The 144,179-nt window shown below is 38.0% G+C and overlaps 1 protein-coding gene across 14 annotated transcripts; it reads left to right on the top strand.

Annotated features, from left to right (window-relative positions):
• Window positions 1-42,180: 42,180 nt before the first annotated feature.
• On the top strand, window positions 42,181-140,187 carry PRRC2C (proline rich coiled-coil 2C). Of its 14 annotated transcripts, XM_030875490.3 has the most exons (36): window positions 42,181-42,376; window positions 69,422-69,587; window positions 71,091-71,268; window positions 72,652-72,761; window positions 73,869-73,994; window positions 75,950-76,170; window positions 80,330-80,412; window positions 81,010-81,143; window positions 81,224-81,311; window positions 82,344-82,488; window positions 84,012-84,065; window positions 88,415-89,048; window positions 95,332-95,501; window positions 95,957-96,206; window positions 97,229-97,439; window positions 98,652-100,904; window positions 103,139-103,347; window positions 107,452-107,606; window positions 108,661-109,474; window positions 109,894-109,979; window positions 115,050-115,238; window positions 115,378-115,629; window positions 116,829-116,921; window positions 120,008-120,109; window positions 123,513-123,714; window positions 125,924-126,127; window positions 128,209-128,321; window positions 128,572-128,708; window positions 132,305-132,536; window positions 132,757-132,879; window positions 133,981-134,199; window positions 134,537-134,640; window positions 135,031-135,157; window positions 136,007-136,243; window positions 137,769-137,821; window positions 138,271-138,494. In XM_030875490.3, exons 2-36 carry the CDS (start codon window positions 69,476-69,478, stop codon window positions 138,341-138,343), a joined length of 8,493 nt encoding a protein of 2,830 aa, XP_030731350.1. In that variant the 5' UTR covers window positions 42,181-42,376; window positions 69,422-69,475; the 3' UTR covers window positions 138,344-138,494. The 14 variants fall into 14 exon arrangements, with proteins under 14 accessions (XP_030731350.1, XP_030731347.1, XP_030731344.1 ...); XM_030875487.3 differs by lacking the exon at window positions 137,769-137,821 and having other exon boundaries at window positions 71,097-71,268; window positions 132,757-132,864; window positions 138,271-140,187; XM_030875484.3 differs by lacking the exon at window positions 137,769-137,821 and having other exon boundaries at window positions 71,097-71,268; window positions 138,271-140,187.
• The last annotated feature ends 3,992 nt before the right edge of the window (window positions 140,188-144,179 follow it).

The raw sequence follows: 144,179 nt of genomic DNA, 5'->3' as shown, positions 1-144,179 counted from the left end.
TGGATGCTATTAACATTCATCTACAAGTCTTGGTGTGGACATTGTTTTATTTCTCTGGGGTAGAGAAGTGGAATTGCAAGGTCCTATGGTAAGTTCCTGTTTAACTGCAAAGTTCCTGTTAAAGAAACTGCAAAGTGGCTGTGTGATTTTACATTCCCACTAGAAATACATGAGACTTCCAGTTTCTATATATCCTCATCAATACTTGTTATTGTCTGATGAAATAAAATCCATATTTTATAGCAAGATGAGAAAATTTTAAACATAAAATTTTTCTTTGCCATTTCAGCCTCCTGTCTCCCCTTTAGTAGGTATTATGCCTCTGCATTAACCAGGACTCTTTAGGAGATAACATTCCTTCTTAATCTCAGCAAGGGTCACAACTCCTTAGGCGATAACATTCCCTGATCTTAAGAGGCCACCCACTACTTTGTACCTGTAGATCTGAATTGTGCAAACTGTCAATAATATGTCATTTAATGTACAGCCCTCTGTCTCAAAAACTTATATAACTGTGCTTTGACCTTTAATAGGCAGAACAGTCCTCAGATTTCTGAAAGACTTCTTCCCAGGTTACTATCCTCAAGTTGGCTCAAATAAAATTTTCCATTTCTTTCTTAGATCGACTGATTAATGTTTTCATGGACAGTCTGACTTTTTTATCTTATTTTAGTGGGTGTGTAATAGTATCTCTTTGTGGTTTTAATTTGCATTTCCCTAATGAATAATAATGTTGAGCATCTTTTCATTTTTATTTATTTAATTTAGCTGTAGTTGAGTTAAAATACTGTGTTAGTTTCAGGTATACAGCTTCAGATTCTTTTCCATTATTGGTTATTACAAGATATTACATATAGTTTCCTGTGTTTTACTGTAAACCATTGTTGTTTGTCTATTTTATATATAGCACTGTGTATCTATTAGTCCCATACTCCTAATTTATCTTTCTCCCTCCCCTTTCCCCTTTGGTAACCATAAGTTTCTTTTCTATGTCTGTAAATCTGCTTCTGTTTGTAAATTTGTATTATTTTTTTAGATTCCACATATAAGTGGTATCTTATAATATTTGTCTTTGTCTAACTTATTTCACTTAGTATAATAATCTCTAGGTCCATCCATGTTGCTGCAAATGGCAATATTTCATTCGTTTTATGGTGAGTGATATTCCATACCACATCTGTATCCATTCATCTGTCGATGGACATTTAGGTTGCTTCCATATTTTGGCTACTGTGAATAGTGCTGCTATCAACATTGGGTGCATGTATCTTGTTGAATTATAGATTTGTCTGGATATATTCCCAGGAGTGGGATCGCTGGCAACTCCATTTGTAGTTTTTTGAGGAACCTCCATACTGTTCTCCATAGTGGCTGCACCAATTTACATTAACAACAGTGTAGGAGGGTTCCCTTTTCTCCACACCCTCTCCAGCATTTGTTACTTGCGACTTTTTTTTTTTTTTTTTTTGGCCATGCTGTGCAGCTTGCAGTATCTTAGGTCCCTGACCAGGGATCAAATCCATGCTCCCTGCAGTGGAAGCAAACACACAGAGTCCTAACCACTGGACTGCCAGGGAATTCCCATTTGTAGACTTTTTAATGATGGCCATTCTGACCAGTGCAAGGTGGTACCTAATTGTAGTTTTGATTTGCATTTCTCTAATAATTAGCGAGATGGAGTATCTTTTCATGTGCCTGTTGGCAATCAGATATATTTTTTGTAATAGGGAAGAACAAGTCTGACTCCATATTGGATCTGTTTCTTTAACTTTTGTATTCTATCGCCCTGCAGCAAGTTAATCACTAAAGGAAGGTTGCCTATAGCTTAAAACATACATTAGGATTCATCTCCAGGAACCCTGCCCCCATGCCTGAATATTAAGCTAAAACACTTTTGTTTAGCTCACAGAAAATATCCTGACCACACCCACCTGTAAATGGCTGCAGGAAAGAATATTAACACATCTCCTCTGGAGTCTGGTCAGAACCAGGAAATAAGTGCAGTAGTTTATTGCCTTTTTTACTTTACCTCCTCACCTCCCCATCTCTGTACCATAAAAGAAACTAGCACTGAAACCCAGACAAGATGTTTCTTTAGGACATTAGTCTGCTATACAGATCTTGGTCTGCTGGGTTTCTGAATAAAGTCACTATTCCTCACCCCAAAACCTCATCTCTCCATTGATTGGCCTGTCATGTGATGGGCCATACAAGCTTGAACTCTGTAACATTGAAGGAGCAGGTGTTTTTGTTTTGTTTTTTCATATTAATTAATTTATTTATTTGGCTGTGCCAGGTCTTAGTTGTGGCATGCGGGTGGGATCTATTTCCTGACCAGAGATCAAACCTGGGTGCTCTGTATTGGAAGCATGGAGTCTTAACCACTGGACCACCAGGGAAGTCCTGGAGTAGGTGTTTTAATTCTGATTTTCTGGCATGAAAATAGATTCAATAGAGACACCGTTTTCTGATACAAAGTAGATACGATAAAAATCAGATTTGAGAATGGGAAATTAGGGGTTCAGTTTAAGTACTTTTGAGATGTTTGTGAATAAAAATACCTAGAGACAAACGACAATGAAAAAATGACAATCCAAAACCTATGGGATGCAGTAAAAGCAGTTCTAAAAGCTATACAAGCCTACCTCAAGAAACAAGAAAAATCTCAAATAAACAATCTAATCTTACACCTAAACTAACTAGAGAAAGAAAAACAAATAAAACCCAAAGTTAGTAGAAGGAAAGAAATCTTAAAGATCAGAGCAGAAATAAATGAAATAGAAACAAAGAAAACAATAGCAAAGATCAATAAAACTAAAAGCTGGTTCTTTGAGAAGACAAACAAAAGTGATAAACCATTAGCCAGGCTCATCAAGAAAAAGAGGGAGAGGATTCAAATCAATAAAATTAGAAATGAAAAAGGAGAAGTTACAACGGACACTGCAGAAATACAAAACATCGTAAGAGACTACTACAAGCAACACTGTGCCAATAAAATGGACAACCTGGAAGAAATGGACAAATTCTTAGAAAGGTATAACCTTCCAAGACTGAACCAGGAAGAAATAGAAAACATGAACAGACCAATCACAAGTAATGAAATTGAAACTGTGATTAAAAAATCTTCCAATAAACAAAAGTCCAGGCCCAGATGGATTCACAGGTGAATTCTATCAAACATTTAGAGAAGAGCTAACACCCATCCTTCTCAAACTCTTTGAAAAAGTTGCAGAGGAAGGAACACTTCCAAACTCATTCTACAAGGCCACCATCACCCTGATACCAAAGCCAGACAAAGATAATACAAAAAAAGAAAATTACAGACCAATATCACTTGTGAATATAGATGGAAAAATCCTCAACAAAATATTAGCATACAGAATCCAACAACACATTAAAAGATCATATACCATGATCAAGTGGGATTTGTCCCAGGGATGCAAGGATTCTTCACTATATGCAAATCAATCAATGTGATACACCATATTAACAAATTGAAGGAGAAAAACAATATGATCATCTCCATAGATGCAGAAAAAGCTTTTGACAAAATTCAACACCCATTTATGATAAAAACTCTCCAGAAAGTGGGCATAGAGGGAACCTACCTCAACATAATAAAGGTCATATATGACAAACACACAGCAAACATCATTCTCAATGATGAAAAACTGAAAGCATTTCCTCTAAGATCAGGAACAAGACAAGGATGTCCACTCTCACTACTACTATTCAACACAGTTTTGGAAGTCCTAGCTTTTGGAAGGCAATCAGAGAAGAAAAAGAAATAAAAGGAATACAAATTGGAAAAGAAGAAGTCAAACTGTCACTGTTTGCAGATGACATGATACTATACATAGAGAATCCTAAAGATGCCACCAGAAAACTACTAGAGCTAATCAATGAATTTGGTAAAGTTGCAGGATACAAAATTAATACACAGAAATGTCTTGCATTCCTATACACTAATGATGAAAAATCTGCAAGAGAAATTAAGGAAACACTCCCATTTACCATTGCAACAAAAAGAATAAAATACCTAGGAATAAACCTATGTAGGGAGACAAAAGACCTGTATGCAGAAAACTGCATGAAAGAAAGAAAGACACTGATGAAAGAAATTAAAGATGATACAAACAGATACAAACAGATGGAGAGATATACCATGTTCTTGGATTGGAAGAATCAATATTGTGAAAATGACTATACTACCCAAAGCAATCTACAGATTCAATGCAATCCCTATCAAGTTACCAATGGCATTTTTCACAGAACTAGAACAAAAAACCTTAAAATTTTTATGGAGACACAAAAGACCCCAAATAGCCAAAGCAGTCTTGAGGAAAAAAAACGGAGCTGGAGGAATCAGAGTCCTTGACTTCAGACTATACTACAAAGCTACAGTAATCAAGACAATATGGTACTGGCACAAAAACAGAAATATAGATCAATGGAACAGGATAGAAAGCCCAGAGATAAAGCCACACACCTATGGTCAACTTATCTATGACAAAGGAGGCAAGGATATACAATGGACAAAAGACAGTCTCTTCAATAAATGGTGCTGGGAAAACTGGACAGCTACATGTAAAAGAATGAAATTAGAACACTCCCTAACACCATAAACAAAAATAAACTCAAAATTGATTAGACACCTAAATGTAAGACCAGACACTATAAAACTTTTAGAGGAAAACATAGGAAGAACACTCTGTGACATAAATCACAGCAAGATCTTTTCTGATCCACCTCCTAGAGTAATGGAAATAAAAACAAAAATAAACAAATGGGACCTAATGAAACTTCAAAGCTTTTGCAAAACAAAGGAAACTAAAAGCAAGATGAAAAGACAGCCCTCAGATTGGGAGAAAATATTTGCAAACGAATCAATGGACAAAGGATTAATCTCCATAATATATAAACTGCTCATGCAGCTCAATATTAAAAAACAAACAACCCAGTGCAAAAATGGGCAGAAGACCTGAATAGACATGTCTCCAAAGAAGACATACAGATGGTCAAGAAGCACATGAAAAGCTGCTCTACATCGCTAATTATTAGAGAAATGCAACTCAGAACTACAATGAGGTATCACCTCACACCAGTTAGAATGGGCATCATCAGAAAATCTACAAACAACAAACGCTGGAGAGGGTGCGGAAAAAAGGGAACCCTCTTGCTCTGTTGGTGGGAATGCAAATTGATACAGCCACTATGGAGAACAGTATGGAGGTTCCTTAAAAAACTAAAAATAGATTTACCATATCACCCAGCAATCCCACTACTGGGCATATACCCAGAGAAAACCATAATTCAAAAATACCCATGCAAAAAAAAAAAAAAATACACATGCACCCCAATGTTCATTGCAGCACTATTTACAATAGCCAGGACATGGAAGTAACCTAAATGCCCATTGACAGACGAATGGATAAAGAAGATGTGGTACATATATACAATGGAATATTACTCAGCCATAAAAAGGAACGAAATTGGGTCATTTGTAGAGACGTGGATGAATCTAGAGACTGTCATACAGAGTGAAGTAAGTCAGAAAGAGAAAAACAAATATATTAACGCATATATGTGGAACCTAGAACAATGGTACAGATGAACCAGTTTGCAGGGCAGAAATAGAGACACAGATGTAGAGAACAAACCTATGGACACCAATGGGGGAAAGAGGCTAGGGGGGTGGTTGTGGTGGTGTGATGAATTGGGAGATTGGGATTGACATGTATACACTTATATGTATAAAATGGATAACTAATAAGAACCTGCTGTATAATAAAATATATAAAATAAAATTCAAAAATTCACACACACACAAAAATACCCTTCAATGCCATCCCATTTCACATAATGCCCTTGACCAGTATTTTGGAATGTGTACATGGGGGAGGGAATCTTACATTATGAAGGTAGAGGGTCCCTAAAGATAAATGAGTTTATGGGAACACTGTGGGGAGGACAAATCACACCCTCACAAGTTACAACCTGGGATTTTCTCATTTCCTCTCAAAACCCTCACATTTCCTCCTCCCTTCCCATTTTCCATGCCCAAGGGAACTTGAACTTCTCAGGGCAAAGCTAGCCAGAACTGTTGAGTCAGTCCCAGTTCTTCTTCTTTCTCACCTCAATGAAAACCTGTGTCCCAGGCCAGAGTGCCTTCTATGAAAGCTCACCTGAGGCAGGATGTGTACAGAAGGATCCCTTTACTATACAAGCACTAAGGAAGCAATAGAGCCCAGTGGTTAGGAGCACAGTCTTCAGAGACCCATAGGTCAGCACTGGAGTCTTGACTTAACCACTTCCAAGCTGTTAATATATTTCTGAACCTCAGTTTCTCATCTGTAAAAGGATACAGGAGTACCTACTTGAGTTGCTATGATTTTTTTTTTTTTCCACACTGCAGGTCATGTGGGATCTTAGTTCCCTGACCAGGGATCGAACCTGTGCCCACTGTAGTGGAAGCGTGGAGTCCTAACCACTGGACCACCAGGGAATTCCCAGAGTTGCTGTGATAATTAAATGTGGCGTCTGACAATAGTGATGGCTCAATATTAGTATTAAAACCTTAATTCTAGAAGCTAGAAGTAAACCTCCTTCCTCCCCTCTCCCATACAAGGGAGTGAGCACAAACCTCATATTATTCTATTAGCCATGAAAAAATTCTAGATACAAATTAGATATAAATATAACAATAACCATAATTCCCTACTGTTCTAGTTTGTGACTTTGTAACAGTGTACTTTCTGCTGGGCCACAACAACCTGTGGAAACAGTGGGGAGGACAGGGTTTCTGCTGTCTCTACCACTCCTACCCCCACTCTTTTCTTTTTTTTTCTTCTGTGCTCCGCCTTTTGTTTAACAAGGCCACTCTTTATTGGAGTATAACTGCTTTACAATGGTGTGTTAGTTTCTGCTGTATAACAAAGTGAATCAGCTATACATATACATATATCCCCATATCCCCTCCCTCTTGTGTCTCCCTCCCACCCTCCCTATCCCACCCCTCTAGGTGGTCACAAAGCACCGAGCTGATCTCCCTGTGCTATGCAGCTGCTTCCTACTAGCTATCTATTTTATATTTGGTAGTGTATATAGGTCCATGCCACTCTCTCACTTCGTCCCAGCTTACCCTTCCCCCTCCCCATGTCCTCAAGTCCATTCTTCATGTCTGTGTCTTTATTCCTGTCCTGCCCCTAGGTTCTTCAGAACTTTTTTGTTTTTTTAGATTCCATATATATGTGTTAGCATACAGTATCTGTTTTTCTCTTTCTACTTACTTCACTCTGTGTGACAGACTCTAGGTCCATCCACCTCACTACAAATAACTCAATTTCATTCCTTTTTATGGCTGTATATATGCGCAACATCTTCTTTATCCATTCATCCGATGATGGACACTAAGGTTGCTTCCATGTCCTGGCTATTGTAAATAGAGCTGCAATGAACACTGTGGTACACGACTCTTTTTGAATTATGGTTTTCTCAGGGTATATGCCCAGTAGTTACCCCCCACTCTTCATTCAGTCCCTGAACTCTTCCTTCCACACTGGGAATGTCCAGCCTAGTCCAAGCCCCTTGCTCTCTCTTGGAATCTTTAGGGGATGGTGGTAGCTCCCACCTTGTGTCTTCCCAAGACGGTCGTGCAGTTTCCCAGTCACTACAAATGGCCTCAACCTCCTGACTCCTGTGCATACACTTGGCTCCCTCCCCCGTGGATCACCCGCTCCCCCCAGCCACTGCTTCACAGGAACCTGACACCCCTACCCAAGTAGATTTTCTGCTTCCTTCCCTTCTGTCCCCCTCATGTCACTAGTCATTTTCATCACTGCTGGTGTCTGGCAGGGTGCTGGCCTTGCCTCCATTTTTCAGGCAGAGTCTAAGCCATTCCTCAGAGTTCTTCTCAGGAGTCTCAGCCTGGACCAGCTGCAGAGAATCCACTTCCTTCCCTCTTCCTGAGGTCCCGGGAGACCCACAAGTCACTTTGGCCCTTCAAACAAAATGAATGACCTCATCACATTCTAAGTGCCTGATGCACAAAAGCATAGACACCACCCATCTGGGCTTTCCAAAGCAGTGTTAAGCAATAGTGTATAACCAAATGTAACTTATTCTTCACAGACTTTTTATATACGTAAGTTCAAAATTAAAGAAAAATATTTTTGGTCAAAGTATCTATTTTGATTTTGGGTTCCATATCTAGAAGAAACTATGTTGATTTCTGAGTGTGGGGCATGAATCGGGAACTGGAGAAGAGGGAAACAAGGATAAATATGAAAGATTGTTGTCTATAACAGAGTATATTGGCATTCACACACTTACTGAGAAACTATTAGGTTCAAGAACATGCTAAGAGATGGTTGTGGATATTGTACTTTTGAATATGAGGCTCCCTGGCATCTGAGAACTCATAAAATAATAAAGAAGACAGGTTACACAAATATCTGTAGTATACAGCTGGCCATGAGAAGTGCTACAATTATGCCAATTTTTGTGAGTGATTAGAGAGGAAAGGGTTCCAATTCATTCTCCACACCGCCATTAAAATGAACTTTTTAAAATGGAAATTTCATCATGTCATTTTCTGGCTTTAAAAATCTCCAGTGACTCACCAAAACCCTCACAAAAAAGAACAGATTTGGCTTGCAGTGTGTCTGTCTCATCTCCAAACTCTTTTAGCCGTCAGCCATATCAAACCCATCGTTCTCAACTACTTACAAACATGCCAATGCTTTGAAGCCTCTAGGCCTTTGCACTTTCATTTTGCTCACGGTCTCCATTTCCTCTTCTTCCTCAACTACCAGCATCTCCACTCTACCCAGCTTGGCCTAAATACAAATCATCTCTTGAGTCCAAATGAAGACCTGGTCAGGAAGTGTTCCTTGATCTTCTCAAACAGGGTTAAGTGCCCTTCCCGTGCACTCCCGCACGCACGCTCCACTAGATGTTCACTTATCATACTCTTACACTAAACTTTTTACGTACACAAAGACCATGATCCTGTCTTACTCATCTCTATGTCCTAAGTATCTTACCTTGCCTAGAACATAGTTATTCAATAATCACCTGTCAGAAAGCTGAGTATGGAAATTCTTCATGATGAAATTCACTTAGCAGGCTTCAGCCCGCATCAGCCTAAAATTTCTAAGAAGTGAGGCGCACAACTAACCATCTCAGGCCTTTAAATGCACAGGCTCAGCATCCAGACTTCACCTCTGAACCTGAGACTCAGGGACTATGTCACTCAGAGTTGCATGGAGCAACTCTACAGTTGTTCAATCATACTAGGCATCAAACAGTTGGCTAAATTGGCTGGTTACCAAAATAGAGTCCCCCCAATACCCTCATTCCCATATTGCTCCACTGCTTTTTCACTACCATACCTGTAGCCTCTCTGTACCCTAACTCATAGAATGCTTCCTCAATCCCTTAGTCATAATTAAGACCTGACTCTGGTCCAAGACCACCAATTTCCTGCTGCCTAGCTGAGGTGGTTGACCATTTTCCCACCCTATGTACCTAAAGGTGGGTAAGTGAGGTTAATGTCTTCCCTACTCCCAATCGCACTTTCAGGCCTTCATTGTCCTTGAAGTATCACTGGTCCTGTGACAGTTGTTCTGTCTCTGACATCTACTTACTTTACACGCTCACATTCTTGAAATGCCTGGTACATTGGCACCATCTTGGAAGGCCTACATGTCCATTTGGATAATCCTTCTAATATTCTAGTTTTGTAGCATCTTGATACCTCAATAATGACTGTTTTTACTTCATTCAGGTTTCCATCCTTGTGATCATACCTGGACCTTGTTACCACCTGGAATTGTTCCATTGATTAGATTTTTAGCTATAATAATTCACTCTCTGACTGTGGACTCCCATCTTTTAAGCACCATTATTTCTGACTCTCACTAGACAGCCCTACCTTTTGACCTTTCATTTCTCTCAATCAGCCTTTTCCCCTTCTGAACCCAGGATACTCATGTAATTGATCATATGCACAATTCTTTCATGAAATCATCAATTCCAAGGCACACCTATCTTTACATTCTGGATTATCTTCTATGCCTATGATTATCTTCTTTGCTACAACATTGGGACAATAGGCAAAACTGGATAGAATGATACACATTATACAGATGGAACCACTGTAAAAATTAATGATTTTCAGCCTCAACTGGGCCTTTTGTGATTTCTCTTATTTCCCCTTAAATATTATTCTAAACCTTAGCAAACTTTATCAATTCTCCTTTCCCCTCACTTCCAGCAAGTGATGTTTATCAGATTCCAACCAATTGACACATCTACAGTTTTACCTAGATTCATTCTAATCCTCACTAACTTCCTTCCAATTTCAGAAGATGAGATATCCTTTCTTAACTGCATTCCCTCTTGCCTCAGGCAGAATGCTACCTCTTTCCTATATTACCAACCTCTTTATCACAGCTGACTCCTGGCCAGGGCAGAGGACAACAAACTTTTTCTGTAAAGGACTAGATAGTAAATATTCTAGGTTTTGCAGGCCATATGGTCTCTGTCACAACTACTCAACTCTGCTCTTGTAGCATGAAAGCAACCATGGACAATACAAAATGAAAAAGCAGGGCTGTGTTCCAATAAAACTTTATTTATGGACAATGAAATTTGAATTTCACATGAAATATTATTCTTCTTTGGATTTTTTTCAACCATTTAAAAATGTAAAAACCACTGTTAGCTCATGCAAGATACAAAAAACAGGAGGTAGGCCATATTTTGCCAACCTCTGCCTTAGCCTATATATAACAGTGGTTCTTAGAGTGTGGGCAGGACAGCATGAGCATCTCATGGGAATTTGTTAAAAATGCAAATTTTCCTGCTCCACCCCAGACCTACTGAATCAGAAACTGTGAGTACAACCTGCAATCTGTGGTTTAACAAGCCCTCCAGGTGATTCTGATATACACTCAAGTTTGAGAACTACTAACCTCTAAACAAACTCTCTGCTTATATAAACAAGTCTCTCCTTCCAAAAAAAAAGTTCCCTGACTGCACCTCAAGCTCTTTTTCTCCTCTTTTCATCCAAAATTCCAAAGTGATCTATCAATCCTTGTCGTCTCCATTTTCTCATACATTTATAAAAGGATGGTAAGAATACCACCGAGTAGTTGTAAGAACTACTGAAGATGATTGTTAGAGGTCATTCCACATTTCCATGGTGGGGGAAGGTGGGGAGGATTTCAACTTCACATCCCAGGAGAGAGAAGTATGGAAGGAACATCGCCTATGTCCCCAAACCCCCTCACTCACTCCTCCACGTGGAAGAAGAGAGTAAACTTATAGGTGAATCTGGGAGAGGGAATGGAGCCTGCTCTGCTCACATGGCCAGGTGGAACCTATATATCTCCTTTCTGCAAAGTCCAAAAAGGCATCTCCACAGGCGAGCACAGCCCTGGGGAACAAAGCTTGGTGACTGGAAGATACCCTGTGGGAACTAGAATAAGACACACCTTCTCCAGGTGGACAGAGCCCAGGACAGGGTCCCGAGGGCCACCCCCAAGCTCTGTTTGTTCAGCTCCTGATGGATTCATTCTTTTCAGTCTCAAATTTATCAAGATCTGTTGATTCTTTAAGCCTCTATAAATATCCCCTCAGGGCTTCCCTGGTGGCTCAGTGGTTGAGGGTTCGCCTGCCGAGGCAGGGGACACGGGTTTGTGCCCCCGTCCAGGAGGATCCCGCATGCCGCGGAGTGGCTGAGCCCGTGAGCCATGGCCGCTGAGCCTACGCGTCCGGAGCCTGTGCTCCACAGCGGGAGAGGCCACAGCGGTGAGAGGCCCATGTACCGCAAAAAAAAAAAAAAAAAAAATATATATATATATATATATATCCCCTCAGACTCAATGAAATCAGACAATCTTGATAGAAATTTTTAAATGGCCATAGGTGGCCAGTGGGGCCCTGTACTTGCCCAGGACTGCCAGGACAACTTTCCCTATTCTTTCTATCTGCTGACCAACATCACAAGGGAAAAAGTGTTATGGGGTGTGTTGTTCTAAAACATAGGTGTTTAAATTTCCATCTTTCCTGGCTCCTAAGACCAGAAATGCAATATTTAACGCAGACAACAATCTTGCCTCCATCTTTGCTTTTGGAAAGAATTTTGCTTTTAAAAAAACAAGAACACACAAAGAATGTGCCAAGTCTGAGCTTTATTTAAAGTGCTGGTGAAGTGTCAGAGGAAGTAAGAGGATCATGGAAGTCCTCCCACATCAGTGAGAAATAAGTAGCATTTTTATAGGTGGATAAGGAGGGAAAGAAATCCTAAGTGAGGGAACAGTATGAGAAAAGTGAAAAAAGTGTGGAGTGCCTGGAGCATAGAAGAATTGAGAGTTAGCACAAAAGGTAGGCCTGAAATTCTGGCAAATTCTTGATATTTATATGCCATGCTAAGCCCCTTCAGGGCTAAAGCTATTTAACTCATCCCTTTTCTTTAATGGTTCTAATAGAGTGCTTTGCGCATAGCAGCAGATTATTAAATATTTGTTACATGAAAAAGTAAATGTGTGAAATTACATTTACTCACGCTTAGCTGAGTCAGGTGGCCTAACAAAGTATGAGGAGTCCCAGAAGATGGAGCAAGCTGAGAGTCAAGCTAGGAAATTTGCATATGAGTTATCCGATGAACTCATCAAATGAGTCAGAAACCATTTTCCCAATGTTCCTGTACAGTCAGATGGCAAAGGCAAACCTTATTTGCTTCCAATAGCTTTAAAAACAAACAAACAAACAAACAGTTATTGCAAAAATAAAGCATGTTCATTTTCAAAAATTTGGGACATACCCAAAAATATATAATAAAGACAATTTAAATCCCTGTAATCTCACCAACTAATGATGTAATATTTTAGCAAGAACATTTTCTCATGTCATTAAAGATTCTTTGAAAGTATGGCTTTCATTAATATAATTTTCTATTAATGCACACATCAAAATATTTTCAATTTATTTAACCATTCCTCTATTATGGAACATGTAGTCTTCAAATATTTATTGCACTTGTGTAACTATATCTTTAAATACATCTCTAATGATTTCCATACCCAAGAGTCCTAAAAATAGTCTTACAAACCTTATTAAAGCATAAAAGAAGGCCAGAAAAGAATATCACATTCATGCTGAATAGTTTACCAGTAAAAATGTATAGTTTCTTCTAAAAGTAACATATACATTTAACATATTTTCAGTCAAAATTTCCAGCACAATTTTGAAAGGAATGTGACAAATTGATTCTAAAGAAGTATAAAGGAAAAAAAAGTACAAAGAATAGCTAAGGCACAGGTAGTTAAGGCAATTTTGAAAAAGAACAAAGATGGAGAACTTTTCTTACCAGATATTAAGACATACCACAAAGCTACAGCAACAAAAATAAGTTAATACTGGCATAAGAATAGACAAATGGATCAATGGAATAAAATAGGAATCCAGAAACAGACCCACATGTATATGGAAACTTTCTGTATGATAGAAGTGATATCTCTAATCAACAAAGATAGATTATTTAGGAAATGATACTAGGAGAGCTGACTCACTACATGGAGAAAAATACAGTTGGATTCCTACCTCATACTACATAGAAATGCTAACTGTAGTAGATTTTAGATACTTTAATCCGAAATGGAATCCAATAAAGATCAGAAAGTATAGAAAAATATTTTTCTGACCTTGAAATTAAGAAGGAATTAGTAAGGAAAGCCTAAAAACCACAAATCATCAGGGATGGGGGAGAATTTGTGGATTTCAGTATATTAAAAAAGGGATTTCTTTTCAAAGAAGGACATCATAGACAAAGTTAACAAATGACAGCCTAGAAGAATATATTTGCCACCTCTAAAACCCAAGGAATTAGTATGTAGAATATACAGAGAACTTCTGTATATCGACAAGTAAGAAGCGGGAAATTCAATAGAAAATTGGACAAGGAATTAGAATAGGCAAATCACAGAGGGAGGAATCTGAGTGTCTAAAAAATCTATGAAAAGATGCTCAAACTCTCTATTAATCCAATAATGCAAGTTAAAATAACGAAATAGCACTTTATAAAAATTTTAAAGTTTCATATCAAGAATTGATAAGGGGCTTCCCTGGTGGCGCAGTGGTTGAGAGTCCGCCTGCCGATGCAGGGGACACGGGTTCCTGCCCCGGTCTGGGAAGATCCCACATGCCGCGGAGCAGCTAGGCCCATGAGCCATGGCCGCTGAGCCTGCGCGTCCGGAACCTGTGCTCCGCAACGGGAGAGGCCACAACGGTGAGAGGCCCGCGTACCGCAAAAAAAAAAAAAAAAAAAAAGAATTGATAAGAATGGGACTTCCTGGTGGTGCAGTGGTTAAGAATCCGCCTGTCAATGTAGGAGACACGGGTTCAAGCCCTGGTCCGGGAAGATCCCGCATGCCGTGGAGCAACTAAGCCCATGCACCACAACTACTGAGCCTGTGCTCTAGAGTCCATGAGACACAACTACTGAGCCCGCGTGCCACAGCTGCTAAAGCCCACGTGCCCAGAGCCTGTGCTGTGCAACAAGACAAGCCACTGCAATGAGAAACCAGCGCACTGAAACGAAGAGTTTCAGGCGAGCCCCCGCTCGCCTCAACTAGAGAAAGCCCGCACAACAAAGACCCAACGCAGCCAAAAATAAATAAATTTATTAAAAAAAAAAAAAAAAAAGAATGTGGGGGAAGGTTACTCTCACATGCTATTGGTCTGCAACTATTAACTGAGGCAGCCACACTGGAGAGTGAATTACCAGTAGTTATACAGTTAAGTATGTCCCAGCATTCACACTCCTAGGTAGATACCCCACAGGAACATGCATGCAGGTCTTTATGTGGGAATCTGTAAGAGGATGTGCATCTCAGCATTGTTTGCAACATCAGGGAGTTAGAAGCCGCCTGGGGGCTAGTAGACAGGGATATAACTATCAGCTGTGCTGTATGGCAGCAGTCAGAATTAATGAACAAGATATACATTTAGATCTACGGTTAGCACTTAAGACATAGTATCAACTGGGAAAAATGTAAGAAACAAAATAAAATGGATAGAACTGTAACAACGTAAATTTAAAACACTCTAAATAATATTTAAGTCTCAAGCATACTGGTGGATGCCTATGAGAGATAACAGAAGTAATGAGAATGGGGAGCAGAAATGAGGAGAAGAGAAGGCCTGGTGTAGACCTAAGATAACAGAGTGTGATTGATGCTATTCTTTCAGTTGTTCAGGGAAAAAAACAAACAAACTTGGAACTGTTAAAATAATCAAACAAAAAGGCCATTAGACTGAGGTGGCTCCAGTGTCCCCATAGCCTAGGTAAGCAAACCTAAACCAGAGTCAATCCTGTGAATGCCTCAAGGTTAAGAAGAACAACAAATCACAAACAGCCAGCTAGGCTTTCCCAAATAACGCATCCCTTGAGTTAAAGCCATTCAAATAATTTCCTTGCTTCGCTTCCTTGTTTCCTCTATAAAAGCTTTGCCCCTAGTTCCTGCCAGTGGAGTGCTCTTAACCACTTCCAGTTTGGCACTGCCTGATTAAAATCAATGTCTGCTCAGATAAACATAAATATTTTAATATGCCACAGTTTATCTTTTAACAGAACTAGCCCTGATTTCTTTCTTTCTCTCACACCCCCACATTCCTTTCTCTCACACCCCCACATTCTCCCACATAAATCCTTTATCTTCCAAATATATGCAGAATTCAATCATTTGTCATTCTTTCCATCAATATCACCCTGGGCTTAGTCACCATCACCTCTGGCCTACTTTTGGCAACAGTCTCTTAACCAGTTTCTTTGCTTTTGCGTCTGCCAGCCTTTGGTCTATTTTCACTACAGCAACCAAATGATCCAATTAAACAAGTCAGATCACATCAATTTCTGCTCTAGGTCTTCCGGTTTTCTGTCTCACTCAGAGTAAAAAAAAAAGCAAAGTCCTAATGACCCACAAGGTCACATGAGCTGGACTCGGCCCCACTCACACACACCTGCCTCTCTGGCCTTATCTCTTAATCTCTCCCCTTGGCCACTCCCTCATGCCACACTAGCCTCCTGCTATTCTAGAACATACCAAGCACACCCATTATTTAGGGCCTTTGCAGGTAGGTGTTTATACTGCTTCCTGGAATGCTCTTTCCTTACAGTTACAAACAGCTCATACCCTCATCTCTTTCAGATCTTTGTTTAGATGTCTTAGTGAGACCTTCTCCAACAACACTATTTAAAATTGCAACCCTCAAGTGGACAAAAGATCTGAACAAAGTGGGCAAAAGATCTGAACAGATACCTTTCCAAAGAAGATATGCCAATGGCAAGTAAGTACATGAAAAGATGCTCAACATCATGTCATTAAGGAAATGCAAATTAAAACAATGAGATACCATGACACACCTAGAATGGCTAAAATCCTAAAAAATGTTTATTGTATAAACATTTATACAATACTATTCTCTAATTCACAGTACATATTCGAGTAACATCGATTGTTCCAGCAGTGCCTTCTATAGATTTTTTTTTCCTAATCCAGGGCGCAATCCAGGATTATGCACTGCATTTAGTAGTCATGTATCTTTAGTCTCCTTTAATCTGGAACAGCTCCTCAGTCCTTTTTTTTTCTCTTTTTGGTCTTTCTTCACTTTGACATCTCTTAAGACCAGTTATTTTGCAGCTGTCCCTCAATTTGGGTTCGTCTAGTTCCTCATGATCAGATTCAGATGATGCGTTTTTGGCAGGAACACCGCAGAAGTGATGTGTCCTCAGAGACACGAGATGTTGGCCTGTGCCAAGGTTAGTGATGTTATCTCTTGCTTAAGGTGGCATCCATCAAGTTTTTCCAAAAAGGGAATTTTGTAAGTTTCATTCACTGCTATATTTCCAAAACCTAAAATGGTGCCCGGCACATAGGCACTCAAAAAGAATATGTTGAATGAATGACTAAATGACTTCAACTCTGTGGAGTTGAAAAGACAAAGACGAGGACGTGGAAGAGAAAGGAAGAGGAGGAAGAGAAGGAGGAACAGGGGAAAGCAGTACACTTACGGAACAGATCATCAGTATGCACATCTGAGGTTCATAATTATTCAAAGGATTTCCAGGGCATTTGTATTAATAATAATACCATCAATATTATGAAGTTTCCAGACCTATTATACTCTTGCTAGTATACCAAACACATTTTCTTTTTCTTAAAGAGTAATTATTGCTATTTATTTATTTATTTTAGATTTTTTTGGATGTGGACCATTTTTAAAGCCTTTATTGAATTTGTTACAATATTGCTTCTGTTTTATGTTTTTTGGGCCCCAAGGCATGTGGGATCTTAGTTCCCGACCAAAAAATCGAACTTGCACCCCCTGCATTGCAAGGCGAAGTCTTAACCACTGGACCGCCAGGGAAGTCCCCAAACATATTTTCTAATGTACTTCTTAATGATATAGATTTGTCCCCAGTAATTACTCATTTTAAGAATATCCTAATTCTAAAAGTATTCTCAACTCTTTCAGGAGGAAAATCTCCTAAATAATATAGTAGAGAAGCCTATTTCATAGATTATCAAATTTTATTATAGTAAGCAATCTATCTCTTATGTAAATATAATTTACTCTCAAGTCATCTCTAATTTGGTTCGTCTTGCAATTATAAAACAAGCACTGTAAAAAAAAAAGGTCACATGTTCAAGCAATATGCTAAGAAGTATTGAAGGACATGAGAACACTATTCTCAAAAAGTTAATTTTGTCAATTTTTATTGACTAAACAAGCAAAAGTCAATTTTGATCAGCTCAATGTCCATAAACACTTACAAATAAGTGAAACAAAATTGTGTGAACCATTTTGTTTTAAATCGTATTTTAAAAGCAATCTTGAAAGTGAAAATTTTAAGCTTGATTTTTAACTATCAACATAATAGATTTTAGCCTGCATAAAGAAGGATTTTTTTTCTCTTCTGATTTTTAAAAAAGTTACTGAAAAACTTAAATCATCTCTGCTGTTAACAAGTTTTCCCCAGCTCCCCACAACGGGGGTGGGGCGGGGGGGAAGCCCTTATAAACAAGTGTGTGAAGTGGAGACTCTTTGAAAGTCAATCCTTCTAAAAAACAGTTTCCAGGCTAATTGCTTCAGTCCCTCAGGGTTAGAAAACTTGCGTGCAGTTATTTCCCATATACCTTTGGGACTTTATTATATAAACAGATAATGACACACTCACCAGACAATACTTAACTGAATGATGGGTATGTTTTCTCTTATTTGTAAGTTCTTTCATAAGAAAAATGCAATTCTCTTTGTTTGACATAAATTTGAACACCATAAAAATGAAGTCTATTTGATAATTGGATTAAAATTTTGGATCTAGCTTCCTATTTTCTAAATGTTTCTTCATAACTCTTCAAATAAATTAATATTTAACAGGCAAAGTTATTTGTACCTAATATGATTAGAAAGGGAGTAAACTTGGAAGTGAAACATCTACTAAAAAAAAATTAAAATTCAAAATATTTATGTGTGGGCATGATTAAAAGAGGAATTCCATTCGTGTTCAAACATCATCTAGAGAAAAAAAATTATCTGTACATGAAATAGTTTATACTCAATGGTGACATCTCACCTAAATGAATGATTTTACTCCCACCAAATACTCTTTGATATACACCAATTTAATCTCTTATGCTTCTAATCTGTGGTGTTGAGTCCGATTCTAACCTTTCAGGCAGTGTTCCTTTTTCTGTAATTAATCATTTTTTCGACCTAAATATTTCAGGAAAGTAATTTGTGCAGAATTATCAAAAGGAAGTGAAACAAATTCAGAGCCAGAATGACAAGTGTTTCACTCCTGAAGGGGTTTTTCAAATCCCAGAGCAGAATCATGGTCTTCCACTAAAGGGCATGGACATTCGAGGCACTCTAATATCCAGGGATCTTCCTTTCTACATTTTCCTGAACAAAAAAAAAAAAGAAAGAAAAGAAGAGGAAAAAAAAAAAATTCAACCACTGCCATCCCAGTTAGACACAACAAGCACTAGTCTAACAATTCCAGCATGCCATTTTTATATACATGCAGCCCACAGGCAGCAGCACATAATAACATCCTCCTCCTCTCACCTCCCACTCCCTTCTGAGGGATGAAACACTGAAGAAAGTGAACAAGTGGATAAGCCAATTTAAGAAATTGTGGGTGAAGTTAGAAACCTGCTTGAGGATGCAAAAGCTTCCAAACTGTGAGACTCCAAAACCATGGAAAACCTTGGTTCTTATCTGAAATGTCATGGCACTTAGAATCTGTACTAGCCAGTTTGCACTTAACCATATTATTAACTGATATTGTTAGTTCTCTTTACATATAAATCTTCACATTTTCTCAGTCATTAAGAAAGAGGAAGATCTCACTTTGCAAAGTAATTTTTTTTCAGGAACATTTGTTTGTAAATTATATTTTCATAGATAAAACATAACTGAAATACACCATTGGACCTAACAATTTAAGGATTCTTGCAATACCTTTAATCATTCACTATTAAGTATTTAATTAGGTCCACTTGGTGCTTCGTACTCTGGTGTCTGAAAACCTCTTTATATTTGTTCACTTGTTTATTATCTGTTTCTCACACCAAAATAAAAGCTCAGTAACTTAAGGAACATTTTTTAATCTTTTCCTCTGCTTGATCTACTGCACCTAGAACATAATAGGAGCTCAATAAATATTTATGGAGTGAACATGTGCCAGCACCTAGTGAAATGTTTTTTCTCCCTCTAGAAAGCCACCTGAGTGTCTCTCTGTCGGCCATAAAATCCCAAACTGCTGTTACCCGAGTCACTGTCACACTGCTTTATGGAATTTGAACAGCAGTTCACTAACAAACTGCCTCAAAGATACTCCCGAGACTACAATTTGCTTATGTCATCAAGGTTCTCCCTTGGGGTACTCATATTATTCCCTTTGTGCAAATCTGAGATACGCAAGAATGAGTTTAGACTAGATGCTAACTCTTGGAAACTTTTACAAATTTTTAAATTTTGATGTTAAAACCAAGAACCCACAGTTACTCTGACATAGATTGGGTTACCTCCAGTCCAAAAAGTGAGCATCAGCAGATGCACGGGGGAAGTGCTGAGCTAAGCTTGGCATTCCTCAAGCAGAGCCAAATAGGAATTTTCCATAGGTACAGACAACCTGGAAATGGAATTAGGCAAATTTTAACCCATCTATCTCACCCTCTGCTTGCATAGAGACTCACAGAAGCAGGAGCTGCTCTGGCAGCCAGTGATTAATGGAAAAATTGGTTCTTCTGTATGTAACCTGTTCATAAGCACCAATCCTCTCTCTTGCCATCAATGCTTCTCCTGCTACCAACCTTACCCAGATTTCTGGGTGCTCCTTCTCTTCTCAGAGACTATCCCTGATATTATTTTGACTTGATTTCATTCAGATGGAAATGGCAAAAAGTGTTTTCCAAACTTGCCTGATCATAAGAATATCTGGAATATTTATTTTTAAATGTAGCTTCCAAGGGACTTCCAGAATAATTATAGCTGTATAAATCAACATCATAAACCTCCTGGAAAGTATACAAAACAACGAGGAAAGCAATAATAAAACATAAAAACAAATATATAATTTGTGTACGCAAATGTTCATAGCAGCATTATCCACAGAGCCCAAAAGTGGAAACGATCCAAATGTCCATTAAAGAATGAATGGATAGGGCTTCCCTGGTGGCGCAGTGGTTGAGAGTCCGCCTGCCGATGCAGTCCGGGAAGATCCCACATGCCGCAGAGCGGCTGGGCCTGTGAGCCATGGCCACTGAGCCTGCGCGTCCGGAGCCTGTGCTCTGCAACGGGAGAGGCCACGACAGTGAGAGGCCCGCGTACCGTAAAATAAATAAATAATAAGTAAACAAAATGGTTAAAAGGTTAAATTTTATGTGATATATATTTACCACAATTAAAAAACCCAACAAATACATAAAAACACTCCATTTTTAGTGAGACCAGGTAACAGATATAATCTGCAGATTCCAAAACATGTCAGGGCAGCTAAAAGCAGTTGGGAATGGACAAAATCCATGTGAGAGTAAGTGAAGAAGAGAAATTTGAAGGGTGGTGAAAAACCCTTACATTAGAGCTCAGAAAATAGCAGGAAAAATAATTCACTTTCTTAGGTGAAGAGCTCACTTTCAGCTAAAAGGCAATATCATTTCTTTGCAAAAACTCTTGTGGAAATTTGGGTGAGCAAGGCTCTAACCAGAAGCCTTCCTGGACACGGTATGGTCCACAAGAGAAGTATGGGTGGAGGGACTACCCAAAGAGTCACACAGCTAATTCAAATCTTTAGGAGTAGTATGCTTCTGTAGCAACAGAGAAGAGAGAACCTTTGGGCTATAAAACATCAAAAGCCACCTTCACCCACCTCTCTTGCTGTGCATAATCTGCAAGAAGGTGGTTTATGAAAATCTAACTCATTCATTATTAGGCAATAAAAAAAGGTTCTGGCACTCCTGGGTTTCAGCACCAAAAATAAAAAAAGGTAAAAGTCCTGGCACAGAACGATACATATATACTTTTTTTTTTAATGTGGAAACATTACAAACTTATCAGTGGGCAAGTCATACTGACCAGGAGAAAAATAGCTATCAAGAAACAGGAAATTTTAACCAAAATTTTCATCATGAATTCAAGAAATCTTAATGAAGTAATTATATCTCTGGAAGACACCCACAAAGTGGAAAGACGAGAATTCTGGAAAGAGATGATGAGACTATAATAGGAGATAAAATGTGAACAGAAAGAAGTACAGGAAAAAGCAAACCCAACAGAGATGAGGACGACACAGAGGGAACACAGGGAGAACAGACACAGAAGGAAAACACAGTAAGGATCACAGAGTATAAAAATAAGAAAAGTGATATAAAGATTTTAAAGGAGAGAGCATTATACAGGAAACAAGTAAAGAAGCACCAACACAAGCATAATTTAAATCCTTGAAGAAGAAACCCAAAATAATGTCATAACAAATAGTTAAAGATATCCAGGAAAACTTTCCTGAAATAAATGAGGACATGAATGTACACTTTGGAAGAACATACTAAGTACCAGAGAAAATTCATCCGAAAAAGCTGTCAATGAAAAATTAATCAGTCGATCTAAAAAAGAAATGGAAAATTTTATTCGAGCCAAATTTGAGGAGTATAACCCAGGAAGAGCATTTCAGAAAGCTCTGTGAACTGTTTTGCCCAACAGAAGTCAAGGCACAGTTATATAAGTTTTTTGAGACGGGGGCTATACATCAAACGACGTATTATTGACAGTTTACATAATCCAGATCTAAGTGCCGTGGAAGGAATGTCATCTTTAAGGAATTGTCTTACTGATGCTAGGAGAATATTGCTCTTTATGGTTGAGCAGGTATTTTTGCCGATGGGGAAGTTTGGTTGATGCATAATGCAGATACATAATGCACAGTGGGGGAAGAGAGGAGGCCAAAGAGCAGGGAAATTTTTTATTTAAATTTTTCTTGTCTTGCCATAAAATATGAATTTTATTCCACAAGCATTTCCTAGGAAAGTTATTGGACTGAAAATATAAATAAAGAATACTTTGGACAGCCAGGAAAAAGACTAAATCATTTATAAAGGAGAAAAAAATCAGGATGGCCCCAGATTTCCCCACAGCAATGTTCAATTCCAAAAGACGTTGGAGGTTTGATTGGAGCCAGATTTCTCTCTTTTTTAAAAATCTATAGGTAACATGGTACTGAATTTTTTTTAATATTTATTTTATTTATTTATTTGGTTGCACCAGGTCTTAGTTGTGGCCGGTGGGTTCCTTAGTTGTGGCATGTGAACTTTTAGTTGCGGCATGCATGTGGGATCTAGTTCCCTGACCAGGGATCAAACCCAGGCCCCCTGCATTGGGAGCAGGGAGTCTTAACCACTGTGTCACCAGGAAAGTCCCCCAGATTTCACTTCTTAAGGTTGTGGCTGGATTTGATAATTCACTGATTACTTAACTCAACAAACATTTAGAAACCATTCAATAAATGTTTGTATATTTGGACAATAGACGTATCATCTGACAACCTATAATTTTCCTGAGGATTAAAATCACATTCTAGGGACGTCCCTGGCAGTCCAGTGGTTGGGACTCTGGGCTTCCACTGCAGTGGGTGCGGGTTCAATCACTGGTAGGGGAAGTAAGATCCTGCATGCTGCACTGTGCTGCCAAAAAAACACAAAAGACATTCTATTAGTTTATATGCCCTTGGGAATTTTAGAAGCTCACAGACTAATAGGAAAGACAAACAGGTAAATTATCACAATACAATTTGATAAGGGTCAAAAATCATGACAGGAACAATAGGAAAGTTGTGTTCAGATGGCAAGAATTTCAGGGAGAGGTGGAGGATGGCCTACTTTAGGGCCAGTTCATTATGAAATTTGACGTTAAATTATAGGTGACAGAAAGTCAATGAAGGGTTTTAACTTTGGGAGTAATAAGGAGAAAGTGTGTGTCTCTCTGTGCTGTGTGTTCACATGTGTAGGGATAGGATTCTTATTGGACCTCAGATGCACAGGGATGAGTTAATCACTTGATAGGTCATGGCATAGTACCATTTTTTTTGGTCCTTTTATTCTCTTTTTATCCTCATATTCATTTTCATTTCCCTTAACTCCTACCATATGTAATCATATTATGTTTAATGATATTTTTTGTTTTATGTGTTCTTACAAAATGTACATGTACTTTTAATTTCTGTAAATGATAGTTTGTCACACAGTTCATCTCTTTAGCGTTTTTTTTTTCTTTTTTTTGTTGGTCTTTTTTTTAGTTTTTTTTTAAAGGGCCTTTTTAAAAATTTTATTTATTTATTTTTGGCTGCATTGGGTTTCATTACTGTGCACCAGCTTTCTCTAGTTGCAGTAAGCAGGGTCTATTCTTTGTTGCAGTGCACGGGCTTCTCATTGCGGTGGCTTCTCTTGTTGCGGAGCACAGGCTATAGGCGTGCGGGCTTCAGTAGCTGTGGCACGTGGGCTCAGCAGTTGTGGTATGCAGGCTGTAAAGCACAGGCTCATTAGTTGTGGTGCACGGGCTTAGCTGCTCCTCGGCATGTGGGATCATCCCGGACCAGGGCTCGAACCCATGTCCCCTGTATTGGCAGGCAGATTCTTAACAACTGCTCTGCCAGGGAAGTCCTTTAGCATTTTTTTATGTTTATTTATTTTTGGCTGTGTCGGGTCTTAGTTGCGGCACGTGGGATTTTTCGTTGTGGCGCCCAGGCTCTCCATTGAGGCACGCAGGCTTTTCTCTAGTTATGACGTGCAGGCTTAGTTGCCCCTCGGCATGTAGGATCCTAGTTTCCTGACCAGGGATGGAACCACGTCCCCTGCACTGGAAGGTGGATTCTTAACTGCTGGACCACCAAAGAAGTCCCTTTAGCATTTTTTTTTTTTTTTTTTTTTTTTGCGGTACGCGGGCCTCTCACTGTTGTGGCCTCTCCCGTTGCGGAGCACAGGCTCCGGACGCGCAGGCTCAGCGGCCATGGCTCACGGGCACAGCCGCTCCGCGGCATGTGGGATCTTCCCAGACCGGGGCACGAACCCGTGTCCCCTGCATCGGCAGGCGGACCCTCAACCACTGCGCCACCAGGGAAGCCCTAGCATTTTTTTTTAACTAAACATTATGATTTTAAAGTATATCTGTATGGCTCTGTGTATATCTAATCTGTTTATTGTAATTGCTATATAAGGGTGTGCATTCATCACATTTTACTATCCACTCTCCAAATGTTGAATGCTCAACTCCTCACTACCATACCAAAAAAAAAAAAAAAGCTACAATGAACATCCTTTTATGTGTCCTGTTATACATCTGTATGATAATTCTTAATTTGACTAAATCATTCCAGGCTGCTCTCCAAAGCAGCTACACCGGTCTACATTTTCACCAGTAATGCATGAGGGTAAATTCCCTCACCTTGCTTAAACTTTCTAATATTTGCCAGTTTACTTGGTATAAACTATTTCATTGCTGTTTTCATTTGCATTTCTCTGATTACCAATGACCAGCTTCTAGTCATAAACTCATTAGCTTTTCAAGTTTCCTCTTCTGTAAACATCGTTGGCCCTTTTTTTTTCTTTCTTTTTATCCTTAGCCCATTTTTTCATTGGGGTTGCTGTCTTTTGTAAGAATATTTTAAAATATTCTATATATTAATCCTCAGGTAGGTTTAGACATTACAAATTCTTTTTCCTATTCTTTCCTTTGTTAACATCATTTACAGAAATACTCAGTTTTGATATAATTGCCTTTGCCAATTTTTTTTCCTTACAGTTGAGGCTTCTGTTCTATTTTAAGAAGTCCCATCTGACCCGAAATCACAAATATATTCTCCTTCGTGTTCTTCTATTAACTTTGTCATTTAGCCTTTCACTTTTAGATCTTTAATCCATCCATAGCCCACTCTTCTATATGGTGTTAGGTATTGGCCATGCTGCAGGGGCATGCGGAATCTTAGTTCCCCAACCAGGGATCGAACCTGTGCCCCCTGCAGTGGAAGGACAGAGTCTTAACCACTGGACTGCCAGGGAAGTCCCATGACTATCTTGATGACTGGAATGTCAGAACCTCTTCTCTATCACAACCCCATCTTCACTTCTTTAAAATCCCTAAAAGTTGACACATAGAAAGAATTTCATAAACATTTGTGGAAAGAAGGGAGAGAGGAAGAATAGGTGAAGGATCTGGAAAAAAAAACAAAACAGGCCTTTTCTTTCACTTGTAAAACAAGAAAAATCGAAGTTACCAACTTACCTACGTTTGTTCCTGCCAGCCCAGCCCCACCTCCCTGCAAATAAAAATGTTAACTAAGGCATACAGTTGCATTCTGTACTCCCAGTTCCCAGGAAAAGATTGCAAAAAGACACACAATTGGTCATGTTGGCTGCAAAATATATCTCTAAGCCTCCGTGAGTAAAATACTATTTGGACAGTATTTAAAAATTATTTCTTATATGTAATTAATAATACCAACAGAACCCAAAGAATACAAAGACATAAGAATTAAGATTTAGTGAAGAAAGCTTCAAAGAAAAGATTGTGGGAGTTGTTTTATCTTTTTCTGTTGTGACAAATATATATATTATATATATATTTATATTATATATATATATAGTTCTGAATTCTCCACAGCAACATTCAACTCTGTAAACACATTTTGCTCATGCTTCTGCTAAACAACCACAGTTACTTTGAATTCGTTTCTTCAGGATACCCTGGTATTTGTTCTTTTTATAGTATGTAAAATTGCACTGTTAGTGTGGTCCTGATCTTACTCTTTGTAGCTAAGGAAAATAACCATGTTAAGTTTGAGAATGTGTTAACTCCCGTGGGGTGGGGGGGACGAAAAAAAACTAGGCTCAATTAAATTATAAAGTTTTAATATGATATTTTTTTTCTTTATTTTGGCTGCGCTGGGTCTTAGTTGCAGCATGTGGGATCTTTGTTGAGGCATGCGAGATCATTTAATTGCAGCGTGCAGACTTCTTAGGTGCTGCATGTGGACTCTTAGTTGTGGCATGCAGGCGGGATCTAGTTCCCCAACTAGGGATCAAACCCAGGCCCCCTGCATTAGGAGCATGGAGCCTTACCCACTGGACCACCAGGGAAGCCCCTAATATATTTTAGAATGTCATGAATTTTCGAAGCTAGAGCATAAATTATCTGACAACTAGGTCATCTTCCACTATAAATAAACATTATTCCAAAGATTCACCTAACATAAAAACTGTAGGGTAGGTTCTTGAATGCAATGACTTGGCTGGAAAACCCAGATTATCCTTGGAAAGAAATGAGCACCAGCAGAGAAAATAAAGGGTGATTAGCTAGGAAAGGAGTGCTATGAAGGGTATCCTATTATCAGATGAAGGAACAGGCATTTGGTGCCAAATCACCTGTTATTATATGCAGATGTATATACAGTCCAATTGTTTTACACTGTCTCAACCAAAAGATCATTATGGTCATTATTCCCAAGAAGCTAGATTCAAAGACACTTAGAACTGGAAGGGGATTATTGAGATCATCCAGTTCAGTTTGCTCATTTTCCAATAAGGAAACTGAAGATCAGAAATGTGACTTGCTCTCAGTAACCAGATCATGTGCTCCTTTTGAACCCCCTTGCTTCAGCAGCAACTGCACCAAGCATAAGTTATTCAGTAAGTGGTGCTAAATTTGTATTCATGAGCAAAGCATGGGAAGGGTCATTTTCATGGTGCTTATATTCTAGCTGTGCTTTTGGAAGAAGGTTTGTCAACAGAAAGATTTCTAAAACAGGGAGAAGTAAGAATATGATGTAGAATGTGTCACTGGGAAAAACCTTTAAAAAATTTTTATTGTGGAAATTTTAAAAAATTAATGAAAAGAGAATACAATGTATCCCTAACCACCTTAAACAATTATTGACATTCTGCCATTCTTATTACATATGCATTTCTTCCATTTGTTTTTTCTTTTTGCTTTGTTTTGTTTGCCTAGAATATTTTTAAAGCAAAACTGAGACACTGTATCATTTTACCTATAAATATTTCTATATGTATCTCTAGGAGATGAGGATTTTTAAACAACATAACCACAGTAACATTATTATACCCTTAAACAGGCTAACATCTAGTCCAGGAGAAATTTAGTTCTATGAGAGTATTCAAGAATTGATCAAGATCTCAAGTCTTTCAATAAGGCTAAGAATTCAAAAGAGGAGAACTTCAAAACTAAAGATTGCAATCTCATTTTTTCTTGTATTGCTCTGCAAATACAAATCTGGATACTCAGATTCCAGAAGAAGATAAAAATAGTCTATGAATCAAAACCACTAATCATACCCTGTTATTTTTAGTTATGTTTCTTCCTGATATTTTAATTCAAAATCAGTTTAATATATTTAATCACACTTTTTTTTCAGGGAAAAAGTATTTTAGGTTGAGGTAGAAAATTTTGACCAAAAGATAAATTTAAAGCTAAATTAGGGTGGTTGTCAGAGCCTATATCCATGACCTTGGATGAGGTGCTCACTTACTCACTTGGAAAGTCTCGTGTTAATAGTCTATTCTACGACTCAACTATCTGCCTCATAGAGATAGTACAAAAACACCCTCAAAAAACTCACACCCGGAAAGGTAAAAAAATCACAAAAAATATATAAATGGTAATTGGGTGATAGGTCACATTACCCTCCATACTAAAAGCAGACACTAATAACAGGAATGTTGAGATAGCTTGTAAAAACATCTGGCTCTGAGTAAACGTAGAGTCAAATTAAAGTACCAGAGTTTTACTTCTGTTGGAATATTTAGAAAGACCCCTCCATACACAGTAGATGCTCAATAATATTCACTGACTGGATTTAATGCTGGAACCAAACTTTGCAACATAGCAACTATTAAATTTCTGATTATGTAAAATGCAATGGATATGTATTAGTCTACATCCTGGAACTGAATAGGAGAAAACGTTTTTCTTACACATGCTTTTGCTCTGCACTCAGCACTTTTTCTGCTGTCCCAAACCTATACGTTCATATTCAGGGTTCATGCTGAATTTGTGTTTGTGTGGATGGAGACACCCAGCGTCTCTACTTCACCCCCATCCCCAAATTTCAGGGAAGCCAGAGGACTGTCCACAGAGTGAGTGATAATGGGGGCATTTTCTGGGCATTGATAGAAAGGTACTTACCAACACTTTATTTTTACACTAATTCTTCAGGATAGACAGCCTACTTGGTAAGGATATCAGACCTCTCCAGACAATTCTATTTCATCTTTTCCTGACCTAGAATTCACTAAACCTAAGTAGACTTTATATTATCATGTATGCTTCTAATTACATACCAGCTTATATATAAACACATTCTATCAGTCCACATACTTGTCTACCAGCACACTTTTACTCCCAACAGTAACATGAAAAAAACAATAGCACTTGGCCGTCTGTGAAGCCTTAGGCTGTATTTTGCAGGAGGGATGATATGGACAAATAAATTTATATTACCTAGAGCCAAAATCAAACCAACAAACAACAACAACAAAAACTGATGTGGCTTGACTAAATTTTCCTTATTAGCTATGCTCCTCTCCCAGTCATCTTTGTGAATAGGAACAGTGCCTTCAGTATATTTGCTTTCTTAGAAGAGTTCATCAGAATCACATAAAGAATTTTTTTAAACATGAGTCCCCAGGACCTTGCAGCCCTTTACCACAAATCCCGGAGTGTGAGACCCAAGAATTTATGATCTTAACAATTCCTCAGGTGCTTTTTCTGTGGCCAGCACCAGGAGTGTGTGAGAATCACTGCCCAGAATACCTAAAACAGCACTCTACACATAGTTATTTTATATAAATGTTTGATAACTGAATGAATGAGTAAGTCAAGATTGTGGAAATTAGCAAATCCATGTGTTCTAACCACACCCAAGATCTACTGGTTTACGTACCTTCTAAGTGTCTTGCATCTTGCATAGTCTGGCTTAGATAGATACTGACTCAACTCTGATCTGTGTAATCTCACCCCCATTCTACCCTGAGCAGCCAGCAACAATCCCACTTAGCCAAGAAACAGTGATAAGAAAACTGCTTTATTTTTACCCCTTGACTGGTAAGGTAAACAGACTGAAATCATAAACCCTAGCCTCAAAGAAATACCTCCTGGCATTCAATGTAGCTACTTATTGGTTATCTACTATAGACTTTATATATGTCATGCACAGTATAAGATACAAAATGATTACAAGGCTTGATACATGTCCTTGAATATTTTACATTCAAAGTTGATAAGACAAAAGGATGTGTCACATCCTGTGCTGGGAGCTTTTTGATATCATCTTATTCATTCCTCAGAGCAATTTTATGGAGGGAAAAGTATTATCTCTATGTTATAGGTGAAGAAATTGAGGCTTAAAGAGGTTAAATACCATCTCAAGGTTGTATATTGGCAGAGTCTGTATCTGAATTTCTCTTCTTTCTGACTCCAGAATTCAAGCTATTGCCCCAAAACTACTATGCACCGTGCAATGGAGATTACTATCCATTCAACATCCACTCCAGAAGTATGTAATAAGCATTTACTATACACTAGGTCCTGGCATAGATGCAGATCACACAGGGTCTCTGTCTTCATACAGTTTCCAGTTTAATTGGAAAGGCAGACATTTAACAGGAAACACAACAAGGATCATAAGGGAGAACTAGAACTATAAGGATGTTATACAGGAACCTGTAACCAGGAACTTATTTTGGTCTAAGGATTCAGGAAGTAGCTGAATCCATGTAAACCCAGGAACTCCACTTCCTAGCTGCACAGTTTGGGGAAAATGACAGTTCCTTATTTGCAAAATAATGACAACACCAGTTACAGGTTTTGTGAGGGTTAAGAGATACAATGTATACGGGCTTCCCTGGTGGTGCAGTGGTTAAGAATCTGACTGCTAATGCAGGGGACACGGGTTCGAGCCCTGGTCCGGGAAGATCCCACGTGCTGCGGAGCAACTAAGCCCGTGCGCCACAACTACTGAACCTGTGCTCTAGAGCCTGAGAGCCACAACTACTGAAGCCCACGTGCCTAGAGCCCATGTTCCACAAGAAGAGAAGCCACCGCAATGAGAAGCCCGTGCACCGCAATGAGGAGTAGCCCCCGCTCACCACAGCTAGAGAAAGCCCACGCGCAGCAACGAAGACCCAATGCAGCCAAAAATAAATATATAAATAAATAAATATATTTAAAAAACCAGAAAGAGATACAATGTATGTAAAGCACAGAACCTGACAAAAAAATACTCAATAATCATTAATTAGCAGTTATTTAAAATATTCATTCATATTTAAGAATATACAAAAGCAGGGGTAAAACAGAGAGAAAAGAGCAGTAGAGGGAGAAGGAAAATGCAGGGCAAAGGCCCTAAGGCAAGAGGGGCAAAGCATCACATAACTTGGTTTAAGATCCAGTCCTGCTGGCTAGAAAGTAGAGAGCTCTGCCAGAGAAAGCTGGAAAGGCAGGTGGGGGACCACAGCAAGCCTTCAGGTAAAGATTTTTATCTTTATACAGAGGCAACTGAAGCAATTAAAGGAACTTAAGACAAGGAAGAAACTTGTTGAGATTCAAATTTTAAAAGATTACCCCAAGGGAGGGTGGAGCAAATTTGTTTCCATTTTCTTATTGTACATATATACATATATATAATTTCCAACTAGCTTGCACATGCAGCTTTTGTAATTTAAAAAATAATAAGATCAGTGATGAAAATGTTACCTTGATTGTGGTAATAGTTTCATTTGACTACAGATGACTAAGGAATAATATACATTACACTGTATTCCATGTGCGATGCCAAGAAAATTCACCAATTTTACCTAGACTACATAATATCCCAGTGTACATTCATCCAAAGGCTCCTCTTGCCCCTGGGGTAGATCCAGACTCAGTTTAGAAGGCTCTTTGCAGTCTGGTCTCTGATCACCTCTGCAGTTTTGCTTTTTACTTCTACTTCTTTTCGCTTTAAGCAACAGAGCTACCAAGATACTTTCTTTTTTTTTTAAGATTTTTTTGATGTGGACCATATTTAAAGTCTTTATTGAATCTGTTACAATATTACTTCTGTTTTATGTTTTGGTTTTTAGGCCACGAGGCATGTGGGAGCTTAGCTCCCCCACCAAGGATCAAACCCACACCCCCTGTACTGGAAGGTGAAGTCTTAACAACTGGACCACCAGGGAGGTCGTCCAAGATACTTTAAAATCCTCAAACATGCCATGTTCCCTTGGGTTTAGGGGTGTCTTTCCACATGATGCTTCCTCTGCCTGCACCATTCTTCACCCTTCTCTATATGCAAGCCAGCTGCCTCTCTTTCCCCAAACACTGTCCCACCAAATACTGCAATTACCTCCCCCATCACAGACACACACTCACTCTTAACATACACCCATATACGTAGCTAATTCCTATAAAATGTTAGGATCCATCTTCCCTGACCAGCCCTCTCTGCATATTTGGTTTAGGTGTCCATTCTTCTGGCTCACATGGTACCTTTTAATTCCCTCATCAGAGCATTTATCACCATTAGTTATAATTGCTTGTAATTTTTTTAACCTCCCCCTTTCTCATCCCACTTGATTATACACTCCCTGAGAGCAGGAGTTTAGACTGTCTTATTTGTTGAAGGAAAAAAGAAAAGTTAAGTATAACATATATAAAGTTAAATGTCCCATACTAAAATTAAAGCAAATAATACAGATTTATGATATACATCATGACATTTACAAATAGCAAATACAGTTTGAGTAATGTATTAAGAATTCCCACCCCCCAAAATAAAAAATGCTTATAGGGCTTCCCTGGTGGCGCAGTGGTTGAAAGTCCGCCTGCCGATGCAGGGGACACGGGTTCGTGCCCCGGTCCGGGAAGATCCCACATGCCGCGGAGCAGCTAGGCCCGTGAGCCATGGCCGCTGAGCCTGCGCGTCCGGAGCCTGTGCTCCGCAACGGGAGAGGCCACAACAGTTAGAGGTCCGCGTACCGAAAAAAAAAAAAAAAAAAAGAATTCCCATTCCATTTATTTTCTGTGATCCACTTCAAAAAAGGTAAATTCTTCCCCTGACATTAGGTCATCTCTGTGACCTAATAAAGTTCTATACTTATTAGCAAGTTCAATACTTATTAGCAAGACTGATGCCAATTCTTTAAAGCAAAATTCCCTCTAGGCTGATTTTTTTTTTTTTTTTTTGGTGGGGGGGCTACACCTCACGGCATGCAGAACTTCCCTGACCAAGGATCGAACTGGCGCCCCCTGCAGTGGAAGTGTGGAGTCTTAACCACTGGACCACCAGGGAAGTCCCCTCTAGGCTGATTTAAGGAAACTTTCTTCTAATACAAGGCAACAATAGTTATGATTTGTTAACAATGCACTTCATCCTAATAAGCCCTTAAACCCTTAACTAGTACCATGGGCTGGTTGACCAGCCCAGAAGTCACACTGCTAGAGAACAGGCAACAGGCTGTTGCTCATTGTTTTTTTCTTCCACTGTTCCTGGAAAAAACTTACCTTTTGCAAATTTGGGTGCTGAACAAAAAATAATAATAAAAATCTTGAGCCCAAATTTTCTTTCATTCTTCGACTTTAGATAAAGGTCAAAATGTTAAGCAAATAACTAGAACTTATATTTGCATGGTACCACGTAAGCGTAAATACTTTCTCACTACCTCCTCATTTCATAACATTGATAAAGTTGGATAATTAATGCATTGCTGAATTGTTGATTCAATTTGAATTTTAAGGAGAGTGACTGGGGATTTCACTCTAAATCAGTAATCTAGTTACTTTAGTGTTTTTAATTGTATCAGACCAAATTACTGATGATTTATTACTTAATGCTTTTAAGCAACTGTATTTCTTGCTTTTGGTGTTAATCTTTTAACAATGGATAGTATTTGTTCATGCTTATTCTTTCTGTGCTTTTTAAAGAATCACTTTAAATCACCTTCTGTCATTGAGTTGAGGGAGATTTCACCAGCAATGGTCATGCAGCATAACGCTCTACCAGCAAGAAAAGAGCCTGATCTAGTTAACAGCATCAGTCACTGTACCTGAAGGTCACAGAGCAAGTGATGAAGAGATACAGTCCTTGAGTGAAGGGTCAGAGAAAGTATGCCAAGAACCTTCCAGACTGCATCAGCTTTGAAGTTAGACCTAAGTTCAAAACACCAACTCTAGCACCGATTAGCATTGTGAGCTTAAAGCAAGCCCCTTATCCTTTTTGAGCCCAGTTTTATGATCTGTATTGCAATTTGCCACGTAAAATGATGTGTGTAAAGGACCCAGAACAGTGCTGGCCAGCAAGCATGTGATAATTTGCAGCTATAACAGTGTAGAAGAAGTTAATGCAGCACTAACAGTCCAGTGAGAACCACAGAACTGATGTGTTCAGTTGCTGCCAGGGGCTCCTAAGGCCTAACTTTTTGGTTTGCTGCAGCCTGGCTAACCCCTCAAGATTAAAAGAACCTTCTCTGGCATCAGAAAAGGCTCCCTTCCTGTTAGTGGTCTCCAGAAAGGGCATCTTCTCAGGCAGATTGTAGAGATCAAAAGGAGACTATAATGTGGAAGAACTTTAGAACTAAGATCTATGGCTCCACTTCATTGCAGCCAGCATAGGGTGACCAACAATCCACTTTGCCCTGGACTGAGAAGTTTTTTGGATCATGGGAACTTCGGTACTAACACTACGAAAGTCTCATGCAAACTGAGATGATTCATTATCCTAGCATTTTCCAAGGTTGGGCAGGTGGCCTGGCAACATGTAGCCTAATAGGTGGTACTATTTTATTAATCATGATTAACACTTTCCAATTAAAAATCTCATACAGGTAATAATGAATATTGAAGAGTTTCATTTCACTGCAATTTACCCAGTCTGTTAAATACTTTGAGAAGCTTTTTCTCAATTCTCTTTCAATCACTATTCCTCTTTTCTTTTCTTCCTATCAAGACAGTGCCCTATAAAGTTAACAATGGTCCAATCCCTCGAGTATTGTGCTTACTATTAATTCCCATTTGAAGCAATTATCTCACTGATACTCTCAGCAACTCAAAGAAATATTTCTGAAATAACTGTTTAATTAACCCCAGCAGGAATAAAAATGGAGAATACAAAGAAATAAAATCTGAACTGCGTGTGAACTACCGATACGCTGTAACACATGAAATTCTATTTTCCAATAGAAGCCTGAAAGTTATTCAAAATACCTAATCCCAGTGCTAACAAAGAAATGTACTATCATGAAATAATGCCATTTACAGCAACATGGATGGACCTAGAGATTATTATACTAAGTGAAATAAGTCAGACGGAGAAAGACAAGTATCATATGATTTCACTTATATGTGGAATCAAAAAAATCTTCAAAAAATGATAAAAATGAACTTATTTACAAAACAGAAACAGACTCACAGACACAGAAAACAAACATGGTTACCAAAGGCGAAGTGATGGGGGAGGGATAAATTAGGAGCTTGGGATTAACAGATACACACTACTTTATATAAAATAGATAAACAACAAGGTCCTACGTATTGCACGGGGAACTATATTCACTATCTTATAATGACCTATAATGGAAAAGAATCTGAGAAAGCATATATATATACACATATATATATAATTTTTTTAACATCTTTATTAGAGTATAATTGCTTTATAATGGTGTGTGAGTTTTTGCTTTATAACAAACTGAATCAGTTATACCTATACATATGTCCCCATATCTCTTCCCTATTACACCTCCCTCCCTCCCACCCTCCCTATCCCACCCCTCTAGGTGGTCACAAAGCCCTGAGCTGATCTCCCTGTGCTATGCGGCTGCTTCCCACTAGCTATCTATTTTATGTTTGGTAGTATATATATGTCCATGCCACTCTCTCACTTTGTCCCAGCTTACCCTTCCCCCTCCCCGTATCCTCAAGTCCATTCTCTAGTAGGTCTGCATCTTTATTTCCATCTTGCCCCTAGGTTCTTCTGACCATTTTCTTCTTTTTTTAGATTCCATATATATGTGTTAGCATATGGTATTTGTTTTTCTCTTTCTGACTTACCTCACTCTGTACGACAGTCTCTAGGTCCATCCACCTCACTACAAATAACTCAGTTTCGTTCCTTTTTATGGCTAAGTAATATTCCATTGTATATATGTGCCACATCTTCTTTATCCATTCATCTGTTGATGGGCACTATATATAGATTTTTTAAAAAAAGGGAAATGTACTACAACCTTACTTCTCTTAATTACTATGTAGCAATAAATGATTTGAATTGGTGGCTTCACTTTTACATTTTACATACAATTGGTTGGGCAGCAAAAAAATTAAAAGTGACTTATACTTTGAGAAATGCTACAGGCAGCAGCCAAAGTTACAACTTTAGAGGTAATAATTGAGTACTGTATTTACATCCATCAGCAATATATCAATTTTCTATTATCTGCCCTAAAACATTAAGAAATCACCTTTTCTGTATCTTCAATTACCACCTGCCTAGTTTCCTTTGTAATCTTTTCTATTTTGCATTCCCTAGACCCACTCCCTTTCCTATTGGTCTCTGGATCCGTGCCCTCTATCATTTACTCACTACCTGACTTGTAACTTCCAGCCTAAGGCAAAACTGTGAACCAGTAAGTCTCTTTCCTCTAGTTCCTTCCTCTTCCCCTCCTTTCTTCTCCATGATATTCTCTGTTCATTAATGACATTATACCCTCTTGATTTAAATCCACTGCTCCAAGAACTTAGTTTCTCCTCTTAGCTAAGAAAATTGTGGGGAAATTTTGGGTGGACAGTAGACTCCACTTAATTCAAATTTCTTTGACATATGACTTGTGATAAATGAACACTTTTAGCCAAAAATGTACCTTTTATTCCATTATAAAAAGGGGTTGCTGAGCAAATTAAGAATAGTCTGATAAATAATGAAAATCTTTATCCTTTACATATATTTTTATATAACATATATAGTAATATATTTAGTATATAACATCTTACAAGTTGGCAAAAGGTAATTTTTCAAAGCACTGGCAATATGTTTTCTTTATTAGCAAAATTACAATATCTGTTGAGGTTTATATAATGAGATTACATTTTCATACAGTATTTGGGTATTATGGTTTTCATTATATCAGGCTCATACTATTTCACAATTTTACTAATTAAGATTTGCTGGGCCATTGGTGAAAGGAAACCAAAATTGTCATGTGCACATAAATATTTAAGAAACACTATTACTAATGAAGAATGATACCTTCATTGGTTCTTTTGTTTTTCACCTCATACCCCATAAATGTTCAGTACCTAGGGGTTTATAGAATCAATCCCAATGAGAAGGGTAGAAACAATAAAACTGCTAGCAGATAAGCCTGGGCAATCACAAAGTAGGTCATACTGTTTGGAGAATCAATTTGTTTTCAGTAAGAAACTAGGTTGCCCTATTTCATATATCAATTGGCAATTTGATGTTAACCTAAAATTAATGTTTAAAAAGCAGAACTGGAAATTAAATGCAAGTTTTCATTCAAACTGTCATGAAAACATTTTTGTTATGACAAATTTATCTACACTAAAAGGGTGTTAGGAGAGACGCAAATAATCCAAAACAAAATAAAATTTTTAAAGAGTATTATTTGGCTTTGAACACTGTACCAATATCTAGAGATTGCAGTGAGATTTTCCCCAAGATATTGGAAATAAGGATAATACGACTGCTTCCTGAAAGCTAAACTTTAAGATTATATACAATGCATATGAGCAGAAGTAGGCAAAGTCACCTTTAAAACACAAACTGGGGCTTACCCGGTGGCGCAGTGGTTGAGAGTCCGCCTGCCGATGCAGGGGACGCGGTTCGTGCCCCGGTCCAGAGGGATCCCACATGCCGCGGAGCGGCTGGGCCCATGAGCCATGGCCGCTGAGCCTGCGTGTCCAGAGCCTGTGCTCCACAACTGGGGAGGCCACAACAGTGAGAGGCCAGCGTACCGGAAAAAAAAAAAACAAAAAAACAAAACTGGCCTGACTTGATTGTAACTTGACTTTTAATGAAGAATATTGTTAAGAGGTTTGGGTAGCCATGGAAACAGAGAAAAGAGCATACAGGGTCACTTTAGGGTCAATGCCCATCCAAATGCTGTCAGGAGAGAAGGAGCCCAAATCAACAGTGCAGCAGGATGCCCCGACTATATTGGAGATCAATGTACAAAGTTGCAACCATTGGAAACTGAGTATTTCTATCTCTGGGACAAAACAGTCCGGTCATGGAGTTAGATGAATCAAGAAGTGTCTGTATACACAACTCCACTTGTTCTGAACCTGTGCTCAACAAGCAACCTTCTGTTAATGCCTTTGGTTTCCTGAGTAGGTTTGTCTACATAGAAAATGCGCTGGCTTTGCAATCTTGAGTATTCAGGTATATAAATTACAGCTCTTGGAAATTAACAACTATTCTGGCTGTATACACCAGTCTTGTGACCTCAGTTAAGGTAAGTTCATCTGATGGCCGGAGCTGTTCTACATTGCTAATGAAAGATATTTCTGTTCTAAAATACTCTAGACAACATCCTAGAGTATTTTGGAAAATTCACCAAAGTTATGCTTCCCTGTCTGCCTGGGGACAGTCAGCAGGCCTTTTGCTGGCAATGACCCTATATCAGCCAAGCTTTTCCATTTCAAAAAACTATTGATTATCAGTGGGGTGGGGGTTGAGTGCCTGTGATTTACCTCTCTTTATTATTTTATTTATTCCAACATTGCTACGGTGACAATTTCATGACCACAGTGGTATAGAAGACAGCTCAGACCAGGAGAGGTGGTAGGTAACCTTTGGATATAAAATATACCATAAACAATTTATAAAGTGGACACAAGTTACCATCTACTACACATCCACCATATGTTTAAACACAGTATTATCATTACAGTCTCTCACTTACAGATATCCTTGCCTCCCTATGTTATACATGCCTGGTAAAACTCAGCATGGGTGAATCTTTCTACCTTTTCTGTAGCTGTACCAAAAGAGCTAACATTGCTGGAGAAATCATATGAATAAACTGAATGGCATATTTTAGATCCATAATCACAACTTCAAAAAATGCTCTCAGCAGATCATGCGAATCCTACTCTTCCTCACACTAGGTTTACTTTTTCACTCTCTGAGATAACTTTTGAATCTCCTTCTCCTCAAACTCCTACATACCAAGCCCTCTCAACAGATTACTTTGCTCCCTACTTCGCTGAGAAAATAGAAGCCATCAATGGGACTTCCCTTATGCTCCCCCATCATCAAATCATCAATTGTCCCTAGAGCTGCAACTATCTTCTCCTCCATCAGTGCTCTGGACTCACCTCTTCACACCTTCTCATGGATTTCTCTCTTTTAGTTTCCCTCTCTCTATTACATAATTGCCACCTCTTCCCTCTTCTGGATTATTCCTATTATCATACAAACATGATCTATTGTCTCCAATGTTTTAAAATGTCTCTCTTTACTCCACATCTCTCCAGCCACTACTTTCTTTCCCTGTCATGACAGAGTTCAAGTTCTGGAAAGAATGGTTTATCTATAGTCTCCACTTTCTCAACATCTATCTAATTTTTAGCTCACTACCATATGGCTTTCTGACCTCACTGCTCCACCAAAAATTCTTGTAAAAGATACCAGTAACCTCCATGTTGCCAAATACAACGGACACTTCTGGCTCCTTCTTCATAAGACTTGACCTCTCAGCAGCATTTAACATAGTCGATTGCTCACACTTTCTTACAACACTCTCCTCTCTTGGCTTCTGTGACATCACCCTCTTGGGTTCTCCAGTTCTCTGGCATCTGCTCAGTGTTCTTTGCTTAATCCTCCACCTCCACCTAACCTCCAAATGTTGTTGTTCTTTAGGTCTAGCCCTTTATTCTTTTGTTTCTCTAATCTCTCTCTCTGAGTTATCTTATCTCTTCCCACTGCTTGAAACACGTGAAGTACATATGAAACATGTCTATGAAGAGCAAATCTCTATCTCCAACCCCAACCTTCCCTCTGAGCCCAAGACATCCATGTCAACTGCATACTTTATCTACAGTTGGACACTATGTGAACACCTCAAATTTAACATGCCTAAAATCTAATTGTTCTCAATTTTTTCTTTTTAATATTTAATTTTTATTGCTCCACCAACCAAACTGCTTTCCTTCCCTCTCCCAACCCCATGGTCTCTATAAATGTCACTGTCATCCACCCAATTGTTCAAGCCATAAACCTATGTCATCGTTGTTTTTTTTTAATTTTTGGCCGCATTGTGCAGCATGCAGGATCTTAGGTCCCTGACCAGAGATGGAACCTGTGCCCCCTGCAGTGGAAGTGCAGAGTCTTAACCACTGGACTGCCAGGGAAGTCCCTAAATCTACGTCATCATTGATTCTTCTCTCTTCTTCACACCTTCCCCTCACTTAGAAGTGATCATCTCCCACAAGCAAATATATTCTAGCTCTAAAAATATATACCAAACCTGTCTACTTCTCTCCATCCCACAGCCTCTTATCCTACTCCAAGCTACTATCATTCTTCACTACTGTAATTACTTCATTACTGCCTAGTGGGGCTCCTTGCTTCTATTCTCACCTCCCTTTAATCCATTCTTCACACTCTTCACTCAGCAGTAACAGTGAGCTCCTTAAAATGGAAAATCAGACCATGTGACTCCCCTTCTTAAAATCTTCCAATGACTTTTCACTGTACCTGGAAGACATTCTGAACTCCTTACCCTGGCCTCCAAGGCCCCTCTAAGCCTAGCCCTTGTCTCTCCTTTTAGTTTCATCTTGTGCCACTCTCTCTTAACTAAGCTCCAGACAGACTCCTCCTAGTTCCTAGAACATTCCAAGCTCTTTCCCAAATCAGGGCACTTGTAATTGCAGTTCATTTGGTCCAGAGCACTTTTCCACCTACTCTATGCATTGCTGAGTAGGTCCCTACTCTTATCATTTAGGTCCCAGTTTAAATGGCACCTTCTCAGAAAGGTACTCACTGACCACATAAAGTAAATCTGGAGTGCCTGTCTTCCTGGTTATTCTTTTCTTCCTTCCTGTTTCCCTTCCTTCCTTCCCTCTGTCTTTCCTTCCTTCCTGACCTTCTTTTCTCTCCCTTTTTTTCCCAGTTATTCTTTACCTTAATATCCTGTTTGTTTCCTTCACTGCACATATCCGAATCTACTATGTGATCTGCATCACTACACTGTTTCATTAGGACCAAGATCTTAACTTTTCTTTACCTTTGTATCCCAGTACCTAGCACATATAGTAGGTGCTCAATAAATATTTGGTGAGTCAATAACACAAACTTGAGAAGTAGGTGTTATTATCTCCATTTTACAAAATGAGAAAACTGAATTTAAGGGATGTTAACTTATCCATACTACATAGTAATTAATTAGCAGAACTGTTCATTCATACCTGTTTGAGTCTTATTTTAAAGCCTAAAAAATATGTAATCCTTTTTGTATCTTAAACACAATGCTATATATACTTACATAAGCATGCACACTATATACACACATGTATGCACTATATATGTATACACACATTTATCATTTGTTTCTCATAACAATTTTATCACTCACAAAAATTTTTCTGATTGTAAAATCTGGAAATTACAGAAAGCCATGCATAAAATATTTTTAAACATCTGATGGCTCTAAGAAAACTATTGTTAAAGTACTTAGCATTATAAACATTTCAGAGTACTTTTTTTTTTTTTTTTTTTTGCGGTATGCGGGCCTCTCACTGTTGTGGCCTCTCCCATTGTGGCGCACAGGCTCCGGACGCGCAGGCTCAGCGGCCACGGCTCACGGGCCCAGCCGCTCCGCGGCATGTGGGATCTTCCCGGACCGGGTCACGAACCCGCCTCCCCTGCATCGGCAGGCGGACTCTCAACCACTGCGCCACCAGGGAAGCCCCAGAGTACATTTTAAAGTCTTTTTTTTTCTATGACTATGCATATATGTGTGTTTTTAATAGCATATTTAGGGCATAAGCGTATTATGGCTTAAGCATTCCCTTGTCCTTAAACATTATTCTGAATTTAATGGCTTCCAAATATTCCATAATATTGGTGTAACATAATGCATTTATCTCTGTATCTTTATTAACAAACAGGTTTTGGTATTATGAATACTGAGTATTGTGTATGTACATTTCTAGAAAATACCGATACTGCCAAATACCAAGGTTAAAGATTATGCATAGTTATTTTGATACACACTGCCAAAGTGTTGTTTTAACCAATTCACACAACTATCCAGCACCTACAAGAGTGCTCACTTCCGTGAGGCATAACAACCTGTAATGAGGTCTCTAAGAGTTCCTGGAGATATCTCAGGCGAAATCTTCACCCTTACATCTTGAGCTCTGATCGCAGGAACTCCCTCGGTCCAGCAAGCGGCGCCGTCGCCTTCCGTCGAGGTTGGGTCGTCACGGAGACCTCACGTGATCCGGCCGTCTCTGCGCCGGGGGGCGGTCTTGCGGGGATTTGCCTTACGTACGCCGCCGCATGACGTCGTACGTAGGGGCTGGCTAGCCGCCATCTTGCTTCTTTTTCTCGCTCGCTATTTCCCTCTCGAGAAGGAGCGAAAGTGCTTTGGCGGTTTGTCCATCCGCAGCTTCGGCTCTCTGGGGCCCGGGGTCCTTACAGCCGCCCCCTACCCCTAATTTCCCCTTCCCCTTCCCCCTATCAGAGCTCTGCGGAGCCCCTCGAAGCGCGCAGGCACACTCAGCTTGACACTCATCCTGGCCGGTAAGGAAAGCGAGGGCGTAGGAGCTGCGATCAAAGCGGGCCCTATCCGGGAGGGCTGGCGTGGGGCGGCCCGGGGCGTGGGAGCACACGCCGACCTGGCGCCCAGAGACGAGGGAGCCGCGTGGAGAGGGCCTTGGGTCCGGGCATCCTCTTTTTCTCTTTGGCTACCATCATGTCTGCTTCTGGGGGAGCCTCGGCCTCCTGCTTGGGGAGCGGGAAAAACCGGAGTCAGACCCGCCCCATGTGGTCTGCAGCGGGAGTTCCGGACCCGTCGGCCTCCTCCCACTCAGGCCCTGTAGGGGGATTACGCGCGTTGCCGGGTAAGGGAAGGGAGTTTCCTTCCCGCGGGATAGGCGGGTGCGCGGTCTCTTTTCCTAGTGTGGGTATGTGTCCCCCCAAACAACTCAGAGGCTCATCTAGGCTCTTTAATGCCTACCTCTTCTTCATGTTTAGTGAGGGTGAAAATTGCAATGAGTAGTGTGCGGGAGAGACCGGGTTAAAGGCCGGGCTCGGTGAGAGGCTCTTCGGGGAATGAGGACCAGTCCTACTTCCGCTAGGGACGTGCTTCCCCAACTCCAGAGGCGGGTTCGGATAGTCTTTTCTCACCCTAGGCCTCTGCATCCGCTAACCTGCTTGGTGAATCTCACTCCGCAGCTTTCTCTCTTTGAGATAGCATTAGTGTTGGTGTTACGGTAAAGGCCCCACTTTAGGGCTTGAAGAAAAGGGCATAGGGGGCCAATAGGAGCACTGATAAATTCTTCCTTCCCTTGAGAGGAATGTGTCTAATTCCTTTAAAGGGATGTGTATATGTTTTGACTTGATCTGAGATTCTTTTGAGCTTTCCGACGTGTCTGATGTTTGCTGGCTTCTAAGGCTAGCCGGATTTCCGCATTGACCGATCTTCAGACTATGTCCATAGATTCATACCTCGCCAGGGTACTTAGAATTGTACAGTAGGCAACTGTGCTGTAAGATTTTCATTTGGAATGCCCCCAGAAGAATCGGGATTTTTGATTAAATGCTTGATAGCTTATTCCCGCAAATAAAAATGATAGGGTGATACTTAAACGCCCACTAAGCCCAACTCCAGCATTTGTTAGAAGTAGATTAACCTCCTCTGTTGGTAATTAAGATGCTGCTCAGACTGGAGCCATTTTTAGGTGTGTGTCATAAATGCACTGCAGCATCTTTTCTGGTTCACTTAAAATGCATTGATCCCCTAAAAAAAGGAATAGGTTGAATTTGAGTTTCTAGCATATAGTCAACGAGTAATTCTCTCCTTTTCCATAATGGAATTTTCAGAATATAGACTTTTTACTTTTGTGTTTCGGTATGTGGCTGTTTTCCCTCCACTAGTTGACCTTTTACCATGTACTGAGCACATAAATAAGCTCTTTACAGACATTCTCTTTGTTAATCCTACAGCAAGCCTTTGAGGGAGGTACTATCATCATCCCCATTTTACAGATGAGGAAATGAAATCTGAGAAATTAAAGTAGTTTGACCAAGGTCACACAGCAGTTATTGATGGTGCTGTATAGATTCAAACCCAGGTTGTCTAAACGCAAAGGGGATGCTCTAAGCTGTCGAACTGCCTCCCTGTTTCTTGTAATTTTGCAAACTATAGGACCTAAATAAGATACAGCATTATTAACCTAGTTTTTGTTTTCCTTGACTTAGTATAGAAACATGGTTGCATGTGAAGGTTAAAGTGTTCCAAGGTGTAAAAAATACATTATAGCTACTCTGGGGATAGAAAAGCCAGTCGAGTAAAACTCAAATGCTGTGGTATGACAGATAAGTTTTAAATTTTGATATCTGGCCTATATTATTGATAAAATATTTCCTCATTTGTAAAATGGAGATGATAATAGTAGTAACTCCTTCAAAGGCTTGCTGTAGGTTTATCACAGATAATGTATGTAAAGAGCTTATTACTGTGCTCAGTACATAGTAAAAGGTCAACTAGTAGTGGAAGGAGAATGACAGAATACTGGTAGAAGAAAATACTCTTCTTCCAAGCAGTGGGTAACCTGTATATTCTCAGAATGGAGTATACCTTTGGGAACTTAAGAAATAGTTTTCCTTTTTTTTTTTTTAAGGCTTTTTTGGACTTAAATATCTTTTTTTCTTTTTTTTTACACTTATATATTGGGTTTTGTTTCTTAAAGATTTCTTCATGTTCTAGAGTCAGTACCCCTGTGATCAGTATATTGGGCATAGCTGAAAATACAGAAGTTCTGCCTCATTCAAAGTCCCTGTCTCCCCTCTACCCCTACCCCACCCCACCCCACCATCCTTATGGTAAAATGTCTTTGAAGATTATATTATGTCCTCCTCTCCCTCCAAGTGGTTTCCTTCTTCCCCCAGACCCCAAACACCACTTCAGTTTGTAATTCAGTTGAGGAACTCGTTTTTCAGATGCTATTTATGCCATATTTGTGTAAGGCACGAATTGATCATTCATAAAATGTTGACACAAACTGGTATAGAACCCTATTCTTACCATGAAGGAGATCCAAAAGTTGTGTCTGCCTGAGTTATGACTAATATACTTTCAGTAAAGCGAGCCTTGTCATCTTATGAATAGGCTGACACAATGAAAGCTTGTCTCAGTCTGTGTTAACTGTTGCTTCGAAGTCTTGAGAATTAATAACTTAGTTTTGAGTCATAACATTTAAAAATTCTCAATAATGCCATTGATGCATCAGTCAGGACATCTTTGGGGGTAAAAGTGTTCTCTAGAGAGGGTGATTTCAGTAAAGTTTTTATTGTATGTGTGTCCTCCCCCCTTCCCCAAAGGCTAAATGTAGTCTGACCCTTTTGCCAGTTATATTTCTAGTCATTATTTTGCTCTAGATTGACAGAATGCCTGTCACATTTTGGGGGCTTTGTGTGCACATATTTTCTGGCAAATCAGAACAAGGACTATTACTGAGTTTCAACAGTTGTCTAGTTGACAGAAACTTTTATGTGGTTAGCCTATACCTAGAGTTGAACACAAGATAGCAGTGGAATTATTACTGTTAATGTAATGTACTCACCCATGTGTGGTGCTGCTAGGTGCTCTACATTAAAGAAGAGCAGGACATAATCAGCAATTGTGAAGCACATCTAGTATTAAAAAAACACTATTGGGTGTTTTTTTTTAATTTATTTAATTTTGGCTATGTTGGGTCTTTGTTGCTGCGCATGGGCTTTCTCTAGTTGCGGCGAGCGGGGGCTACTCGAGCGGGGGCTACTCTTCGTCGTGATGCACAGGCTTCTCATTGTGGTGGCTTCTCGTTGCAGAGCACGGGCTCTGGGCATGTGGGCTTCAGTAGTTGTGGCATGCGGGCTCAGTAGTTGTGGTTCACGGGCTCTAGAGCACAGGCTCAGTAGTTGTGGCACATGGGCGGCTTAGTTGCTCCGCGGCATGTGGGATCTTCCCGGACCAGGGCTTGAACCCGTGTCCCCTGCATTGGCAGGCATATTCTAAACCACTGCGCCAACCAGGGAAGCCCCAATACTGAGTATTATTTACATAACATTATATAGAAGTTTTCTGTTTCTTGTCTGCCTTCTGATATTAGTCTGTTTTCCTTTACTAGACTGTTTCCGTGTCTTATCACTTTGTACAGTGGTTCGCATGTATCTAGAGTTTATTATATGTTATTGAATAAATGAGATTAGGAAACAGAAAGATTAGACCCACAACTAAGGTTCAACTGACAAATGCCTTAGTGGAGCAAAAGAATACCCCAGTCATTTTTCCCCCTTTATTTACCTATTAGAATAGTATCAGATGCTTTCAAATAGTTTGTGTTTATGTTCTGTACATTGTGAGATTTCTTTGCATCAGATTATCCTTACTAATTTTTAGATTTATTCAACAAACATTACAGATTCTTTTAATTTTGTAAGGCACAGTGCATGAGAGGAAAATGGCTTTTGGTTCCTACTGCCGAGATGTTCACAGTCTTAAGGATTAATATTAAAAGTTATCATGTGATCTTTGGATTCATACCAGAATATAAAAATAAAGATATACAGACAGGTAATGGAAATTTGGGGCAGAAAATTCATATATGGAAAATTGTCCATAGTATATAGGTCGAGTACCCAGTTGGTTACAAGTAAAGGCATGATGGCCAGGAGGGACTAAGAATAATTGTAATTATTAATATTTAGTGAGCACTTACCATGCCAGGCACTGAGCTAAGAACACTTTGAGGATTATCTCTTTCATTCCATACAATAAGCCTAGAATGTGGATTATTTTATTCCCATTACACAACTAGAAAACTGGATTTAAAGAGATGTAGTAATTTGTTCAAAGTTACTTAGCTAGAAGGTGAGATTCAGATTATTGACCCAGAGCCTGAGTGCTTAACTTCTATGCTACATGGATTTCCCAGTGGCCAGTGTTTCTCAAACTTCAGTCATTCACAATTTTTGCTTTATCTTCAAACCATCTGTCAATATTTTTGTTTAATTTAGCTTCCTATCTTTTAATTAAGTGAGTTTAAAAGAAAAATTTATGTGATTATTTGGTGTTAGAGTTTTTTCCCCCCAACATGTGTTAAACATGTAATTTTAAATATTCCTCTATGGACTACTTAAAATCATCTAATATACCATCAGTACTCATTTGTATCCTACCCTTTGGGACATAACTGCTATAAGAAATGAATACTGCATAGGATCAGGCAGCAGTTGGAATTAATGAAGGCCAGAAGTGATGAAAGCCTAAAAATAGAATAGATTCATCAAACAGGAAATGGCAGCATTATAGGAGTAGAGATATAAATTAGAGCCTTAACTACATACTTGGGACAACCATTTCCAGGATGAACTGAAAAGTGGAGTGGGTTTATTTAGACAGAGAAATGTAACAGGATGTCTAAGATAATCTATGGCAAGAGAAGGAGAACAAGAATGACTAACTTAAGAAAGAAGTCACTACAGAAATCAGGGTGGAAAAGGAAAATCTCTAAAATAGGATTGTGACAGCCAAATGTAGCAGAGTTCAGAAAAATATGTGAGATAGGGCTCTTGGATTTGGCTTGAGTGATCCTTGGTGACCCTAAGAGAATTTAAATCAATTAATGAGGCTGAAAGGTTATAAGCAGGGAGGAATAAGTAGTGAGACCTCTTGATTTTTAGGTGTGTTGAATACTCAAAATGAGCTCTGGACTAGGAGTTTGAAAATCTGGGGTTAATCCTTTTGTCACTTGGGGGCAAGTGACTTGGCTTCTTCAAGTTGTGGATACACTATTCATCTGGAAAATAAGGATAATATCGGTTTCCCCTATCTTAGAGGATTGTTACAAAGATCACATTAAATGTATTTCTTATACTTTTTGAGTTTAATATTCTTTGATATCACATGAGTCTTAACCACATTTAAAACAAAAGGGACGCGTGAAAAGTAGAAAGTTGAATTATGGGAGGATAGGTTCTCAACGAGATTGGAAGATCTCCTCATGGTGCATATGTAGTTAGAGAATGGGTGTCTAGAGAGGTTAATAATCGATCTTCCTCCTTTCCTAGTGCATAATCTGAAAGTGCAGGGCTGCTGTATATGGTTGTACCATTTGTGCACTGCACAAAGATGCTTAGCTGAAGGAGGCAACAAGGACTGAAATCTAGCCCTTGATCTGCTTTCAGAGTCCTGTGCCCTGGCTAGGCCTCCAGCAGAAATTGTGCCTCCACTTCTCTTCTCCCTCACAAGACATCAGCCCTCTCACCAAGATTAGTACCTGTATCTTCCCAGAGGGTGTGTTTTTCTATTTGCACAAAGGCCCTGTGGAGGCCAGTGCTCTGAAAGGCTCCTTAAGGAGACATATTAAGGATATGGGTTTAGAGCAACATCAAAAACATTTGGGAGACTGGAGAAATGGTCACTAGGAACAGAAAGCTTAGAACTTATTATGAAAATGGGTTAAGTAGTTGCCCAACAGCAAGTACAGAATTCTAGTTTATCCAGTGTATTTTAAAGATGGGCATTATAACTTATTAAGTGTTTCTAATAATTTGGAAACAAATGTTTATTAAAATATCATATGTAGATTATCAGCTTTCAAAGAGGAAAGAGAATATATGAATAAAACTATACTTAACATTTTAATCTTCAAAAAAACCACTTTATGCTTTTTCAGTTGCAATTACAATTTATATTTTTGGCAATATGACTATTGTTGCTTGGCCTATATTTGTATATATTTTTAATGTTATTTATTTTGATGTTTGAACTTTTTTTGGGGGCTGTGTTGGGTCTTCATTGCTGCGTGCAGGCTTTCACTAGTTGTGGCGAGCGGGAGGTACTCTTCGTTGTGGTGCGCGGGCTTCTCATTGCGGTGGCTTCTCTTCTTGTGGAGCACAGGCTCTAGGTGCGTGGGCTTCAGTAGTTGTGGCACGAGGGCTCAGTAGCTGTGGCTCATGGGCTCTAGAGCTCAGGCTCAGTAGTTGTGGCATACGGGCTTAGTTGCTCCGCAGAATGTGGGATCTTCCCGGACCAGGGATCAAACCTGTGTCCCCTGCATTGACAGGTGGATTTCTTTTTTTTTTTTTTAAACACCTTTATTGGAGTATAATTGCTTTACAACAGTGTGTTAGTTTCTGCTTTATAACAAAGTGAATCAGTTATACATATACATATGTTCCCATATCTCTTCCCTCTTGCGTCTCCCTCCCTCCCACCCTCCCTATCCCACCCCTCTAGGTGGTCACAAAGCCCCGAGCTAATCTCCCTGTGCCATGCGGCTGCTTCCCACTAGCTATCTATTTTACGTTTGGTAGTGTATATATGTCCATGCCATTCTCTCACTTTGTCACAGCTTACCCTTCCCCCTCCCCATATCCTCAAGTCCATTCTCTAGTAGGTGTGTCTTTATTCCCGTCTTACCCCTAGGTTCTTCATGACCTTTTTTTTTTTTCCTTAGATTCCATATATATGTGTTAGCATACGGTATTTGTTTTTCTCTTTCTGACTTACTTCACTCTGTATGACAGACTCTAGGTCCAGGCAGGTGGATTCTTAACCACTGTGCCACCAGGGAAGTCCCTTGGCCTGTATTTTTAAGAAACTGGGGGTTTTTGTTTTGTTTTGTTTTGTTTTTTGTCGTCGTCGTTGTTTTTGCGGTATGCGGGCCTCTCACTGCTGTGGCCTCTCCCGTCGCGGAGCACAGGCTCAGCGGCCATGGCTCACGGGCCCAGCCGCTCTGCGGCATGTGGGATCCTCCCGGACCGGGGCACGAACCCGTGTCCCCTGCATCAGTAGGCGGACTGTCAACCACTGCGCCACCAGGGAAGCCCTAAGTAACTGTTTTTAATGTTAGGTTTAAACTTTGTAGATCTTAATTGAACATAATATGAAGAATTACTTCTGAAATGGGACAGATAGAGAAATTTTATTTTAAAAGCAGGGAAAGGATGTTATTGAAATAAGCCTTTTGACAGAGATGTGGAAGGTTGGTTATATTGCTGTATAAGTGTTAAAATTTTGATTAAGAAAAATTGGATTTTTTGATATGTGTAGTTACATGTAGCCCACACCACAATTAGGATACAGAATGTAGAAAGATGAAATATCTCCCAACTGTAGAATCAGAGTCTTCTGACATTTTGGAGACACAAAATATCTCTCCTGATGAAGAAAGAGCTATTGAGTAAGGATTGAAAAGTCAAGAATAGCTTATATGTGCTGATTGCTTGATTTCCTGACCTGACCAAAAAATAAATAAATAAATTTCTTTGGTTGTATAGTTATATTTATGACAAATTTGAAAACATGGAAAAAAATGAAAGTAGAAAGTAGGAGAAAGAGATGGGTAGGTTAACATGTCTCAAGACAGATCGTTTTAATGGTAGAGGAATAGAGCCAGTGCTTGGTGGGGAGGGATGCTAACCCATTCTCTACACTTAAAAATTTAAACTTACAATTCCAACCCTTAAAGGCAGCCCTTTAGTTATATGAAAGGTTTAGAATAATTCATGATGTTGGATGAGCATCTTGAACAGAATGCTTCTCTTTTTCTCCCATAAAATCCAACATACTTGCCTTTAAAAAATAAAGTTGACTAAGAACTTATTTATGCATTAGTTTTTATTTACTATCTATAAGTTTTGAAAATGTTATTACCGTTTATTAAGCTCATTATTAAGTACCAGACACCATCTAACAGCTTTATACACGCTTAAATCTCACAACAGACTAGAAGATATAGCCAACAGATGAGGAAATAAAAATTCAGGATTATATTTAATGACTGGAAATGCTTATGCCATAAATATGTGTATGCCACAATTATGCTATAAAAACACGTCGCTACTAAATGTTAGAGCTGGGATTTAAACTGAATCTGTTGTAAGAGAAGTAATTGTGTAATACGAACAGTTTTAAAATACTACAAGTTGTCCAAAAGAGTGCTCTGGCAGTCACCTTATAGAGTAAGTGATAGACACACAGCTTTACTTTGCTGGGATAGTAATTTATAATACAGAAGATTTGATAGCTACATTTCTTTTCTGATAAGGCTTTCTTGGCCTCAGAAACTTAATTCACATATTTCAGTTTCTAAGAACAGTCTGAGCCCTTCTACCATTTTGATTAAAACTGCAACAGATTTATTGGTATTACACTTTGTTTTTAAGAATAACAATTTTTAATGCTTTTGCTGTAGTGCTATTTGTAGTAGAGGCAGTCAACGTGGTGATATTCTTAGCTTTACTATTATAATAGCAGATGATCTTAAAAATATTGGATGTCACTCTAACTTTATTTTTTTAATTTATTTTTTATTGAAGTGTGGTTGATTTACAATGTATTAGTTTCAGGTGTATAGCAAAGTGACTCAGTTATACACATATATATATATTCTTTTTCAGATTTTTTTCCATTATGGGTTATTACAAGATGGTGAATATAGTTCCCTGTGCTGTACAGTAGATCCTTGTTGTTTCTCTTATATATATAGTAGTGTGTATCTGTTAATCCCAAACTCCTAATTTATCCCCCCACCCTTTCCTTGTTGGTAACCATGTTTGTTTTCTATGTCTGTGAGTCTTTCTCACAGAAAGTGATATCTCACATGTAAGTGATATCATATATTTGTCTTTGTCTGATTTACTTCACTTAGTATGATAATCTCTAGGTCCATCCATGTTGCTGCAAATAGTGTTATGTCACTCTGAATAACTAAGTGATTATAACAGTTAGCAATGGAAGTGACCTTAGAAGTTGACCAGTTCAACCTCTCACTCAAAGCAGAAGTTACCTTTTAAAATATTTTTGATAAAGGCTTATCTTGCTGTTACTTGAACATATGTGGTGCCCAGGAAGACACTGTAGTCAACCTTTAACAGTCATTTTAAGATCTTCTAAATTTCCAAATATTTGAACACCATGATAGCATTCAAACCTCTTCACTTTCACTTGGCTTCCATTATCTGCACGAGGATTTGGCTTTCTTTTCAGAGCTCTTTTTTCCCCCACAAAGAAACAGTTATGTATCTCTTCACGAGAGTTACTGTTTCTTTAAAAAGCAAAACAAACTCTGGGGATGAGACAGCAGGAGAGATAGGGAGAGATGTCTAAGCTTATTTCCTAGAAGCATCCTTCTCTCACATACCTCATGGCATTGTGGCATTTTGTGCCTCAGGAAAATTACTTATCACTTCATTTCACAGCTCTTTGGGTTGCTTGGCTAATGGTGAAAGTAGAGAATGAGTTTAAGATATAACTTGTTTCCACCTATGGGTAAACTGAACAGTTACGAAATTTTTCTTTTGTATCCAATTTAGTTTGTTTTTAATGTTTGTCTTAATGAAGACCAGAATTGAGCGTAATGCTCTAAACAATGTGATAAACACAAGATTCAGTAGAACTGTCACAATTCTAGATTTGTGCATTAGATTTCTATCAAAGTAGCAATTTTTGTAAAGCAGTGCTGTCACACTACTAGCTGTTACTAACTGTCCTGTTTTATATGAACAGACTGGGTCTGTATTCTGTATGAAATTCAGTTCTTGAGCTATGACTAACTACCTATTCTTTTTTTTTTTTTCTTTTTTTTGGTACGCGGGCCTCTCACTGTTGTGGCCTCTCCCTTTGCGGAGCACAGGCTCCGGATGCGCAGGCTCAGCGGCCATGGCTCACGGGCCCAGCCGCTCCGCGGCACGTGGGATCTTCCCGGACCAGGGCACGAACCTGTGTCCCCTGCATCGGCAGGTGGACTCTCAACCACTGCGCCACCAGGGAAGCCCACTACTTATTCTTAAATCCAATTTAATTTTATCCAGCATTCCAAGAAAGTCATTAAATCTTAAGAAAGTCATTAAGCACATTGTTACTCTTTCAGATGTTTGTGTCATATGTGGTGTCTACTTTCCAGGTCTTTATTCAAGTTTTTGACAAAAGGCTTTGAAAAGGACAGGGTCCAATATATTAGTTTTTCTGGTCACATTACTTCATATTGACTTACTTGAATATAAAATAATTTTCAGCCTCAAATATTATATGATCCTATTTGTATTTAAGGAGGAGTGTATAAAGACTAGTACTTTGATTAATGTGTTTAAAGTCAAACTGCGGGTGGGGAGTTAGTCAAAAGTAAACTTTTTAGAAAGGTAATATTTTACATTATAAATCAACTATACTCCAATAAAAATTAATTTAAAAAAATTTTTTAGAAAGGTAATATTTTGTGAATGCTGATTGACCTGGAACTCAGAGGAGTGTGGTGAATGTCTTGACTTTTTATTTTAAATGAGTTAAAATTTGAGTTATAAAATGCTGTTTTCTGAAGTTAATACATCAATCCCCTCTATCTTTGTTAGCTACCATGAGAAAATACCATAGGCAAGGTGGCTTAAAAAACAAAGTTATTTTTCACAGTTCTGAAGGCTGGAAGTCCAAGATCACGGTGCCAGTGTAGTCGGGTTTGGCTGAATGCCTTCTAGCTGAGTCCTCGCATGGCTGAGTAGAGCTCTGATGTCTCTTCCTCTTATAAGAGAACTAATCCCATTATGAGGCCCCACGTTCATCACTTCATTTAACCCCAATTACCTCCCAAAGGTCCCAGCTCCAAATACTTTCTATTACATTGGTAGTTAGGGCTTCAACATATGAATTTTGGGGGGACACAGTTCAGTTCATAGTAACCCCCTCTTTTACAGTCTATAGTGCATTGATTTTTATGCTTTTTACATTGTTACACTTCAAAATAATATTTCTACAACAGTTGGAATACATTCATTAATTGAGATATTACTATGTTTTGTTGCTTTAATTTTTTTATCCTTGATATTCAACTCTGTATTGTAACGGAGTAAGTTTTTTTTTTAATTAATTAATTTTTTGCCTGTGTTGGGTCTTCATTGCTGCTCGCGGGCTTTCTCTAGTTGCAGCAAGCAGGGGCTACTCTTCATTGCAGTGCACGGGCTTCTCATTGCGGTGGCTTCTCTTCTTGTGGAGCACAGGCTCTAGGTGCGCGGGCTTCAGAAGTTGTGGCACGTGGGCTCAGTAGTTGTGGCTGGTGGGCTCTAGAGCATAGGCTCAGTAGTTGTGGCACACTGGCTTAGTTGCTCCGTGGCATGTGGGATCTTCCCGGACCAGGGCTTGAACCCGTGTCCCCTGCATTGGCAGGAGGATTCTTAACCACTGCACCACCAGGGAAGTCCCCAGAGTAAGTTTTGATACGAAAAACTTGAATCTTTTAAAATCTCTTAACCTCAAATGACATGTTATTTATTATGTATTTTAAAGGTTTTATGCTTATCTCTTCTATAATGAAAATTGAGTTCTGATTTTCATACGGTGAGGTTATCTTGGTTACTGGCTTTGACAGTAATCTTGGCTCCATCACTTCCTAGCCTTATGAGTTTTACTTCTCTAAGGTTGTTTCTTCATTGGGTAAGTTTTGGTGCCTTGGGCTTTGAGCTCTTCTTATTTCCAGTCTGATATTTTTACATTCTAAATCTCTAGAGCTCAGATTTTAAAAAATTGGCTTCAAGAGACATTACAAAATTAGAATGTATAGAAATCGGATCCCTCTTTATGTTAGAAATGGGAGAAATAAATATAGAAGATTATTCAGGGTTTTAAACTAGAGGTTAGGGAAAATGGTTATGGTGAAATTGGGAAGAACATGTTTGGGAAAGCAGATAAGCTTTTAGACTTTTTTGGGGGTTGGATAGTCTTAATCTCAAAGAAATGTTGTAAAAATAATACAGAGAATTTCCATATTCGTTCATTCATATTCCCTGATTGTTAATAGTTTGCTGTATTTGTTTTACCATTCTCTGTGTGTACATGTACCTATGCACATACTCACACATATGTTCTTGACCTTTAATGTCTTGGTCTAAACCCTGTCATTACCTGAAATGTTACATTCAAATCACAAGCTCCTATGCCTCCACTTTTCATTCAGTACATTTTCTCCTGCTGTTTTTATTAAATGAACAGAGCAATCCATAGTAAGCTTGACTCAGCAAGCATTCAATAATCACTACTGTTAAGAGCTTTTATTCAATCTTTTTGAAATTTCCAGTTCCTTCTCCTCTCCTCCTTATTTTTTTCCAGCTTGTCTTACTTCACTCTCTGATTTAGACTTCCATGAAATGTTAATCTAACCATTCTCCTGGCAGTATCCTCATCTCCCTTGCTTTTCTTTACACCTGCCTGGCGCAACTCTAATTTCTTATTCGATCCAGCTGCTTTGTGCCTCCCACCACTCCCTACTCCTAGACATGCTGCTGGACATTGTTAACAGTCTTCAAACTGCACAGGCTTGGGAATACTGTATATTCCCGGTTTCCAGCTTCTACTCAGGTTTCAGTGCTGCCTGTCAATGCCTCGTTTTACTAGTTGGCTGTCTTTTCTCCCAGTTCTTTGCAAATCTTTTCCAGCCTTCTCAAATCTCCACTCAGTTGATGAGATCAGCATGTCTCTTTTTCATTTGTTCCTAGTAGTGCCTGATAAGTAGGCACTGGGTAAATATTTTTTTTGCGTGGATGGCGGAATTAAACATTTTTAGTGCGTAGTTCTGTCAAGAAACTTAAGTGAAGATGTTTTGTTCTATACGCAATTAAAAATGAATGTCTAAAGATTGTAGCTTGAAGGAAGGATTTGGTTGGGAATTATCCTTACTGAAGCAGTGAACAGTAGATGAGATGGCTAAAGAGGTAAGCACATAGAGAAGAGAGCTGACAAAAGCAGCTAACATTTATGTAGAGGGATAGGAAAAAAAAATGAGGCAGATGTCAGTCACAGAAACCAGTGAAAATGGTTTACACAGAAGCTGTTTATTTTTATATTTGTATGTGATACTTGACTGTTATTAGTATATATTCTTCCTATATTTGTTCAATAAAACATTTGTTGAATGTGTCCAGCAGGCTCATCTGGAAATGGTTGCAGTTTCTTTTTAATGTTAACAATTTGAGTGGGACATTGTGCTGTGTTTCCCAGAGGAACTAAACAATCACCATAAGAATAAGGAGGAAAGAGGTAAACAGAGGCTGGATACCTAGAAGCCCATGGAGGCCAGAAAGATTATGATTCTGTCATTTAATTGAATTTTGCAAATTGGTGATTTGCAAAAGTATGAGGTTCCTCCCTCCCCCCCAAATATACTAGATTTTAAATACTAGATTTTAAATACTTAATATTTTTGGTATCAAATACTTTTAATTATTTTGTAATCGTAGGTGAGTCACCTTAGAATCTTACAATTTTTGGCACTGATGGAATTTTAGAGGTGGTACCTAATCTCCTCTTGATGTGGAAATCTCTTACAGATTTTTTTTCCCACAAATTTTCCGCCTACAATACCTATCCTTTCATGAAAACCATCTTTTTGTTACCACTGTTTGTTATTCTTTCATTTCAAAAAGTTGATGTTTATATTATGGTAAACTGCTGCCTTCCAAATTTCCCTTGGACCTTTTGGAAACAGTCTGTTGGCTTTAAAAGCACGGGCTTCCTTTTTTTTTTTTTTCTTTTTTCTTCCTTTCTTCCATCTTAACTTTTTTTTTTTTGGTCAAAAAAGGTAATATGTATTTATTCAAAATTCGGAAAATGTAGGTGCATGTTTTGCTACATCTAATTTCAGTGAAAAAAATGCTAGTTTCTTACCAGCATTGCTCAGTTATAGAACCTTGAATTTAGAGAGATGTTTACTTTCTCTTTCCTTAAACAGAGAAAGGGGATGTGTTATTCAAAAAGCTTTATTTTGGAGACTGACCCTCAGCCCTTAATGATTTAGATTTTTTTAGGTACATAGTAGACAGGGTAGTAATATAAAAAATAGGTGTTTTTTTTTGGCCATGCCGCACAGCTTGAGGGTTCTCAGTTCTCTGACCAGGAATTGAACCTGGGCCACAGCAGTGAAAGCCCAGAATCTTAACCACTAGGCCACCAGGGAACTCCCAGAATGCTATTTTTAAAACAAAGACAAGCCTTTGCTCAGAATTCAGTGGTTTCCCATTGTTTCAAAGATAAAGTTTTTAATCCTAATAGGCCCACCTCATCCAACCTTCTTTCTCTCCTTCAGCTGTCCCTTTCTTACTAGCTTCTGCTTCCCCAGCTTTTTTGAACATGGTTAGCATATCAGGGCCGGAGGTCCTTTGCATTTGGTTTTTCTTCAACCTTGAAGCTGCCTGTTTGCCCTTTAGATCCAAGTCAGAAGCTCTCTCCTCAGAGAGGCCTTTAGTGATCAACTTATCTAAAGTAGTTCCACCCTTTCTAAAGTAGTTTCCACCCTTTCATGTTGTCCTGTTTGGTTTTATTTATGGCATTTGTCACCATCTGAAATGATTTTATTTACCTATTATTTGAATCACCAAACTAGAAAGTAAGACCGGAGAGAGCAGATTCTTACCCCTTGTATCTCCAGTGCACAGAATAGCATACATAGTAGGTGTTCAGTAAATGTTTCAAAATATGGATCACTTAATGACTGACATAGATTATAAATAAATTTTACCACATACCATATTGTAGTGAATATCCTTACGTGTATGTGTATTTTGCACGCATTAGTATTTTTTTAGGATAGATTCTTAGACTTTGTTTTAAGCTATGCTGCTGGGTTCTAAACCATTCTTAGCTCTCTACCCAAGCCTTACAAAACAGACCACAGACTGGATTTGGCCATAGGCCTTAGTTTGCCAAAGCCTGCCTTTAGTTCATTGTAAATAGCATGTGAATTGTCTCTGTTTAATGTCAGAATTCCCTTGTGAAATCACCTGGGCCAGACACTTCGGGGGTGGGCAGCTTTTGGACAACTTTTTTTTCCCCATTGTTTTTACCTGTTTATTTTGAGCCAAATCTGGTAATTTCTGTTTTCCTAGAAAACCCTTATTTCAAAGCCTTCTCTTCATGTGTGTATTTTATATCATCTTTCTCATTCTTAGTGTTAACTTAAAATTAGAGTGATTCAGCTAATTTATATATATTTTTTCCAAAAGAGCCAGCTCTTGAATTTATCAGTAGTTATTATTTTTTTTTAATTTGATTTTTCTTTTCTGCTTTTTTTTGGGTAACTTTTAAAACATATTGTTTTGTCTGGTAATGAAAGTCCTTAAGAGCATTCCTTTGAATTATATGATTCTGCGCTTTATGGTTTGATAAGAGGTGTGTTTGTTTTTCACTTTCAGTTGATTTTCTTCTACATTTCTAGTTTTGTCTATTAACTTTGTAGCCACAGGAATATTAAACTACTGTCTTATCAATCCCAGGAACAAAAACAGTTTGTTGATTCCTTGTTTATGATGTTCTGACATTTTTTTTTCTGCTCTGGTATGAGCTGTATTATTACATTGTTCTTCATTACTCCTTCTCAGAGCTACTGATTTCTCCAATTTCATATCTTGCCAGCCTGTTTCCCTCCCTGCCATCCCTGCCCTCTTCCCTTGTACAAATGAAAAACACTACTGTAGGGACTTCCCTGGTGGGGCAGTGGTTAAGAATCCGCCTGCCAATTCAGGGGACATGGGTTCAATCCCTAGTCCAAGAAGATCCCACATGCCGTGGAGCAACTAAGCTTGTGTGCCACAACTGCTGAGCCTGCGCTCTGGAGCCTGCGAGCCACAACTGCTGAGCCTGCGAGCCACAACTGCTGAAGCCCGCACACCTAGAGCCCATGCTCCGCAGCAAGAGAAGCCACCGGAATGAGAAGCTCACGCACTGCAGCAAAGAGTAGCCCCCACTCACCTCAACTAGAGAAAGCCCGCACACAGCAACGAAGACCAAATGCAGCCAAAAAAAAAAAACAAAAGAAAAAAGCCACTATTGTATATCTCCTATATTAATATTCTACTTTACTTCTGACATTTCTGGTCACCACGTGGAGGGCAGGGTTCCCCACACCAAGCAGTTAGATTCTCCAGCCACTGTCTGGGTGTCCTGAAATTTAACTCAATTCTGATCTAACTACCCAGAGATAGCATTATATCCCAGAGATTAATAAGGGCTCAGTCCCACAAGACTGTCCCCTCAAATACTTCAGATGCCAGTTGAAAGTCCAGATTGTTAACGATTGTTAACCATGCTGCTAGCTAACTGGCTGGCTGGCTGTAAATCATGTTTGATTAATTGGCTAGAGCAGTTCACAGAACTCAGGAAAACAATTTACTTGCTAGATTACTGGTTTATTACAAAGATATTAAAGTATGGGAGTGAATGAAAAGATGTACAGGGCAAGGTCCAGAAGAGTCCCAAGCACATGAGTTTTTGTCCCTATGTAGTTTATGGAACTCCATCCTCCAGGAAGTGCTCCCAACCTTAATGGAGGCATGAATAATTAAATCTTTGGCCAATGGTGATTAATTCAACCTCCAGCTCCTCTCCCTACCCTGGAGGAGAGGAGGATGGTGTTGAAAGTGCCAGCCCTCTAATCACTTGGTTGATTCCCCTGGCAACCAGCCCTCACCCCTAGAGGCCTTCCTGGAGTCACTACACTAACTTATCCTCAGGTGTGGTTGTAAGGGGCTTGTTATGAATAACAAAAGATACCTTTATCTCCTATTATTTAGGAAATTCCAAGGGTTTTAGCCCTGTGTCAGGAGTGGGGCTGAAGACCAAGTATAATTTTCTTATAAATCACAATATCATACCTTGCAGTCTACACTCCACTTACAATAAATTTGTGTAAATATCTGTAATAACTTCATTTCTAATCCCTCTTGTTTGCTTGGAATCTAGGGGTCCTTGATCTTTTTAAAAATATTTTTTATTGACATAAAATAAACTGCACATACTTAAAGTATACTGTTTGATGCTTTGCATATACACATCATGAAACTCTTACCACAGTCAAGATAATGAACATATCAAGAAAAATTTCCTTCTGTTCCTCCCAGTTCCTATCCATAGGCAATCACTGATCTGCTTCCTGTACCATAGATACATTTGCATTTTGTAGTGTCGACTGAAAAAAAAGCACAACCTAAAAGTTGAGAATTACGTTTTATTTGGCGGACAAAACTGAAGACTTAAGCCTGGAAGTTAGCCTTTCAGATGGCTCTTAGGGACTAGTCCAGAGAGGTAAGGGAGGAGCCAGGATATATAGAAGTTTTGCAACAAAACCCAGGTAGTTGGAACATCAAAAAAGGTTAAGGTTAATTAAAGAAAACCAGATGTCTCAAGTTAATGAATTTAGCTCTTTTCTATTATGGGAAGATGCAAGGGTCTGGGCTTATTGAAATCATTCCTTTGATATGCACCTTAACTCTCTAGGACCAGTATCCTCCTTTTTCTCCAACCTGGATCCCCTCAGGGTGCACAGTTGGCGGTGGCTGCTGTAGCTACTGGCTTGTTGGCCTGCGGCAACATCCTTTGTTTACTGATATGGGAGGCAACATTTTTCATCCACAGTTGAATTCAGTATATAGTGTATATGTTGGGAGTCTAGCTTCTTTCCTTCACCATAATGACTTTGAGATTTATGCATGTTGTTACATTTATCAGTAGTTCATTCTTTTTTATTACTTGGGTATTCATTCCATTTATGTATATACCACAATATGGTTATCCAGTAACCTGTTCGTGAACAGTTGGGTTGTTTCCAGTGCTTGCCTATTACAAATAAAACTATGAACCAGAGTACAAGTCTGAGTCTTCATATGGACATATATTTTCATTTTCTTGTATAAACATTGGGAATGGAATTGGGATTGTACGGTTTGGGGATTTTTTTCCTTTTAAAGAAGCTGCCAAACTGTTTTCCCAAGTGGTTATACCATTTTACATTCCCACGAGCAGGCTATGAGAGTTCCAGTTCTTCCACATCCTTGTCGACACTTGGTATAATTATTCCGTAGTTTTAGCCAATACGGTAGAAGTATGGAGTTATCTTACTGTGGTCTAAATTTGCATTTCCCAAATACTAATGGTGCTGAAATGCTGAATATCTTTACACGTGTTTATTTGCCACTTGTGTATCTCTGGTGAAGTGTCACATCCTGTGCCCTTTAAAAATAATTGGGTCATGTGTTTTATTATTGAGTTCTGAGAGTTTTGTACATATTCTGGATAAAAGTGTTTCGTCAGATACATGATCTGCAGATGTTTTTTCCCAGACAGTAGATTGTGTTTTCATTGTCAACCGTGAGAACTTTCAAAAGGCAAAAGTCTAGTTTAAAAATTTCATCTTCTGTGGATTGTGAGCCCCGCCCCCACCCCCACCAGCATGCGGCTTGCAGGATCTTAGTTCCCCAGCCAGGGACTGAACCCACGCCTTTGGCAGTGAAAGCTCTGAGTCCTAACCACTGGACTGCCAGGGAATTCCCTATGAATTGTGTTTTTAGTGTACTATCTAAGAAGTCTTTATATTTAACCCAGGGTCACAAAGATTTTCTCCTATGGTTTCTCTAGAAGTTTTTATAGTTTCAGGTTTTACCTTTTGTCTGTGGTCCTTTTTAAAAAATTTGAGATATTTTTAACATATGATGTCATATAAGTTTAAGGTGTATTTTTGTGCATTTATATATTGCAGTGTGATTAATTATGCACGTGATGTGTGGAGGTTAAGCATTAGCTTAAACCTCCACACATCACGTGCATAATTATCATTTAAGATCTTAGCTCGAAAAATCTACAAACAGTAAATGCTGGAGAGGGTGTGGAGAAAAGGGAACCCTCTTGCACTGTTGGGGGCAATGTAAATTGATTCAGCCACTATGGAGAACAGTATGGAGGTTCCTTAAAAAGCTAAAAATAGAACTACCATACGACCCAACAATCCCACTACTGGGCATATACCCTGAGAAAACCATAATTCAAAAAGAGTCGTGTACCACAGTGTTCATTGAAGTTCCGTTTACAATAGCCAGGTCATGGAAGCAACCTAAGTGTCCATCGACAGATGAATGGATAAAGATGTGGCACATATATACAATGGAATATTACTCAGCCACAGAAAGAAACGAAATTGAGTTATTTGTAGTGAGGTGGATGGACCTAGAGACTATCATACAGAGGGAAGTAAGAAAGAGAAAAACAAATACCATATGCTAACATATATATATGGAATCTAAAATAAAAAGGTTCTGAAGAACTTAGAGGTGGAATAGGAATAAAGACGCAGACATAGAGAGTGGACTTGAGGACATCGGAAGGGGGAAGGGTAAGCTGGGACGAAGTGAGAGTGGCATGGACTTATATATACTACCAAATATAAAATAGATGGCTAGTGGGAAGCAGCCACATAGCACAGGGAGATCAGCTCGGAGCTTTGTGACCACCTGGAGGGGTGGGATAGGGAGGGTGGGAGGGAAACACAAGAGGGAGGAGATATGGGGATATATGTATATGTATAGCTGGTTCACTTTGTTATAAAGCAGAAACTAACACACCATTTTAAAGCAGTTATACTCCAATAAAGATGTTTAAAAAAAAAAAAGATCTTAGCGGCTTCGAAATACATATACAATGTTGTTGACCATAATCATAATACTGTACATTAGGTCTCCAGAACTTACCCCATCTTCTAACTGCAAGTTTGTACCCTTTGCTATGGTCCATTTTGCATTGAGTTTTGTATATTTTTGTATTCATTCATTCATTCAGCTAGCTAGCTGCACTGGGTCTTAGTTGCGGCATATGGGATCTTTGTTGTGGCATGTGGGATCTAGTTCCCTGAACAGGGATGGAACCCTGGGCCCCCTGCATTGGGGGCACGGAATCTCATCCACTGGACCACCAGGGAAGTCCCAAGTTTTGTATATCTTTCTATATTCTGTTCTGTTGATCTGTTTTACACTGTTATTACAGTGTCTTCATTGCTGCTTTATAAGTCTTGAAATCAGGTGACATTGGCCCTCCAACATTATTTTTCTTTTTAAAATTCTTTTGCTTATCGTAGAAAAACTCCCTCTGAGGTTTTGTTTGGGATTGCTTTGAATCTGCAGATAAACTTGGCAAGAATTGACATATTATTGGGTCTTTTGACCCACAGATATGGCCTATCTCCATTTATCTAGGTCTTCTTTAGTGTTTTGTAGTTTTCAGTATACAAATATTGCACAATTTTTGTCAGATATATCCCTAAGTATTTCCTAGTTTTAATTGCTGTTATAAGTTGTACTTTAATTTCTGATTGTTCGTTGCTACTATGCACTGATATAATTGATTTTTATATGTTGATCTTGTATACAACCTTGCTTAACTCTCTTCTTAGTTCTAGTAGCTTTTTTTAGACTTAGTCAGATTTTCTACGTATATGATCATGTCAGCAAATAGACAGTTTTATTTCATCCTTCCCCATCTGACTTCCTTCCCCCCCCCCTTGTCTTACTGCACTGGCTTAGAAATTCTAGAACAGTGTTGAACAGAAGTGGTGAGAGTTGATAGCCTTTCTTTGTTCTTTAGAACATGGGTTAAGCATTGTCTTTTACCATTAAGTATGATGTTGCTATAGGTTTTTGTTTTTTATTAGTAGACTATTTTTTTTAAATAGGTTGTAATAGATGCCCTTTATCAGGCTGAGTCTTAATTTCCTGAGAAGATTTTATCAGAAATGGGTGTTGTGTTTTGTGAGATACTTTTTCGGCATATATTGAGATAATTGTGTGTGTGTTTTAGTTTACTATATGGTGAACTGTGGCTTCTCCCGCTGCGGAGCCTGATGCACAGGCTCAGCGGCCATGACTCACGGGCCCAGCCACTCCGCGGCATGTGGGATCTTCCCGGACCGGGGCACGAACCCGTGTCCCCTGCATCGGCAGGCAGACTCTCAACCACTGAGCCACCAGGGAAGCCCCTGTTGGTCATTTCTGAAAGTATTTTTGCTGGATATGGAATTCTAGGTTATCAGTTTTTTCTTTCTAAGTATGTGGCTGCAACATTTTCTCACTTGCATGGTTTCCAACAAGGATTCTGCTCAAATTTTTTTGTTGTTGTTGTTAAACCTCTTAGTTCCTCTTAGTTTAAACCAGGGATTGAACCCGCACCCTTGGCAGTGAAAACGCAGAGTCCTAACCACTGGCCACCAGGGAATTAATTCCCTCTGCTCTAACTCATGTTTGTTTCTCTTATTGCTTTTCAGATTTTCTCTTTATCACTAGTTTTGAACAATTTTATTATGATGTGCTTTGGTATGGTTTAGTTCATATTTCTTATGCTTGGACTTCGTTGAGTCTTTTGCATCTGTATTTATAGTTTTCATCAGATTTTGTAAGATTCTGGCCATTATTTTTTCTTTAACCCACCTCCTTGAGCGACTCCAGTTACACATAGATTAGGCTGTCTAACTCTGTCTCAGGGCTTATCTTTCATGTCTCTGTATTTAATCTTTTTACTTGTTGAACATATAGAATGCAGTTATATAAAATAACTTAACATTTTTGTCCACTAATTCTGATACCTAGGTCAGCTAGATTGGTTTCAGTTGATTGATTCTTCTCTTCAATAAGGTTCATATTTTCCTGCTTCTTTGCCTGCGTAGTTTTTAATTAAATTGTTCAATGTGGATTTTGCCTTCTTGGATGCTGGATATTTTTCCATTTTTTAAAATAAACATTCTTTAGATTTGCTTGGGACTCAGTTACCAGAAACAGTGTGATTTAAAGTCTAGCATGTGAGAATTGGTGCTATTCCCAGTCCTTCCTGAGCAACAGGCACTGTTGCCTCTGATTATTTCAGATGGTTCTTTCCTGGCTTTGGGTGGTTTCCTCACTCACGTACATATTGATACTCTGCTGAATACACAAGGGGGAACAGATCCTCTGCAGATCTGTAGCATTTTCTCTTTGTATACCTCTCTTCTTTCCAGTATTATATCCTAGCTACCTTGGTCATCCTGAATGCCCAGCTTCATTTCTTCAACTTAGGGAGTCTCCCAGCCTCCACTTGGATTCTATTCTGAGTTCCCTTCTCAGTGCCATGACCTGGGAGCTCTCCAGGCAATAAGCTCAGGAAACCATAGGGCTCACTTCATTTTTTTCCTCTCTGTTAGGGATCACATCAATTCAGTATCTTAAGTTCTTGTTTTATTTATATATAAGTAAAATTATACACACCTACCTGCACTGGACAGTATATATAAACACATTACATATGCATGTGTACAAAGTGATTCAGGTTTTTTATATATATATATATATATATATATATATATATATATATAAATTCTTTTTCCTACTCTTTTCCATTATGGTTTATTAGTTCCCTGTGCTATACAGTAGGACCTTGTTGTTTATCTATTTTATATATAGTAGTTTGTATCTGCTCATCCCAAACTCCTAGTCTATCCCTCTCCACCCCTCTTACCCCTTTGGTGAAACCACAAGTTTGTTCTCTATGTTTGAGTCTGTTTCTGTTTTGTAAATAAGTTCATTTGTATCATTTTAGATTCTACATGTAAGTGATATCATATGGTATATGTCTTTCTCTTTCTGATTTCACTTAGTATGATAATCTCCAGGTCCATCCATGTAGCTGCAAATGGCATTATTTCATTCTTTTTTATGACTGAGTAGTATTCCATTGTGATACATACCACATCTTTATCCATTCATCTGTCGATGGACACTTAGGTTGCTTCCATGTCTTGGCTATTGTAAATAGTGCTGCTATGAACATAGGGGTGGGGTGCATGTATCTTTTCATATTAGAGATTTCTCTGCATATAGGCCCAGGGGTGGGATTTCTGAAAGTGCCCACATATAACTGGCAAACCATTAGAGTGCAATTGGCTTTTCTGATTTATCCAGTCTTATTGTTTATGGCTTTAAATTCTTTGTCTTTAGAAATGCATGATCTTTTATAGAAATAGGTACATTGTGATAATTTGTTCTTATCTTTGATTGAATTATCTTTTGAATGCATTTGTACTAGCTTCAATCATGTATTTATGATTTACTTTTGGAGGGGGGTAGTAGGTACTATAAAGTCTTCTTGGGTTTTATACTGGAAAGGCTCATAGGATATGAAAGAATAAATTTATTCTCTATTCTAATGGCCTGAGAAGCTGACTCCCTGGCCATATTTCTTACCTCAGAATATACCCAGTATGTATTTTGTTTATCTGTTTGGTGAAAGAGCATGTACTGAAGGGCATACCATATAGGCAGTAGTTTATTAATAGGGGAAGGAGAAACTTTGTACAGAATTTTGAACCTTAAAAAGAACTACTCAAACTTGAATTTTATTATATATTTACAGGAATTTTCTTTTTTTTTTTTTTTGTATTTGGAAATTCCTTATAATTTAAAGGAAATTTTTTAGTTTATTTAACTCTTAAGTAGGAAAATTAAGGTTCATTTTGTGATTATTTCCAGGCTCTAATGTTTTGTGATGGCTGAGTTGAATTAGATATTCTGTCACCCTACAGTTAAATTGTGTTATGTTAACTTTGTTTTCCTTGTGTAAGCCTATGGACAAGCTGAACTGCCCTATCTTGTTAATTTTGTTTACTTATAAAATTGAACATTTTAATACATTTGCTTAGTGGTATTTCTCTATAGTGAATTGTTTGTTACATATAGCATTAATATTTGGGTTTCTGCAAGTTTTTTTCTTCAATTTGTTGACTTCTTACATAACATTTGCATTTTGTCAAATGTTGAGGTATTTTTCCTGTTGACTCTCAACTTAATATTTTTAACTACAGTTTTCCTCTCGTGATTTGTGAATATTCGGTAGGTTTGCTTCTGAAACGTTTAATGTGAAATACATGCCTGTGTTGTAGGTAAAGTTGAAACTTTATTCAAAACAAAGGAGAAATGTAAACAGGAAGTAGAATTATGTAGGAACACAGAGTTCTGGGCTGGAGATATAAATTTGGCATGATCGGTTGGTAGTTGAAGCCTTAGAATTGGATGAGATTTCCTACAGAGATGAATTTAGAAGGAGAAAGAAGGTGAGGACAGGATGGGTAGCACAGAAGGAAGGATTGGCCTTAGATGGAATGGGAGGAAAGATACACTTCCTTTATTGCAGTGGTTCTGAAGACTGCTTACATATTAGAATTGACTGAGGAGCATTTTCAAAATAAGGATTGATGATGAGATCCCACCTCACATGCCTAGAAACTTTTTTTTTTAATAAATTTATTTATTTTTGGCTGCATTGGGTCTTCCTTGCTGCACGCAGGCTTTCTCTAGTTGCAGTAAGCAGGGGCTACTCTTCGATGTGGTGCGTGGGCTTCTCATTGCAGTGGCTTCTCTTTGTTGCAGAGTATGGGCTCTAGGTGCACAGACTTCAGTAGTTGTGGCATGCAGGCTCAGTAGTTGTGGCTCACAGGCTCTAGAGCGCAGGTTCAGTAGTTGTGGCGCACGGGCCTAGTTGCTCCATGGCATGTGGGATCTTCCCAGACCAGGGCTTGAACCTGTGTCGCCTGCATTGGCAGGCAGATCCTTAACCACTGTGCCACCAGGGAAGTCGCAAACTGGTATGTTTTAAATCCCCAGGTGATTTTAATGTGTGGCAAGAGTTAAGGACCGACCACTGCTTAGCATATATCTGTTTGTAGTAAGTCAGTGAGTCTTGAACTTTTGTGTTTTTCAGAATCACTGGGAGGGCTTTCTAAGGCACAGTGGTTGGCCCCATCCTCAGTTTGATTCAGTAGGTATGGGTTGGAGCCTGAGAATTTGCATTTCTAACAAGTTTCTAGATGATGCTGAGAACCACTGTAACAGTAGGTGAAGGAAAGGAAACCCTTAGGAAAGATGGATGTAGATGCTGGTGGGCTTGTAGGTTTGCCCCTAGGAAGTTTAAGGAGTTTCTTTCTTAACGTTGCGTTGTTTATGATGTAGGCACGTTAGGGTCTCCACTAAGAGTGCTGCATGAGTAGTTGTAGTGTTAAGAGGGGTTTGAGGATTCTTAGGTGTTAAAATTGCCATCAAATGAGGGTGAAAGAACAAGTTGACTTTTTATTATATGTCAGTTAATTTTTTTTCACCTTGAAGAAAGATCTCCTTGAATCTTAGTTCTGTCGTCTGATGAATATGCACTGTCCTCTTTTGTCACTGGAGCTGAATATTCTTCCTGTATATCTTTGTCCATGTTATTGGTGAAAATATGTCAACAGGATAGATTCTCGGAGTATATAGATAGCTCTCTTCACACCGTCATCGTTAGCACCCTTGGGATAAAATTAATTATATACATTCTGCCACATATGATTGTAAGCCATCTTATATTCACTAATGTAGTTCTTTTGGTTTCAGATGAGTCGTTTTCACAATTTATTTCAAGGAAAGATGGTCTATCGTAAATGTATACTTGGAGAAGCTAAGTGATTACAGTTACATGGGGAGGAGGCAGCATGGTGTAAATGGACTGACCCAGAAGCCTTGATTTCAAATCCAATCTTGTTTACCTATGAACATCAGTTTCCTTATCTGTAAAATCAGAATACTAACTGTATCATAAAGTTACTAGACTGAAATGAGATAACAGATGTGAAAATTATTGATAAATTTTATGGAACGCCATAAATATTGTGGCAGGTGATATGAATATAAAATCACGTCTCTGCAGATGATGCTTATTCTGCAATTGACAAATGTAAAACCAGTACATAAAATGATTTTTATGATGGTAGGGTCTACACAGGCATTCCTTGACTTTGAATGCTTTTTGCATTATATACTACTCTGTGTTATCTTTAGCTCCCATGCTTTTAGCTGTTGATGGTTTATTGGTAGAATTCACCGCTTCCTGTCCTATGTCCACCCTGAAAACAAAATAAACAAAACAAACAGAAAAAATCCAACTCCTAAGGTTGATAATGTACACCTCACTAAATTGAAGGGAAATAGTATGAGAGCTAATTTGTGTCTTTTGCCCTGTTTATTAATAAACTAGTTTTTAATTGGGTACATGAGTTCCAAAGATGAACATTCTCTTTGTATATGAATGTTCATTAAAATACTATGTACTTCTAATAACTTCTTATATATACAGAGATTTGTTTTGACAAGTGTACACCATTTCTTGAACACTTACTCCATAGCCATGAAATAGAATATTGTTTTTATGTACTTTGGGTTTATAAAGAAGTATCTACCCTTTGCAGAACATCGAGAAAATAGAATGTTCTTTCTATTCTAAACTGTTAAACTAATAGATCTTTGTTAGACACATACTGCCTGAAAACACAGGCATGCAGTTTATAGGGAAATGATGTTATCCTTCTGTCATGTTTGGATTCCATATGTGTAAGCTGATCATGCCAGTCATCTCAACCCTATTAAGTTGAATGATATTTGTTTATTAAATAGAAAGACATTATCCATAGATTCACTGTATTTGAACTGTTCATCTCAGTATGGATTGAAACCCTTATTCTCTATAGTGTAGTTAAATGGTTACAAATCATAAACAATATACTCACCAAGCACATGGAAGTTTATTTTGATTAATTTTGTCACATTTTGGTTGTTGGAATTTTACAGGCTCTTGAAATTATTGTTGATGTGAGTTATTGAAGATTGACTTAATTTCTCATGTTTTTATTTTTCAGAATTTCTGTGAACATTTGAATTTACTAACAGCATTTAGTAAACTAATTCTAAAGTTTTCCTCCTTGTTTTTTCTTTCTTATGTGCATCTTAAAGACTGGTTTTAAGGGGTGTGGCAGGACGTTCTGGACTCGATGAGTTTCCACTGAAATGTCGGAGAAGTCAGGCCAGAACACAAAAGCAAAGGATGGGAAAAAGTATGCGACACTCAGTTTATTTAATACTTACAAGGGTAAATCATTAGAAACTCAGAAAACCACAGGTGAGTAAAATCAAGTGGCATTTATATTTTTTATAGTTTTCATGGTTTTGTTTTATTACTGTAAATGACACACTAGGGCTATTACTATTAGGATCTAGGTCAAACATATGTTAATGCAGCCCTGTTTACATTGGGCTTTTTATATACGTACACATCTTTGAAGGGATATGAATTTTTTTAGGCTGAAAATTTATAAATGTTATAAAATATGGGTTTTTTTCCTGTTTGTTGTCATCAGAAAATAAATAAAACTATGTGGTTCCAAAAGGGAGACTTGGTCAATGAAATTAATAGGCATAAATATTAGTGGATTTATTCTACCACTTCTAGTTATGGACTAGAGAGTCCTGTGGTTCTTAGTTTTGTTTTGTTTTTTAATACCTTGAACCTAGTGTTTACAGTGAAGAGTGAAAACTGGACCATGTACACATGATAGCTATATGGTGCATTAACAGTGTTCATTATGTACATAAAGGTAGCATATTTCTTCTTTTCTAAACTTTATTCAAGTATAGTTGATTTACAGTAGTGTTAATTTCTGCTGTACAGAAAAGTGATTCAGTTATACATATACATACAATCTTTTCATATTATTTTCCATTATGGTTTATCACAGGATATTGAATACAGTAGCTCCTTGTTGTTTATCCATTCTGTATTTAATAGTTTGCATCTGCTAACCCCAAACTCCCAGTTCACCCCCCCACTCCCCTCCCCCTTGGCAACCATGAGTCTGTCCTCTATGTCTGTGAGTCTGTTTCATATCATGTTTATTCTTTAACGTACGAAGTTTCGAGTTTAAAATCGATTCCCTGGAAAAATTAAAAAACAGCATTGTCAGTGTTTTCTTTTTCATAGTTTATAGAGTTGGTTCAGTTGTTAGAATTTTCTTTTTTTAATGTATGTTCTATTTTATTTATTTTCTGTATACTCTATTTTATTTATTTATTTATTTTTGGCTGCCTTGGGTCTTTGTTGCTGTGCGCAGGCTTTCTCTAGTTGTGGCGAGCGGGGGCTACTCTTCATTGTGGTTCCCAGGCTTCTCATTGCGGTGACTTCTCTTGTTGCAGAGCATGGGCTCTAGGTGCACGGGCTTCAGTAGTTGTGGTGCGTGGGCTCAGTAGTTGTAGCTCATGGGCTTAGTTGCTCTGCGGCATGTGGGATCTTCCTGGACCAGGGCTTGAACCCGTGTCCCGTGCATCGGCAGGTGGATTCTTAACCACTGCGCCACCAGGGAAGCCCAGAAGCGTGGAGTCTTAACCACCGGACTGCCAGGGAAGTCCCAGTTGTTAGAATTTTTAAAGCATCTGCTGCTCAGTGGCTTGATAGTTAATTTTAGTATAATTTCTACATTGGGTTATGTTGCAGGTGTGTGGCTTAGTTTTAATTTTTTCATTTTAAAATAGAAAATAATAATTCAAGATCCCGTTAATTCCTATTGTCTTTTTATTTTGTTTTAAGAATAAAATAGTTACTAAGAAAGTTGATGTTACTGATCTTTAGTTGCAGCTCGACATGGATTGCAGAGTCTTGGAAAAGTTGGTATTTCACGGCGTATGCCTCCACCTGCTAACCTCCCAAGTCTCAAAGCGGAAAACAAAGGCAATGATCCTAATGTGAACATCGTACCTAAAGATGGCACAGGATGGGCATCAAAACAAGAGCAACACGAAGAAGAAAAGTGAGTCAAAGTCTGTTAAAGAATGAAATCATTCCCCTTTCTTTGTGGGAACTTATGTTTGAGTTCGTTACGTGCTAGGTGTTGTGCTATGCCCTTTTTTATATAGTCAACTTTTGTGTTTTATATAGTCAACTTTTGTGTAATTTTTCCTATGCGTGGGTTTAGTGGCAGTATTTTTATGTGTCAGGGTAGAACAGTTGACAGAATTGCTAATCACAGTTTTCCTTGTATCATACACTGTCGGGCTCCCTCCTATCCCATCCTCACCAAATCAGGCATTCTCTTTCTAAAATGATTTAAGAGTTGATTCTGTTAACTACTTTTCATGAAGCTAAGAGTTTCTGTCTGCCTGATTCATTGAAACTATACCTGATGCACATCATAGGTGCTCAAGTAATATTATTTGAATGAATAAAGAATTCACAAGAAAGCTGGCGTGGAATTAGTAATATCCCGCTTAATCATCATTCATTCAATAAATATTTAGCATTCTGTGTCATGGATTATTCAGGGCTCTTGGTTTATTAAATGACCAATCTAAGTAGTGGTAGTTTTTAAAAATAACACAAGAACATTAATACTTAATGCTTTTTGCCTATATCTGTTACTAAATTTCTATATTCTGGTTTGGGGAGCTTTATATAATAAATACAACTGCTTGGGTGAAGCTTACTAAAGACTTATTGTTCTCTACTTCTTAGTTGTTACAGAATTATTTTATAGTAGCAAGTCAGTTTTAGATCTAAGTATACCAGAAATATATTGCATTTCTTAAGCCTGTTAACTGCTTTTTCATTTTTAAGCCTTAACTCATTACAAGAATTGAATAAAACTGTAGACCCCTTTAAAACACCTTTTACTCATGGGGATGCATCAGGCAGGTTGCTGTTACCTCTTTTGATTAACAGTAATATGTACAGTCGTGAAACTGTGGACTGCCAAATGGAGAGCTTGCTTAGCCTTAGCCCCTGGTTAATCCCACCAATCCAGACTGTATGTATGACTATAATGTTATTCCTAATTATAAATGTTCACTTCTTCAAAACAAAGTTTTGGTAGCTATGTTCAATAATGAGTGCTTCTTTTTTATCTTTCTTTCTCTTCTTTCCTTCCTTCCTTCTTCCCCTCCTCCCCTCCTCCCTCCCTCCCTTCCTCCCCTTTTCTTTCCAAAGTTAAAAACAAAGCTGTCATCTCCTTGGGTTATTCATGGGTAGAAATGAAAGGAGACAAAATTTAAAGGAATGTTGCAGAGGGAAAACATGGTGGCGTGCATCTGAGTAAATATGTAGCCAAAATAATTTGTATACAAATTTAGTTTAAATGCAATATTTATTTTATTTAAACATATAATATCTGAAATAATGGAGTCATATTTTTTTTAAGAGCACCAGAAGTTCCACCAGCACAACCAAAACCTGGGGTTGCAGCTCCCCCAGAAGTAGCACCTGCTCCCAAATCATGGGCCAGTAACAAGCAAGGTGGGCAAGGAGATGGTAAGTGGACATTAGCTGGGGAAACTGGTTAGGCTTGATAGTTACTGAACAGCCATGCAGGAGATAAGGGGCGAATTATGGTGTTTTGGCAGGGGTAGAGAACACTGTCAAAAGGTATTATCAGGCCCTGAAAAAAAGGGTCTTGTAAAAATTCTCTTGGGCTACTTAAGTTTCAGTGTTAAGAGCCATGTATGAGCCAATAATAGAGATTAAAGAAGGAGCCTTTAAGGTACCTTGTGCCCCACATTACTCTGTCTTTACCCTACATGACCAGAAAAAATCTTGTGCCTTCAGCTCTGAGACATAAAAGTACCCAGACGTTATGTTGATTGCTAGAAACCATTTTATTTTCCATCTGTGCCCCTAAACCTCTTCTGTTTCAAATATGCTGTTCACGATTTCCGTGGTAGAGAAGACCTAGAGAGTAGCCATAAAGCACAGTAGCTGTAATACTTCCCTCCCTACTAGAAATGATTGGAATCCCCAACAAAACTTAATTTTCCCACTTGCAAAACATATCTATAAAACATTGTATGGAAAAACCCATCTGGGCCCTCAAGCTAATAAAATCAGCTCTTTTAAATATATGGAAGTATAAAAATAAATAGGCGGGCAGGTAGGTAGATAGGTGAATGAGTGAATAGTGAGGTGCAATCAGTATCTCTGCAATAAATTAAAATGAAGCATTTTAGTCTCACCATGATACTTGTAGTGTTGATTCATAAATTCTATTTTAGCAGTATTATTTGAACTGATTCTTAGAGTTATTTATTAGTAAAGGAATTTTACTTATGTTGAAAATGAAAGGAGTCATAATAAAAGAGAAACAGAAGTGAAATTCTCCTTACTTTCCTCATTATCTTTAATGAGTCCACTGGAACAATGTCTGGCAGATTCCTTTCTTAGATTTTTATTTCCTCATGGCTGTTCATTAACTTTCCAAGGGATTCTAATTCTAGATAAATTTAAAAGTTTTATGGATACAAACAGTCATCATTGAAATGTGGAATAAATTATCAAAAAAAGACAGAGCTCTATCCTGGGAGGGTTTTTGAATTATCTTCAGTATAAAAGTTACATGTAAGGTTTTTTTAAAAATATCCATAGGAATCCAGGTGAATAGTCATTTTCAGCAAGAATTTCCCAGCCTGCAGGCAGCTGGGGATCAAGAAAAAAAAGAAAAAGAATCAGTTGATGACAGCTATGGACCTGGACCCAGTTTACGCCCACCAAGTAAGAATACTTTCTATTTAATAAAAATACAGAATGAGATTATATTTGTGTTTTATCTTGTGATATAACCTCCTGTCTGCTATTGTTGTATGTATGATGACTCACCTAGTTTGAAAAGGCAGATAGTAACTGTAGTTGCTTGCCACTCAAGTATGGTTTTTACATGAACAGCATCAGTTTAACTTGAGAACTTGTTGGAAGTATATGTCTTGGGCCTCACACCCAACCTACTAAATCAAAAGTCAGCATTTTAACAAGATGCCTAGGTGACTTGGTTGCACATCAATATTTGGTCATTTTTACAATAGTAAAATTTTTTAGCACACCTCCCCAATATGCAAATATTTGTTTATAATTTATATCCATTCGTTTGCTTTCTGTTAATATTCTGAAATCAAACCGAGGAACCAGTCAATTTGGATAGTAAGAGATACTCGTATTATGTACATTATAAAGCAGAAACTAAAAATAGAAATATAAAATCTTTGAGAGATTTTAAAACATCTTATTAATTATATTGGATTCATAGTGTTGTCACCAAATATCTCAAAGAACCCTGTACCATGTACAGGGAAGTTCCTATTTACAGTAATGATTACAAATTCATGTTTTTGATAACCTAATACATTTTCTATCTCTTTGGCTCATTTCTTGCCAGGTCTGGGTAAATCACCTTTTTTAATTTTTATTTTTAATTACTGTAATGTGGTTGATGAGTTTGTATTAGGAATAGATGTGTCAGCTCCACTGTTCTCTTGTTTAGTTTCTTTTCACCAGTTACCTGTTGCTGTGTAACAAATTTGGCAGCTTAAAAAGACAAACTGAACTGGGCTTACCATTTCACACAGTATCTGAGGGTCAGGAATCTGGGAGCCACTTAGCTGGGGGTTCTAGCTCAGGTTTTGTTGGTTCTCTGTCAGCAGAATTGCAGTGAAACTGTCATCCGATGCTGACTTGACTAGGGCTGCTGTTTTAAGCTCTCTCATGGTGGCTCATTTGTATGTGGGCGGCTCACAACGGATTTCCTCAGAAAAAATAAGGAGGGACAGACAGACATCTCTCACCCGAGATGGAACCCCTAGGCTTTCATAGCCTGTTCTCAGAGAAGACAGCCAACACTCCTGCCTTATTCTACAGGTTACACAGACCAATCCTGGTACACTGCTGAGAGGGGACTACACAGGGTGTGAGTAGCAGGAGGTAGAGACCATTCGAACCAAACAAGGTTTCCTTGTAAAACCATTTATCTCTTTTATTTGGTTAAGTGTAGTTGAATCAGGTAATGCAGTCACTAAATCTGCTCACTTGGGCACATGTAACTAGCAATAGTAGACTGAAAACGAATGAGAGCATGCATCACTGTCAATCCTTCTGGGTTGTGGAACTCCCTCTGCCCTTCTTCAGGACACCTCAGGTATAACAGTGATTTTAATCTCTGTATCAAAAATTGGTGAAGCTTAATAGGGAAGTTCTAATATTTTCTTCCCTGACCCCAGTATTTGCTTTTGGTGGTACCCTCTGAGGCAGGGGTCCCCAACCCTTGGGCCGCAGACCAGTACCAGTCCACAGCCTGTTAGGAACCAGGCCACACAGCAGGAGGTGAGCGGCTGGCGAGTGAGGAAGCTTCATCTGCCGCTCCCCATCACTCGCATTACCACCTGAACCATTACCCCCCTCCCCCTGTTTGTGCAAAAATTGTCTTCCATGAAACCGGTCCCTGGTGGCAAAAAGGTTGGGGACCGCTGCTCTGAGGTACATCCTCTCTGCTTTGGAAGCCACTGCTCTTGACTACCTAAACACCTTCAAAGTCTAAATTTCTAGTACAGCCTAGATTAGACTTTCACTATTCCTTCACTATGCTTACTTGCTTAACTTCTCTTGAAATGTGCCTAGTTTGGTTTCACTCTGTTCCATTTTCAGATTTTTTTCTTATTTTTTCTCTCTCTTCATACCAGATGTTGCTTGTTGGAGAGATGGTGGTAAATCTGCTAGTTCGCCTTTAACATCTGACCAAGATGAAAAGTCTGGCCAGGATGAAAGCACGACTGGAACATCAGAGCAAAATGATATCCTCAAAGTGGTGGAAAAGAGGATAGCTTGTGGTCCTCCACAGGCTAAACTGAATGGACAACAGCCTGCCCTTGCTTCTCAATACAGAGCTATGATGCCTTCTTACGTGAGTATTGTTGAATCAGCAAGTGGTTAAAAAAGAGGTTTTTGATCTGGATTCCAAGGAAAGAATTGGAATGGGAAAAAGTTGAAGTCTTTATTTTCATTAACATCTAATTAAAAATTAAAAATTTCTTTGATTATGAATTTAGGAATCAAATCACAGAAAGTATCAGTACCCATGTTTTATCCTTAGGGATCATAGGTATTTTCATATCACATTACATTGTTTTTAGGTATTGCAAATATTGTTTATACTCAGCATTCCTTCAAAATAGTTATTAGTGTTATTTAATGAAGCACATACATTACTGTATCACAAATTTGTTTTTTAAATATTGTGGTAACAGAATTTTAGTATAATTGTTTCCTTAGTAATACTGTGTTTTTAATTATACATTTAAAAACATTTCTGTGAGAAGAGGTCCGTAAGATTTATCAGACTGCCAGAGGGGTTGTTCATGGCACAAGAAAAGGATAATACCTGCTTTAGTTCTAAAGTTTTTATTAGTATACCTTGAATTTTTTAAAAAAACTTTTTATAATGGAATATTTTTAACATTCAAAAATAGAAATGATAAAAGAAAGCGTGAGCTTTCTTCCTCCCATAACTACCATACATCTTCAATGGTTATCGATTTGTGGTCCATCTTTTTTACCTGTTTCTCACCACCTGGGATTACTAAAATCCTAGATATATCATCTCATCCATATATATTTTAGGTTATATTTTAAAAGATAAAGACTAGGGAAACATCCACAGTGCCATTACCACACCTAAAAAGAAATTCTTATTTATTTATTTATTCATTGAATTTTTTTTTTTTTGGCTGCATGGGGTCTTCGTTGCTGCGTGCGGGCTTTCTCTAGTTGTGGTGAGCGGGAGCTACTCTTTGTTGAGGTGCATGGGCTTCTCATTGCAGTGGCTTCTCTTGTTGTGGAACACAGGCTCTAGGCTTGCAGGCTTCAGTAGTTGCGGCATGTGAGCTCAGTAGTTGTGGCATGTGAACTCAGTAGTTGTGGCTTGCAGACTCTAGAGCGCAGGCTCAGTAATTGTGGCACACAGGCTTAATTGCTCCGCGGCATGTGGGATCTTCTTGGACCAGGGATCGAACCCGTGTCCCCTGCATTGGCAGGTGGATTCTTAACCACTGTGCCACCAGGGAAGTCCCTGAAAATTCTTTTTAAAATACCAAGTCAATATTCTAGTTTCCCTGATTATCTCATAATTAGGATCCAGGTAACATCTATTCTTGAGATGGTTTATATTTTTGTTAGTAATCTTGTTATCTATGGGTACCTCTTTTCCTTTATCGCTTGTTTTCTTTGGAGCATATCTATTACAATTTATTTGTTTTCCTGTGCAGTTTCTCATAGTCTGGATTTTGCTGATTCCATCTTTGTAGTTTCATTTAATATATACTTCTGAGGGGAATTCCCTGGCAGTCCAGTGGTTAAGACTCCACACTCGCAATACAGGCACGGGTTCGATCCCTGGTCAGGGAACTAAGATCCTGCATGCCACACGGTGCAGCCAAAAAGAAAAAAAGAAAAAAGAAACAAAACTTAATAGTGGTTGCTTCTTGGGCAGGGGAAATTTAAAAAATAAACAAATATATATATATATATATATACACACACACACACAGACACACACACACACACACATATACACGCACACACATATATATATACTTTTGACCCCCATATTTCCTATAAATTAGTAGTTAGATTTGGTGCCCTCATTCATTCGTTTGCTCTCAGTCTACTGTGAAATTATATGGCAAGTTACATGTGCTCAAGTAAATAACTTTACATTTTTTGAGAAAACCATTAATCTCAAAGGAAAGAACAATCTAGTTCATACATTTATTTTTCTTATTACTTAACTCCTAAGTAGTCAAGGTCCAACCATATTTTCTATTTTTTCTTTGTATCATTATTACTTAACCATTCTAAGGTAGAGGGAAATAAATTATTAAATACAATTACTTGTTAAATATTTTCTTAAAAATTTGGGGTGTATGATAAAACAATCTTATGTGCTAACCTGACCTTGAATAATGATTTGCATCCAAATACTTGTCTCCTAAGATTTTTCAAATTGTGCTTCCAAGGACCCCTGCCTGAATTTCCAGGCGTAGGGGTGGAATGGGTAAGGGGGAAAGGTGAGACCAAGTGAGCTTTGTTCCCAATTTCATCAATGAGTTTATTCAAATAAAACGTTTCACTAAACAAAAACATTTAAAACACCATTATTATGTGTTGAGAACTTATAGTTGTTTCTGCATTTTTTTTTTTTTTTCTGGCTGTGTTGGGTCTTCGTTGCTGCGCGCGGGCTTTCTCTAGTTGCGCGAGCATGGGCTACTCTTCGTTGCAGTGTGTGGGCTTCTAATTGCGGTGGCTTCTCGTTGCGGAGCACAGGCTCTAGGCGTGTGGGCTTCAGTAGTTGCGGCATGCAGGTCCTAGAGCACATGGGCTTCAGTAGTTGCGGCGTGCAGGCTCAGTAGTTGCAGCGTACGGGCTCTAGGGCACGCAGGCTTCTGTAGTTGTGGCTCGCAGGCTCTAAAAAGTTGGCGTGTATGTAACTCTAGTGCAGGCTCAGTAGTTGTGGTGCAGGGCTTAGTTGCTCTGTGGCATGTGGGATCTTCCAAGACTAGGAATCAAACCCATGTGCCCTGCATTGGCAGGCGGATTCTTAACCACTGCTTCTTGTTGCGGAGCACAGGCTCTAGGCACGGGCTTCAGTAGTTGCGGCACGTGGGCCCTAGAGTGCATGGGATTCAGTAGTTGCGGCGTGCGGGCTCTAGGGCACGCGCTTCAGTAGTTGTGGCTCGCAGGCTCTAAAAAGTTGGGATGTATGCAACTCTAGTGCAGGCTCAGTAGTGTGGCACACGGGCTTAGTTACTCTGTGGCATGTGGGATCTTCCAGGACTAGGAATCAAACCCGTGTCCCCTGCATTGGCAGGCGGATTCTTAACCACTGCACCACCAGGGGAGTCCCCTGTTTATGCAGTTTTTGTGGCAAATTCGTAAATTTCAAACATTTATTAATACCACAAGAAATTAATACCTATGCCTAAATAATCAGAAAGATCTAATGCAACTTATCCTATGAACATTTGCCTCCAATAGTGTATTTGCTAATTTCAGTGTAAAGTGTGATGCAACCGAAAATTCTGCAGTGTTCCCCAAACAAAAAGCGTCTCCTGTTGTGTTTCAGCTGTTGTTTATCTTAATTAACTTTTGCTCCAACCCTGCTTAGAAATTTCTTGTTTACACAGCACAATCATATAAACATAGCCTTTCTTCTAGTATAAAGTAATTCCCTCATCAGTTTTTTTTAAAGAAAAACTAAACTATTTCAGGATATAAATTATGTATTTAAGATAATACAATTTCATTTTTTTAAACATAATTTAACCTGGATATAAGCAAATAGTAAATAATCAAGCACTCCTTGACACTTCTTCCCTTCCAAATCATAGGATGAATCCTTTGGTGTTATTATTTGTCTTCATAATCTTAGAATTCTCCTAAAGTCAGATTCTCAAAGCCAAGTTCCCGTGGAGAGCATCATCTTTGCGCCTCTGTATATAATTACTATCTGTGTAATGACTCAGAATCCACCTATGCCCCACCCATAGAAAATCTCTCAATTAGCTCCCTACCCACTTCCTCCTTCAACTCTGTTGGGTTATGGACTATCCTTTTATCTGAACTGAGTTCCTCTTTATCAGCAAATCTGCAAATCTACTCTTGCATTAGGATGAGGTCTCACATTATATCATGTCAAGTATTGATATTTGAACTTGGTTAAGAAACTGAAGTTTTCTGGGGTGCATGCATGTCGTCGTTTTTACTTTTTCATTTCAGTACACAGTCATTTTTATGTAACTTAATTAATGGGATAACAGAAGTTCTTAATAAGATGTGTCCTAGTTATTACCTGTATTTGTAATGACTTGTTGGAGGCAGTAGATATTTAAATGGCTTGTTATTGAGGGTGAATGATCATCTATACCAGTAGATAAAATTATTTATTGACAGTACTGTTTATTTTAATCATTTCTATAAATTATAATTTCAGGCTTAGTCAGGGTGATCTTTTTTTAAAAAAATAACTGGGTAGCTAAATTTTATCAATTTTTGTTTCTTTTATACAGATGTTTCAGCAGTATCCAAGGATGGCCTATCCTCCTCTACATGGTCCCATGAGGTTTCCACCTTCTTTAACTGAAACAAACAAGTAAGACTATTAAATGATTAAAGTTTGCAGGGTATATGTATACTTGTTAAGATTTTCTGGAGGTTGAGTGGATTATGGGGATTTATTTTTCTGTCCTCAAGGTGCATTTGCCATTAACAAGTAATTGGCTAACTTTCGTAAGACAGAACAAAAATACTTTATTCTTCTAAAACTTTAAATCAGCTGACATAAAATTCTAAAAACTGAAAATTGTGGCCCCAAAAATGTATGGCACTTGTTTACTCCTTCCTTCCATGATGTTGATAACCCCCATTCTCTTTTTTTTTTGCTTAGTGTATTTTGAGATTAGTATTAGTCTTAGCCATATCATCCTTTAACATATATTTGTTTTATTTTAGATGTTTGAAAACTTTGCTATTAAATATAGGCATAAGAAATATAATTATGTATTATCTTAAATTTCTTTGTTAATTTTATAATCTCTTCATACATGTCAGGTGCAAAATATTTTGTATATCACGGTATAGAAAACTAATGCTGAATTGAAATGAACTAAATTCCAGTCTTTTAATATTTTCCTAATTTAGTATCATTAAAACTTAGTATCCTTTTCTCTCATAACCTGTCACTGGTTAGAGGCCTTCGAGGAAGAGGCCCACCTCCTTCATGGGCCTCTGAGCCTGAACGCCCCTCCATCCTTAGTGCATCAGAACTGAAGGAGCTTGATAAATTTGATAATCTAGATGCTGAAGCTGATGAAGGTTGGGCAGGTAAGAGGCAAGATTAATTAAGCACTTTTAGTTTTTAGATGCTTTGAAACAGTCAATCTGAGTTCTCCTTAATTTAATAGGTGCTCAGATGGAAGTAGATTATACAGAACAGCTGAATTTCAGTGATGATGATGAGCAGGGAAGTAGTAGTCCTAAAGAAAACAACAGGTAAGTTGTGATATCTCTTACTAATAATAGTATGAATTTGTTGATGTGACATGAGCCATTTACGCAGAGAAGTTTCATTAATAGGTATTTGTTCCCCGCTTACAGAATTTCTACATTCTACCCCAAGGAGTTTTACTGAGTGGGAAGGCGATTAATGAGCCAAATTTTAAAAGTACAGATAATCAAGGAATTAAGAGTTTGATGTTTCTAAAGAAAATACATATTTTTAAAAAGAAGCTATTTAGATGCTTGTCATCTAATTGGAAATATTTTGAGAAACCGTATTTGGGACCATTTAAAACTTGTTACTTACTTGACCTGATCCATATTTATAAAATTGGAGAAAAATTACTTGGGTTACAACAGCTGCTTCAAGTCTTTGATTTTTTTTAAACTTAGCAAGGAGCAATAAGGTCTTTGAAAATAGGAGCTTTTTCTCTTTTTTTCTGGAATATAGGGGCATCAGAGTCAGGAATATATGGGTTATGTAACATAAAAATTGGGCTCTTAAGATAAACAGGAGTTTGCATGCACATATTGGTATAATTTTTCAGCCATAGTGTTATAATACACTGCTGTTTCGTGATCAGTTGTGAGATGCCTACTAAAAATACTGTAGTTTGAGTTCTCTTTTCCATTAAATCAGAACAAATTAGAATACATTAATTAATTAATTATCTGGAATATTGGTTGTGTTCAGATGAGAGTTTTGGGTGGGGGTAATAGAAAATGATGGAATCATATTGTGTGTCAGGTGTGAGTGTCCGTATTTGATAAGTACTATATCGCATCTTGTATCTTGTGGTGATAAATCTGGCCAAGCCCAGGCCCCATCACATTATAGATATATAGCATATATTTCTTGAATGAATAAATTAACACTGCTAGGTTACAACACCATCTCATTCCTTGATACATTTTCCCCCTGAAATTGTATGGAAATAATGTCTTTTTTACGTTGAGAAAATGCATTTACTTGTGGTACATTCTGTCCACTCTATTTTTTATTTCACCTGGATTTTGATTCTTCAGTGAGGATCAAGGTTCAAAAGCCTCTGTAAACACTGAAAACCGAAAAGAAGCAGATGAAGTTTTCAACACTAAGTCATCTTCTCAGATACCTGCCCATCCATCAGTAGCAAAAGGTCCCTATGGGAAAGGACCTCCACTTAATCAGGTTTGTTGGACTCATGGAGATTCTTGTCACTGCAGACAAGTGACAAGGATGAATTAATCATAATCATAGAGTTAGTTGGAAAAAGACCTAGGGAATGGAAACTATATATTTTTTGTTAAATAGCTCTAGACCTAAACCATAATTTTATTCCATACCAACAGGAATTATCAATGCAGTAGCTAAAATTATAAAGTAGAAACTAAAGTTTCACTCTTCCTTCTTAGAGCAGCTTGGGCATGTCAGAGTGGAGGGATAAATTGTTTTTCCAAACTAACATAACTGAAGTGCTTTATAGTTTACTGAATGCTTTGTAAATCCTAGTTAGTATTCATGTGTGAAATTGTATGTTATCTGAGTAGGGAAATCACACTAGGGAGTAGAGCAGTCTATGTAGTCTGAGCCATTTTGAAGAATGTTGTTAAAAAGGGGGAAGTATGTGGGCAACAGATACACTTGATCCTACCTCAAAGATGTAGCAAGAACTGCACTGCAAAGTGAGAATTTAACAGGGCTATCTTCCAGAGAGCCTACTTAAGTAATTCATAGTATACTCAGCATGTATTTGTTGAATTCATACCAAACAGATGGAGGAATCGGTGCCTTCAGGGAGGTAAAAGTAAGTAGCTAACAGTGCCGTGATAGGGTGCACATAGTTCTTAGAAAATTCTATGTAAAACATTTCACAAAAGACTTGATACTTGAAGCAGGAATTAGCCAGTAAACAGAGGGAAGAGGGTGCTTCCAAGCAGTGGGAACATGTTCAGGGTAGAGAAGTATAGTAAAGCATGGCCTAATCAAGAAGTCCCCAACAGTTTGACGTGGGAGAGGAGTAAGAGAGCTATGTAAGAACTAGTAGTTGTTAAGTCTTGTATGCTATACAAGAGGTTTGAATTTTATTCTTAAGGCATTGGTTAGCCATTGGAAAATAAATTTGTGAATTCTGGAAAAGAAGGATTTTTAAAGTAATTTTTAAATAAAATCTGTTGTTTTGTGTGATTTTTAACTTACTGGCATAATGGGGAATGATAAAAGAATAGAAAAATATAGACCATATCTTGATGTTTTGATTTGCATGCGTGTGACACTGATATGTATAATAACAAGTGAATAGTCTATATATATCTGGTTCCAATGTTTTAGATGTTTCTTTTCCTTATATAAATTTGAAAGGTTTAGTTTGCCATTAGAAAAAATATTGGGTTTATGTAAATAAAAATTTGAAATTAGAGGCATACTTCTTCACAGCCAGATTACCTGGGCTAAAATTCTAGAATTTGTACACTAAGATTCTACTCTTAACAAAGTTAATTTGAGATTGTAACCTTAATTAAAGTGGCTGAGTGATTGTATAGAACATAAAGTTATTTTGTAGAGACTGATGTACTTTTATTTAAAAAGAGAAAAGGATAAAGATGTTTTACTTTTTGCAGTCTTTTGGTCTCACTGAAAAACATTGCAATCAGAAATATTTCAAGTAGATATTTTTTTATCTTACTTTGTAAAAATCCTTTTCTTAATAATAGGAACGTGGACCATCTTCACACTTGCCACCACCTCCAAAGTTGCTTGCACAGCAGGTAAATTTTAACTAAATGCTTGTTAATGGTCTGTGTGTATTATTCGCCCTATTTGTTTTAATGGAAACGTCCTCTGTGTGTTTCTTATTTATAATTTTTATGAAACAGTTGTTGACTTTACTTTGTAGCTCCTGCACGTCTTCCTCTTTAGCCTGTTCCTCTTCCTTCTCAGCTGATAAGCATATTCCTAATTTTTCTAAGAAAATAAGAAGCAGCTCTTCTTCCCATTTGAGTACCCTTCCTGGTCTGACTTCTTTCCTGTTGCCCTTGCTCCTGAGGACGACCCTTCTACTTGTTCTCTGGATCCCATCTTCTATCAGTTACCAGTAATATTCTCTCTCATCTTTAAAAAAAAGTTTTAAACACCAACCCTTCTTTAACTCCCACTACACTCCATTTCCCCAGTTTCCTACCTGTATCTCTGTTCCCCTTCATGGCAAAATTGTTTTAGTGAGCTGTTTACACTTACTGGCTTCACTTTGTCTCTCATTAACCCTCTCCAGTTATGTTCTCATCTCCCCACTATACCTTTGAAACTGTTAGTATCAAGGTTAGTAATGACTGTTGCATCTTGCCAAATACAGTTCTCTTGTATTCATTTACAAGATTACTCATCTCAGCAGCAGTTGACATAGTTAATCTTTTCATCCCTCCATCCTTCTTAAAACTTTTTGAAAACTTGCTTTTGAGACATCATACTGTTTTGTTCTCTTTTTAAAATTTATATTCCTTTTGGACCTCCTATACTTAAACCTTTGGGTGTCGGAGGGCTCAGGGCTGTGTTCTCATTTCTTTTTCTAACTATATTCTTTGCCTGGGGGATCATCTGATGGCACTCAGTAAGTTTCTTGAGCCCTTAAAGCTCTATCCTGACTTCGAAAGTCATGTATTCAACAGTCGGCTCAGCATTTCCACTTGGATCTCTGGTAGATATCTGACAGTTAATAGTCCAAACCATAACAACCCCCACCCACACTTAGGCAGTTCAGCTACTGTCTTCCCTATCTTAGATAATGACATTGCTGAGGTTAAAACGTGGAAGTCACTCTTAAATCTTTCTTCTTTTTTACCTTACATCCAACCTAATCTATCAGCAAATTGTCACCTCTACCTTTAGAATATATTCCTATACTGAGTACTTGCTGCCACCAGATATATTTCATTTGGACTTAACAGGTCGTCTTGTTTTCCTGTCTTGCTGCCTTCTCACCCACTACGTCCACCCCGAATTCTCCTATAGCAGATATAACTTTAAATATGTATATATTTATATATCTTATATTACATGTATATGTTTTACATACACACACACACACACATACATACATACACTAGGTCAGTTATTCCTTGCTCAGGTTCTTTTCATGGTCTTTAAAGTTTCTGTCTCCTTTTCTGACTTCATCTACTTTTCTCCCTCTCTGTTCTTACCACACAAGCTTTATTGCTCTTTTTTTAATTTTACCCTCAAGACATTTTATTTGCTGTTGCCTCTAACCAGAAGACTCTTTCCGAGGTTCTTGCTGTGGTCGAGTTCTTTGCTCAGGTGTTAACAATGCACAGGCCTTCCCTGATCACTGTACAATGACAGTGCACATACCATCACCATCACCGTCATCTCCACCAGTCATTTTCCTTTTAACCACTGAATGCTCTTTGTAGCATTTCTATACACATAGAAGCTAAAACTAAAACATCTAGCAGAAAATGTAGAAGAAAGTCTTTATGAACTTGGGCCAACAAAAATGTCTTAGATAAGACAAAAAATTCAAGAATTAGAAAGAAAAAGGAAATCGATCAGTTGGACTTTGAAATACATCTCTAAGGCGAAGAAAAGATATCACAGGAAAAATATTAATACATCTGACGAAGAACTTGTATGGGGGTGTGTGTGTATTTAAAAGCCCTTACAAGTCAATAATAAGACAAAAAGTCCAACAAAATGATTTGGACATTCACTTCATAAAATAAGGTATACAAATGGCCAATAAGCACATGAAAAGATGTTCAGTATCTTTAGTCAGCAGGAAAATGGAAAGTAAAACCACATTGAAATTCTGTTACACATCCAGAATTTAAAAGGCTGATGACACCAAATATTGGGGAGGATGCAGAGCAGGTGACACCCTCATATATTGCTCATGGAGCTGTAAAACCTTGTAATCAATTTGGAAAACAGTTTGGCAGTTTCTTATAAAGTGAAACACATAGTTACTATATGACTTGACAGTTCCACTCTTAGGTACTCATCTAAGAGGAATGAAAACATACATTTACACAAAGACTTAGGCATGAATGACCATAGCTGTCTTATATCTAGTTAAAAAAAAACTAGAAGCGGGCTCCCCTGGTGGCGCAGTGGTTGAGAGTCTGCCTGCCGATGCTGGGGACACAGGTTCATGCCCCGGTCCGGGAAGATCCCACATGCCGCGGGGCGGTTAGGCCCGTGAGCCATGGCCACTGAGCCTGCGCATCTGGAGCCTGTGCTCCGCAACTGGAGAGGCCACAACAGTGAGAGGCCCGCGTACCGCAAAAAAACAAAACAACAACAACAAAAAAACTAGAAGCAATCCGTATGTTCATCCACAGATGAAACAATATGCCTATGATGCCATACTATGCAGCAATAGAATGGAGTAAACTCCTGCTACACACAGTGACCTCAGAACCATTACCCTGAATGCAAGAAGCCAGATACAAAACAGTATATAACTTGATGTATCCATTTTTGTGAAATTTTAGGAAAGGCAGATCTACTCTATACTGCCAGAAGTAGATTGCTGGTTGCTTGAGGTCAGGGATGCAGGCAGAGGACTGATGAAAATGCTCTATATGTTGATTGGGGCAGTAGTTACCTAAGTTTATCATTTGTCCAAACTCATCAAACTATACAGTTAAAATATATATATCACATTTTATGTAAATTATACTTCAGTGAAGTTGCTTTTTAAAAAATGCTTACTCTCTGAGTTTACAGTGTAAATTAGGTGTGTTTATATAATTACTTTGTTTTTGCAGCTTGTCTTTCAAGCTATAGATGAAGTAACTAAATACCAGAGAGATTAAACGGTTTGCCTAAGACAGCACTGTTAGTAAATGGTAGTCTGGATTCATGGTTTGTTTGGGTTTTTTGTTTTGTATTCAGTCCAGTGTTTTCACCATATCATTATTTTCTCTTTTGTAGGGATTCTGACTAATGGCTTTTAAGGTTTCTTCATCCTAATACTATTAAAAATCTTTTTTGTGGCTGCGTCACTGAGCACGGGCTTCTCATTGCAGTGGCTTCTCTTGTTGCGGAGAACGGGCTCTAGGTGCTCAGGCTTCAGTAGTTACAGCACATGGACTCAGTAGTTGTGGCACGTGGGCCCTAGAGCACGTGCACTTCAGTAGTTGCGGTGTGTGGGCTCATAGTTGCGGCATGTGGGCTCTAGAGTGCAAGCTCAGTAGCTGTGGCGCATGGGCTTAGTTGCTCCACGGCATGTGGGATCTTCCCAGACCAGGGCTCAAACCTGTGTCCCCTGCATTGACAGGCGGATTCTTAGCTGCTGTGCCACCACAGAAGTCTCCAAAATCAATATTTTTTAAACAAATTTTTTAGTTCCTTGATATTGCAGCTCTTCATGTGCTTTTTTCATCCTGCTTGTCTTTGCAAAGTTGCTGGCATTTTTAGGCTTTGTAGTAATTGTTTTAGAACACGTTAGTTGAAAATTGAATCATTAATACTCAGCCTCTCAGGTCATCCTCCCATTCTTCACCATGGGATCTAGATACGCCTTTCTGGATCTTTCAGTTTAAAGATAGAATTCTCTCTACCCAAGCTGCTTTTTAGGAATTTCCTCTCCTTTGGCATGTCAGCAGCAGCAATGTCTCCATGTCCTTTACTTAGCATCTTTGACTGTGTGCTCTTTCCTTGTAACTGTATCTCAACCTTCTCAGGGCTCATGTGGTGCCATGTTGCATCTTTATGGACTTCTTTTCTCCCACTTTAGGCATTCCATCTCTGGAAGTTCCTGCTAAAGCACTCACATTCTAAATTTCCTTTGTCTCTAAATATAGATTTTGAAATTCATGTTGTGGCAATTTCTAATTTTATTCAACAAATACTGAGTGAGCAGTAATGTCTGGCACAGTAAATAGGTACACTCTCAGTAAATATTTATTAGATGGCTGGATTAATTATTCTCGAAAATTAACTAGATTTACTATTTTCCCCACATTGTTACTTGTTTACATTTTAACGTGTATGTTTTTCAGGAAAATTTCTGACACACTGGAGAATTTTGCTCCTGCTCCGTGTCTGTGATATATCCTTTGTTGTCATACTCATCTGATAATTTATCTTAACGTTTCAGCATCCTCCTCCAGACCGACAGGCAGTACCTGGAAGACCAGGCCCTTTCCCCCCTAAGCAACAGGTTCCGGATGAAGATGAAATATGGAAGCAAAGAAGAAGACAACAGTCAGAACTTTCTGCAGCAGTGGAACGTGCTCGTAAACGGCGTGAAGAGGAAGAGCGAAGAATGGAAGAGCAAAGGAAAGCAGCATGTGCAGAGAAGCTTAAACGATTAGACGAAAAGCTTGGTATAGTGGACAAACAACCCTCTCCAGAGGAAATTAGAGAAAGGGAGCGAGAAAAAGAACGAGAAAAGGAACGGGAACGTGAGAAAGAACTTGAAAAAGAACAAGAATGGGAGCGAGAGAAGGAGCGGGAAAAAGAAAGGGAAAGGCAACAGGAGAAGGAAAAAGAACTGGAGCGAGAGCAGGAAATACAGAGAGAAATGGAGAAGGAAAGAAAGCAAGAAAAAGAGAAAGAACTAGAACGGCAGCAAGAAAAGGAAAAAGAACTGCAGAAGATGAAAGAACAGGAAAAGGAATGTGAGTTGGAGAAGAAAGAAAGGGAGAAGGTGGAGGAAAAAATTGAACACAAAGAACCTACTTTAGAGCCTATGGTAGAAAAACCAGAAAGTGAAAACAGCTGTAACAAAGGTATGACAGTCTTGTTTGTCTTTATATAAGCTTTACAAAAGGCTTCATGTTACATGTGGATATTGGATATTTTTGTATTTTTAAAATATGTAATCCGAATAAAAGTGATTAGTGTTTTTTGGATAAGGTTGAATTTTATTGGATACTTTAAAATGTTTTTTTCTGTAATTTTTTTTATTATGATAAAATACATGTAACATAAAGTTTAGCATCTTAACCATTTTTAGGTGTACAGTTCAGTGGTATTAAAAACATTCATAATGAACCATCACTACCATCCATCTCCCGAACTCTTTTCATCTTTTTTTTTTTTTTTTTTGCGGTACACGGGCCTCTCACTGTTGTGGCCTCTCCTGTTGCGGAACACAGGCTCCGGATGCACAGGCTCAGCGGCCATGGCTCACGGGCCCAGCCGCTCCATGGCATGTGGGATCTTCCTGGACCGGGGCACGAACCCACGTCCCCTGCATCGGCAGGCGGACTCTCAACCACTGCGCCACCAGGGAGGCCCCTCTTTTCATCTTCTTAAATTGAAATTCTGTATCCATTAAACAGTAACTCTCCCCAGCCCCTCCCTGGATGGTGATTCTGCTTTCTTTCTGTGTAAGTTTGACTATTCTCAGTACCTCACGTAAGTGGAATCATACAGTATTTGTCATTTTGTAACTGGCTTTTTTTGCTTAGCATAATGTCCTTAAGTTTCGTCCATTGTAGCATATTACAGAATTTCCTTCCTTTTTAAGGCTACTAATCATCATATAAATACACACACACACCACATTTTGCTTACCTAATCTGTTGATGGACACTTGGGTTGATTTCATGTTTTACCTATTTTAAATAACACTGATGTGACTGTGAGTGTACAGATATCTCTTTGAGACCTTGCTTTCATTTATTTTGAGCACAGGCATACCTCAGAGATGTTGCAGGTTAGGTACCAGACCATTGCAATAAAGCAGATATGGCAATAAAGCAAGTCACATGAATTTTTTGGTTTCCCAGTGCATATAAAAGTTATGTTTACACTATTCTATAGACTATTAAGTGTGCAGTAGCATTCTGTCTAAAAATACATATATGCTGTATGTACATACCTTAACTTAAAAATACTTTATTGCTAAAAATGCTAACCATCAATGAGCCTTCAGTGAGCCATGATCTTTTTGCTGTGGGGGTGAGGGAGGGTCTTGCCTCAGTGTTGATGGCTGCTGACTGATCAGGGTGCTGAGGTGGGGGCGCTGTGGCAATGTCTTAAAATAAGACAACAGTGAAGTTTGCTACATCGATTGACTCTTCCTTCCACAAATGATTTCTTTGTAACGTCCGTTCTGTTTGATAGCATTTATCCACAGTAGATCTTCTTTCAAAATTGGAGTCAGTCCTCTCAAACCCTGCCAATGCTTCACCAACTAAGTTTATGTAATAATGTTCTAAATCCTTGGTTGTCATTTCAACAGGCTTCACAGCATCTTCACTAGGAGTAGATTCCATCTCAAGAAAGCACTTTCTTTGCTCATCTGTTGGAAGCAGCTCCTTATCCATTCAAGTTTTATTGTAATATTGCAGCAATTCCACCATATCTCAGGCTCCACTTCTAATTCTAGTTCTCTTGTTGTTTCCACCACATCTGCAGTTACTTCCTCCACTGCAGTGTTGAATCCCTCAAAATTATCCAGTACTAAGTTGAATAAAAGTGGCAAAAGGAGGCACCCTTGTCTTGTTCCTCATCCTACAAAAAAAGCTTTGTCTGTCAACATTGAGTGTGGTATTAGCTGTGGGTTTCTCATAAGTGGATTTTATTCTGTTGAGGTAGTTTCCTTCTGTTCCTAGTTTGAGTATTTTTATCATAAAAATGTGTTGAATTTCGTTGAATCCTTTTCTGTGTTAATTGTGATGATCATGTGTTATTTTCCCTTCATTCTGTCAGCGTATAATATATTGATCGATTTTTGTATGTTAAACCATCCTTGCATCCCAGGAATATATCCCACTTGGTAAACGGTGTATAACACTTTCAGTATACTGCTAAATTCTGTTTTCTAGTATTGTGTCGAGAATTTTTGCATCAGTGTTCATAAGAGATATTTGTCTGTAGTTTTCTTGTAGTGTTCTTGTTTGGCTTTGGTATCAAGGTGATGCTGGCCTTATAAATGAGTTAGGAAGTGTTCCCTCCTCTTCAGTTTTTTGGAAAAGTTTGAGAATAATTGATGTTATTTGTTTAAATGTTTGGTGGAATTCGCCAGTGAAGCCATCAGGTCCAGGGCTTTTCTTTGTCGTGAGAATTTTGATTACCAAGTCAGTCTCCTTACTAGTTAAAAGTCTATTCACATTTTCTATTTCTTTGTGACTTAGTCTTGGTAGATTTTTTGTTTTTAGGAATTTGTACATTTCATCTAGGTTATCCAGTTTGTTGGTGTACAACTGTCCATAATTCTCTCATAATCCTTTTTATTTCTGTAGAATTGGTAGTATTGTCCCCATTTTCACTTCTAATTTTAGTAACTTGAGTCTCCTTTTTTCCTTAGTTCACCCCCTCCCCACCCCAGCTAAAGATTTGTCAATTTTGTTGATCTTGTCAACGAGCTAACTTTTGTTTTCATTGATTTTTCTCTGTTTTTCTATTCTCTTATTTTCTTGATCTCTGCTGTGATTTTTATTTCCTTCTAGTAACCTTGGGTTTAGTTTGTTCTTCTTATTCTCATTCCTTAAGTCGTAACTCTAGGTTACTGATTTGAGAGCTTTCCTGTTTTTTAATGTAAGCATTTATAGCTATAAATTTCCCTCTTTGCTTTGCTTTTGCTGCATCCCAGAAGTTTTGGTATGTTGTGCTTTTGTTTTCATTCATCTCATAGGTATTTTCCAATTTCCCTTGCACTTTCTTTTTTGATCTTTTGGCTGTTAAAGAGTGTATTGTTTAATTTCCACAGATTTGTGAATTGTTCAGGTTTACTTCTGGTGATTTCTAACTTCATTCCATTGTGGTTAGAGAAAATATTTTATGTGATGTCTATCTTTTTAACTCTTGAGAGATGATTTGTGGCCTAATGTGATCTGTCTTGGAAATGTCCCTCAAGGAAAATGTGTATGCTGTTTTGGGGTAGAGTGTTCTGTATATGTCTGTTGGATCTAGTTGGTTTATTAAGTCCTCTTTCCTTATTTATCTTCTGTGTGGCTATTTTAGCCATTATTGGGATTGGAATGTTGAAGCCACTATTTTTTTATATATATAAATTTGTTTGTTTGTTTATTTTTGGTTGCGTTGGGTCTTCGTTGCTGCACACGGGCTTTCTCTAGTTGCAGCAAGCTTGTGGGTACTCTTCGTTGCAGTGCACAGGCTTCTCACTGTGATGGCTTCTCTTGTTGTGGAGCACAGGCTCTAGGCACATGGGCTCAGTAGTTGTGGTTCACGGGCTCTAGAGCGCAGGCTCAGTAGTTGTGACACATGGGCTTAGTTGCTCTGCAGCATGCGGGATCTTCCTGGACCAGGGCTCGAAGCTGTGTCCCCTGCACTGGCAGGTGGATTCTTAACCACTGAACCACCAGGGAAGACCGAAGCCTCTGACTATTAATGTGCAACTATTTATCCCCTTAATTCTGTCAGTATTTTGCTTCATACGTTTTGATGGTCTGTTACTAGGTGTATAAGTGTTTTATAATTGTTGTATCTTGCAGTATTGAACCTTTTATTAGTATTTAATGACTTTCTTTATCTCTTGTAAAACTTCTTTGATTTAAAGTCAATTTTGGGGCTTCCCTGGTGGCGCAGTGGTTGAGAGTCCGCCTGCCGATGCAGGGGACGCGGGTTCGTGCCCCGGTCCAGGAAGATCCCACATGCCGTGGAGCGGCTGGGCCCGTGAGCCATGGCCGCTCAGCCTGCACGTCGGGAGCCTGTGCTCCGCAACGGGAGAGACCACAACAGTGAGAGGCCCGCGTACCACAAAAAAAATAAAAAAAAAATAAAGTCAATTTTGTCTCATGTTAGTGTAGCCACCCTGCTCTCTTTTGGTTACTGTTTCCATGGACTATCTTTGTCCATCTTCTCATTTTCAATTTATTTACATATTTGGATCTAAAGTGAGTTTATTGTAGATACCATATAGTTAGATGACCTTTAATTCTATTTTGTCTGCAAAATTGTATTAGCTTCATAGTTAGGAGATGCTGATTCTTCTACTCTTTTCTGATTCCAAGATATTTAACTACTAAATAAAATCTCATTTGTTCACATGTGTTAATACCTCTAAAACTTAAGTTGAATAGAGGTTAATGGGAATTTTGGATTGTCGTAATTAAATGACTGTACTCTGTTCATAATTTCATATTTGTTTTTCTACCAGTGGGAATAGAAAAGCTTCCACAGGTCATTTATAAGCTTACCAGACAGTAATTATGCTTTTTGAAAAGAGCCTTTGCTGGACTTTCCTGGCAGTCCAGTGGTTAAGACTCTGCGCTTCTACCTCAGGGGGCATGGGTTCAACCCCTGACTGGGGAACTAAGGTCCTGCAAGCCACACAGCGCTGCCCAAAAAAACCCAAAGCCTTTGTTAGCTATAATCAGCTTTTTTGTTCTTTCCCAACTTAGCTTATAAACTCTAATTAATAAAACTTTGCTCCAAACTTGCTGTAAAATTCAGTCTTAATGAATAGCTTGAGTTAACAGTGATTTAAAATAGAAATAGTTTTATTTCAGTATATTTTCTGTTACGGAAATACTGAAATTTTTTTTACCTCAAAACCAATGCTCTTTCTATAAGACCCTGCTGCTTGAAGTTATAAAGCTGTTTAAAGTTTTGCTTTAAGTTTTTATCTATATTCTAGGTTACCTTCAAACTTGGTCCTTAATGTAACTATAAAAAGAGTAAGAGTGTTTTATCTCAATTTTTTTAAAAAAATAAGATACAGCCCATGTGGATTATTTGTTTAGTTACCAGATTTCACAAATTTTTATATTAAGCAGTCTAGAGATAAGTTGATATTGATAATGGGCTTTTATTATATATCTTAAGCACGTTGCTCAAAACACTCAAAAAAGGTAAAGTAAAATTTCTCACCACAGAAATGAAAAACATTTGTATACTTTAAAATTGATGAATTCTGAAAGAGAACAACCTTAGGGAATCTCATTCACAGTTAATGAGAAAGGACCATGGATTAGAAATAAGGAAATGCATTTTAGTCCTAGTTCTGCCAGTGAATACATGTAATGACTCTGATTAATTAATTTAACCATCAGCACCCACTATATATACTTAATTAATTATGCTTTTGTTTTTAATAATCATTATTTAGTGACACGTTTATTTTCATTCACATTTTATATGTCTTCTGATGGCAGTTTAATTTTAGCTGGGTTTATCATGAGATGTACCCATTTCATTTTTAAATGTTGCACCTACTTGGCTCTCTTTTCTCGCTAATATTTTATTTTTTTAGCATTTTTAATATTGAATGTAATACAGACAAAATGTGATTTGTGATTCTTTACTGCATCGTTTTACCATTAGCTTTCCCATTAAAATCCACCCCTAATTATCTGAGAAAAGAATTTATAGTATGCATGGCTTTGTAGTTGTGACAAATAGCATTCTCTAGAATGTATATATGGCTCTGGTTTTCTTTGGGATGAGAACATTTTTTGTGTGTGGGGGATGTGTGTGATTCTCCTTCTCGTGTATCATAATTGATACCTTTTACATAAAATAATGATTTTAAACTCTGATGACAACAGAGTGAGCACCATCTATCTTCAGATATATCACAGAATAATGATTTATATATTTGAAGATAGCTGGTGATCACTGTTGTCATCAGACTTAGATTCATTAGTTTTCTTTATAGATAACATCCCCTGATCAAAAAAATTTTTAAGTAAACCAGTATGTTCTATTTTAAGTATTTATAGGCCATTTATGTCCTAGAGGACCCCAAGTAAATTTTGACAGTAGTGTTAATATTTAGTGAAACAGTGCAAAATAGGTAGTATTTGAAATGGTTTATTATCACAAAATATCAAATACAGACATTTGTATGGTAAAGCATTTGGGCATGTGATTTCTGTCTTAAGAATCCAGCTTTGAGAAGGTCTAGGGTTTTGTTAATCTAATGTTACCTCATTGATGGTTACCAATATTAAAATACAAAAGTGTTTTAGAGTAAGGATGCTTTCTTCCTTGTTAACTTTTTAAATATATCAATCTAATTATTTCACTCCAGTACAAACAACATGTATTTGTCAAGTGTCGTTGATGAGTATAATTATCTTTCACCTTTTCTTTGAGCAGAGGATGACTCAGTTTTCAGTAGACAAGATAACAATCGCAGTGAAAAAGAGACCACACAAGCAGCACATGAAACAGAACCAGAGTCAGGGTCTCAGCCTCGGCCTGCTATATTATCTGGCTATTTTAAACAGTTTCAGAAGTCTTTACCACCACGATTCCAGCGGCAGCAGGTAACAATAAAAACATTTTATCTTGTATGTGTGATTAAAAAGGTTTATTGTTCAGTAGTATAAGAAATAATTTGACATAAAACTCAAAATACACAAAGCATACAAATTTTCCCTGAAAAATTTCCTCCTTTTAAATTAGTAAAAGTTTGTTGATAAGGGCTTTACTGTGAAACTTCTGTGTCGTTCCTTTTTTCCATCTGCCTCATTTATAGAAACCATCTTCCGTTCTAGGAAGTGGTTTCTGCAGTATAATTAATGAGTGATTAGTTGCTTAAGTCACGTGTAAGGCAAAATGTCATAACTTATTCTTTGTTCTTTTGTCTTGCCACCTCTCACTGTCAAATGTGTTTGGAATTCTTTTCCCTCAAGGTTTCAAAAAAGCCTGTTTTCTGATTGATTGTATTAATTTATCACATGGAACTAAAGTCTCAGATGTAAGGTCCTGCTTTTTTTAGGAACAGATGAAACAGCAGCAGTGGCAGCAGCAGCAGCAGCAAGGTGTACTTCCACAAACGGTTCCTTCACAGCCATCCAGTGGTGCTGTCCCTCCACCACCACACAGACCTCTTTACCAGGCCATGCAGCCTCACCCTCAGCATTTGGCTTCTATGGGTTTTGATCCAAGGTGGCTCATGATGCAGTCATACATGGATCCGCGAATGATATCAGGTAGACCTGCTATGGATATTCCACCCATTCATCCTGGTAAGTTTAAGTTGGCATTGTCTCATGGCTCACTTGCAGTTTTGCAAGTTCAAAGTTTTTCATTTTCCCCACGTTTTTAGTCTTAATTCCTTTGAGAGTTATAATCTAGTCAGAACTTAAGTAGGACTTTTTAATCATAAAATTATGTGTCTTCTCTCAGCACAGAGTAGTTAAATGCCAGGTACTGTACCAACAGTGTGGTAAAACCAAAGAGAAAATATATTTTCTCTCTTGCAAATACTATTTTAAAATTTTCAGGTGGAAAATTGCTATCTTAGTTATAATATCTGTTATTCGCTACATTGTTTTTATTCTTTCAGGTGTTTCAGCATTTGAATTTTGTCCATATATTATATATTACAGCTTTTCAATTTTCTCTGTCATTTGCCAGCCTAACACTTGGATTTCCTAATAGTTTAGCTAAAAACAAATAAAATAGCAGTCTTTATCAGAATAAATCCAGATAATCCAGTACCAAGACAGTCTAGAGGAAAATTTAGAGGTGACAAAAATATGATCAAGAATCACATCTTTATTTTAAAATTTACACTGAAAATTTTAAATTTAAGAGGCATAATTTATAGCATATTGATCAACTAAACTAGATTAATGGGATTTTCTATAGAAAATGTTTTTCTGAAAATTTATCACTTGGTGTAATTGTCATAATGTTTAACATGCGTAGAGTCACGGTGCTTGTTATCTGATTTTTATAGGCATTATCTTTTCTTTCCTTTAAAGTAAAATAAGCTGTTCTTATGGTTTTGCTTGCTTTGCTTCCTCAATTTTTAAATCTATTTAAAAGCAACGATAAAAATCTCATTCACAGAAAAACTCAATATAATTTTCACTGATTATTTTTTTGAATTAATCAGTTTTACTTGCCAAAAGTATTTCTTTGGTTTAAATATAGAATGTCCAAATAGTAATTAAGTAATAATGTAGATTCTACGTCTATAATGATTTTGTTTCCTTCGTTCTCCTACCCCCACCCCCCAATCTTTTTCTGATCTTTTGTATAGGAATGATGCCTCCTAAGCCATTAATGAGAAGAGACCAGATGGAAGGGTCACCGAGCAGCTCTGAGTCATTTGAGCATATAGCTCGCTCTGCAAGAGATCATGCAATTTCCCTTTCTGAGCCTCGTATGATGTGGGGATCAGATCCCTATCCTCATACTGAGCCTCAGCAGGCCACCACTCCCAAGGCAACAGAAGAACCTGAGGATATAAGGTAATTATTAAAATTATTAGTAGACCAATAGAATATTGTGGGGAAACGAAAACTGTGTAGTCTCTCTGAAGATCTTTCTGATTTAGGACTGAGCCACCGATCTGATTTTCTCCCATTTTAGTATGCCTTATTTCATTCTAGGACGTATTTTCCTTTTTCTGGCATTTCTGTATTGATTAGGGCATTTTGTAACGTAGTTCTGTACACTTAGTTAAATGCTGAAATTCAGTGGTAGATGTTAAAATTGGCAAGATTCTGCTGTTGATTAAGTACTTGACATGTAATGTGGCTAAAGTGTGGATGTAGTTCTTCCACTAACGAGAAATATGGTAGACATTTAATTATCGATATCTTATGGAAGTTTTCTAAGGCTGAGTTGAGGACAAACACTAATTTACAGAGTTACTATGAAGTGTCAGACAATTGGTGATCTCTAACAGTTTATAACCATGAAGTTAGAACTTCTGCCCTTTTAAGGAGTATGTTATGGTGTTTTAAAATTCTGATTCAGTGGGAAAGATGGACCTACTCTAATGCACTCTCGTTATAAGTGGAAATGACTAGTTTCGGTCTTAAAAATTCACATCAGCATGGTCTAAACTTCCTCTTAAGGAATGAGCTTCATTTGTTTTTAATTGTGGGGGTAGAAACATAGCATATCTGCCCTCCTATCAGAATTTTAAGTGTGTAGTATAAGCATAATGTTGTACAACAGATCTCTAGAACTTTTTAATCTTGCACAACTGAAATTTTTTACCCATTTAATCATACTCATTTCCGCCTTCCTCTTAGTCCCTGGCAATCGCCTTCTGTGTGGATGAGTTTGATTACATTATATAGTATATATAAGTGGAATCATGCAACATTTGTCCTTCTGTGACTGGTTTATTTCACTTAGTGTAATGTCCTCATCCATGACATAACATGTAGCAGGATTTTCTTTCTTTTTTTAATACTAAACAACATTCTATTGTATGCATTTACCACATTTTCTTAAGCCATTCATCTGTCGGTAGGCATTTAGGTTGTTTCTATCTGTTGGCTATTATGAATAATGTTGCACTAAACTTTTTATAGAGACATATAAAGCTCTTTATGATTAGAATCCATTTTTTTCTTTTTAAATTAGAGGGGTTATTTTGCTGTACATGTACCTGTGAGAAAGATTTTTGCCTTGATGGCTGTTATTTCTTTGAATTCTCCTTATCATAGGCCTGAAGCCCCATTGGATCAGGAACAGATAACTGCTGCTTATCCAGTAGAACATAGTCAGTTAGCGGCTCATCCAAAAGCAGACTTTGTCAGAGAATCAAGTGAGACAGAAGTACAGAAGTTTTTAAGCAGATCAGTGGAAGACATTAGACCTCATCATACTGACACAAATAATCAGCCTGCTTGTTTTGATGTACCTGATCAAAAGACTGTATCCACTCAAGAAGAGCGAATTTCAGCTGGAGAAAGTCAGCCTGCCCGGAAAAGAAGTGTTTCCCATGGATCTAACCATACTCAAAAATCAGAGGAGCAGAGAAATGAGCCATCTGCAAGCATTCCTAAAGTAACTAGCAGATGCATTGATTCAAAAGAACCAGCAGAAAGGTCAGAGGAAAAACCAAAAAAAGAGGGCTTTATACGATCTTCTGAAGGACCAAAACCTGAAAAACTGTATAAATCTAAATCGGAAACTCGTTGGGGCCCAAGGCCTAGCTCCAACAGAAGAGAAGAAGGTAATGATAGGCCTGTGAGAAGATCAGGTCCTATTAAAAAACCTATACTTAGAGATATGAAAGAAGAACGAGAGCAAAGGAAGGAGAAAGAAGGAGAAAAGGGAGAAAAGGTCACCGAAAAAATGGCAAAACCTGAAAAGACAGAAAAGAAAGAGCCTCTTCCTCCACCCCCACCACCTGTAACACCGCTTCAGCCACAGTCGGTTCCACTGCCACCTCAACCAGAACCAGAGAAATTTCCTTCAGTAGAAACTTCACCTTCAACTTTGGTGCAAAAGCCACCTCAGGATACTGAGAAGCCTTTGGAACCTGTAAGTAGTGTTGAGGTAGAGCCTGCAGCTAAAACTGTAAACCAGCAAACTGTCCCAGCACCAACAGTCAAGGAAGAAAAGCAACCTGAGAAAGTCATCAGCAAAGACCTTGTTACAGAGAGGTCTCGACCAGATTTAAGACCAACCACTAAGAAAGAATCAGCTTTACCCCCTAGGGCCTATTGGAAAGAAGCTAGAGATAGAGATTGGTTTCCAGATCAAGGGTACAGAGGTCGAGGCCGAGGTGAATATTACTCCAGGGGGCGAAGCTATAGAGGCTCTTATGGAGGGCGTGGCCGGGGTGGTAGAGGACACACTCGAGACTATCCTCAGTATAGAGACAGTAAGCCACGAGCAGAGCATGTGCCCCCAGGGCCCCTCAGACAGCGAGAAGAAAGTGAAACACGAAGTGAGAGCTCTGATTTTGAAGTAGTTCCCAAAAGAAGAAGACAGCGAGGTTCAGAGACTGACACGGACAGTGAAATTCATGAAAGTGCAAGTGACAAGGATAGTTTAAGCAAAGGTAAACTTCCCAAAAGAGAGGAACGGTCTGAAAACAAAAAACCTGTAAAGCCTCCATCTTCTTTCAAGCCTGAAAATCATGTCCGAATAGATAGTAGACCTCTAGAAAAACCTTTTGTAAGGGATGATGATAAATCTAAACCAGGCTTCCTTCCTAAAGGAGAGCCTACAAGGCGAGGCAGAGGGGGAACATTCAGACGTGGTGGAAGGGATCCTGGAGGTCGCCCGTCACGCCCTTCCACTTTACGAAGACCTGCTTATCGGGACAATCAGTGGAACCCAAGGCAGGCAGAAGCTCCTAAACCAGATGATGGAGAGCCACCAAGAAGACATGAGCAGTTTATTCCTATGCCAGCAGATAAACGGCCTCCAAAATTTGAGCGAAAATTTGACCCAGCTAGAGAGAGGCCCCGAAGGCAGCGTCCTACCCGACCACCGAGGCAAGATAAACCTCCCCGATTTAGACGGCTAAGAGAGAGGGAGGCTGCTTCAAAAACCAATGAGGTGGCAGTGCCCACAAATGGCACAGTTAGTAATGTGGTTCAAGAACCAGTTAATACTGCTGGGGATGTTTCTGGGAATAAGACACCAGACTTATCTAATCAGAACTCTTCAGATCAGGCAAATGAAGAATGGGAAACAGCTTCTGAAAGCAGTGATTTCAATGAGAGGCGTGAAAGGGATGAAAAAAAAAATGCTGATTTGAATGCACAAGTGGTTGTGAAGGCTGGAGAGAATGTTTTACCTCCAAAAAGGGAAATAGCAAAGAGAAGTTTTTCTAGTCAGAGACCTGGCATAGATCGCCAGAATCGGCGTGGCAACAATGGTCCACCCAAATCCGGAAGGAATTTCTCAGGTCCTAGGAATGAAAGAAGAAATGGCCCACCATCAAAAAGTGGAAAACGAGGGTGAGTATTTTGTGTTAGATATAATTACTTACGCAACTTCTCTTTTTTTTTTTTTGGCCGCCATGCGGCTTGTGGGATCTTAGTTCCCTGACCAGGGATTGAACCTGGGCCCTTGGCAGTGAAAGCACAGAGTCCTAACCACTGGACCACCAGGGAATTCCCTAGTTTTGTACCTTTAGCGAAGCTAAAAGTATACTTCTTGGTTGAACTGTGCAAAGGAACTAGTCTGTAGAGGGCCAAGACATTCTTCTCCTAGAATTTTTTTCTATTCTAAAAGTGTAAGGGTGCTTGAGAAAGAGGTTAGTGTGTCTCAGGAGTCTGCCTGTTGTTACGTTACATTTCCCAAAAGAGTCCTGTTAGGAATTTGTAGGTTTGGGAAAATCTACACACCTAGGGCAGGACCTATACAGTGTCTTCCATTTGGTAAATCATCTTACTGATGATGAGCAGCCTGCCTTTCTTTCTTGGTTTCTCTTTGGAAAACTGGTGCTCACAGGTGTCCTCTGGGACTTAAATTAATATGTTGTAACCATATACAGTCACTCTGTACTGGTTTCTAGAGAGTGAATGTTGAAAGTTAAGGATAAATTATATTCCTCACTCAAGTTGCAAACCTACAATAAATGATCCAGCTTAGAGAGAGGCCTAGAAAGCAAAGTCCTGCCCAACCACCAAGGCCACCAGTAACATAAATACCATGTCATTGGTGGTGTTTTTAAAAGAATTTTTCTCAGCTATGCTAAACTTGGTCTGTTTTTTTAAATATTAAAATGTTGGTTATAGTAAATTATTATTATTATGTTTAGTATTAGGAAACATTATAAAGTAGCGTTATTCCTAGTTTTAAATCTAGACTCTGGTATTTACTAGTGGTATAAACTCTGCTTCCTCACCAGTAAAAGGGGGAGAAAGTAATAGTACTTATAAAAATGTGTGAAGATTTAGTGACATGATATTTGTGAAACTTAATGTAACACCTGGTATATAGTAAGCAACTATTATTATGGCCTGCCCGTTTGTTCTTTTTTTTTTTAAAACCAATTCCCAGATTTGCAGCCTGAGCTGGTAGGAAATTTATTCAGGCAAAGTATCTTAATCTGCATTGGTTAGTTACTGACACTTAGCATTTCAGGTTACTATACCAGTCAGCAAAAATATTTTTGCTTTCTGATAATTTAGACGAAGTTCCAGGGAAATAATACTACCAGTTGTGTTTGAGTACCTGCTTAACACAGAATTTAAATCTCCCTTTAAAAGTCAAAAGAATAGGATAACATATAAGTTAAAATAACAACGTATCAATAGTTGTTGACTGTAACCAAACTATTAGAATTTCAAGTAATAATACTCAGGGAAAAATTGATCAGATTTGTGTGCACTGTAGATCTCAACTACTTAGCAAGACTTTTGTGCTATGTAGATGATAACAACTTTGAACCTGCAGAAATAGCAGTTACTGGCTGTAGTGAAATGAATGTTTTGCAAGAGTCCCATTTAGAAGAAATGAATTCATTCTTCACCTGTTTGAGGTCATGCTTTTTGTCAGCCTCTTGTTAAGCTTTTATCTTGAGTAATACTATAGACTGAGCTGGAAATGAATTGGTAAGGCCATTTTTCATGGTGTATTTTCATGAAGTTTTTATAAAATGAACCCAAGAAAAGAATCTGTTAGGTAAAAAAAAACCCTGTAGAAATACCTTTGGTTTTGTGACGTGAATCGTTTCCATATTAAAACTGGTTTTTAAAATGTTTACATGTATATAAATCTGATTGAACTTTAAAAAAAAAAACATACTTGTAGTATAAGCATAGAATTCTTTAAAAAGACATTTTCATATGCTGCCCTCTTGTGGAGAAGATCCACTAGTGAATACTTTGGACTAGCTTGGATCACAGAAATTTTCTGCTGTAAACAATGTTGATAGCTCATTTATCACATGATAGACACAGTAAGAATAGACACGATAAGAACCTTCAGAGGATAATTAGAATTCTAGAATTTAATTGCTGGAAAGAATCCTAAGGAGCTTGTCTTATCTCCTTTACTGGGAAGCTCCATCTTAGTGAAGTTGTACCCAACCAAAGTCACTAAAGCTTGTTGGTTTTAGAGTTAGGGTCTTCTATCCCACTGTTATTTCTTCTTAGATTGAACTTTAGAAACTGCCACTAAGAGCATTTTTCTTTTGTTCGGATATGTAGAGGTAGTAATAAAATCTCAAATTATTATTTTGTAGGCCATTTGATGACCAGTCGGCAGGCACAGCTGGTGCTGATCCTGTCAATGGCAGCTCTGCACACCACCAGGAAGGAGCCCCTAATGGTACAGGACAAAAGAACTCCAAAGATTCTACTGGGAAAAAAAGAGAAGAGCCCAAACCAGGCCCTAAAAAACCCAAAGAGAAAGTGGATGCACTATCACAGTTTGATCTCAACAACTATGCAAGTGCGTCTCAGGTCCCTTTTATATATCTATCTGTTTATCTATTTGTTACATTTAAATAGATACTGTAAATAAAGAAGTCATCAAAAAAGAAAGAGTTGGACTTCAAGGTAGAGATAGAGACTGGTTATGAATCACCGATATAGCTTTAACTGAAATAACACCAGCTTTTAGCATAGGCTTGAGTGCTTGATAAAATTCTTGTTAAAGATAATCCACAGAGTTTCACTGTTCTTCTTTAAAAAAAAAAAAAGAGGAAATTAACCATGCTACCTTGCTAGACAGGTGTGGGGAAGCACAGAAAACCAAATGTGAAGGTGCTTAGTTATATCTGTACATATTCTGTGTCTGAAAGGAAAGAAATATTAACCTCAGTGAGTTATGACCTTGATAAAATTGGCATCTAAGATACGATAAATAGAGAATAAATAATAGGATGGGAGGTAGTGTTGCTATGGATAAATGCTTTCAGAAAGCCACAGAGTGATAGGATATCAAATATGAAGGACAACACAGCAAGAAGGAGATATTTGATGAAGAAGTTAACAAGGAATCTCTATGAGTAGACACTTATATTGATACATGTAAAAATGTGCTATTTGCCATTCATTCAGATGAGACTTAAGCTGGAAATACTGAATAAGATTGAGAGATTTACTAAGTTAAGACCAGATAGTAGTAATGGGAAACTTGGGTTAGGTACTTTTGTTATATCAGTATTAGAGATGTAGATGAGAGTTTTCTTTCATCTAGTTAATACTTATTTATACATACTAAATTTGATTTGGGCCCAGGACTTTGGCATTATTATTTCTAGACCAGCGGTTCTCAAAGCGTGGTCCTCAGACCATCAACATCACTTGGAAATTTGTGAGAAATACAGAATCTTGGGCCCTACCCCAGACCTGCTGTATTAGAAACTCTTGGAGTGTGAAGCAATCTGTGTTTTAACAAGTTCTCCAGGTGATTCCAATGCACGCAAACTTTTGAGAGCTAATTCTAGACTACCATTTTAGGATTCACATGGGAAAGAAATAAACTTATCTTAATTGCGCGTTTTAAGAATTTTTAGAACTGTGGTTCTTAACAGGGATGGTTCTGCATTTGGCAATCTCTGGAGATATTTTTTGTGTCAAAACTGGTGGCCGGATGCTGCTGACATCTTAGTGGGTATAGGCCAGGAATGCTGCTAAACATCCTACCCTGCACAGGACAGCTAGCGCAAAATGTTAATACTGCTAAAGTTGGAAAGTTCTGATTTAGAGAGAGTGATTAAAGTAAATCCATAGGAAGCTTGGATGCTAATCTTATTGTGGTCCATGAGAAGAGATTAACATCCATCTAAACACTACATTTGGAAAATGACAAGTGAAGATTACAAAAGTCCACAGAACATGGCAGACTTCTCAAATATTTGTTTACTAGTTTCTCTTTTTCCAAACAACTTCTGGAGTAGAAATTTTGCAAAGTATTATATTATTGGATTAACACAATATAAAAAGGTAAGAAGTCAAATTATTTCTGAATTGATAATGGAAATTGAGCTATTAGTTTTAACTTGTTGAAGTTAATTTTAAGAGTCATCTTTAGGTTCTTTTCCTAAAAATGTTCTATAATTTCCTAAAAATGGTCTTCCTAATAATGTCCCATTAGCCCAAAACGTTGCAAAGCACCAGGCAAGAACAGGGTGTTGAGAACAAAGTATTGTTCACATGTCCGTAAATGCTTCATGTAATTGAGTGAACTATTCAAAAGGTTTCTAACGGAGCCCTTAGGCAAGAAAATTAAAATAATGAGTGATGGGGCTTCCCTGGTGGCGCAGTGGTTGGGAGTCCGCCTGCCGATGCAGGGGACACGGATTCGTGCCCTGGTCCAGGAGAATCCCACATGCCGCGGAGCGGCTAGGCCCGTGAGCCATGGCTGCTGAGCCTGCACGTCTGGAGCCTGTGCCCCACAGCGGGAGAGGCCACAAATGAGAGGCCCGCGTACCGCAAAAAAAAATAATAATAATGAGTGATGACATGACTATGAAGATGAGCTTTAAACACACACACTTTTTAGTTTAAGTGAAAAACCGAGATGAATTTAGAATTATGAAGAGGTCTCTTCACAAGTCTGAAATACTGGAGTGCATGACATCCTTAGAAATGTTGGACTAAAACCTTGCATTGAGATGAGCATATGCTCCATTTTACACAGTTAATTTCTTTTTTTTTCTTTTGACATCTTTATTGGAGTATAATTGCTTTACAGTGTTGTGTTATACACAGTTAATTTCTTAAAGGATTTAGAACACAAGTAGAAGCGTCATAGATAAATCAGAATCAATTGGCTTTTTCCTTTGAAATTAAACTTTTATTAGAAAAACAGTAACAGTAATAGGTTTATAAAGAGTGAAAGCCAGTCTTAGTATTTATTTTTTGTTTCCCTGTCAGTGTTTTTATAAATGCAAATTTTTAGCTATTTAAAAGGAACTGTTTGCCAGTAGATTCTCTATGATCCACTCCATGGATCCACTCCTGGCCTCCTTGCCAGGCCCCGCAAGTTATCACCATTCTGAATTGTATATGTATCATTCCCAAGCGAGTATCTATTTTTATTACGTGTTTCCCGATCAGAACATATTATATATTTATATTTGCAAAATTAAAATAATTTATTTGAATTGCCTCACCCTTTTCTTATATTTATTGTGCAAACATTATGCCTACAACCCAAAATCACATCACCTGGAATATTTTTATTTTTCTTCTAAGTATTAGTTAATGGATCTAGATTTCTTATACTCACTGGAATATAGAATTTTTTTTTTTTTTTTTTTTTTTTTTTGCTGTACGGGGGGCCTCTCACCGTTTTGGCCTCTCCCGTCACGGAGCACAGGCTCCGGACGCGCAGGCTCAGCGGCCATGGCTCACGGGCCCAGCCGCTCCGCGGCATGTGGGATCCTCCCGGACCAGGGCACGAACCCGTGTCCCCCGCATCGGCAGGCGGACTCTCAACCACTGCGCCACCAGGGAAGCCCTAGAATAATTTAACAAGATAGCCAGAATAATTGTTAGAGAATGAGTTGAAAGTATATCTTGAATTATTCTTCCACTGGGTTATTATGATGTATGTTCATCTATGCCACTTTACATTCACATGGAACTTTAACATGTATTTCATGGTTTTTAACAGCTCCACATTATAGACAATAGTCTACGTAAACTAGAGGCATTAAGAATTATAAGACCAGCTTAGTTGTTCAACACCGCGTTGTTAGCACATCAGCCTCTCAGAGCTTATTACATACATCCTTTGAAAAGGGGAAACAATAGTAATACCCACCTCTTAGAATGGTTAGATGCAAATGAGATAAAGTACTATGTAGATCTTTAATAGCACAGCACACATCTTGAGGCTGGGAGAGGTAGAGTTTAAGTGATTTGACTACGATAAGACAATTTTGATTTTTCTTTCTTTTTTTTTTTTTTTATAAATTTATTTATTTTTGGTTGCGTTGGGTCTTCGTTGCTGCATGCGGGCTTTCTCTAGTTACGGAGAGCGGGGGCTACTCTTTGTTGTGGTGCGTGGGCTTCCCATTGCGGTGGTTTGTCTTGTTGCGGAGCACGGGCTCTAGGCGCCCGGGCTTCAGTAGCTGTGGCTCACGGGCTCTAGAGCGCAGGCTCAATAGTTGTGGAGCACAGGTTTTGTTGCTCCACGGCATGTGGGATCTTCCCGAACCAGGTCTCGAACCTGTGTCCCCTGCATTGGCAGGCGGATTCTTAACCACTGTGCCACCAGGGAAGCCCTTGATTTTTATTTTAAAAAACAAGGCACTACCACTATATTGCTTAAGAAAAAAGGATGTATAATATATCATTCAAAGTAGATAGTCTCAGGACTTTTAACCTGTTTATGAAATTTTTTCATATATCTATGAAATCTTTTCAAATTTTGCTGCTAAATGGCCATTTTATGGTGTGGGAAATGACTTATATACTATGAGTTATGAGAACTAGATCTTTGCCATATCTTTTATTTTTTAATCACTACTGGACTAAACATTTCTATTTATCTTTTCAGTTGCAAAAAAATATCATTTTAAATCTTTTTGTATATCTGTAGGTGTTGTTATAATTGATGACCATCCTGAAGTAACAGTAGTTGAAGACCCCCAGTCAAATTTGAATGATGATGGTTTTACTGAAGTTGTATCCAAAAAACAACAGAAACGTTTACAGGATGAAGAACGCCGAAAGAAGGAAGAACAAATCATTCAGGTATAGCGTTTCAATTTGTTACTAGTTATTTAGATTGTTGCCCAAAATATACTAGGAAATGGTCAAGGTTTCTATCCACCTATAAGGTCAGGGCTGCAGTTATTATTCAAGTTTTGAGAATGACCTGATTTTTCACAACTTTAAACTTTTTAACCAGAATGAGGTAAATTTTAAGTAGAATGTAATCACTAGCTCACCATTTGCCTTAGAGAAGACCATCTTTACTTTATTTCAAAATATATCTTATTTGCCCCATCATACTTCATTGCAGAGTTAGGGTTAATTTTAAATCATCTTGGAAACTTAATGAATACAGCTGCCATGATCTCTAATAACTTGCAGATTCTTGACCTATACAAGTTTCTGTTGTAATCTAAATTAGTTCTTTGAAATACATAGTATGAATCACGATACATTATTTCCTTTAGATCAACCCAACACCCATTTTACTAAATGCTGACAGAGGATAAAAATAAATAGAGCACATAGGTCATACCGATAAAGAGCCCTAACAGGTGAGAGGCTTAAAAGCAGGAAACACTGTAAAAATCCTATGTGGTTGGTAATACTGAGTTTAATTGGATATAATTCTTGGGACTAGATATTTTCAGAAGTCATTTATTTGTTTATTGTTTAGGAAGATACATTGGTGCGTATTTTATATAGCATAATACCTAGCAACACTCCCAGGATTAATGCTTCTGTGGCAAACATGAGTTGAGTGAAGTCAGTAATTTTTTGTCAGGTGGGGTCAGATTTTGCTGCCAAATGAATTTAGTGCGAATTTCCTTAATTTCTTTAACTTCAGAATAGTGGAAAAGAGATTGTGGACCTGTATGTCAAGAATATATAATACATATTTGTCTTTTTTCCCCTATAGCATCTTGTAATTTAAAATCTCATTGGCAACCTTGATGTTTTTATTCTATCAAGTAGCTATTTTGTAAAGTAAAGGAGCTAAATTAGCAGTAGATAGCTTTGTTGGAATGTCTGTGTATGAACTATTACTTTCAGCTGTGTTACTGACACAAATGATTCCTGCAAATTTTTTAAGGTCTGGAATAAAAAGAATGCAAATGAAAAAGGAAGGAGTCAGACTTCTAAGCTCCCGCCAAGATTTGCCAAAAAACAGGCTACGGGAACCCAGCAAGCACAGCTTCCAGCTTTGGCTCTAGCCTCAGCTCCAGGTCCAGGTTCAGCCTCAGCTCCAGGTTCAGCCACAACCTCAGCTCCAGTTCCAGCCTCAACCCCAGCTCCAGTTTTAGCATCACCCTCGGCTCCAGTTCCAGCCCCATCTGCAGTCCCAGTCTTTACCTCCACCTCAGCTCCACTCCCAACCTTAGCCTCAGCCTCAGCTCCAGTTCCAGCCTCCACCTCAACTACAGCCACAGCCTCTTCTCCAGCTCCAGCTCCAACCCCAATCCTTGCCTCTGCTTCCACCCCAGCCTCTGTCCCCATCCTTGCCTCAGCCTCAATTCCTATCCTTGCTTCAGCTCTATCACCAGCTTCAGCTCCACCTCCAGCCACCTCAGCCCCAGCTGCCCCCACCTCAGCCCCGACTGTCCCTGCCTCAATCCCAGCCCCAACCCCTGCCCTAGTCCAAGTCTCAGTCCCAGCCCCTACTGCCCCAGCCCAGACTCAGGGACAGACTCACAAACCAGTCCAGAGTCCACTACAGACTACAACACAGTCTTCAAAACAGCCACCTCCTTCAATTAGACTGCCTTCAGCTCAGACACCTAATGGCACAGATTATGTAGCCACAGGAAAACCCATCCAGACCCCACAGTCACATGGCACTCTTACAACTGAATTATGGGATAACAAGGTGGCCCCACCAGCTGTGTTGAATGACATCTCTAAGAAATGTAAGTGTGCAACAGGAAGTGAGGGGTGGGATATGGCATGGGAATTGGGGGTTTGTTTTCAATTTTATTTATATACTCAGTATGTTTTTTCCTAGGCATTTCTTTTTTGTCAGTAGGAAGCAGTAACAGTAATCTTTTCTTAGCTTCCTTTCTTAACACCTTTGTTTCTAAGACAAGTGTGTTATATTTTTAACAGCCATATTTTATGGACACAACTTTGTGTTGATAAAACAATGGTACAGTGTTTTGGAGGAGATTATATTTATTTTGGTATGCAAGAATCTCTTTAAGTATTATATACCATGTGAAAAGTCATTGTTTTATTATCTAGCTACCATTAAAAGAAAGGGTTAAATGAATTAAAGATTATTAGCCTCTAAATTTTAATGGTCATATTTCCTGTGGCTTCTCCTTCTCAGTAGGTCCCATTAGTCCACCGCAGCCACCTTCAGTCAGTGCATGGAATAAGCCCCTAACATCATTTGGATCAGCTACTTCATCAGAGGTAGGAACAGACTTAATAATGGCTTTTGTGGGGTTAGTGTGGCAGAGTTTCCTTAAAACAGTTTTTCAAACTTTGGCATGCATCAGAATCACCTGGAGAGCTTATTAAAGTAGATTGCTGGGACCCATGCCCAGAGTTTCTGATTCATTAGTTCTGGGCTAAGGCCTGAGTACATTTCTTATAAGTTCCCAAGTGATGTTAATGCTACTGAATCTCAACAGTTATAAGCTGCTTCTCACCTTTAGACATATTAAGGTTAACATTTTAAAAGTTCTAGCTTTGTGACACAGAGAGTATAAGTGCAATTACTATTTTCTGGACTGTTCTATGTTTTTAATGATATGCACGTTTGAATAATCAGTATAATTACCTAGAAGCAGAGTTTCCGGGAGGTTGTTCTAACGTAATTTCTCAAACACGCAGTATTGGTAATTGACTATTTAGGCCAGCAATTCTTCATTCATTGAACAAACATTTATTGAGCACTTGTGATGGTATCAGGCACTGTCCTAACCTGTGGCCTTAGAAAAAGTGGGTGGTGGTGTGAAAACAGAATAAAAACCCTGTGCTCATGGGGCTTCCATTGTAGTTGGGGAGAACCAACAATAAATAACACATAGAATGTTAAATGGTGATCAGTGCTGAGGAGAAAAGCAAAAGCAAGGAAGGTGTATAAGGAATTTCCCAGGCGGTGTGGAGACAGCTTAAAATAGGGTGGCCAGAAAAGGCTACTTAGGTGACACTTGAATTAAAGACTTGAAGGAGGTAAGAGAGCATGCTATTCAGTTGTCTGAGGAAAAGTGAATTCCTGGTTCAGAGAATAGTAAATACAAAACCCTAACACAGGAGCATGCCTGGTGTGTTTGAAGAGGTCCATATGGCTGGATTGAAGTAGGGATGAAAAGAGAACAGATGAGGTTGGAAAGATAATAGGTGGAGGATCCGGTAGGGACTTCGGGCATGGTAGGAAGACAGTAGATAGTTTTGAGAAAAAGAGTGACAGCATCTGACTTTTTAAAAGACTATTCTAAGTAGTCTGTTAAGAACAGTCTGTGGGAGCAAAGAATAGATGGTAAGATGCTGTTGCAATAATCAAATGATGGTAGCTTAAACCAGGGAAGTGACATTAAAAGTGATCAGAAATGGTTGGTTTCTGGGTATTTGAAGATAGAGCTCATAAATTTACTGATGAATTAAATGTGATATGTGAGAAAAGGGAGTCAGTTATCTCCAAAGCTTTTCACTTGAGCAACAAAAGGGATAGAGTTCCCATCAGTTGAGATTGGGAAGCTGTAAAATGAATCATCATTGGGGAAGAAGATCAGGGAATTCAGTTTTGAACTTGTTAGATTTAAGATGTTTATTACACATCTAAGTGGAAATGTCAAGTAGGTAGTTGAATATAAGAATTTGTAGGGCTTCCATGGTGGCACAGTGGTTGGGAGTCCGCCTGCCGATGCGGCGGACACTGGTTTGTGCCCCGGTCTGGGAGGATCCCACATGCCACGGAGCGGCTAGGCCCGTGGGCCATGGCCGCTGGGCCTGCATGTCCAGAGCCTGTGCTCTGCGGCGGGAGAGGCCACAGCAGTGAGAGGCCCGCGTACCACAAAAAAAAAAAAAAAGAATTTGTAGTTCAGAGAAGATAGTCTAGTTTGACTACATAAATTTGTAAGTCATTAGATGGTGCTTAAGTGATGACGTTGGTTGAGGTCACGAAGGGAGAATGAGTTATAAAAGTAGTTAGAAAAAGAGAAGAGAAACAAAAACCGAGTCCCAACTCAGGGAGTTGCGGGAGATGGAGAAGCTAAGTGATGAGAAAAGTGTCCTGGAATCCAAATGAAAGATGAGTTTAAAGAGGGATAAATCAAGTGTGTCAAATGCTGCTGGAAAGTCAAGTAAGACAGACCCTGAGAATTGACAGTTGGCATTAACAATGTGGAGGTCACTGGTGACTTTGACAAAAAAAATGTTGGTGGAGCACTTGGTGCAAAAGCCTGGTTAGTGTGAATTTAAGAGAAAATGGGAGAAAAGATGAGTACAGTCGTCCCTCAGTATCGCAGCGGGATTGGTTCTAAGATCCCCCACGGATACCAGAGTCGAATGATGCTCAAGTCTCTTGTATAAAATGGCACGGTATTTGCATATATTTATCTCTAGATTACTTGTAATACCTAATACGATGTAAACGCTATATAAATAGTTGGCGGTGTGCAGCAAATTCAAGTTTCACTTTTTGGAACTATCTCGGGTGTTTTTTTGGTTTTTTTAATCCAGGGGCGGTGGAGCCCATGGATGCTGAGGCAAGGCTGACTGTGTAGAGAACCTAGAGTAGTTTTGCCATAAAAGGGGAGCAGAGAAATGTCAAGGAAGATACAGTTAAGAGATTTTGTTTTTCTTCTTTTTTCCTTTCAGGGAAGTCTTCCTGTTGTTCCCTACCCCCTGTTCAGCTTTCTGACTTAGGTCTGGAGTAGGCCTCATCATCTGTTTTGATTTTTTTAAGATCTACAGAGAACTCTTTGTAAAAATAGAATTAAGAATCACTGGATTCTGTATCTGAGATGCCCAGTTTAATCGTTTTTCCTCTGCCTATTTGTTTTGACATTATGATTAATTAGAACATTTCTTGTATAGAAAGTTGATTTTTCATTACTAATGAGAAGGATGGAGTAGAAAGTTTCTTTTCTTTGTTTTGGATGAGTGTACTGGTTTAATAATTTTATTAAAATGTTTGGTCCAGGTTTTTAAGTTGACATTAAAGTACAGGGACCATAATCTCTCAGCTGCAAGATTTTTGTTGTAGACATTCCACTACAAGTTGATAATACTAGAAGGATGCTTACATTCTTCTTCAGCCTCTTGGAGCACCAGGATATTTTGTTGGTATCTCATTTTTCTCATGCATATTTTTCTTCATCCTCTTTATATTCTTTATATTTTCTGGATAGAATGATTTTATCATCTCTCCTTGTCTTATCTATATTTTATAGACATTTTTTGTTTCAAAGAATATAATATTGTCTAACGTTCTCTAAGTCCCATTAACTATTTTAACTAGTCCCATTAACTATATTCCTATTCATTTAACTATTTATAAGTTCTTAATTGTCTTGTACATAAAATCAAGAGCTTTCAGTTATTAAGTACTGCACCATTCTCTCTTCTAAGATTAATTGTACATTTATATTGAACTGACTAGAAAATTTCAACATTGACTAAAACAGAGATGTTTATTCTAAGTTATATCAGTACTGTTTGTAGTTGAAAGTGAATGTTCAGATATTAAAAATAGATCTGAGTGACATGCCTTATTCCTACTGTTGACATTGTTATACTGATAAATATAACAATAACCTTACACAGTAATTGCCACACTTAATTTAGGGGTACCAAAAATGATATGAAATAGTGATATGATTATAAGACCAAGGCCTGAAGTTTAACTTTGTCCCTAGTTTTGTCTTTTTGTTTGTTCTTCCATGAAAAGGTTAAGTACAGTTTTTGTGGTTTCAGTTAACTGCAGTCAACCACAGCCTGAAAATATTAAATGGAAAATTCCAGGAAAAAACAGTTCATAAGTTTTAAATTGTGCACACCCTTCTGAATAATAGCGTCATGAAATCCAGTGTTCCCACCCACCCATTAGTCATTTAGTAGCCATCTTGGTTATCAAGTTGGTCGTTTTGGTGTGTTTGTGTTCACATAACCCTTACGTAACTTAATAGTGACCCCAAAGCGCAAAAATAGTGTGACTGGCAATTTGGCTGTTCTCTTACTGTGCTTAATTTGTAAATTAAACTTTATCATCAGTGTGTATGTATAGGGAAAAAAACACAGTATGTGCACTGTTGAGTACTATCTGTGGTTTTGAATGTCCACTGGGGGACATTGTTATAAACATCCTCAGGCTTACAGAACCGCATGTCATCTAACCTTCTGCTTGTCCATCTTCTGCCACTGTTCCTAATACCTGCTGTGTTCCAGCCTCACTAGGTTTTTTTTTTGGTTTTTTTTTTAATTCCTGACCTTTACACTAGATGTTTGCTCTGCCAGAAACACCTTCCACTAATCCTATAGTTTAGATTCAGTTTCAGTATGACCTCCTAGGGCCTTTTTCTAAGTGGTTTAACCATATTTTAATTTTTGCATATCCCTTATCTAACTTTTTAGTTGTTTATTTTCTTCATCCATTATAATGCAAGTTAGATAGGTAGTGTCTGCCTGGATCAGCGCCTAGCACAAAGAAGGTATTACATAAAGTAGCAGTTTAATTGATGAATGAATTTCTGATGTGTGTGCACGCCATTACCAATCACGAAGTACTTTCATGTATATTAATTCATTTTATTTTCAAAGCAGAAGTGGGTGACACTGGAATTCCTATCTTTTTTCTGCTCCATTAATTCATTCCTTTATCTCTTGCTGGTGGTGCCTTTCTGTATTTGTTTTACATTTGTTTTAAGTGATGTTTTACATTTGTTTTAACTTGAGGCTGTGATTTGCCCTTCAACCCAGGGCACTTAAAGCCAGGACTTTAAAACTTAAGTCTTGTCCTAGTTTTTATTTTATCTGTTGTTTTCTAATACAAATCAGTAGGGTTAAGGGAGTGTTCTCCTAAAACATAAACCAAGGTCAGTTAATCTCAGCTGGATGTAGATTGCTTCAGACCTTCTATTGTACTTTTAAAATGTGTGCTATTACATAAATCATTCAAATTTGAATTCTGCTTTGAAGCAAGTATTTTTTTTAAAGTTTTTATCATTATAAAACCAGAGGGTTTTTTTTTAATATCTTTATTGGAGTATAATTGCTTTACAATGGTGTGTTAGTTTCTGCTGTATAACAAAGTGAATCAGCTATACATAAACATATATCTCCATACCTTCTCCCGCTTGCTTCTCCCTCCCACCCTCCCTATCCCACCCCTCTAGATGGTAACAAAGCACAGAGCTGATCTCCCTGTGCTATGTGGCTGCTTCCCACTACTAGCTAGCTGTTTTACATTTGGTAGTGTATATATGTCCATGCCACTCTCTCACATCTGAAGCAAGTTTTTAAATGTTCTCTTACTAGGGAACAAAGAATAGTCAAGAAAGTGGAGTTGAAATTGGAATTGACACAATTCAGTTTGGTGCTCCAGCTTCAAACGGGGGTGAAAATGAAATTGTTCCTGTGCTTTCGGAAAAAACTACTGACAAAATATCTGAACCTAAAGAACAACGGCAGAAGCAGCCACGGGCAGGCCCTATCAAAGCCCAGAAGGTAAATATAGTTCATGTTCCAGATATAATTGTATGAAAGCCACTAACACTTAAGGAGAATAAATAAGTTTCAAAATTGGATTAGTTTTCAATGAATGTCTTTGATCATGATGTGTTTTTGTCATAAACATTGAATTTAGCTTCCAGATTTGAGTCCAGTAGAAAACAAAGAACATAAACCTGGTCCTATTGGAAAGGAACGTTCATTAAAAAATAGAAAAGTAAAAGATGCCCAACAGGTGGAGCCAGAAGGACAAGAGAAATCAAGCCCTGCTACAGTCAGAAGTACAGATCCTGTGGCAACAAAGGAAACCAAAGCAGTTTCAGAAATGTCTACTGAAATAGGAACAATGATCTCAGTATCGTCCCCAGAATATGGCACTAACGTGAAGGTAAGCAATGTGCAATGATTACCAGTTCAGTTGATGCAAATCACGTCTAAAATGAATGGGGAAAGCAACAACAAAATACTTTTTTTTTTTTTCTTGAGGCATATAATTCTATAGCTTATAAGGGTTATTATTTCTTACAGAGAAGATTTTATTTCATGGTGTGCATATGTGATCTAAAGAAATTCCTTACAGTAAATTATTTTTCTATGGCAACTTAATTCTGGACTATTGAGTAGTTCAAAGTGAAAAAATATTTACCGAAGATTAGAATGCTTTTCAGCGTGTTTATAGACTTTGAAAGAATTGCTCTATATTACTTTTTATTTTGTTAATGGAGTTACAGTGGACCCCTCCTTATCTTGCACACTAGTGAGATTCTGAAGTCAGGAAAGATAAACTAAAAGATAAACTTTTAGTAACTCCAGTATAGCCAGTTTTCTTTCAGGGTTGGAACAGATCATGTTTCATTGGTTGAGCACCAGAGGAATGGTTGACTTGCATTTAGGAACTACATTGAATGAAAGATGCATATCTTTAGAAATAGTCATTAAGGCAAGATACACTGAGTGACTTTATGGGGACTGACACTTGTGGGAGTAGCAAATTTATATCTGCCATTTGGTGTTTACTCCGGAACATGTATTCATGGAGAAGAAAGGTAGATGGAATCTTTCATATTACTTGAATATTTTTCTCTTTTTAATTGCCATACTACTCAGTGCATAGAAGTGAAAAGCTTGTGTGATCTAACTCTGCCATGTTTAAAGAAGAGATTCATGATGATGAACAAGGAGTTTATCCTAAAACCTAATTAATTGTGACAACTAAGATCTTGACATTCGTTTATCCATGTTTTATTTTGAAGAAAATAAAAAATCAATAGTTGAAAGTAAGCTATAGATTGAGTATAAGAACCACACAGAGTTCTTTTAGAAATCCATAGAAATAACTATTTGACACTGTTGACAACCTCCTAGTACTATACAGTATATTTTTTAAATGTATAGGACCCCAGCAGTGGTTGGAATGTGGTAGGTCCATGTTTGTTTTATCCCACTTTTGGTCTTTAAGATTTGAGTCTTAAGATCTGCTCTTCTCTCCTGCTTTCTTCCAAACAACTTTACAACTGTTAGGCTGTTATTAGAAAGTGACTCTTTAATTCAGTTTAAAACGTATTTTTTTCTATTACCACTCCACAGGAGTCTGTAACAGACTATACTACACCTTCTTCCTCTCTGCCTAACACTGTGGCTACTAATAATGCAAAGATGGAGGATACTTTGGTTAATAATGTAAGTAATCAACCTGAGATGTGGCAAGTTTGAATAGGAACCTGGCTATTGTTATCTAATACACACTTTATAACCAATATTTAACTCTTCTTAGGGAAAAAGTTGATAGTAACTTTGTATTTAGGAGCACTGTAATATAATTAGGGGAAATAGTCAAAGCTGAGTTGTTGCTTTTCCCCTGAAAGTCATCAGCTTTATGTTTAATATACAGGCTTGTGATGCTGAGGCTTGGTTTCATAAGTACTAATCCTATTAACCTGGTTTGGTAAGAATTTTTGTTCTTAGCTTTCACATTCTACAGATTCGGCATTTATTTGGTTGGTAATTTTGTTCTTAAATGACACCTTTTTATAATGCAGTGAAAGGTCATTCACTTAAAAAGACAATTAGATTATTACCAAAGATTTATGTGTTTCTTTTTGAATTTAAATTATACTGAACGTTAACAACTTCATTCCTCTTGTGAAGATTGAGCTATAATGTATATCTTCATATAGCCTTAAATGCTCTATTAACACATTATGGACCAGGGGATTTTTGCAGAAACTAACGCCTGTGGCCGTAATATGTCTCCGTTCAAAAATGTGTTAAAAGATGACAGTAAGTTATGTAAATTTAGCTCTAGTATCCCAAAGCAACCATGTTATAATTCAAGACTGTTAAAAACCAGTAAAGTCCAGTATTTGGCCTAGTTCACTAACTGACAGGTGAAAAATTGTGAGCCAAAAAAAAGTTAGGTAACCTCCCATGGAAGAAGAAGAAGAGCATTTTAGAAGTTACGTGTATGGCTCTTGTTTTGGAGAGCAGGTATGGTGGAAATTCATCTGGTCTCTTTTTTAAATATAGCCTTCTATATTAAACAAAGGCTTCTTTTAAAAAAATAACCTTTACAGATATATTTAAAGATCTCTTAAAAAGCTTTAACTCTATTATTTTAGAATAAAAATCTCAATTATCTTTTATTACAATGTCTTTCCCATGTTTTCTGTTTTTCTCTCTAGCATCAGGTATATAGACTTTTAGGTGAGATGCATTAGGGATCATTTAATCCAACTTTTGTAGTCCAGCTGAAGGAAAAAGGAGAGAAAGGAGGAAGACACACATTTTCTCTTTGTGATAAGAGAACACTTTTGGAGCTGATTAATGTAATTTGTCCAACTTATGTTATGAAGCTTCACTTCATATGCCAAATCCTCTTCCCCTGACCTTTTGGAGAAAGGTTTATTTAACCTCTTATAGCAAGTAATAGAAAACTTGGGAAGGGCAGAAAGACTTTCTGTCAATTTACTTCCTGATGTCACTACATGGATTCTCAAATATTGAATTAGTAACATTTCAGTAAGGTTTAATTATACTTGAATCATGCTGTCTTTTCTCACTTTAGAAAAATGTAGAGTATGTTACCTTTTCCAGAAAGTATATGATGCTTTCTGCCAAACAACTCTTTTCTAAAAATATAATTTATAAAATATGAATGTGGAAGGGAAGATCATTATTCTCAGAACCCTTAAAACTCATTGAAAATATCCATATGAGCATTTTAATGGTTTCTGTCTAATCTGCAAGGCTAATTAACATAGTGACTTGTACACAGAGGACTACTGAAGGGAAGACGCCCAGTCTTGGGTTTAAGTAAATAGTCTATATTTGATTTTTAGCAGTGTATCCAGAGTATGTTTGAAAACAAGATCAGTTTGGGTCAGGGAGCATTATAAAAGGTGATAAGTTTGGAATGATTTCACAGTGTTGCTTATTTGTGCCAAGTTTGGTGGTGATTCTGAGCTTAACGTAGTGTTAAAAACAAACGTCCTACATGGGAAAAAATTTTAGGACCTTTTGAAATGTCCCTTTCTAATTCATTAGTCTGGGGGCTCCATTTTATGCATAGAACTTTTGTCTTTTTAAAAATTAAACTGGGGAATTCCCTGGTGGTCCAGTGGTTGGGACTCTGCACTTCCATTGCAGGGAGCACGGGTTTGATCCCTGGTTGGGGAACTAGGATCCCACAAGCCGTCTGGCGTGGCCAAAAAATTAAAAATTAAAATTAAACTGAAAAAAAGCCTTATTTCCCGAGGCTTAACGCACTTTTTAAGGATCTTAGCTAATATTTATTGGTTGTAGTACCTTATATTACAATTGTTTGGAATCTTGAATGTCTTGAAGATTTAAATGCAGGTGGTGTTTTGATTATTATGGCACAGCTATTTTAAAGATTTATAAAATAATCTCCATTAGATTGTCCATAGTACCACAAAGTGATTATCTTAAACCCACCCCCAACAACTCAGTCATTGTGTTTAAACAACTGACTGAACCATCATGTAGTAGTACAAATCAATCATATAGTAGTACATAATAAACTCTCAAGATCCAGAGACTTAGAGGAAGAAAAGAGATATGAGTAGTGAATTTCTAGTATCTTCAAGTTTCTAACAGTACTTGCCATAATCATGTCTTACTATAGCAAAGCAATTTGGTTAGTGTAATGAGGTGGGGGTGATACTATATATTTTCCTCTCAACATTACTTTTGTTCTTGAATCTAGTTATAAGTTGACTAGGTTGCTGTAAAGAGAATAATTTCTTATACTTACCCTATCATGTTAAATGCTTCTCATAGAACCTGTGGGCCCTGTAAATGGTGGAAATTATATTACTTAGAGCTTTGCTATACAGCGTATGGTCCAGGGACCAGTAGCATCAGCATCACCTGGGAGCTTGTTTGAAAGGCAGAATTTCAGGCCTTCCCCAGGCCAAGTGAATCAGAATCTGCATTTAACAACACCCCCAGGTGTTTTGTATATATATTAAAATATAGGAAGCATGACCTTTGAGTTTTTACCTTGTGTTTGCGACAGATTCTTTTTCTGTCAATTTATGCATAAATAAGCAGATATAGTATTTCTTCTCAGAAGTTTTATCTAAGATGTCCAGAATTATCAGTTACTATAAATACAGTGTAACTAAGCAGTCAAATATTCCTCTTGGCTCTGATGAAAATAGCCTTAGAATACATTAGCATTATCTTTAATGGGGCTTTTGTAGCAGACTTAGTTAGATTATAATATGTGTTGCCTACCTTTTCAGGTGCCCCTGCCCAACACCCTCCCCCTCCCTAAGAGGGAGACTATACAACAGAGCTCCAGCCTAACTTCAGTTCCTCCCACTACTTTCAGCCTCACCTTCAAGGTATGTACTATATCCATTTCTAACGGTCCTTGATTATTGTATGCAAGGGGACATAAGTTAACAATACTCTTGGTATTTTTACTAGTTTTGTGTGAAAAGCAGCAACACTAAGCTGAAGAAATGATGTCAAATTATACCTTAAAATTGTATTCGTTTCTAATACCACATAGCAGTGACTTGATATCCTCATATTTAAAGTAAGGCGTATTATGCTTGTGAATTTTGTCTTAAAAGTACAGGAGAGCATTTTATATTTCATGTTTGTACTGAGTTCCTCTTAGAGATCTTAATAGTTATTGGATACATAAGTTGTATAGAAAACAACTAACTTGGTGTTGCATGTTTTTTTATCCTAAGTACTAATAATGGTAAGAATGCTAATTTTCTGTCTTTCCTCTAAGTCATGTGTGAATTGAATGAATGTAATGTAGTAATTAAGAATATTTTATGAAGATGTAATTGATTAGATTAATACAAGTGATTTTGATTTGATTTTTGTTGGATAATTTTTGAGTAACGGTCCAAAAGCGTTTTACACAACACATGTTTTTTGATGTCAAGAAGTTTAGGCTTTTTTTTTTTAAATCTCCTATTCTTATAATTTTGAGCTATGTTACTAATACTTTTTTTTACAATTGAGTTATTTGAGAGTATTTTAAATCAGTTGTTCACCTCAAGATTAGTCAGTGGTTAAAAGTACAGATGTGGAATTAAGTGAGGATTTTTTTTTTTAACTGCATTTATTTATCTCTTTGGTGCTGTTTGTTTAGTTTCATAACCTGGGCAAGTATTTATCCTCTACTGTAGCAGGGCTTTCTAATGCTACACTGGTTGCCAGTGAATCTTTTTGATGATCTTCAGGAGAGGGAGTAACTAAGTTTTTTTTAATAATGTGACCAGTGTTTATTTCTAGACTCTTTCTGTTTGATTCTCCAGCCTCCTGACCACTTGTCCCCTTGCCCCCCCCAACTTTTTTTTAATACCCCCAACTTCTTTTTAAGAAGCTGCTTAAATACAAGTTTGAGACTATAAGATTTTACAAGACAACCGCTTCTGCTTTGTGTCATCTCCATCTTTACCCAGTTCTTACTGTTTACTGCCAGTTCCTACTCAGCCTTTTTTGTTGTTTTTCCACCTGAATGACTGTCTTAACCTGTGTTTCATACTATATCTTACATGTGGTTTTTACCGTTATTCTGCTTAAGGCAGTCTCATTTCGCATAAGCAAATACAATATCATCATTAATTATTCTTCAGGCCAGTTGTTGATTCTTCAGAAAGCCTTTCCTCATTGCCTTTCACTTAATGTTTTTAACACCCCAAAAAGAAATAATATGCATTTGAATTAAAGTAAATTTAAATTAAATTGTATTAGCTTAAGGCTTTTTCTGGTTTATTTTTACTTTTTTTTAATTTAATTTTTATTTTATATTGGGGTATAGTTGATTTACAATGTTTTGTTAGTTTTGGGTGTAGAGCAAAGTGATTCAGTTATACCTATACATATATCCATTCTTTTTCAGATTCTTTTCCCATATAAGTTATTACAGAATGTTGAGTAGAGTTCCCTGTGCTATACAGTAGGTCCTTGTCAATTATTTTCACTTTTTTTTGGACACCTTTATTTGAGTAATTTATGAAGTATGGAAATTTCTATTATATGGGTATTGTCAACAGTATACTTGCCAAAAGGAAAAATGAATGTAGTTAAGTAATTATACTTTTTAGTTTCCTTGAATTTCCAAAATTAGAATCTAAATTTTCATGCTGCTTAAGAAATGAAATGAAACCACTGTATATGGCTTAAGTATTATGTAAGATTGATAACCTATAATTTATGTATTTCCCATACAACAAAACTGGTTGTAAAGGCATTGTAGTCTATAACATTGCTCTAAGCTATAAAATCTCAGACTGTACAAGCAAATTGCATTTTGTCTAACTTGCTAAGTGGTGGTGTGGGGGTTTTTTGTTTTTGTTTCTTACCCCCTAAGACTTTTGTTTTAAAATAAAATACATTTGAAACCAGCAAGGTGATTGTGAGGAAAAGGAAAGAGTCAAGTAAACCTAAAAGTGTCCTATGTTTTGAATTTGTAGTAATGATATTAGCCATCAAGAAGAGGTTATATTATATATAGTGTGTGTTTTAACAGGAAAGTAGGGAGATATGTGATACTTCTCAAATACTTAAAATCAGGTTGAAATTTTTAAAGTTGGTACTTCAGAGACCTACAAACTTCCCAACAGTGGTATTTTTAAATCTTATTTGTGAAAAGTACCCTGGTGTAAGTCATTGCAGCTGAATTTTATAGGTTATCTTAGATTTTTCCTCTCAGCTCAGTATTTTGACTAGTAGAACTAAAAACTTCAGAATCTCTCTGTTTGTTCCTTTCCTGTTCAAGGAGCCTCAGGATAGTTGAGGATCTACATCTGTGCTCTCCAGTTCAGTATCCACAAGCCACATGTAGTTATTGAGCACTTGAATGTGGCTAATCCAAGTTGAGGTGTGTGCTGTAAGTTTAAAATTAAATAGATGGTGGATCTGAAATGTTAATTTTTTTAATTAAAACATCTCAATGTTTGTATTGATTATAGGTTTTAATTATTATTGTAGATATATTGGGTTGAATAACATATGTTACCAAAATTAGTTTTACCTTTTTATTTTTATTTTTTAAAGTGTGGCTACTAGAAAATTTAAAATTATATGTGGCTTGCATTTGTCTGTCTGTTGAATAGCTCTAGATAGATTAAACTACGCCTACAGGTAAAACCAGCAGCCACAAATACAAATGGTGGCAGTCAGAACCCAAAATGCTTGATGGGGTCTGGAGGTGAAACAAGAAGTGTTTCTACTGTACCCAAGCCTAAAACCTGTCTGGTTACACTGCCTTTTAAAACACTGAGCATAAAACAGCCAAACAAAAGGTACCTGTCACTTGCCATTTGAGAACTGTTGGTTTAAAAAGAAAGACTGGAGAGAATGGATATTTATTTAATGGAGGGCCTTTAGTGTCTTTCCTACTAGAATCAGAGCCTTATGTCAGTCCTAAAGGGACATGGTATTTCCATTTCCTTATTCACTGGTAGGAATAGGGACTCAGGTTTAGATGATACAAGAGCTGTGACTATATTTCACTGACCTGTTTGCCAAAGCTTTCAACAAGTTCTCTATAGAGACATAATTAAAGCCCACTGCCTCCAATTTGAGTAAAGGAGTAGAGATAAAGGAGAACATGAAAGCTTTGAAAGCCTTATGGTCCTAATCTTTATATGTGGTTTTTGAAAGGTTATAGTTGGAACACATTTATGTATATGTATTTGTTTATATATGTGTATTAGTTTTGTTAGCATAGTGATTTTCTTTTTTTTTTGGCTTTAAAAAATGTTCATTTGGTTGCAGATGGAGTCTGCACGTAAGGCATGGGAAAATTCTCCAAATGTTAGGGAAAAGGGATCTCCAGTAACTTCCACAGCACCTCCAATCGCAAGTGGAGTCAGCAGTAGTGCCAGTGGACCAAGCACTGCTAATTATAATTCATTCTCAAGTGCATCGATGCCTCAGATTCCTGTTGCTTCAGTCACTCCCACAACTTCACTATCAGGTAGAGGTCTTGTACCTTTTCTTTAAATACCTTAAATTATTTAAAGTTTCTTATGATCTTTTCCTGTTTACTATCCCTCAAAGTATTATTTGTAAAAGACAGAAGATTGCACATGAGATAATTATCAGCTGGTTTATAAACTTCTTCCCTCCCTCCCCTCTCTTGCCCTCTCCCAATTTTAATTTGGCAAATATTTAATGATGGCTTACTAAAATACTTCGCTTGACCCTCTCTTCTTCCCACCCCAACTCCCAATACACATACGGGTAAGGAATTGGTGGGAAATTTTCTGTCTTGTTCCTCTAAATTTTTCTATAAATTTCACCTTTTAATTTTTATTATTTAACTCATAGAGCTAATTAGACCAACTCGGAAATAACACAGAATCACAAAGCTTTTAAGTTTTGTGTGATCTGTATCTAATTTGAAGGAGCTCTTGGCCTAAGTCTGTTGGTTTAACATATTTTCTGGGGAAGAGTTACAGGTAGAGAATTTCCAGTCTGTGTTATTTGAGTAAATGATATCCATTAGTTTCGGGGTTTTGTTTTTGTTTTTGTTTTTTAAAGGAAAGTCCATCAGCATCCCAAGTTAAAAGGTGTTTTTCTTTCTTAAATGTTTCTCTAGTGTGTAATCCTTTCATTGAACTATATTTCATGTGGGGCTTTATCATTCTTAAAGAACCAGAGATGTTTCTGAAATATTTGGCTCTAAGAAGGTATACCCTTTTACCATATGTATAACCATGTTTCTTCTACTGAAAATAGAAATTCGTTTTAAGCTTTCCTAATACTCTCTAATGTTTCCAAAACAGTCGGGAAACTCCTTTCCAATACATGTAAAATATATACAGCACAGAATTTACTTGCTTTGGCTAGTTCTCATTTAATGAATGCAGTAATGATTTTCAGTATTCTGGCTTTCTGTGCTATTTTCAAGCACCAAAAGGACTGAGGTTGTACTATAGTTATTTTGACATTATCTGGAATCAGATATATGTATTAAGACAAGCCCAGATATTCAAATCAAAAGAGAGTATTCCAACTGTACTTCTTCCCTCTTTAAACCCTTTCAGGCACTACCCATCACCCATTTCCAAGGCATCTTCATTATGCTTACCAGCTTGGGCCCCAGACTACTTGGGTGGATAGGGGGTGAGGCTATAAAGGAACCAGGAGGAGCGTATGGTAGGAAGATTAGGAAATAAAGGGACTAGGGAGGTTCCTAGTTTTTTCTTTGGAACCCAACTACTTCCTTTCCTTTGGGTCTAGTTTCCCCACATTCCCCTCAACTAGGATAAACTTCTAACAAGGACCTTCTTGGCTAGTCATCCTACTGGTAGATTCAAGTGCAAGAACAGAGGTACCTCAGTCTTGGTCCTCTCTTAGAACATCATTTGATATCTGAAAATAATAACTACTACATCACACTTTTGAATCAAATACCTATATTGTCATTTGCTCTAGTATTATTAATAGTTTGTCTTGTTTTTAACGTATCACTAAATACCAGTTTTTGCTGGTATATATACAAGGAGAGACAGGAATAGTCTTATGTTTATATGACTTTTTAGGAGCAATTTACATTAAATTTTTATATTACATTAATAATTATTCTTAAGGCACTTTATCCTTCTGTGTTTTTATGTCTATGCCTGGCCTTTAATAGATGTTCAAATATTTATTTATAAATAAGTGAACTTCTAAAGATTATCCTTAAGGTATTTTGCCAGAAAGAGGAAAAAAATTCTAACCTTAAGTTTATGTGACTTTTTAGGAGCAATTGTGATCTCTCAAGGCCCATTTTGTGCTAATATTTATGCCTCACCATAAATGAATGAAGCTCTTGATTATCCTTTGTGATGATTAAAAAACTAAATATTAGTTTGAGGCTAAACTATAACAATGTTGTAGGCTCTCAGCCTCCTTATTTTGTGAGTTTATTTTTAAATTTTCTCCTCATTTTAATTTTGTATTTATATTTCTCCAGATTTTATAGTCTTATTTGCATCTGATAAATGTGTCTTCCTTTTACAAGCCCCCTCATATCCACTTGTTGTCTGAGGTACCGTATATAAGCGCCTAATAAGTACACAGTGGGCATAAATATTAATTTTCCAGTTTCTGGTTGGTGCTTGAGTTTACTGTGAACATCAGTGGTACTTTAAAATATGCTACATTTCACCCTTATTTTATCCCTCCTCCGAATGTAGGAGCTGGTACCTATACTACCTCTTCTTTAAGTACAAAATCTACAACCACGTCAGACCCTCCTAATATTTGTAAAGTGAAACCCCAACAATTACAGACAAGCAGCCTGCCTTCTGCAAGTCATTTTTCACAGTTAAGCTGTATGCCTTCCCTTATTGCCCAGCAGCAACAGAGTCCACAAGTCTATGTGTCTCAGTCTGCAGCAGGTAAGATGTTTGAATATAAGGAATTTAGAAAATGAAGACGTTTTAATGCTTTTTTTTCTCTCTTCCCTTACCTTTCAAGTTTAAATATTTTTTGATCTGCTTTGCAAATTTGTTTCCTCATAGAATTGAGTGCTGTCTCTCCTTGGCAAGCATTCTGGGGTGTGTGGCATTTGTTTCTTACACATATGTTATATATATAATAGACATATTAGTGTCCAGTACAGTCTATATCCATGGATTCCGAGTCTACGATTTAACCAACTGTGGATTGAAAGTAATTCGAAAAAAATGTTCACAAAGTTCTAAAAAACAAAACTTGTATTTTCTGCACACAGGTAACTATTTACATAGCACTTACATTGTATTAGGTATTGTAAGTAATCTAGAGATGATTTAAAGTATATGAGAGGGGACTTCCCTGGTGGCGCAGTGGTTAAGAATCTGCCTGCCCTGGTCCAGGAAGATCCCACATGCCGCAGAACAACTAAGCCCGTGTGCCACAACTACTGAGCCTGTGCTCTAGAGCCCACGTGCCTAGAACCCGTGCTCCGCAACAAGAGAAGCCACTGCAATGAGAAGCCCACGCACCACAACAAAGAGTAGCCCCTGCTCTCTGCAACTAGAGAAAGCCTGCGCGCAGCAACAAAGACCCAGTGCAGCCAAAAATAAATAAATAAACAAATTGGAAATAATTAAAAAATGAAGTATATGAGAGGATGTGCTTAGGTTATATGCAAATGATATACCCCATTTTACATTTGCAGGTTTTGGTATCTGGGGGGTGGTCCTAGAACCAACCCTCTACAGATAACTGGAGTTTGTTATCTGAAACCTGACAAATTGATGATAAAGTTCATGAGGAAGAATAAACCTAAGAACAGCAAAGAAGAGAAAAAAATATTTATTGGCAGGGGGTAACTTGTCCTACTAAATGTCACAATGTTAATCTGAGTTAAATAGTAAATAAGCATTTGAAAAATATTCAAGCTCACTAATGATTTAAATTCAAAGTAAAAGGATAGTGAGGCTATTTTTTGTCTTTCCATGTGGGAAATATTAGGAAGATTGATAATACCCCGCATATTTAATACCCACTATCGATAAGGATCCACAGGTATTATTAATAGGCTCTTAAAAGTACATTGCTGGGCTTCCCTGGTGGCCCAGTGGTTGAGAGTCCGCCTGCCGATGCAGGGGACATGGGTTTGTGCCCCGGTCCGGGAAGATCCCACATGCCGCGGAGCGGCTGGGCCCGTGAGCCATGGCCTTTGAGCCTGCAGGTCCAGAGCCTGTGCTCTGCAACGGGAGAGGCCACAACAGTAAGATGCCCATGTACCGCAAAAAAAATTAAAAATAATAATAAAAAAAAGTACATTGCTAGTGAGCATATAAATTGACAGAATTCTTTTAGAAAAGTATCTCAGGATATTTTATGTGTACATAGTCACTGTAGTAGCAGTTTCATAGTTGGGAATCTTATTGTACTGGTAAACTTATTAATCAGAGATATATGTATCAGGGTGTTCATTCATTGCAGTATTGTTTATAATGATAATAAATTAAAAACAACATGGGAAGTTCTCCCAAACATACTATTATATAGAAACAGCATAATACAAAGTAGTGAGTATAAACATAGAGAAGAAATCTGTTAAGAATCTATACCAAATTCTTTCAATTATTAAATGTCAATTCTTTTGAAATATTTTGCTAAATTCTAGTTGGTAGATTTAAAATTGGAGTGGATTTGCTGGTAAACAGGTAGGTTCATTTTCAGTTTTAGTGGATTATGTAAAATTTTACTAGTTTATACTGCAGTGGCGGCACTGTATGAGAGTGTCTATTTTCGTCTGCCTTCACAAGTTCTAGAGTTTCATTGTTTTAATTTTGCATATACCTGTCTGAAAGAAGTTTTACATCTTTTTGCATTTGTATCTTTCCACACTTCTAGTTTTTCCTTGGCTGTATTAATTTTCAGAGGGCTCACTTTATTTGAAATCCGCTTTTTGGGTTTTCTGTTACTATTTGGAAAATTCTGAAGTTTAGACACTCATCGCTGCTTGTTTTTCCTGCCAATCTAGCTCAAATCCCAGCTTTCTATATGGACACAAGTCATTTATTCAATACCCAACATGCACGATTGGCTCCACCATCCTTGGCTCAGCAACAAGGCTTCCAACCAGGTCTCTCTCAGGTAAGTATCACAGGCTTCTTCCATTCTGTATTTGTTTCTTTGCATTTTTGTGGTGTGATAGTATTTGGGGGCTCAATGTAGAACTAGTAATGTATTGAAAAGAAATTTTAGATGTTTACATTTGGTTTTGTTTTAAAAAGGAACTGATACATAGCATTAATCTTTTGTTTCATATCTCGAATGTTTATTTTCCAGGTGTTGTCATTTGTGTATATGGTGTTCATATATTGTTTTTTTCATTGCATTGCAGCCAACTTCAGTTCAGCAGATTCCAATCCCTATTTATGCACCACTGCAAGGGCAGCATCAAGCCCAGCTAAGTTTGGGTGCTGGACCTGCTGTTTCCCAGGCTCAGGAACTATTCAGTTCTTCACTTCAACCATATAGGTAAAAGCTTTAAAATTATGTCTGTGATGTTGGAAACAATGTAATTGCTGAGCCTTCTTGCCATATCCTTTCTACTCCCTCCTTCCCCTCCAAAACTCAATGACCCTCTTACAAACTACATTAAATAATTGTGTTGAGTATATGTCATGAACTTCAGCCTCTGGTAATTTCTGTCAGTCTTTATTGAACAAAGTGAATCGTCAAAGCGTCTTGAAGAAGAGGCTAACAGCAGTCCTATAACAATTAGAAATCACAGAAAATAGCTGCTAAAGGACCTGAAAGTTTGAGTGCCATCTCTCTGCTAACAGCTCTAAATCCAGACCTGCTCTGTGTAAGAGCTGAGGCATGGCAGATATCATTACAGTATGTAAGGGGGCAGAGGCCAGCGTGAAATATAATAAAAGCGAGAGAGTAGAGTGTCAAAGAATAGAAGTAGTGGTGATGAGTGGTGATGCTCTGTAGTGTAGAAGAAACCATTGTTTTGAAAGATTCACTACTGTAAGTTATCTTTGCAGTTAAGCAAGTAATGAAAACTGATCTTTATTGAACTTCTTTATATATGATAGTTATTCAGCCCTTTACATACACTAATTTATTTAGTTTTCACAAAACCATATAAGGTGGATTAAGTCATCCCCATTTGACATTCGAAGAAGTTGTGGGGGTTTTTTTTGTTTTGTTTTTGGATTCTTTGGTATTTTATCCTAATGTTACACTGAAAATAAGTGGCAGAGCCTGGATTTAACCCAGGTGTCTCTCATCTCCAACTTAATGAGAGTGGAAGGGTGGGGTAAGAGTTGAATGACAGCAGTGATCATGGCATAACTCAGTCATCATCATGGTATACCTGTCATTGATACTCATGGTAATGGCCCTAAACCATCAAAAAGAAAAATAAGGGACTTCCCTGGTGGCGCAGTGGATAAGGCTCCACGCTCCCAGTGCAGGGGCCCGGGTTCGATCCCTGGTCAGGGAGCTAGATCCCACATGCATGCTGCAACTAAGAGTTCGCATGACACAACTAAGGAGCCCGCCTGCCGCAACTAAGGAGCCCGTGAGCTGCAAATAAGGAGCCTGCCTTCTGCAACTAAGACCTGGTGCAACCAAATAAATATATAAGTAAATAAATATTTAAAAAAAAGAAAAATTCCTTTCAGGACATTTACTGTAAAGAAGGTTGCAAAACTAGGCATTTCCTTTTGGAATTTTGCTTTTTAAGTGGTTCAGGTAGAATTTCCATACTTTATAGATTAAACTTGGCATCAATTGATACAGCTCATTTCTTTCAGATTACGTTTTATTCCTAAAGAAGCTAGGCTCAGCTAATCAAACTTTCTCAAAGGAACGGAGTTATTAGTAAACTTAATAAATGTGGCTCTCACTTCATTTTTTATTAAAGATTATTCAGTAGAATTTAGTACATCTGTATAATTATATAGTATGTTTTATTTTCTGGTATTATTCTGTCATACCAGAGTAATGGTATAGTATGACAGTTTGGGTTTGGTTATTCCAAGAAATTCTCTCTCACTACAAGTAAAATTATTTACCCCAACTGGAATTATAGGCAATCTCTTTCATGTTATTAAATTTGAGGTTATCTTGAAATTTGTGGTAAAAATTAAAATTTTAAGGCTTCCCTGGTGGCGCAGTGGTTGGGAATCTGCCTGCCAGTGCAGGGGACATGGGTTCGAGCCCTGGTCTGGGAAGATCCCACATGCCGTGGAGCAACTAAGCCTGTGAGCCACAACTACTGAGCCTGCACGTCTGGAGCCTGTGCTCCGCAACGGGAGAGGCCGTGACAGTGAGAGGCCCGCGCACCGCGATGAAGAGTGGCCCCTGCTCTCCGCAACTGGAGAAAGCCCTCGCACGGAAACGAAGACCCAACACAGCCAAAAATAAATAAATAAATTTATTTTTTTAAAAAAAAATTAAAATTTTAAAACTTCAGTAGATTTAGATATAGCAAATAGATTTAATCTCAGAACTAATCTCCTTTTAATTGGTACTGGCTGTTTGAAACATTGTTGAAAAGTTTGCTACTTTTCAGCTCTGTTAAAAAGAGTTTAGTAATTAATAGTAAGGTCTTCCATAGCCATGGGAGATGGATTAGCAATGCAATTCTGTATTTGTAACCCCCATTTTAACAATTGCCTTGGAAGATGTACTTTTTTTTTTCAGTACGCGGGCCTCTTACTGTTGTGGCCCCTCCCGTTGCGGAGCACAGGCTCCGGATGCGCAGGCTCAGCAGCCATGGCTCACGGGCCCAGCTGCTCCGCGGCATGTGGGATCTTCCCAAACCGGGGCACGAACCCATGTCCCCCTGCATTGGCAGGCGGACTCCCAACCACTGCGCCACCAGGGAAGCCCCAGAAGATGTACTTTTTAAGACCAGACCTGTTCAATAGAAATATAAGCTGTATATGTAATTGTGGCAAATGGCTACTTGGAAGGCACCAGTTTCAACTTTGAAAGTAGTTTGTATCCCTACCGCATCATTCTGCTGTTTCTTGTTCTGAACGTAACTAGCATAGTGTTTATTAGCAGGGAATCCTTGAATTAATTTCTGCCAGGACCAGGGTAGTTTTAACAGTATGCTTATGTTTTACATTTTATATTTGAAACAGATTATAAGTGGACATTGTAAAGAATACTTGTGACCCTAGACTAGTGCTCCTGCTTAATGGGTTTTGTTCCTGTCACATGTGTACAGATTGGACGCCTCCATCCCAGAAATAGTAGGGCAGTCTGAGGTTAGATTTCAGCATTGTATTTTTTTTGAAACCTTTCAAATGTGCAGTACAGTATTATTAACTATAGTCACCATGCTGTACATTACATCCCCATGACTTATTTTATAATGGGAGGTTTATACCCTTTGACCATAATAGTGTGTTGCATATCTGAACATTGCTAAGAGAACAGATCTTAAAAAGTTCTCATCACAAGGAAGAAAAAAATGTGTAACTGTGTGGTGACAGATGTTAACTAGACTCATTGTGATCATTTTGCATACATACAAATACCAAATCATTATGTTGTACACCCGAAACTAGTGTAATGTTATAAGTCCCTTATACCTCAATTAACAAAACAAAATTTTGTGGGTAATCTTGTTGCTAACTACTACTCTGCTTCATTCCATAGAGGTCTTGAGACCTCTTAGAGGAAAAATATATGTACATATATATGTATGTATGTATATACACACACATATATGTGGAAGTAATGAAATACGAATAACGAAAGTCAGAGCTATTGGGGTCTATAAATTTGAATAGAATGTCAGTACCAAAGAGAAGAACAGCAGATTTGGTTCTGAGCTGGCTAATGAAAACATGAAAAGAGAATTATTCTCATTGTTAAAGAGAAGGAAATCTTACCATTTCCTCAGGAAGAGCAAGCCTTTTCCCAGAACTTTTACATGGGGAGCTTTGCTGTATACAGGGCTCTAAATCTTGAAACAAGTGCTTTAGACACACTCTGCCTCTTTAATTGTGCTGATTAGAGTATTTGGTCATTTGAGATACTCATTCTTAAGATTCCAGATAGAATTAACTTCTAACACAAGCCTTTTCTCTTTAATACTTCTGTAGATCTCAGCCAGCCTTCATGCAAAGCAGTCTATCCCAGCCATCTGTGGTACTTTCTGGTACTGCCATCCACAACTTCCCAGCTGTCCAACACCAGGAACTTGCCAAGGCACAGTCGGGTCTTGCCTTTCAGCAAACTTCAAATACTCAGCCTATTCCTATACTGTATGAACATCAGTTGGGTCAGGCATCAGGACTAGGGGGTTCCCAACTGATTGATACACATCTTCTCCAGGTAAGGCAGGAGCTAGAATCATGCACTGTCTTTGTATTCCTATGCAGCAAATTATTTAAGAAAACAGTTTTGAAAGAAAAAATGTTAAATGGCGCAGTGGAAAAAACAAGATCTTCCTTTCTATCTAATGCTAAAATTCTTAGAGCTTACTTTGAAGTCATGATCTTGATATCTGAACTGAAAAATATTTCAATCTTACTTCTTACAAAATATTTTCTAGGCTAGAGCGAATCTTACCCAGGCTTCAAATCTTTATTCTGGACAAGTACAACAGCCTGGTCAGACAAATTTTTATAACACTGCCCAGTCACCAAGTGCTCTCCAGCAGGTAAACTATGGCATGGTAAATTTCCTCAATTTTCTTTACTATTATTGTTGTTGTTGCTGCTGTTGCTGTTGCTGTTGCTTTTGTTATTGTTGGGGAATTTAAATAGAACCAAGATGGGGAAGTGGTGCAGTGGTTTCAGACTTCTCTCTGAGATGTCTCGGAATTCCATGGGGTCCACTAGTAGTGGGACATGTTTCAGTCCTATACCACCCCTCTTCTCACCCCCACTTCAATCCATTATGTTTTTTACCTCTTTTTAAAATGGATTTCTGTGTAATCATTTATTTTAACAAAAGATTCCACAAATGTAAAAATTTGAAAACCATTGTCCAGGATATGCAGTTACATGTGTGATAAATGCTTTACCCATTTGTGCTAGAGGTGAAGGAAGACCCTGAAGACCACCACACCGGTTAATATAATACATAGGACTGTGTGGCAGAGTTATGACAGTAAAAATGACAAACACATTTCTTAAGTATATGAATGTAATAATAATTTTCAGTGAAAAATGTATATTTTTATGAAACTATCTCCTCTGGCAATGTCATTAATCAGCTTACTCTTTGAAAGTTGGTAGAGGGCTGGAGGAGAGAGGCAAGCCATTAGTCATTTTCTCATAACTATGTTTGGTGGCTATTTTAGGGGGTGAGAATTCAAAAAATATCACCACATTGACGTTCAAATTAAATATTATTTGTATGAAAACTGAAAGACTATTTTTTTGTCAAAGCTCATTTTGACCACACCTGAAAACAGTATAAAAATGTCTGTTATAAAAATGAAAGTTGTAACTGCTTTCTTAAATTGTATATTCATAATTTTATTGTATTTTGTGGTTATTAGGCATGTACTATGGGTTAATTCAAAGATAGTCATAATTATTTTATATGTATAGTTTCTCTACTGCTAATCTGTTTTATTGTTGCACATTTAATAAAAGAATGGAGATAGTCGCTAAGCAAACTATTTATATGTGAAATATAGTAATAGATTGAAGTATTCTGTTTAAAACATTACTCAAAAGTATTTGAAGAGTCATGTATAATATATAGTAAAAGGGATATACAACAGGTCTAAGCAAATAGTTACAGTTTCTGTTTGCTTATTTTCTAGGTTACAGTACCTTTACCAGCCTCCCAGCTTTCCTTGCCTAATTTTGGATCCACCGGGCAGCCTTTAATTGCTCTGCCTCAGACTCTTCAGCCCCCATTACAGCATACCACCCCACAAGCACAGGCCCAGAGCATGAGTCGTCCTGCACAAGTAAGCCAGCCTTTCAGGGGATTAATCCCTGCTGGAACACAGCACAGCATGATCGCAACCACAGGAAAAGTAAGTGAAGAGAAATGTACGCAGTTTCTTTGAGAATTTAAGGCCATGAGTTTAGATATGCATCTGTGTAGTATATAAAAATAAAATGCATCAGTTTTTACCACCCTCCAAGAAATGTCAAACTCAATATACTTATTTTTTATCTACTCTCTGTTAATGTGTTTGGTCCCCTCTGGTTTTTACCTAATAACAAAGAATTCATAAATTTTGTGGAGGAATTTTGTACTAAGGTTCTTTGCACTTTGCCAGATGAAGTTATCATATATAGAATACTAAACACAGCACTTTAGTTTATGGAATTGCAGAAATATTAAGTTTACTTTATGCTCTTTCTCAGATGTCTGAAATGGAACTAAAAGCCTTTGGAAGTGGCATTGATATAAAACCAGGCACACCTCCAATCAGCGGTAGAAGCACCACACCAACGTCTAGTCCTTTCCGGTAAAATGGGCCTTTAAATTTGCTTATAGAATATCCGAATAACTGAGCACCATTTGTTTGTTAGATACTTAATGCCACTTTTCCTATAGTAAGTATAAGACATTCTGATAGTTTTACCAAAATGTTAAGCTATTAAGTTATTAAGAATGTATTTGCTGTACTCTATTTTAAGAAAAAAAAATTTAACCCAGGGAAAATCTAGCTAGTGTGCTTTCTCACATCTGCACCTCCAGTGTCTCTTCATTACCACCATAATGTTTGGTAACTCACCTTGGTAAATTTGCATCAACTACCAAGTATGATGAATCTACCAAGAGCAATGTCTCTAAAAATCTAACAGCATCATTTATGTGGCACTACCGTACTGACCAGTGATGGCTTCTTTCCAAGGGCTACTTCCACAAGTCCGAACAGCCAGTCCAGCAAAATGAACAGCATTGTCTATCAGAAGCAGTTCCAGTCAGCCCCTGCCACTGTGAGAATGACACAACCTTTTCCTACACAGTTTGCACCCCAGGTGGGCAGATATAAGTGAGAAATGAGTATTATTTACTTGCAGGTGATTGCTAATCTGGCTAATTCTCTGATTTAATAATCTTGCCGTATTATAACCAGTTTAGAAACAGTTTTTAGTAAATTTATGACATTCAAATATATTCTCTACAATCTTTAGCTAGACACAAGTAGTAACCATATAGTTCTAAAGCAGACAATTGAAATATAGTCATAAGATTCCCCACACAGCTCTGATCATTCATTTCAGTCCTGATCCTTTTATCTTTTTGAAGATGACTTTTCAGAGAAGGGTCCCAGTGCTTAACGTTTTCTAGTTTTAAAGTTGGGGGGTGGGGGGGTTGGTTTTTGTTTTTTTAAGATAACTATATGTAGTTGAGCTGGAAATTCAAAAAGGTGTTCTATTGTATGTGTAAAAATGTTGGCTTCCCTTTGCTAATCATATGGAAGGACTAACTAAAGTTAATAAGCACTCTCATATATTTGTTGAATTAGTATTATTTTCATTTATCTTCAGATTATATTTGGTATAGGTATGTGCCTTTTCTGCAGTTATATCTTTTTTTAAAGATATCCTAATTAATAGCCTTTCTGTCTCCCCTTCAGAATTTGTAGCTGAAATGCTAGAACCAACTCAAGTGCCATAGCATGCTTTGCCTAATTTTTCGGTTAGATTCTCCAAGCATGGCCCATTTGTTCTTGGTCCTTGTAATAGAATGGCACAAACCCATACACTTCCTTTCACTGACAGAATGGGCACAGATTTACTCTGGGATAAGCCAACCTGGTCTAGTTGGCAAATTTTTTCTTTTTTTAACAGTTCAATGTTGTATGTTTTGTTTTTTTCACTCAGATTCTCTCTCAGCCTAACCTGGTCCCTCCATTGGTAAGAGCCCCACATACTAACACCTTCCCAGCGCCTGTTCAGAGGCCACCAATGGCACTGGCCAGTCAGATGCCTCCTCCGCTGACCACAGGCCTCATGAGCCATGCTCGTTTGCCACATGTAGCCAGGGGTCCTTGTGGATCACTATCTGGAGTCAGAGGTAATCAGGCCCAGGCTGCGTTGAAGGCTGAACAAGACATGAAGGTTAGTACAGTGTTAACAGCCAACAGAGCAAGAATCTGTCTCTGAACCATGTCTTAAGATGCCTCTGGACCCATAACTGCATATCCAGGCATTCATTGTCTTAGCAGACTTTTAACCAAACTAACTACTTTTATTCATCCTACCCCGCCCCCCTTTTTTAATTTCTTTTTTTTCTCCCTACCCTCCCCACACTTTTTTCTTTCTTTTTTTTAATGTTTTTGTTGTTTTTTGTTTTTTGCAGCTATAGTCAGCAAACAAGTTAACATTTTAAACTCTGTGGCCAAATGAATTGCTTACAAAATAAATATTTGAGGGAGATCTAAGTTTAGCTACTACATTTTTTGGAAGAGCAAATAAGTAATATGAATAATTATAGGCTTCCCCATTTTCTTTTTTTTTTTTTCTCCCTTTCCACCCCACCCCCATCCCCCCATCCCAAGATATAAATCATGGTTATGTGAAAACTCTGGAATGGGTGAGGCATTTACCTATCTTGATTTTTCTTCCTTCATGAGTCATCCAAGTATAGTTTTCTTCTCAAACTGGTTTCATACCCTTTTTTTTGCCTGCCACCTGAGGCAGCCATATTCCACAACAGATTGTATAGTGTAGATGAAGAACTCAAAAAGCACTTTGGGATCCTTCGTGATAAAAGGCGCTGATAAACTTGAGGTTTGCTAATGCAGAAGGGTGCCTTTAGGAGTCTGTGTGGGGACAGTTTTTATAGCATAAACCTTACCTGTCTGCCTGTACAGCTAGCTGAATCAGTTTATTTCTGTTTCTACACTTAACTTCAGAGGTCTTAATAATTTTGCCAATTTTGTCACTTTATATATCAGGTCAGACAAGAACAAAGAAAAGCTTACTGCTTTCAAATGGGAAATGTCCATAGTAAATGCTTTACTCTGAATTAGAAACATGTTTGTGACAATCCTGCTAGAAAATTCGGTTGACTGAGTAAAGTTTCTTTCTGGGTGGATATCCCTTGTTTCTGATGCTGAGTAATCAGATTTAAAGACTGCCCTGCAGTGAAATGCTTGTTAAATGTTACCCATTTTAAAATAGGCTGTGTGCCTAGGATTTCCATCCATTCATAACTATTAAAAATACTAGTATGTGTAGAAGTCTTTGGAAACCATTTGGCCTTGGTTTCCAGTTCTCTTGCCTTCTTGGCACTTGATTTTCATACATCCCCATGTTGGAAATGACATTAGAGCTTAATAATGAATGGGCTGGGGAAGGATACAGATTTCATGAAAATTGCTTCAGATCTTTGAATATAGTACAGGTTACCTATAGAACATGAAGGGCTTTTGTTATATGCAAGAGGTGTAGAAACTTTAGTTTTAATTGTGTATGTTATACAATGGTATAATTTACAGATTGACGTAAGTATATTCTGTGGGGGCACAGAGTCAATAAAACTAGGAAATTATTTTACCAGCTCAGAATGTGGTAGGAGCTATCAGAACTTAGTGATCAAGTGAAGTTGTAGTTACTAATTTCTGATGCTCTTCCCCTGCAGAAGAGAGCTGTGGGAAGAGGACTCAGCCACAAGACATTTGGTCCTAGGTGTTGGTAATGCCACAATATAAGTGCTTCCTTTTCATTTTATTGTAGACCACATATTGATAACTAGAAGTTTTAAGTATTACATACATGTTTTCAAATTTGCAAGCAGCCTCCCTAAATAAAATTTAATATCAATAAGCTTTGTTCCAGAAAAGATACAAACCAACAACAATTTCTATTTTATTATTTTATAAAAGGGCAAACTTTTAAAAGATGGTGGGAGGTGGTCCTGTTCTTTTTATATTTTTTTTTATTATTTTTTTAAATCACATGGAATGTTTTCAAAAACAGGAAGAAATCTATCCATTAAAAGCCAAAAGATCAGTGAGGTACTTTGGGGCCAAACCAACATGGGGAAAACTGATTTGTGATTGGTAAAAGAATTTGAACTGAGCTTGATTGACAAGCTTTGGTAATACTGTAGCATTTTCAGTTGTTGTTTCTCATTTTTTAAGGCAAAGCAGAGAGCAGAGGTTCTTCAGTCCACGCAGCGGTTCTTCTCTGAACAGCAACAGAACAAACAGATAGGAGGCAAAGCCCAGAAAGTGGACAATGATTCAAGTAAACCTCCTGAAACACTGACCGACCCTCCTGGTGTCTGTCAGGAAAAAGTAGAAGAAAAGCCACCCCCTGCACCCACCATAGCCACCAAACCTGTTAGAACTGGACCAATCAAACCTCAGGCAATCAAAACCGAAGAAACAAAATCCTAAAGGCTGTGGGCTGTTGCAGGGGGTTGGGGGAAGGGAGAGGGGAGAGAGGGAGGATGAAGTCAGATAATGCCAGCAGCCAAAGGGGTAAAATGGTCTCTGACATTATCCTGTCCAGAGCTTGGAGGTGCACAAGGGACATAGGAGCAATTTACACTGACACACAGCTGCTGCACCAGTAAAAATGAGGCTTTGCCAGCTTGCACCTACTATATAACATGCATTCTGTTGATGGCCATGCATCTTCAGTCAGAAATTTATATACGAATATGTGCACACATTCCTTGAGTGCATATAATTTAGAACTAAAATCCTTATGGTTAGATGAAACACCAGAAATGTGAGGGCAGTAACATCACAGAGGAATAGCTCAGCCTGAACAATGCAATGATCCCAGCTAAGACATCAGACGTGGTTTCTTTGCTCCGTTATGTTCTTTGGATATGGTTATAGCATTTATAGGCTTGGTGGTGAAGAACAGAAGATAACTGGTGCTGGATAGAGGAGCCTTATTTTTTATTATGGCAGCTTGCTATTTTTGTAACGTGGTGATTGAGTTGAACACAATCAAAGTACAGTAACTGATCTCCCCTTCTTCCTGAATGAGTGAGCAGATGATGAAATATTGTCGTCAGCATCCTTGAACATATCCAGGTGGGCAGTGTTTGGCTACTGCTTCTGTTTGAAAAGATGCTGTGTTTTGGTTGTGGCCCAAAGGTTTGATGTGCTACTTGGCGTTTTCTTTCTTCCGTGGAGCTCTTACGGTTCAGACACAACAGAGTTGGTCAAATACTAGTTAGGTTGAATCTTGCTTGCCTCTACTCAGTCATCTTTGTATGAATCCAGTAGTTTTTTTTATTTTTTAAAACGGTTTTTAGCTGATGTTCATGAAGATCAGTGAGTACCTAGAACTGTGCCACTAAAGAAAGGAAATCCTATCTAAGAAGGTGCATTTCTGCACTAGAGCTGTGTTATAACCATCCTTTGGGCCCTCTGCTGGAAAAGTAGAATCAAGTCTCAAATAATGCCTTTTTAATTATATCCTCTAGTATTATAGATGTAGGACAGTACTGTATCATACCTCTGTGAATGTAAAATATCTTGTACCTGCTTTATGATACGTAGTAGTGACCGTGCTTTATCAGATCTGTTTTTAATGACGTTGTTCTAGAATGTTTTCTTTCCAGATGATAATTGAGAAGCTAATTAAAAAAAAAAATGGTGCCAGGTACCACAACAGTAACAGAATTTGCTGTTTTCTGAGGTTTTGTTTTTTACTTTTTTTTTTAATGGAGTGCGCTGGATGTCTCTATAATTTTGTTCAGATGACTGCAGAACCTGGAAAAGCTGTTGCTGCTATTGATGCATAACATACTGCTATTGGTCTTTTTATATAAATAAATAAATCTATCTATATATATATATACATATATATATAATTTGAATTTTTGGAAACTTTAGCTGTGCTGTCAACTTTGGAGAAGTATCCCAGTTGTACCGTGTTGGGTTGGCATTGTACAGAAATCAACAGCCATATTGGTCTAGAAACATTAAACATAATTTTTTCCATTTGTACAGGGGTAACGCACTGTATTAAATATGTAAGGTCTTATCTACATGGGTTTGATTACAGAAACTAATAAAGTATTCTCTAAATAATGAGTCTTGGAGCTTCTTATCCATTCCTAAAATCTGAAGCAAGAAGGCTTGTCACATACCAAAAAGAGTGATCAAGACTACATTATGCTCTAGGAAAAAAGTCATCATCCCAAGACTTGATTTCTAACTTTCAAAAACTCTAAAGCTTATTCAATCAAAGTAAAGATTGTTTCAGAGGATAATGTTTATGGCTCCTGTTCTCAAGGTAGCCATACTCCTGTTGAAAGCAGTCTGCCAAGGAGGAGGAGAAGAGAAGTCTTTCTTGATGATGCAAAGTGCTGAATGTAGAAAATAGAATCGCCATGCTTCTGGCTGGAAATGGAAGGACCCAAAATAGATCTCAGTACTTATATTTGTATTTTTCTTATTTTTGCTAGCACATTCATAGCCATTATCACCCACACAAGCAGACAGTAAGGGAGTTTGTTTTATCATTCACTCAATTTGTGAAGTGAAGTACTGAGGGATTTCAATTGCCTAAAATCCTGTATCCAGAACGTGTGGCTTCCAGATCCAGCTTTAGGAAAACTAGTAAATTCAGTTACTAATAACCTGTGTGCCTTTTTTACTCATAGATGCTGTGATTCTTAAACATTGAAAATATGCAAGTACTAATAAACCCTACCTTGATGTCCAAGCTTTCCAGTCTCAGGTTTTTCTCTAAATGTGCTCTAATTTGGTATGATGGAGAAGGCTGGGAACACAAGCCTCTACCAAAATGCTGTAGTCACTACTTCACATATGTGCCTTCTCACTCACTTCCATTACCACTCTTTCATATTCTCATCCTTAAGTTCAGTCCTCCTAAATTTTAGGACTTTTAGGACTTACAGAGTGACCAACCAGCTGTATAGTGTGCACCGTCTTCACTTACAAGCCACCAAGTATGTGCTGTTCAGTTGGTTGTGTTAATTTGAAACCATTAATACCTTAGGCCCTTTATTAGCTAGGATCTACAGTGGAAAAAATGACAATGAAAGTATAGCCAATGAAAGAAAGATATTTGTATAAGTTCTTCTCCACAGTTTGGTCATATAAATCTTATCTCTGGCTTCTCCAACATAGGACACGATAACCCAAAAGATGTTGCAGTTAGTGGTTGACAGTAGACTTGGTCACATAACCTTCTGCCCCTTCAGCCCTTCTGGTAAGGGGGAAGGGGCATGATTTTGTCCTTAGTTAATACAAATTGTGCTCTATGATAGAAAAATGATCAGGGGCTATGTTGGGGAATGAGATGAGTATAGTCTGAAAAGGCATTCAATTTACTTGCTTTCACAGTATAAATTACAGAAAGCAAATCTCCAACATACTCTTGGTTGGGGGCAAGATGTAGAAGGTAGGATCAGAGTATATCATAGGTTTAAAAAAGTTGAGAGTAGATGGTCAGAACCTAAATGTATGAGGTATGTCTTTTCTAACAGGTCATCGGTGATTTTTTTTAAGGCAAATAATCCATTTTATTTTTATTTTTTGGCTGCGTCTGGTCTCTTAGTTGCAGCACGCGGGCTTCTCTCTAGTCGTGACACGTGGGCTAAAGAGCACATGGGCTGTGTAGTTGTGGTGCACGGGTTGCAGCGTGCAGGCATAGTTGCCCTGTGGCATGTGGGATCTTAGTTCCCCGATCAGGGATTGAACCCGCATCCCCTGTGTTGGAAGGCGGATTCTTAACCATTGGACCACCAGGGAAGTCCCCATCAGTGATTTTTTTTATGCTGCCACTGTATCATATTTCATTGCTTCTTGGCATTTTCAGTGTTTTCACTTTTCCATTCCAATCATAGTCAGCAGTTAACCACAGTTGACCTATTTGTGAAAAGCATCTTAATTCTATTTTAGGTGCTTTAAGAAACTTTAGCCATAAAATTTCTGCTTGTGAAATGAAACAAAAGAACTAGACAAAGATGTCTTCATGTTACACTGGCTATCTTAGCATTTGCATGTTTCTTTTACGTTGCCAAAGGGAAATGGTTCCTTGGCCCCTTTCCTTCCTCTGTGTGCTGGTCCTCACACCTTCAGGTGTAGGGCTGGGTCTGCTGTTGGTGCTCAAATTAGTGACTGGTTTTCCTGGAATATCCAGAAGATGGTGGCAACAGATGTTAAGCCAAGAGTGCTATTGATTTTCAGCCTTTCTTGAGTTACAGTGGGTAAAAGCTTATTTCTGTGGTAGGGTGACCGTGACATGGCATCACTTAGATTCTTAATAGAAGCCCTCAGATCTATCTTTCTGAACTGGGGGCTGTTTAGAGTGGGAAATCAGAAAATATGGATACTTTAATTGCATGATTTTAGGTGTACATTTATTTTCCATCCAACCTTTTGACAAAGCCTATGCCATTTCTTTGACATGTCTGCTAGAGTCTTTTAGATATGGCGAATACAGAATTTCTTTGAATTTTTACAGATACTTTCCGTCAGTTTTTTCCACACCTAATTTGACAAGAATTTTTTAGAGTGAAAATTGGTAGATATCAAGCAATATAGACAACACATATTGACTAATGCCCATTGCTAGGAGGCTGTTATCTAGGAATGGTTAAAAAAGTTTGGGTAAGATTCACCAACTTAACTCCATATTCTAACATGGAATTACTCCAAAGAATTATTGTCAAAAACACACATTTCCCTGGACAGGGAAATATCATACCAAAGGAGAAGGAAATTTTACTTGCACTGGAGAGTTTAAGCAAGCGATGAGGCTCTGTTATAATTAGGCAAGGAGTCAAGTATCAACTACGTATGTGTCAGGTGCTGGGAATATAGAAGACAGTTCTTACCTCAACATAGTCTAGTGGTAGCTTGAGGTCTTTCAGGTTGCCATCACTGATACCTGACCTCTATTTCCTGGGTCCCTCAAGCTGTCTTCTTCCAGTCAATCTCTCCCTTCCCCTGCCATATATCCATACTGCTTAACTTCTAAGTATGATTAAAACCTTCTAAAAGTATTTAGGTAATACTAATCTGGTCTTGTTTCTCACCATTTCTTGATACACTAGGTAGTAAGTAGTAGAATTATATGTAAATTTTGGTCTTACTGGTTTCTGAGCAAAAAAAGCGAAGTCAACAATTTGTTCATCTGAGATGAAAAGGGAGCCCCTAAATGAGTTAATATTCAGTGGAGAATTAGAGTGCGGAAATTTCATTAATCAGGCCTGAGGTTCCAGATGAATAAGTCTTAGGTTCAGGTTCAAGGATGATGTAGAGGGACAGAAAAAGGATGGACAGATGTATCTTGGCCCACTGGAATTAGATTTGGAAGTGTTCAATTTCAGTTAATTTCACACTGTTAGGTGTGGAATGATACGTGGTTTACTGACTTAGGGTTGTGGTTTTCAAATTGGAAGTACACATACTGTTCAACTGAAGCAGTTTTACTTTAAAATTTTGGCCAAGGGATTCATCTGCTACAAAACACAAGCATTAACATGAATAAGGTTGATTGATTCCAGAGAGGAGCTGCCCTCTCAAACTCTTTAATATGAGAAGCCAAAAAGACGATTGTACCAAGAGTAAAGCCACACTTCCCACAGAAGCTGATAGTGATACCCATTGGGGGGATTGATTGGTTCTTGAATTTCTATAACCTGGGAATAGAAATGGATGTTATAAAGTTCCCTCTTAAACAGCTCAGTTACCAGAATTTTATATCCAGCTTAAAGCCTCATGGGGGAAAAACAATTCTCATAGACATTACCACCTTTTTTTCCTCAGCAGCCCAGAATCAGGGCATAGTTCAGGTGCTTGAGTTTTGTTTTAACCCTCCTGGCCAAGTAGGCCTCCCACATAAAGCAATCCTATTCCTAACCATAGGGAAAGGCACACGGGCACTCCTATTTATTCCAGAAACATTTGTGCAGCACCTAACACATGGGAAGCATCATCCTTGCTAGGTCCTAAGTGTTTAAAGCCAAAGGCATGATTCTACCCTCCAAGAAGCTCACAGTTTAAGAGACAGTGTGACCAAACAGTAGTGGTACTTCCCTGGTGGTTTAGGT

The sequence above is a fragment of the Globicephala melas genome, chromosome 1 (assembly GCF_963455315.2).
Source record: "Globicephala melas chromosome 1, mGloMel1.2, whole genome shotgun sequence".
Classification (NCBI taxonomy): Eukaryota; Metazoa; Chordata; class Mammalia; order Artiodactyla; family Delphinidae; genus Globicephala; species Globicephala melas.
This window is presented reverse-complemented; position numbering and strand designations above follow the sequence as displayed.

What these genes read in the sequence shown, in the direction of transcription:
- PRRC2C (XM_030875482.3), top strand. Translation starts at nt 69,476, where the DNA reads ATGTCGGAGAAGTCAGGCCAGAACACAAAAGCAAAGGATGGGAAAAAG. An exon ending in AGTCCTAAAGAAAACAACAG is followed by an intron (nt 81,312 to 82,343) that starts GTAAGTTGTGAT and finishes TTGATTCTTCAG; the next exon opens with TGAGGATCAAGGTTCAAAAG. An exon ending in TTGATACACATCTTCTCCAG is followed by an intron (nt 132,537 to 132,756) that starts GTAAGGCAGGAG and finishes AATATTTTCTAG; the next exon opens with GCTAGAGCGAATCTTACCCA.